This window comes from Coturnix japonica, chromosome 3 (assembly GCF_054131305.1).
Source record: "Coturnix japonica strain WE chromosome 3, WE-NBRP24, whole genome shotgun sequence".
Taxonomy (NCBI): domain Eukaryota; kingdom Metazoa; phylum Chordata; class Aves; order Galliformes; family Phasianidae; genus Coturnix; species Coturnix japonica.
The window spans coordinates 4762867-4874284 of record NC_140665.1 but is presented as its reverse complement, the minus strand read 5'-3'; the positions used below and the strand labels follow the sequence as shown (position 1 = coordinate 4874284).

General features: G+C 41.1%; 7 protein-coding genes and 1 long non-coding RNA gene across 30 annotated transcripts; 5 read left to right on the top strand and 3 right to left on the bottom strand.

The window, feature by feature from the left end:
- Positions 1-350: 350 nt before the first annotated feature.
- Positions 351-50083, bottom strand: PLEK (pleckstrin). Of its 3 annotated transcripts, XM_085540945.1 has the most exons (11): positions 50053-50083; positions 48511-48627; positions 47642-47766; positions 10308-10463; positions 6581-6762; positions 5664-5755; positions 4786-4970; positions 3867-3971; positions 2673-2756; positions 1927-1996; positions 351-1704 (listed from the first exon to the last, which is right to left on the bottom strand). In XM_085540945.1, the coding sequence occupies exons 4-11, from the start codon at positions 10455-10457 to the stop codon at positions 1565-1567; spliced, it is 1008 nt and encodes a 335-aa protein (XP_085397071.1). In that variant the 5' UTR covers positions 10458-10463; positions 47642-47766; positions 48511-48627; positions 50053-50083; the 3' UTR covers positions 351-1564. The 3 variants fall into 3 exon arrangements, with proteins under 3 accessions (XP_085397071.1, XP_085397070.1, XP_032299588.2); XM_085540944.1 differs by lacking the exons at positions 47642-47766; positions 48511-48627; positions 50053-50083 and adding exons at positions 16797-16941; positions 18314-18525; XM_032443697.2 differs by lacking the exons at positions 47642-47766; positions 48511-48627; positions 50053-50083 and adding an exon at positions 12813-12890.
- On the top strand, positions 19353-23694 carry CNRIP1 (cannabinoid receptor interacting protein 1). Its single transcript, XM_015856511.3, has 3 exons — positions 19353-19607; positions 20192-20336; positions 22225-23694. The coding sequence occupies exons 1-3, from the start codon at positions 19429-19431 to the stop codon at positions 22387-22389; spliced, it is 489 nt and encodes a 162-aa protein (XP_015711997.1). The 5' UTR covers positions 19353-19428; the 3' UTR covers positions 22390-23694.
- On the bottom strand, positions 20121-46235 carry LOC146761229 (uncharacterized). 5 transcript variants are annotated; one of them, XM_085540960.1, is made up of 6 exons: positions 45356-46229; positions 33598-33753; positions 33166-33282; positions 31906-32007; positions 31356-31439; positions 31099-31201 (listed from the first exon to the last, which is right to left on the bottom strand). In XM_085540960.1, the coding sequence occupies exons 1-4, from the start codon at positions 45400-45402 to the stop codon at positions 31956-31958; spliced, it is 372 nt and encodes a 123-aa protein (XP_085397086.1). In that variant the 5' UTR covers positions 45403-46229; the 3' UTR covers positions 31099-31201; positions 31356-31439; positions 31906-31955. The 5 variants fall into 5 exon arrangements, with proteins under 5 accessions (XP_085397087.1, XP_085397084.1, XP_085397086.1 ...); XM_085540961.1 differs by lacking the exons at positions 31099-31201; positions 31356-31439 and adding an exon at positions 20121-20592; XM_085540962.1 differs by lacking the exon at positions 31356-31439 and having other exon boundaries at positions 31906-32079; positions 45356-46233.
- A 74-nt stretch (positions 50084-50157) lies between the features above and the next one.
- PPP3R1 (protein phosphatase 3 regulatory subunit B, alpha) lies at positions 50158-78741 on the top strand. Of its 5 annotated transcripts, XM_085540946.1 has the most exons (8): positions 50158-50365; positions 66715-66866; positions 66972-66996; positions 67400-69128; positions 73793-73969; positions 74805-74864; positions 75365-75549; positions 76513-78741. In XM_085540946.1, exons 4-8 carry the CDS (start codon positions 69116-69118, stop codon positions 76558-76560), a joined length of 483 nt encoding a protein of 160 aa, XP_085397072.1. In that variant the 5' UTR covers positions 50158-50365; positions 66715-66866; positions 66972-66996; positions 67400-69115; the 3' UTR covers positions 76561-78741. The 5 variants fall into 5 exon arrangements, with proteins under 5 accessions (XP_085397072.1, XP_085397074.1, XP_085397073.1 ...); XM_085540948.1 differs by lacking the exon at positions 66715-66866 and having other exon boundaries at positions 69089-69128; XM_085540947.1 differs by lacking the exon at positions 66715-66866.
- LOC107310669 (uncharacterized) lies at positions 50372-64790 on the top strand. Its single transcript, XR_001553673.3, has 2 exons — positions 50372-63280; positions 64261-64790. It is a non-coding gene; the product is annotated as an uncharacterized LOC107310669 (long non-coding RNA).
- Positions 78742-79524: 783 nt separating the features above from the next.
- On the bottom strand, positions 79525-81606 carry PNO1 (partner of NOB1 homolog). The gene is made up of 7 exons (XM_015856507.2): positions 81398-81606; positions 81174-81323; positions 80799-80882; positions 80506-80566; positions 80098-80215; positions 79946-80016; positions 79525-79756 (listed from the first exon to the last, which is right to left on the bottom strand). Exons 1-7 carry the CDS (start codon positions 81566-81568, stop codon positions 79689-79691), a joined length of 723 nt encoding a protein of 240 aa, XP_015711993.2. The 5' UTR covers positions 81569-81606; the 3' UTR covers positions 79525-79688.
- Positions 81607-81627: 21 nt separating this feature from the next.
- On the top strand, positions 81628-85020 carry DNAAF10 (dynein axonemal assembly factor 10). Of its 2 annotated transcripts, XM_015856506.3 has the most exons (8): positions 81628-81853; positions 81938-82038; positions 82109-82239; positions 82550-82651; positions 83246-83361; positions 83546-83680; positions 83766-83863; positions 84113-85020. In XM_015856506.3, the coding sequence occupies exons 1-8, from the start codon at positions 81665-81667 to the stop codon at positions 84318-84320; spliced, it is 1080 nt and encodes a 359-aa protein (XP_015711992.1). In that variant the 5' UTR covers positions 81628-81664; the 3' UTR covers positions 84321-85020. The 2 variants fall into 2 exon arrangements, with proteins under 2 accessions (XP_015711992.1, XP_085397069.1); XM_085540943.1 differs by lacking the exons at positions 83546-83680; positions 83766-83863; positions 84113-85020 and having other exon boundaries at positions 82550-82716.
- Positions 85021-86821: 1801 nt separating this feature from the next.
- Positions 86822-96577, top strand: C1D (C1D nuclear receptor corepressor). Of its 12 annotated transcripts, none has more exons than XM_085540953.1 (8): positions 86822-86964; positions 88442-88511; positions 89221-89300; positions 90576-90719; positions 91645-91784; positions 93110-93176; positions 93642-93697; positions 96015-96577. In XM_085540953.1, the coding sequence occupies exons 5-8, from the start codon at positions 91647-91649 to the stop codon at positions 96180-96182; spliced, it is 429 nt and encodes a 142-aa protein (XP_085397079.1). In that variant the 5' UTR covers positions 86822-86964; positions 88442-88511; positions 89221-89300; positions 90576-90719; positions 91645-91646; the 3' UTR covers positions 96183-96577. The 12 variants fall into 12 exon arrangements, 11 of the variants coding, with proteins under 11 accessions (XP_085397079.1, XP_085397078.1, XP_085397082.1 ...); XM_085540952.1 differs by having other exon boundaries at positions 91641-91784; XR_014943777.1 differs by lacking the exon at positions 90576-90719 and having other exon boundaries at positions 93566-93697.
- The last annotated feature ends 14841 nt before the right edge of the window (positions 96578-111418 follow it).

The window sequence follows — 111418 nt, the reverse complement described above, 5'->3', positions numbered from 1 at the left end:
CTGTTACTGTACTTACAGCTTCCCATTTTGCAGGATAACCATATCAACCCAATGCAATGGATCACCAAAGTTTTGTTTTCATGTTACATCGAAGCACCGCATGCTGGGAGATTATCATCACCAAGCTGGTCCAACAGACCAAGGCACAGTCCAGATGCCAAGCTACTTGTACTACTTCTTTACCAATACAGCAGCTTCGTGTGATAATACAGCTTCCATGAACCAGATGAAGTTTCTTCCTGAACATCATTCAGAATACCCTAAGCTGAAGTAGCAGCTTATCCTGGCTCTGTTTTCATAGCATATGTGCAAACAGGGTATATACATGTATAATGACACAGAACTAAAGATAAGCTTTAGAACCATGTTTATTTCTTAGTTTCAAGAAATCTGAATAAGAGTGCTGAAGAAGATTACTTAAGGATAAGGAAGCTAATTTATTTATTTATTTTAAGTTTACTTGCACTCAGACATCTGTATGCAACAGGAACAGGCTATGTGCAGAACCTCACGTGTTTAACTCCAGTTCTTGCTTAATGTTTGAAGACTTGGAAGTTTGAGGCATATAGTACGACAAAAACCAAAGATTGATCAGGTAACCTGACACCATCAAATGACACTTCTCTAATATGACTTAAAGCACAGAGACAAGCATCGCATATATTTCTGTAGGTTAAGAAAGACTCTAATCAACAACTCAGTTGGGAATTCAAGGAATGAATGGATCCTTCTCTCCCTGAAAGATTCTTAATTCTTAATTCAAATACATGACACTTAATTCAAGTACATGACACTCCAGCAGCTGCACTGGAGATCAAAATGAAGTAAAACAACAGTCCTGGAGCAGATTCTTTTGGAGAAATTGAGTGAAGGTTGAAATGAAGCGGGTACAGAAAAACTGAGATTGCTTCATGTTTGCAAAAACACAGGCAAAGATTTTTCCTGCATGGATACTCACTGCTGTCATTGATCTGTACATGCTTTCTGCATAGTGCTACCACAGTTGTCTGATCTCTTCCCTTCCTTAACACTGAAGGATTATAAACGTGTGGGTCACATTTCCAAATAAGGTTTCTTTCCTTAGCTCTACTGCATTACTTGGATAGCTGAACACAGCAGTAGAAAGATGGGCTAGTAAAGAAGAAAGCGTGAAGTTCACCTTGGGAATCCTTTATTAGAAAATACTCAGACACACAGAGACTGACGCATAAGTGGCTATTCCTTATGTACAGACAGCAACATGATCCTGTCCTGTTAATGGTGAAATTCTTGCTATCAGCAGTGGCAGCAGGGAAAGGCATAAGATATAACCTTCCCAACGTATACTGAATGCTACAGGAAGCACACACTAATGTAACATATTCTACGCTATAATTTAGTAAGACACTTTCCACTTCTTTTGTGGTAGTGCCCACTACAGAAGTGAAACTTACTCTACGCCCCCAAACCCACAAGCCTTAGGAGGCTTTTCTGGTTGCCACTACTTTATCTCAGTGAAAAGCTAGAATTCCCATTTTGTTTTGAGCAATCAGTTTCAGTTGTCCTTCTTGCTGGTGGATCATCTTCACTTCCCAGTCCTAGCAACTGCCTGAATTGCTTTGATCCACTCTGTACGCTCTGCAGATGAAGCTGCTTGCAAGTAATAGTGAATTTCACTTGCTGTGATTATCTCAAACAGGTTGTTTTCGACGTCATACTTCTTGGCTACGGGGAAGAAATAAGGAAGTCAGTTACAAATGATCACAGTCTTGCATTTAAAATGTTCCTTTCTCTACAGTCTGTAAAGAAATTTGCTTATCACTTATTATTATAATATATATATTATATTTATATTTGCTTATACTTATTATATCACTTGTGATTTTTGGCAGATGGAAAGAATGCACCAAAACCCTCTAACACAGCTCTTTCACTCCGGTTCCTTACAGTCTGGCATATCTTCCACTGCAGTCACCACGCAGCCCCTCAAGTGGATTGCTCCTAGAGGATCTTCTCCCTGGGAAAGACACAAACTCAATATAACACTCCTGAAACTGTTCACATCTCAGCAACTGACTACAACTCCACAATGGAAACAAAAACATTTGGTGACTCAGCACGTCACCTTAGATAACCAGGGATCCTCAGTCAGTGTGATTTGAAAGCTAGGGGGCATTCACAAACCTGTAAATAAGTAAGAAATCTCCCTTGGAATTTGGAATTTAGGATCCGCAGAGTATTTTGCATGTCCTTAATAATGGTATGGAAAGAATATAAACCTTGTGCCAACGACAAGCTTTACTCTTCATGATGAAAAGGAGGTTAATTAGAAAGTAGATCTTAGAAAGTTTTTATTTGCTTTACTAGAATAAAAAACCAAAGAACAGCCGGCGCTGTTACAACTTTGACTTCTTCCTCCTCTCATGCTACAAGACTGTGACAGCCAAAACCATCGTTCCCTCTTGCTTTCCCAGAGAGTGGCCAGGTAGTGTGAGCACAAATTGTCCCACTGTCCTGCCTGGCTTTTTCTACCACAAACTCCAAAGCAAATGCTTCACTCCTATTTCTAGATGAGGGCAGCCTGAAAAGCAAACAAACTAAAAACTAACCAAGCAACAACAAAAAACACAACCCCAAAGCAAAACTGCCAAACAAACAGAAAAATAATTCAAAGTTGACCAAGTATGTCTTACTCCAGCAGGATCATAGTAGTGAAGATATGCAGGATCCTCTCTTAAAACAAACTTCCTCACTTTCCAGTTTTTCCTCCGATGCCCCTAGAAAAATACAAGAACAAAAAACGGCATGAGCTGCCCTCCCTGCAAATGCTTATGGCCAGCTGTGCTGTGTGATTAAAGGGGGAAAGATGATATGTTTGGACAGGAAATATTCACTGGAGTACAACTTGGGCCTCGGCTTCCTGTATTCCACTACAGTTCATCTGGGCCAGCTGGTCACCTTACAGATTCCTACTAGTCACACAGACCCTAGGTACACATAGACTACATCCAGCTCATCTAGTTCTGCCTTTTGTTCTTCCTGGAAGATAAGAAATTTCCCTTCCAGCACATATAACCAACCTGACATTCCCAGCCTGAACATGATGAGTCACCAGTAAAGCTGCAGGGAAGACAGACTGGGTGACATCCCAGGGAATCAGATCGGGAAGCATTTCAGGAAGCTGAAACACTGACTCATTTTACAGCATTCACAATGTAACTGTAGCAGCATGCAACACCATTACACAGCAGGTCTAGATTTTCCCCATCCATCACTCCAGTCTTGAAAACACACCACCAGCAGAAGTAGTGGCACCTACCGTGAGCCACAGTTCAAGAGGGTGACTAAATAGAAATTAATTAGTGAACATCATGACTCATTTCCTCTTGGCATTTCATAATATTAGTTTCTCAACTAACTATTGCTGTTTGCAATACTAGCCGGGCTGAGGTGAATGTGACAGGGTAAATGTTAGCAGAAAGGCTCAGACCTCATTTCTTCTGCTGCTTTTGAGTAAAATGGTTGAACAAGAGAAATACAAGTGAATACTACCAAATGTTCCCAACTGATACTTTCTGGTTTCCTTCATGGCACCAGACTTCCAGAAGAAGAAGATAGCCTTGCTAAAACACGTACTTCAGCATTCTGTTGTATCTAATTTAAACATTAAGCTATCTTGTTCTCTACTAACAGCAATAAGTCTTGCAACTCTGATCAGAAGTCCTGCTGCTGTGGAAGGGTTCTTTGTGTAAAAAGGGAGACAGAGGTAAAATCTATTGAAGGAAGACATGGCAGAGGCTTATTTTTCTCTTCTTTAAAGCTTTTAAGGGGGAAAGAATAATCCTGTATCTATCCCAATGAGAGGCTAGAAGGCGTGCAGTACCAACCTGTTTTAGTAAACATCCTTGTTTGACTATCACGCCTCTGAATTCTTCTTTCAGGACCACATCATCATCACTAGAATTCCCCTCACAGAAAAATCCGCTGTCAGGCTGCATGATCACAAGAGAACATTAAATAGTTATACAAATGGTACACATTTATACATAATGTATGAGTGTGGCTTCTCTGCCTTCCTTCCACTTGGTTTTTGATGCCTAAAAAAACCCAACTCTTTTACTGAAAAGCATTCCAGTAAAGTTGAGGACCTCTTCATGTCACACTGAAAGCTTTTCAGCTTGAGGACTATGAAAACAGATCTTTGGGCATCTGAAGAGAGCTGGAGCACCTACATGCATCACAGTTCACATGAAGCAAAGCTGACACAGCCAATACACTTCAGGCTGCCCATTCCCCAACTCAATGGACTGATATGAAGAAATAAACTGAAAAGGCTGGGTAAGCTACCCAGGACAGGGGTTATGAAGTAGATATTGAAAACTTTTGGTTCTTTGCAAGCTCTGCATGTGTACTGAGTCACATCTGATGGCCTTGAGCACAGAAATGTGTTTCCAGCTTGAGCTGCTCTGAGAAGCCTCATGATGATGAATTACTCTCTTCCCTTCCACTGAATCATCATCAGGGGAGCTGGTGGCCAAGCCTCGCTTACTGCTGAAATTACTGGGAACAAAGTCCAAGTTAAAAAGAAAGCAGTTTGATCTCTGTACTCAGTTCACGCAGAGCAACAGAAGTGACCTTGCAAACACTGAACTGAGACAGTTTATTCTGAGCATCACACAGAGAAAGATATTTAACATGGAATTCTCAATTTCTGACAACTTTTCCTCCAGGACTTAAGAAATAAGGCTCAAGCCTGAGAAGAGTATCTGCAAACCAGAAACAAAGGTAAATCAGTACAACACTCACAAAGTAGTAATAGGCATCGCTGAGATCCAGGAAAGGGGTATCTGACAGTCCCTCAGCTGCAGCCTTGGATGTATCTCCTGCAGGCTGTAGGTAGCCTTCACTCAAGAGAGAGGAGGCAAGCATGAGGCCTTCTTTGCGATTTCGGATGGAGTTGCTAGACACCAGCCAGTCAATTACAGCAGTGCCTGGTTGTAAAGGAATTAACAAGATGAATATCAGCCGCAAACTAAGACAAACATACAGAAACCTGATATTAAAAAAATAAATAAATAAATAAACACCACCACCACTAGCAACTCCATTCCATCTAAACATAAATTTCCTGAACGATATTCTCAGGAGAAAAGAGCTGGGAAAAAATGTAGGGATGAGCTGGAAAACTTCAGCAGGAGGGACTGGAAAAGCACTAATTATAGCCAAGCCTGGAGAAGACATTCTTTCAAGCTTCAGTGTTACCAATGCAGTGTTGTAGAAAGAGGTTGACATGCAAGCTTAGCATCCACTGATTTGACTTGGAGCAGGAGAGGAATTAAAACATGACATAGGCTTGTTGTAGAAAAAAAATAAATAAATCGGTGAGAAACAGATCTTCTGGTATTGTTTCACACAGCTTTCTAGAAAGATCTATTTCAATCTTACTGGCACTCATTTGATTTTCTCGTCTTCACTGTGACTGCATCTGAACACTCTCAAGCTCCATCCTTTGAGCACATCCCGCAGTGGTCAAGATGACCTCTGCCAGGCTTTCCTCTCAAACTCTCTTCACAGACTGTACTCTGAATAGCTTAGAGCTGTTTTAGTCTATCTTTAGACTCTTAGTCCTGTGCTCTTTTTATTGAATGAAAAAAAAAAACCAACACAGGACAAGAGCTTCTTACCTGTAAAGCAGTGATTGAACACTTTTTTATCTTTTTCCAGCTTCAATTCCTTTATTCCCTTTTCAGGATCTTTCATCGAGAGGTACAAAGCACTGCACATAAAACAAACAAAAACTGTTAGCATATAAAAAGCTATATCCAGCTGTTACCAAAATATTCTTCCATAGGACCTTCATATTTTGCTAGCATAGTGCTCTCTGCAGTACTACAGCATGGCTTAGTACTTTCCTCCTGCAAAGCCTTCTATGCAAAGCATGGAGGTTTCATCATTGCTATCACAAATACAAGAATGGTGCACAAAGGGCTCACCATTAATTGCCTCCATTTTGAGACTGTTCCAGCTTGTGATGACTATAGTTTGAACAAAACCCACTGTGGAGACTCTTTGAACAGAAAGCCTGTGACTGGGACATACCTAAAGCCTATACGCTCTCAGAGGCCCTGAGTAACCTCAGTGACTCCTGATCTAACTTCCTCCTACCATCTGCTTTTCACTTGCTCAAAGCTAATTCCCTGAGGTTCTGAAATGAGAAGGACACACTAAGCGTCCCAGGATAAATTCTTCAGCTTTTTATTCAGTCAAGGCAATCCTCTGATGAATCCGGTGAAGACACTTAGTTGGACCTTTGCCCCATGTTGTTTCACTGTCCTCTAAAAAGGACCACAGGCTCACTTGTATCTTTGTAATTGCTGCCCAGAAACAAATATCACATTGACCCGTACTGACAAACAGACTGCTGCTTGTGTGTGCCCTTTATATCTCCTTCTCCCTTTGCCAGTTCCAAACTCTCTAACAGCACTCTTTTCATCATGCAAAACCCACTGCTAACAGCGTCCCAGAAATCAAATAAATACGAAAACATTTTTTACACTGAATTCTATGCTGTAAACAGAGGAGCAGAGCTACAAGAACATACCTCAAGTTGATTGTTTCAGGCAGTCTGATGGATTTTCTTGTGGATTTCCTGGCAAATCTTTGGCCTCCATCTATGCACTGAATTGCCTTTCTGATATCCCTTACCCAAGCATCTCTTTCTTCCAGGTAAGAGGCTTGAAAAAAGTGGTCCTGTTGCTTGGCCACAGTGAGCTTGAAGACAAACTGGGAGGACAGACAATGATTTTTCAAGTTACTTTAATGTGGCTGGTTGGGTACGATAAATCTGGTGTCACCACAGCATACAGTTTACCTAGGAGGCTTTGGAGAGTGCCTTAGAGCCACAGACAAAATAATTCTGAAGAAAAGCATAGACAGGCAGTACAGACAATGGACTTCTGTTACTTTCCAGCTAGAGCAAACATCAGCACAAGTGAGTGGCACTGATATAGCTGATTTGCTGGGAAGTCCAACATAGCAGCAAAACTGAAGTACCCATCTCCTGCAAACTTACATTGGTGTAAACCTGTCTTACTGTTTAGAGATGTGGTCAGTCTAGAGGACGAAAAAACAAACCACACCATATTGCTCAGTGGGAAGAAAAGAACAGTCCCATCAGGGAGCAGCTGCACATGTTTGCAGTCTAGCACACTTCTAAGAGTTTGGTAGGGAAGTGATAAATCCAGCTCTTAGATACACATCTAAGTGTACACATACCCTCAACACACTGGATGTTGTGTTGAGGGACATGGTTTAGTGGGAGCTATTGGTAATAGGTGAATGGTTGGACTGGATGATCTTTTAGGTCTTTTCCAACCTTGGTGATTCTACGATCATGATCACCGCCTCTCTAAGTACACTGACCCCATTGGAAAGCCTGTATTCCCACAACATGAGAGCAGATCTTTTAAAGGCAGGACTAGGTAGACTAAAAAAATGCAACACCAACTTGGAAAAGAAAAAACCCTCAAAGTTCAGACTGTTTGATCCTGGTTTCATCTTTTGGATGGAAAATCCAGGTCAAATTACTCAGTCAAGAGGGCTTCCATTTCCTCTAAAATACAACTCCCCATAAGAGGAACTGTTATGTTTTCCATATTTGTACAAGAATAAGAAGGCTCAGAAGGCATCCAACTGAAAACATCAAGCTAATAAGGGAGCAAATAGCATGGATCCATAGGGACAAGCATAGACTATCATCAAGGGGCACAGAGTAGTGGATCTACAGCAATGAAATCAAGACTCTGAGTGATTCCATTGAATCATTGGCTGTCTCCAATCCTAGAGGTGAACAAACCCCTTTCTGGAGATGTATATCTATTTGTGCTTTTAAGCAAATTAGAGCATTAGCTTGAACTAAACACCAACACTTTAGATAAATGAATCCCACTATAAGGAACCATATACGATAACACCATCCAAAGGAAAAGAGAGGAAGAAGGAACATAGCAGAATTAACATCACACTGAGCAACAATAAAGATTCAGATCAAGACCAGTAAACACTGATAAGTACATTCAGCCTTTTGGGAACAAGCTTTATCTGTTTAATAAATCCAAGATTACTTCCTTTCCCCTCAACATCTACTTTTTGCAACTGATTTACCAAACTAAGTGTGCTGGTGATATGCACCCTTGAGGTTTCAGACTATGTCACTGTACTGGGGCCTACCTGACTCAAACAGCTAAAATCAGACCAGATGAATATGGAAGTCTGCTCACAGCTCGATATTCCCTGCCCCAATGTGAACTCAAATAAGACTAGACTTAAAATAAAACTAATGAGAATTTTCCAGCTTCTTACCCTACAGAAGTCTTGACCCAAAACTATACTGCCATTTTTAGAGCTATGAATGCACACAGGACACTATGAACCAGAATAATTCCCATAAACAGCACAACTGTACGTTTTAGCATGCGATTAACTAGAATGCACAATTCAATATGGAGGTCTTGAATTCAGCAGCATAATAAAGATGTAAAATATAAAAAAAAGTAGAGTTCCTATGTTTTCAAGGAATATAAGCAGTAATTTAATCATGTTGGGCAGTAACTACTAGTAAGAGCAATCCCAATAACAGCACCACTTGTGTGAATGAGTATGGTGTAGTTTTGAGTGTTTGAGAAGTGCAAATTTGCAGAGAATGTACATCTTCAGCATTGCTGGTCTATGGACTTGCAGAGGGATCTCACTGACCTAACAAAGAGGATCAGCTCCACCAGCTAATGAAGTCACTGGGATCACTTTCACTAACTTCAACAAACTGCATCAAATCTTACCTCTGAGAAAGCACACCCCTTGTCTTTCTGATCTGACACCAAAAACTTCAGAATCCCCTGCCTATTTTAGGAGTGCACGTGCAACCACCACAGAACAACAGTGATTTTATCAGGACTTAAACCACAAAGATAACTGTCCAGAAAAAAAACGCTTAAGGTCTAATATTGTGTTATAGGATCTGATACTCCAGAACATAGTATCCTCTTCCCCACGTATTGAGCAAGGAGAGCTGTACAAAGGGTTATTAATTAGATAATGTAGGGACAGTTTCAAACTGGCAGAATTAGAACCAAATGTGCACAGATATACTGTGTTCCTTCATTTGGTTATTTAATGATCTTGCCCCGTGCTCTTGTCCCTGGATGTAACTATACTTCACCTTTATTGTTCAGGGTTTGCAAAAGGGTTGAGGTCAAGTGCAGTAACACAGAGCTCTGGGCTTGTACATATACTTGCTGAAGCAAAGGCCATATCCAAAGCTGCAGGGGTTAACAGTAAGGCTCGCCCAGCCTTGCCAGAGTGCAGAAGCTGTCAGCAAGAAGGAGCAGATGGTTTTGATCTCAAATGTTTCTGAATCAACAGAATGCTCCCCCTTGCCAGCTCAGCAGTATCTATGATGAGGATGGGATAAGGATGCACTAACATAAAATTCTCCTTCCAGACACAGCAGTATAGTCTCCACCTGGTCTAAATGTATTATTCTTTGATCACAGAAATCCTGTTTTACCAGCACAATTTTTTCAGGAACCCCACGACACAATAAGTATTCTTTTCCTGTCTTATTTTCTCTCAAAGAAGACTTTGAATTTATTAATATCATGATCTGTGCATCTGATTGGAAATCTGGGCCTTACCCATTTGCTTGCTATGCTTGCCCACAGAGTGACCAGATGCATAGCGTCATTTAAAATAACTCCTCCAAATCAGTTTGGGTTTTTCACTGAGTAAACCTGTAGTTCTTAGTCATAGGCAAAAGCTCTACACATAACCACACAACATGCAAATAAAACAGACCATATGAATATGAACTACCTGACCTCATGTACTTACCGAATGGTAATGAAACAGTTTGGAATTGCAGCTTTTTTAAGAGCATTTGTATCACAGCATTTATGTCGCTCCCATCCAAGCAAGCCAGTCAGTGCTCTTTGGCCATAATTAAGCTTTTCCAGAGCTCATGAGACAGCTTACCACAGTTTGATTCTGTGGCTATTAGCACCATGAAAATACAATTTAGATCTACTAGGATAGAGTCAGAAACCCCCCCAAAAATGCTTTCTGAACTGCTCCCCTTGAAATATCCTGAGTTGTTCCTCAAGCGGTCAAACCTTTCAAACACTACAGAAGTCCAAGCCTGCTTGTGACCCCTTCTGAGAGTGATCACCAGGATATGTACATAAGAAATCTGATGACCAGCCTTGTGTCCTTTTAAGGCCTTCAGGAGTTTAAGTACACTGTCAATCATAGTTATTAGAAAAAGAAGTACTCACCATTCTTTTGCCAAAATCTTGGCATGGGCTGTTGATGGTGCTTCCTCTTAGTGGAATCATCCCTTTGGGGCTGCTGTCAGACTTCCTCTTGTAGAATTCAATTCCATCTTCTAAGAGAACAACCCACATCGGCTTCCAAGTATTAAACATGCTACCCTGCATTGAGAAATCACTGTTCACATTATGTCCGTTGAAGACATGATCTCCCACGGAACATCTGACTCTAAATTAACTATCATGTCTCAAGGGGAATGCTAAACCACAACTGCACTCAGGGAGACCTGAGAGCAGCCTCTCAGTATCTGAAGGGAGGCTGTAAGAAGGAAGGGGACAGACCCTATCACTCTGCTGTGATAGGGCAAAGGGCAATGGTTCCAAACTAGAAGAGGGGAGATTTAGATGGGATATAAGGAAGAAGGTTGCTTTAACAATAAAAGCGTCTAGGCAGTGGAAGAGGTTGCCCAGAGATGCAGTAGATGCCCCAACCCTATTGATTTTCAAGGCAAAGCTAGGCCAGGCCCTGGGTAATCTGATCTAGCTGTAGCTGTCTCTGTTAAATGTGGGGGATTTTAACAAGGTGAGCTTTAATGGTCCCTTCCAACTCAAGTGATATGATGATTTTAAGTTTGCAGAGGATTTCTTGACTTAAGCAAATAGTAATAAGTAGTTTAAGGTTCTTAGGGTGCAGATCCCTAACTGCTGTGGTGAGAATTTGAGGTGCTTCAATTCATCTCTTGAAGTTTTTACTTCCTGTTTCTTAATACCAGCTTTTAGACAAGAGAAATATAGAGAAAGACAGGGCTAGAACCTACATATAGTGAAATAAATGGCCAAAGTCTCTGGAATTCAAAGAGGAACAGTCTTTTTCCCTATGCTCAGTTAGCATGATTAAGTGCTAGTATTATTAAGGATGTGGTGCTCCAGCCAGCTCAGCTCCCTGGTCCTGTTTGCAAACTGCTTTAAGAACAATCACAATATCTCAGACACCTAAGTGACTTAACTTCTCAGCCAAATGAACATTTATGTCTGCTGAATATCAACAGCTTCTTTGAAGAGTTACTGAAGAGCATCAGACATACACGGGTCCTGAATTCTTTGAAAACAGTGGTTGTCCTTAGTCTTTCCAGCACAGAAACCCCAGTTTATCCTCCCCTGAAGGAGGTCTGAATCAGATCTTATATTCAACTACACAGTAAAAAGGGAAGGCTGTCAGCAGAGGTGTTACTAAGAATGGGACCTGCTTCCAGCCTCTGCAGCCCTCATTGGAGGCAGAAGGTTCCCAACAAGTGAATGCTACCTTCCAAAGGGAAAAAAAAAATCCCTGTGCTGGGGGCTCTCTAAAAACCCATCTGAACAAGGAGTTACAGAGAAGAGTCTCACTTGGATATGGATTGCACATAGGGATTGAATGCTGTTTCAACACAACATCAAAACAAACTCAGTTCAGCAAGGACAGAATCACCTATGAGCTCATTACAGAAATGGGGCACAATTTCCACTTCTCTGTTGCTACTGAAACAGTGTGTAGCAGCAATTTTCCATTAGCAGTAACCACAGAGAGACTGCTTGGGGACCCAGCACCCCCTGGAATGGTAGGAACTCACACTGGACATCTGCATGCATCTTTTCCCTGGCATGCCCAGACAGACACAGAATCCGGGCCCAAGTTTCCATCCATTCCCTTGCTATGGAAAATGGAGCAAGTGGCTCACAATCTATAAGTACCAGGCCACGAGAACTAGAGAGAACTGCAATCTACCATGAGTGAATTTGGTCATCTCCTTCCTCGTGGCAGCAGCAGTGCAGCTTTGAGATTACCATATGAACTTGCCTCCTTCCAGTGCCAATGGAAATAAGACTGAGGAGTGGCTTCTATGCAAGAGGGGCTGCAGATTAGAGACCTCCCCAGCCAGCAGCTCCAAGGAGTGGAATTCTGGTTTTGATGAACAGAGACCCCACAGCGGAGCTTCTCCTCCAGAACTGACTTGGTTTAAACTGCTGGGCACCAGACTGATCTCACTAAAGGTTTCAATAAAAGTTGTAACCTAATACTTGTGCACAGGACTGCACATGGTCCCACAAGCTCTCCCTGTTTTAGGGATAGCAGTGTGCTTCTCTAATACTTAACTCTCTGATAAAGCACAGCAGAATAGGCTCTGGTCATTTTGATCTGTTACCTATTTTTACCAAGCTTACAATCAAGGCATTTGTGTTTCTTAGTAAAATATATAAATAGATATTTTGACCCAGAAGCAGTGTAGGATAAACACAGAAATTCCTCATCATATAGCACTGTAACAATCAATATATAACTGCTAGCAGTCCTTCTGTAATCACTAGCATTACACTATTTTACTACTCACAGAACTGTTTTCACGTGTCACATTTTTAAGGAATAAAAGCCTTTTTAGTTTTAAATTAACTGAAACCAAAGTGCATTTCCCCACACTTCCCCAGCCTGTTCAGTCAGCTCTCTCTTCCACTCCGCCCAAGGCACCTGCTTACCTTCTTAACCAAGTAGCCCTCCCTTATGCGCATCGGCTCTCGCTCCATGTTGCAGGCAGTCCTGCTCTCAGGTCTATCAGAGCCAGCAGTTAAGCTCCTTTGGTAACAAACTCTGTGGGGTGGGGTTTTCTTTTTACAGTACAGCTGTGTCACTTTCACAAGTTCCTCTGCCTGCTAATCACATGAAAACAAGCCCATTTCCTCTTGCAGAGCGAGAGATAGGGAAACAAAGAAGCTCGAGTGTATTTATAGGTTGCCTCTGATAGAACAGGCAACAGCACAACAAAATGCTCAACTCTATCAAGCACCGCCAGCCTTGATGACAGTGTCCTCGGAAATTAAATGAGCACTTTAAAGCCTAATCCCAATGAAGAAAGACCACTCCAGAAATACATTAACTGTGGCAAAACAGTGGAAGGTCATGTATTGTATGGCTTCATGCTTACCAAAAGGACCTCTATAAGTTTCTAACTTGCTAGCTCTGTTGCTTCATCCCACCTTTGAAGCCTGATTCCTGAGGCACAAGCAGGTAGGGTTTGGCAGTAAGCAGGGAAGCCTTTGCTTGATTAATGATGCTGCGCCCTCTGCTGATATTAAAAAAAAAAGGATTTTAATACTAAGACTTCCCAAACTGGTTAGGTGTCAAAATATCACTTTCTACGAGCATCTTTTACTTGTTACACAGCCCATTTGGTAATGTCTGTTAAATAAGATAAAAACATGGGCTATTATAGCAGACACACTCCCGCTTTCCCATAAAGGAGGAAGGATGGTGTTACACAGAAGGCAATGAAGAAGCTGATGCACTGCCAAGAGCAATTCTGTCATGAACTAGATTCCAAATCACATTCACAGCTAAGCCCACTTAGGCTAGGGCTGACCCCAGGGTTAACTCAACCTCCGTCACTTGCAGAGGTCTTTTGACCTGACAGGGAAAAGGGCTGGAGCTTCCTCCAAATAGCAGTGTCATTATCACAATATAAAGAGGTCTGGGATGCTCCTCTGAGCTCCATAATCAGGTCAGCAATCTGGTTAGCTCTTTAAGAAGCTGCTGCAGTGTTCCTATCACATGAGGTCCACAGCCAAATGACCTGCTCCAAGCTCACTCAAACCATTCTCATCTACCTGCTGCTTATGTGATTGCTCCAGCCCCACTGTGATGTCTGGCATACTTCAGGACTTGTAGATCCTCCTGTGTAGTGTTTCTTCACTAAGTAATTCCTTTTGCTTTAAGAAGGGGAATAATTTCCTTTCATGTTGTTGTTTCCATCTTTTTCAAAGGTACACTTTTTTCCCGTTTGAGTGGATAACCAACAATATAAGTCCCTAACAATGACAACCCAAATATCTTTCACTGAGTTCCTGGAAGCCTATCTTTTTTAATGAAGATTTTAAGGACATAAAATATGTAGCTTGAAGATGAACACAAAAAACCAAGAACCAGCTCACAGTTTCTACTTCTTTCTCTTCCTTGCTGTCCTTTGGGCCTGAGAAAAAGAAAACCCCTTTCCCAGATGGAAGGGCTTATAGTAACAAAGACAGAGGAATCTGTCAGCATCTTTCTCTCTGCACAGATTTTCCCCTTGGCAGCCCTGCTCACCTGCTGCTCCTGCTGGTTCAGTGTTTATGCTGAGTCAGGAACAGTGTCCTCCATGATAAACTATGATAGAAAGTGTCCAGAGACTGTTCTTGGAAAAAGAACTGTCTATATGACCTTACATTAAGAAACAGTAGAAAAAGATGCTGACACCATCATTAACCAAAGGAAGCTCAGTTTCTCATTTACCTGTAAGAAAAGCTCCTAGAAATGTGCAAAATGAAATTATAGACACAGTGGCACCAAGCCAGTTACTCCAGAATTTACCGTTAGCTAACTATGCAATGCACTGTCAAAGCATGGAATTGGCTAGTATTAGCTGGAATCACCTTCTTTTATAACTTTCTATATATATAACAATATAACAATATACATATTTTCTCTCATCTTCAAAGGTCAGCTATTCCTTTTGTCCTTCTGGTTTAATTTATCACCCATTGTCACAGGGGAATCAGCATTTCACCTTGCCCAGATAGAAATGTGCTGATCAGCTAAGACACTCAAGCAAAGCACAAAGATCCTTAACAATGCAGTGGCTTGTATAAGGGACAGGGTGGACTGCCAATAAATTATGAGCTACTCCTAAAAAGCAGCACAAGACATAAGAGAAAGTCTATTTTTCTCGTGTCTCTCCAAAGAAGGGATGATTTCTGACAAGAAGATTGTAACTTGCATTGAATCTGCTGTAAATTACCCTGTTCTCATTTCTGTGCAAAGTAGATAAAGGTATGCAATGCTGGATTACATTTGCCACAATGGCACAGTCTGCAACAAAGCTCCATAGCCTAGCTCAGTTTGTTAGCAAGCTCCCATTCTTGCAAGGGAGATCTTGTGGCTCTAATTCTTTAGAATACCTTTCCTCCTGCCACTTCAGGACTCCCTCCTGCAAGCATTAACAAAAGAAATCATCTGCATTTATGCGAGTGAGGGATCTAGTTGAGAGTGATGTGAGTTTACACCAAGATCGTGGGCCATCTCACTGCAAATAAATGTGTAAGCTGCAAGGAATACTCAGTCTGTTACATCAGCTTTACTGCTCTGTGCCATCCTTGCACAACTTTTTTCCCAGTAAGTGTCATAAGCTCACTTCATCTGTAACAGAGCGGTTGAGTTCTCCAGAAATATGCAGCTCTCTAGCAAATCCAGCCAAATTTCCAGTAGAAATTAAATCAAACGCCACATACTCATGATGAATGTACATGAAAAACAATAGAAGTGGTTTACAAAGGTGATAAAAGTCCAGCCCAGCTGCCAGTAAAAGTAAAATCTTTTCTTGCTTCTACTCAGAAGCAGAGGTTTCAGAAGAATCACAGTACTGATCTGAGATCTGGTGAGTGCAAGTCTCAGCACAATTCACTCCATATGGCTTCACACATATGGCTATTTTAAGCAAATGAGAGATTGTGGCTTTACATCCACTTCTCAAAAAGAAACCCCAAACCAGGGCACTTCCAAATTCAGCATGATATTTAATAAGTAACCAAGGAGAAGAAAGCAGAAGTTTATTACCGGTGCTGTCTGTGTCACCTTGGAATCCAAATACTGCTTGTTCACTGTCATAAACAAGGCATCTTGTGCTGACCTCGAGGCACATTTAACATATTTAATTCTTGCAGAGCTGTGCAGCAGGATTAATGCACTAACAGGAAAATGGGAACTCCTGCATAAATGGTAATACTGAAAAGTTAATGCACTTGGCATGCCCTGCATAGAAAGATTACATAAGGTAGATTGAAAACACCAAATGGACTTCACCAGAATGTTTCCTAGGCAACTTGGACCAGCACGTAACATATACCATGGCTGGCATGCATATAAGCTCTGACTTGGCACAGAATACAGCCAATTTCATCTGCGGCTTAGATCAGTGATACATGTATGTGATGCAGCCAAAACACAAGAGAGAGGCGTAGGAGGGTAAAGCTGCAATGCGAGAAGACCTTTGCACTTCTGAAAAGAGAGATGAGGATGACTGAGCACACTGCCAGCAGATGACTTGAGCAAGCTTACTGCTCTCCTCAAGAGCATTAAAGGGCTCAACAGCACACACAAAAATGGTTCAGTATTCCCATCCCAGGGAAAGGGAATTAGCCTAATGTATATTACTGACCCTGGACAACAGGCTGGGAAGCCTCAGATGAGAGGAAAACAAAAAAGTAGACTTGAAAGACTGAAAAAATAAGTGGAAGGAAGAATAAATAAGTCAGTCCACCTGTACTATTAAGCTACTGCTGTGACTTCAGAGAATTGGATGTTGATTCAAGCCCAATGAAACATCTATTTAGTTTTCAGTCTTGTAAGGATCACCCCATTTGCTCTGTGCATACAGCAAAATCTACATTACCTCCTGGTAGGGGATGGGTTTCTCTAACTAAGACCCATCTTACCTCTCTCAGTGAGGATGATGCATGACACGACCCACAGCACCTCTACAGGAGCAGGCTGAAGTCAAGCCAGGTGGTCAGTCTATAGATCAGGATCGAGGGAGCTCATGGCTAGATAAGTCCATAGCAAAACTGAAGACCAGCACTCCTGCATATAGGGAAGACAGAAACTGAAAGTCCAGAGCTGAGCTGAAGTGGGGCTTGTGCAGAAGCTGGGATTAGAGGCTCCAAGCAACACCTTAACTGAAGCCCATTGAGGCAAGTAAAATGAGTAGCTATGTTTCAGCAAAAAAACTAACCTCCCAGAACAGCTTATGGAAGATAACTCCTCCCTTGTCATCTACATTGATAAAAAACACCTGGTAAGGTGAGATAAGTGAGAACACTAAAAGCAGGTGAAGTTATCAGATCAATAAAGACAGTGCTTATGCTTACAATTGTTTCTTCTTATAAATGCTTAACTTTTATTGTATTTCACTTCCATATGATAAAACAGTTACCTAGTCTGTGCATACATAATCTGTACTATGATGCTTTTAAAATCTTCCTTATCTTTGCAGTTTGTTTTGTTTCATTATAGTGGTCTGGAATAAAATCACAGCCTGAGCTGTGACCAGAGAAAGATGATCATGCAGGCAGAAATAACAAGGTGAAAAAAAACTGATTATAGATCTGACCTCTTGTGTACTTGGAAAACTAATTGCAATCAATGCCTTCAGCTACACACAATTTACTACAACATGATATGTCTGGCTCATGAGAGGAGTAAAACTGATCCCTGGCAATGGCCATTATTCTTCACACTGCTTTAAGTGATGCTATCAGGTTTCCCATGTGTAAGACCTCTGTGGTTTCTTACTGAATTACATTTAAACTCATAGAAGTGGGTATTGCTGCAAGCAAAATTTTCAACAAGCCACAAAGCACAGCAGTTCCCCGCAAAATATAATGGAAAAAGGGAAGTATTTTTCAATGATCAAACAAAACGAGGAAAAATGCACACATGGTCCTTTTTGAGCCATAAGGTTATAAGATATTTGTCTAAATATAGTAACTGCTTCCTTATCTGAACACGTTACTTGATACTTCCAATATATTTTCAAGACTATTCACTATTGCTTTAGACAATGGCTGGAGGGCTTTACCTAACTTTTGGCATCTTCAGGATCTTTGAAGTTAGCAAAGATCCAGGCAACAAATCTGTGGAGTTCAGTGTATGGTTTGTGATCAAATGCTGGCCCTCACTGCAGGAACTTAATACTTGATTAAATGTAACTACTTTTTGAGTAGATATCCTCCAGCAATACAAGGGTTTTAAGTGACTCACCAAATCCTTAACATTATGCTCATAAACTAACATTGATAATGCTGCTACTCATCAAACAAGGGAATTGATTTTGCTTTGGATTGAGTATTTCACTGGTTTCAGTGGGAGGGCCAATGACTGCATCGTTTAACAACTTCCCTCTACAACAGACCCTGCTACCACTAACTGCTATCAAAGATGAGATGTTACTTACAGAGCTTATTACACACAGTTTGAGATGAAGAGATCATGCTCTGCTCTTATTTTTCTTGGCTGCTGGCTGACCAAAATATGAAACCTATTCTTAGCTGGATAAGTAATTAAAGCAAATACAGTAAGATTTACATTGCATAAGTTTTCAGCAATATGTATTCTTTTGCTTACTGTTCAGATTTAAATTAAGAGACTAATAACATGCACACAGAAAGAAAAGCATCTGGGTAATGTCAGATCTTCCATTTGACTTATCAGTATCACATTTTACCACCACACATACCATCTCAGATCTAGAAAAACAAGAGTATTTCAGGCCTAGTGCAGTACGTAGATGAACTGGCTGTGAAATTATCCTAATGAAATCACGAAGAGTCATAAAGTCAAAAAATAGGATACTTTTTTTTGCCCAAATCCTGTGTCAACTGTGAGAACGTTGCAGTTTTATAAGTGTAGATGCAAAAGAGTGGAAAGGGAGCCTAAATCTTCTGCTCCTGGGTGAAAAAGTAATTTTTGCAAACTGGAACGAGATGGGCAGAGAGCAGAGAACTATAAATTACAACTTCCAGTTTCAAAGATCTTTCTCTTTACAGACGTGGTGCATTATGGTCATTTGTTTGTTTGTCTTTTGTTGTTGCCGTTGTCTGGTTCCTGTTTTTTGTTGGTTTTTTTTTCCTGCGAAAATATGAGAGTTGGGATAAGGCGATAACTGAAGATGTCAGCAGAAATCGCGCCCTATTGAGCCGCTGAGCGCCGCGCTGCTGTCCGCGCCCGTGGTGCTGAACCGCCCCGCCCGGGAATGACGGCGGGATTAAGGCTGCCATAACCGAGGTCGGATTAACTCCCTGGAAACCCGCGGTGATTTGAGCAGCTGCAGATGTCCCCCAAACAGGGAGATGGAGGAAAGATCCGCAGCACAGCTGCTGCGCCGTGATTAGCGGGGGAGGGAAGAACAAATATATCATCAGCTGCTTTTGGGAAGGGCAGGGTTGGCTTGGATCCGGCAGCCCCTCCTCTTCCTCCTCCCTCCTCTTCCTCTCCTTCTCCCTCTCGGTCTCCTCTGTTGGCCGCCTTCCGCGGAGGGGGCGGGAAGGGCGCAGACCCTGCGGCCGCGCGATGGTTGACATCCCCAGCCTCGTGAAAATCAGCGTCTCCCTCAAGATCCAGCCCAACGACGGGGCGGTTTACTTCAAGGTGGACGGGCAGCGCTTCGGCCAGAACCGCACCATCAAGCTGCTCACCGGGGCCAAGTACAAGATTGAGGTGGCCCTCCGGCCCGGCACCGTGCAGGCCACGTAAGTGCATCCTCTCCATCGTGGCCCCCGCAGCCCTCCCTTTCTCTCTGCTTTTATTTTTAGAGGTTTAATATTTTTTCCTGGCAGGCTGACAAAGCAAGGTTTCCGTCATTTCTCCCTCCCTGCCCTTTTGCTTTGCTGTTTCCAGGTCCCTGGCCAGCTGTTCCTGCTGCTTTGCCCAGACAGTATGAGAGACTGGCTTGGCAGAGAGGCTGCCTTTATGGGCTGCTTCTCTCTCCATCCCCACCTCCCCTGAGGCTTTTTAAGGTCCAGCTCCTTTTCTCCTTCCATTGTCACAGCAGAAAGATCCCCTCCAGCCCTGCAAGCTGGGGATGCTCTCCAGTCAGGGCATCGCTGCACCATGGCAAAGCAGAGACTGGAAGCAGGGAGGATGCGGATGGGAAAATGATTCTGGGATTCCTGACATTTTTCAAGGAGCCCCAGTGAGTCAGCAGCACCTGGAGGCCTGCTAAAATCCCTGAAGCATCCCCAGGCTGCCAGAATGCAAGCCTACCTGCTGGCTCCAGCCTGCTAGGAAGTGAGCCTGCAGGGCTGCTGAAAAGATGCATCCCATCTCTTTGCAGGACGATGGGCATCGGGGGTGTCAATGTCCCACTGGAGGAGAAATCAAGGGATGCGCAAGTGGTCTCTTATACAGGGATCTACGACACAGAAGGAGTGCCCCACACCAAGAGTGGGGAGAGACAGCCCATCCAGGTCAACATGCAGGTAGGTGGTCCTCTTTGCAGCAGGAGCCCAGCACAGAAAGGCACAGAGGGCAGCAGAGAGTTGACACATATGATGGAAAGCATGGAGGTGAAATGTTCCAGGGCAAAGCCTGCCCACAGCTGCTGCCCTCCTCCTTGTTTTGCATCAGTGAGACTGCTAGGTAGAGCATTGAGGGAAGAACAACATTGTTTCCCGAGGGGAAGCCATGAGGAGGTACTTGAGGGATTTGTAGAGATCTGCATAGCTCTCTGGGGTGCTGCAAGAAAAAGAAATGGGAGCTGAACCTCCTTTTTGTAGATCAGAATGAGCAGCTACAATATTTGTCTAAATGATAGCTTTACAAACCAAATCCTGATGTACCAACCATGAAGTTATCAGGATTTGCAAGCGCTAAGCAAGTTTTCAGTCTCTCTTAGTATTTGATTTTGACAGAATGGTTCTTCAGTTCAGACTTAAGATACCCACAATTGATACTTTTAAGTCTCAAATCCTGGTTGAGTTGCCTGTATTTACATGCTTAACTCATTATTTATTTGCTTAGCTAGGAAGAGCTATGACAGATTTAGGGAACAAGATACAGGCATCCCATTTCAAGAACTGCTAATGCCTACTTCCTGAATCTTTAAAACTATGCTTACTGTGTGCGGCTTTACATTTTCCTATTTCCTTCAACTAGGAGGAACTCCTGCCTCCACTTCCTTTTCTGTAGCAGGCAAGATACTGATGTATCCTAGGCAGAAAAGGAATCTAAGGCGTAAAGCCTGAACTTGAACTCGCACTAGAAATAGACTGAGAGCTCAGTTCTGACATCAAAACCATTTTGATAATGCCTAAAAGACAAAGTATTCATGAAAGTGATGCATTAATTTCTTGTCTGCTCTGAGGTCAGTTTTACCTGACTGCTAAGTTATGCTCATGACCTGGAAAACTCTAAACTGTGCAGCAAATTGTGTAAATTAAGTTAGAACCTTTCTTCAGGTCTAATTTTATTCTTGGTCAGGCCAGGTTAAGATTGAATAGGGAAGCCAGACCTGTATTCTCCTAACACTGCCCTTTCCACAAATAGCATTAGAAATTCCTTTTCTTCTGGACCAATCTTTTTTTCTTTCTCAGTTTCTAGACAGCTGTAGTTGATGCTCTTCTCTACAAATGATTTCTCTATGTAGACTGTGCACAACAATAATCATTGTGCTTAACCTTTACTATCTTGCCTTACAAATGGTATCAGGGTTACCACAAGACGGGTTTAGTGGAGGATCATTAATAAAGGTTTCAAAGGTCATCTTCCAGGCACATGATGTGAATGGAAAAGAGTCAAGTGAAGAAGCCGTCAGAGTGAGTGATGGAAATGCTTACAAGGAAAGAGTGTCTCAATTGTGACACTGCTCTAAAAAAACACAGGGACATTAAATATTTGAGACTGATTAAAGCAAGGTATCTTCCCAAATCATACTGCAGCCTCTAGATATGGTACAGAAGTGGTAGCCTAGATTGCTACAGATATCTGCTACATGATGTGTAGTATCTCTAAGCCAATTTGAGCTCAACAAGCCACCACAGGTCTGTTGTCCTGAGAGGGATTATAGCTTTGATTCTTCACGTTAATCACACCTACCCATACGGGAAGCTGAATATTTTACTCCCTTGCCTTTACCAGATACAAATAAATGCAAGAGGGCAGTAAATGGAGAATCTGATCTTTTATGTACGCCTAAAGTATAGAAGACTTTATGGCTGCTAGAGTAGGTTTTACAGGTCTTTGATTTGTTAACTTGAAGCACAATAACCCATACATTAGCTGTTCTCTGTTCCAATTTTATAACTTGCTCATATGAAGAAGAACAAAAAAAATGAGCCTACTAACGCTGCTATTCCCTTTACCTCACAGTTTAATGACATTGGTGTTTTTGAAACAGTCTGGCAAGTCAAATTCTACAACTACCACAAACGGGATCACTGCCAATGGGGAAATAGCTTTGGCAGTATCGAGTATGAATGCAAACCAAATGAAACACGGAGTCTTATGTGGATCAATAAAGAGACCTTCCACTGAACAGAAGTGAAACCAATACTGCTGGACAATCTCCTTAAAGGAAAATCTACCTTTTTAAACCAGCAAGAAGCCTTACCAAAGGCATACTGCAACGTCGCTTTGTTCCGTAAGGTTCCAGTAACTCAGCTGTATGTACAGGTGGTGCCACTAAAGTCTTTGCCTATTACTGTATTTCAAGTTTACTATGGCATCTGCAAGTCTTTATACCCTGGGAATACTGTAGGCTTTGAGGTGAAGAATATTTGATTCCTGGGTAGAAAGTCATACCATCATAATACTATCATAACTATTTGGATGATACCTACTAAACAGTTCCATTAGACGTAAAAACCTTTGTGAAGTGTTTTGCTTTATTGCTTACAATTTGGATGCAATGTCACATTGGTGATTTCCATATCTGTATTTGTTTGCTCCTTCATCAGTGTGCTCCCTCAATAATTTTGTCTAAACATCATCTCGGTGGACAGAAAAAAAATGTTAATTATGGATGTCTGTAGGTTTAGACAAATGGCAGCTACTGCACTGTTGATATTGTGCTTTCATATCAAGGATTTGGAAATTCACTCTCCTTTCTGTCGAGTGCTGTAAGATACCCTGTGATAAATATCCTACTTTGTGAGATTTGGTAAATTAGCACTCTTTGATGTTAAAGTTTCCCAGTCTCTGAAATAGCCTTAGGAAATGGTATAGAACATGCTAATCTGAATGAAAGAAAAGCAATAAATCAGCTGTGGTGTTAAAGACATCTAACAGCCTGGCTAGCATCCATGTTAAGATCATGTTACTGAAAGATACAGCAGTCATCATCAATTTAGTTCTTAGAATAAGAATTTTGATAATAACCTCCAGTTTTGTTTCAATGAAATCTTGCTCAAAATCAGTGAAATGCCACAAATCAGCTTTGTTAAGCCTGACCACTACATTATACCAAAATCTATAGGATTCCCATCAAACAGAAACTCAGCATTGTGACAAAACTACAGATCTCAGTGCGTGTTTATATGTGCACCGTGCTCTTTCCAATGAAGAAAAGCAGGCCAGTATATGAACAGATACAATTAAAGGTGCTACCTAAACACTAGGCTGGTGTTTAACACATACAGGAAAACAATAATAATTAAAACAAACACAAGAAGACACCTTTTCTTTCAGTAAATAAAGCAGGGAAACAACTCTAGTGTCCCATCTCCTGCTTGGGCTAAAGTATCTTGCATATCTGTTACTTCCTTTGTGAATAATTTGTAAATTGTGTATGTAAATGGTAACCATGACTTTTGATCTTTGTAATAAAGGACTTCAACAGTTTCTGTTGTGTGATCATCTAAATGAATAGAAAATAGAAGCGGTCATATTGAACAGTCAGCAGAGAGAGCATAGCCCGTGCTTTCTGAAAACACAGTCCAAAGCACTTCATGTTCAGATCCCAAAGCTGCTCCTTCTAGGAAATACAGATCTAACATGCTGGTATGCAGGTCAGGAATGAGATAATGCATAGTAGAGATTACTGCAAAAATTCAACAGCATTTTGTTGTATTAACTCTGTGGCAAGCTGAGATTCAGGATAAAAATGAAATACAAATATTTTGTTCCACTGAATTCTTAATCAAATTTCCACAGAGAAAAAAGTCTGGTGGTTGTACTGATGTAAAACAGTACTGAAGCAGCAAGTACTGTTTCCCCAGGTAAATGCTCACGCGTACGTTAACAGTGAACAGAGCAGCTCTTTCCTCATGTCCTAGCAAGACCTGTAGCAAGTCAGCTGAAATTCAGACCAGGAGGTGGTCAAAAGAATGCCTGCAGGGGGAGCTGCTTTTAAATGAGAGAGAGGACGTGCTGACTAACAGTACCTTGCAGACTCCACATCCTGAAGCTAAATTTTGCTGACCAGAGCTGCAGCCTCCTTTTACAGGCAGCAGCAGTGATATGAAGAATAAAAGTTGTTTGCCCATTTATTTTGGGGAAGGTGTAAGTAGTATTTAGCAGCTGTTACTTTCTTTTCCTCTAGATGACATTTAAGTACAGAAAAATACGGCTTTATAGCCTCTCCTTTTTCCTATCTTTAAATATATATACATATTCATACAGAAGTGATTTGAATGTCACTCACGCAGGACAGCTCTGGCAAATATTCACTGAGCTTATGGGGAATCAAATAAAGCAGCTGTTGCTCTGATAGTTTGATGCATTATTCCATCAGCAACATTTAGTCCCCAGACAAGTTTGTTCTTTACACACCTTTTTCTAATTAGTGTTTCCATTCTTTGAGAGAAACTCCAAAACACAGGACACACTACACTAAGCTTAAATATATTTCTCTATTATTCCAACACGTTGTCATGAAGTGCTGATAACGTGCCAATCCAGCTGAAACCACAAAGCACTGCCTGAAGATTTTATGCATTAAAGCCTTAATTTTTTTTTTCTCTTGTCCCTTGTGTTTCCATGAATGTTTCCAGCTTTTATTTTCATAAGGAAGATTGAAATGAATATCTTGAAACTTCAAGAGAGTTGCTTTTTAATCTATATTTAGGTATCAGTTCACACTTTCAGAGTGTTGAGTAAAAAGGATCCAAGAGCAAATGATCAGTCATGTATTAAAATAACAATAGTTGTAATCTGGCATAGAAAATCTGTATAATGTTTTGCATTTAGCACAGTTAATGCGGGCTTTGGATATTTCCTACCATCCTACTGTATCTGAAGAAAACCAATACTGACATACTAACATACACACACTAGTGAGGTTTAACTGGCTTCAGTTTCAGAAAACTCATTTGTCCCATTCTTCCTATAGGAGACGTGTACAATGGGGCTATGAGTTCTGTAGTGCAAGGTGTTTACATGTCAGAGTTTGGTTTCTACTTTAAGAGCACTTGCCTGATGTGCTAAGTGAAGTTCTGAACCATGTGCTAATTTTGAACAGTTCTATTTTCCAGGACCTCTATGTACATCTTTGATTAACTAAGACCATGGCACTGCTTTAAATACTAACCTTTCCCTGAGGTTTGAAACGTGTTCTGTGGCTCTCAAAACTCAAAATATTGCCCTAATAGCTGTGCCAACCCTGAAGCACAACACAGCAGCAAGCACCTCACAGCATTCATATTTTCCCTTACTTCTACAGAGCTCACAAAGGATTACTGGAAAGTCCTCTTGGAGCAGCTAACCCCCAGTCTTTGGCGAGGGAGATGGATACTCCTGCTCACAGGCCTTCCCTGCTGCACGCTTGGCAGATTTTGCCAGCATTCCTTGGACTGTTTCCTTTCCTCTCTCTTCCTGAGGCCAGCATCAAGGCTTCAAACCCCAGTGAGATCTGGCTTTTGGCCTCAGGAAGACAAAGCTGCCTAAACCCAGTGGGAGCCAAGCCAATCCTCTCCGCATTTTTCTGTTTTCTCTGTTTCTATCTCAGATTATTTGTTATTTATCACTTCTCTTATTAACTGACAGATGATTTCTGTACGCTCCAGAAGGATAATCCCATGAGTGACCTTGTACATTACATACAACATTCTCTGCCTCTTCACACAGAAGAAATTCACAGGGACTAATCAGAACGTATTCTAGCTGTAAGAAAACAACCAGCCAGCAGAAAAATAAAGTTAAAATAGACTACAGAGAGCACTGCTGATGTTCAGTGGTTGGAAAGGCAGATGCTGCAGGATTTCTGTGTTGGAGAAAGTGAAGAAGTGTAAATTTTGCAAGTTCTCCTGCTGCAATCATTAGCATTCATCATACTTGAACTGCAATTAGTTGCACCACAAATGTGAGTAAATAGATACAAACAGATCCCCAATCAGTGACGCGGCTTAAAAGTAACGTCTTTTCCATCCATATTGGTGCCAACACATCTTAAATGCTGGATAAACAAACCATAACATTGCGTCTGTATTTTGACAAATAAGCTTCAGTTGACAAAGGCTTCAGATATTATCAGTAAGGACTTAGTTCTCCACTCCACCAGAGAACAGGCATTACTACTGTATCCCAAACTGAAAGGAAGAGCCTCGTGCCCCCATTCAGTAAACTCCACAAGTTTTGAACAATCCTGAGAGAAGTAATAAACTATCAGATGATGATAACAAAGACGACACAAATAAGAATCCTGTGTTAGAGGTAAGATGGACCTTCTGCCATTTCTCAGCATGGTAACTGCAGGGGCAGGTGCTAACCTGCTGGAAATGACTGTGACCATGTCTAGAGCAATATCTATGTTAAGCTGTGACATGTGCTTTAGAGGCCAGATGTTCTCAGTAGCTGGAAATGAATCATTATGAGTTTAATGTGATACCCAGAGAGTTTTTTCTGCTGGAAAAGTGGAAGGAACATGCATTAATCAGAGAATCATAGTACTGTTTGAGGTGGAAGGAACCTTTAAAGGTCATCTGGTCCAACTCCCCAGCAATGGACAGAAACATTTACAGCCAGATCAAGTGCTCAGAGCCTGGTCCAGCCTGATCTTGAACACCTCCAGGGACGGAGCTTCCACCACCTCTCTGGGCAACCTCTTCCACTGCCTAGACACTTTTATTGTAATAAATAAATAAATAAATAAATATTCTTCCTTATATCCCATCTAAATCTCCCCTCTTCTAGTTTGAAACCATTTCCCTTTGCCCTATCACAGCAGACCCCACTAAATAGTCTGTCCCCTTCCTTCTTACAGCCCCCGTTCAGATACAGAAAGCCTGCTCTGGGGTCTCCTCAGAGCCTTCTCTTTTCCAGGCTGCACAGCCTCAGCTCTCAGCCTGTCTGCAAAGGGGCGTGTTCCATCCCTGGGATCATTTCTGTGGCCCTCCTCTGAGACAGGTCCATGTCTCTCCTGTACCAAGCACTCCACATCTGGATGCAGTGCTCCACATGAGGTCTCAGAGTAAATGACAGGATCCCCTCCCTCATCCTGCTGGCTGTGCTCAGGACACAGTTGACTCTCTGGGTTGTGAGGGCACATTGCTGGCTTATTTCCAGCTGTTATCCACAAGTACCATCAAGCCCTTTCTGACAGGACTGTGCTCTATCCTTACATCCCCCAGCTTGCAATGGTAGTGGGGTTTGCTGCAACCCAGGTGCAAGAACTTGCACTTGGCTTTGTTGAATGTCATGAGGTCCCCTCCTGGGCCCGCTGCTCAGCCTGTCTAGGTCTCTCTGTATGGCATCCTGTGTCAGGAGTGTCAACACCACCACACACCTTGGTGTTATCCACAAATTTAGCGAGGGTGCATTTGATCCCACTGTTGATGTCACTGATAAAGACATTAAAGAGCATCAGTCCCAGTACAGAACCCTGAGGCACATCACTCATCACTAATCTCCATTTGGATGTTAATCTACTGATGACAAGTCTCTGTTGTAATAATATCACAATATATACTATTTTGGCTATGATTACAGTCTCCTGCCAACCGGTTAAGCTACATTACTGCCAAATCCCACAGCCTTATTGCAGAGAACAAGCCTTGGCTAATTCTACATCCAGTTAACTGGTTTTCTTTTCCCACCCTACTCTTTCTTATCACCTGTATGATTTTTACTTCTGGTTTCAGAGACATTTATCTGCCTAAATCCTAAATTCTTACCAAATAGTCAAGCTGAGAAAATAAATGCAAAGAGTAACACTGTGAGATAATAAAATTGCAGTCATCCCAGTTCTGCATGGAAACTGTGACTGAGCTGCAAAGATTTAACAGTATTCAAACAAAGACGTGGTCTCAGGAGTCTTTCAGCTCAGTTGCAGATGGAAGCCTGTTGGAGAGGCCTGCACCATTTTGCCAATCAGAACAATGCAGCAATAATGTAAGTATGCAGATCTTATTTTCAAAGGCACGATGCTTATAGTGAACTTCGCTACTCTTGAAACAGAGGTTAAAAAGAGCAAGAAAAGATTCCAAATTCACTTTAGGTACAGAGCTCCACTGTAATAACTGTAGTCAACACAAGGAATAAATTTGCCCAAACAGGCAAAGATGTGGATTAATACTGCTCCAGCTTAAAACAGAACTGTAAAAATTCAGACTTAGCCATCTTAATACAAGTGAAATATAACACACTGAGGAAACCCCTTCCAAGGGGTTTGTTTTAAATACTATGAGAAGACTTCCTCTTCCTTCCACTTGCCCTATTCTTTATTTTTCTCTAGGGGTCCAGAGCTAACATTTTGTGCTTGCTTTTTAGTACAAAATAATTTACCTAATGAACTAGCAGAGCTGAAAAACTTCCTGCAGGTTTGTCTTTATTTTTATTTTATTTTTATTTTTTATTATTATTAAAATAGCTAACAATTCTCATTTGTTTAAAAAATATATTCGTAGAAATTTGGATGGAATCAAGCATCCCTTTCTACAGACTTAACACAGAAATGGAAAGGTATGGAAAAATAACTTCAAGAATTTTCAATTAGCTCTGTACTTCCCCACTACTTCTGACCCTGCAGAGCTGAAAAGGCACTCAGACATAAATAAGCAATCAAAGAAGGAACACAGGAGCATGCTCAAAGATGGAAGTACGATCAGAACAGTACAGCAAAGGGAGATTATTAGCCCCCTCACCAGTCCTCTTGTAGCCCTGTAAGATCACAGCTAAGACAGTAAATACACATTCATTTTATGCACTCCATTCTACAAATCCATGAGTGCCTATACCTTATCTTACGCATCAGCTTCTGTCCAGATGTCCAAAAGGAAAACAGAAGAAGGGCAAAAACTTGGAGAGAATCGCAAGAACATTGAGATGTTGCTTTGAGAAGACCCACAAATAGTGAAAGAAACACTAACTATAAAACTTCATATTAAAATATAACAATATAAGGGAACCAGAAGAAAATTCTTTTGGTGGTCATGTTCTCAGTCACCTCTAATACTCCTTCCAGATTGCTGCTAACATCAGATCTACAGAATTTCCCACATTTTTTATAGGTAAATAAATATAAGCTCCGACTTGTCACTCTCTTACCATCACTTTGATGTCAAACTCCCCACATCTCATCAAAAAACATTTTCTAGGCAGTCAGTAGTTAGTAATAAATAGTCATAGGTTGCTCATCTCTCTCTCTCTCACATCCCCTTTCATCTTTCTCCTGTAATGGTAGAAGAGAAAAAGGGAAGACAGAGAGCAGGCCTCCTATTATCTCACCATTTGCTGTTCTATTACTTCTGTTTACCTTCAATCTCATAAGGTCCCCAATCATTCAATAGTTTTTAATGTATTTATCTGGGGGATGTGGGATAGGCAACAGAACCTGGATACATCCCATGCAATGGGGCACACCAAGAGTGTAACCAACATCCTGTGGAGCAGCACCACTCAGAAGTGCCACGTGAAGGTGGTACAGCTTGCACAGAATGCTGTGCTTTGATATTGTGCTACTTCCAAACAGCACCAGTGAGGTACCCAGGAAGCATTGTTACAGCCAGAAGAACATGGCTAAAGAAGTCAGGGAACACTTTTAGTTCCCAGCTTGTACCTCCGGGACACTTTTTTTTCCGGGATGAAACCAAATGCAACTCCCAGAAAAATCTGATCATGCAGCAGATCCCTTCTCCAACAGCTGCATCCTATTCTTCCCCAAAGAGGAAACTTCAGTGAACAGTACAAGCATGTAAGAAAATTGAGGGACTTCCAATATTCTCACAGAGAAGACTGGGTAGAACACAGTGTTAATTTATATTGCACCACAGTCAGGTTAACCTCTTAGCAAGTCTCACCCACCTTCATTCTAATAGGAAGACCAAAATCTAGACATTAATCAGGCTGCCATCACAGTTTTCTTACCTGCTGTGTCAACACTGAGACTCAGGAACAGACTGTAATGAGAATAACTTCATACTGAAGAAGAACCATGAATTCTCCCTAGTTAGCACTCCTTGCTTTTAAATTTCCCATTCCAAATAGAAGACAAACCTAAACTATTTTGCAATCCACCTTCTGACAAATACTTCATATAACCTATACTTGGCCAGGAAAAAAAAAAAAAAATTATATAAAAATGAAGAAATTGGAGTTCTAAAATCTAAAATGGTTAGCCCTGCAGACAGCATTGCACAGCAGGTAGTGAGTCTCTGAAGTTGCAAATATGAGGAGAATTCTTTCCATCGTTATTAGATTCCTGTACAAGGCTGAGGTTAAAGCTTCTTCTTAATGAAACTGACAGTGAGAACTCCTGTAACCCACCCAGGGCCCTGACCATTTTGTTCTTGTCACAGGAATCATCAATACTGCAGAAGCAGGACTTCTCATGGCGAGTGATGTTAACTAAAGCAAGTCCAAGGATCAAAGAAGCACCTTTTTACACTGCTTTTTCTACAGAAAGTGTTTTCTCTGACAAGACAGCGTGAGGTAGCCCAAGACAATTCAGAGACTAATTTCACCATCACTTCTTTCAGCTGCTTGTTCTAACGATCGTGTTCATTTTGTTTTTCAACTTTTTTCCATATCTGCAAGCTCTAAAACTTGAATGCATGGACAATCAGAGCAAATACTTAAGTAGTCACCTGATTTTCTCTTTTACAGTACATCCAGCAAAAACAGTTCTCACTTGCAGAGAAAAATGACAAGAACTTGCATACTGATATGTAGGTCACACACACAAAAACATGCAAAGAAGTGTTTTAATGTGCTGAACATTAGCCCTGATTTTGCAGACTATTACAAATAAAGGAAGGAAAAAAACTAACACAAACAAGTCAACAATAAGTCAGCCATCAAATCCAGGATACCTTTTCTCCTTCAGGTGCTCTATGAGGTACCACGTCAACACCTCCTGTTTCACAAGATTTAGGTTTGTTTTACTGAATATTTTATTTGACCCTAGAGACCTTGTCTGAGGAGAAAAATGAGAATCAGTTTTAGCCCATCTTCATTTTTACCTGCTAAGCTTTTAAATATAATCCATAGGCATGAAAAATTAAATGAGGTAATGAAAGCTGTGAAAAAATAAGCTGTCTCTGTCATATCTCAGACCAGTTATGCATTACCTGCTGTGTAGCTTCTTTGATGTAGAGCTCCTGGAAGACAGGCACAGCTTTACTACAATCTACATCAAGTAGTCGAAACCAGGGCTTAAATAATTAATATAAAAACATCAGAACATTTATCCATAATATTAATTCATTCACAATCTATACATTTTCAAACAAGAGCTCATTTAATGTAAGTGGTTACAAATTATTAGTCATTACAGCCAAGAATAAACTCCCAGTTCTGGTTAAGTTTTCTTCATTGCATTTTAAAATCATTATTTCAATTCTCACAGGTCCAGTAAAAGAAAATTAACTGCTTAGCATTCAGGGATTTGAAGCAGTGTTCTTCCAGTTCATAGTGGCTTCACAAAAATAAGAGCCATACTTAGAACACACAAAAATCTGAGCTTACTTTTGATCTCAGTAGTATAGCTGAATGAATCACAGCACTTATGGAATCTAATTTCCTGTCCATCACATGTGGATTCTCTGGTGTTTTACTGTTATGGTTCACCTCACATTGCAGCCCTTCTGCCATTATGAGCACTAATTTCAACCACTGTACCTGTTCAGATATGTAGCTTCAATACATTCAAAGCAACTCAGGACAGGACCTCAGGGTCTCCTTCCAACATCATGAAAAACATTTAATGTCGAGAGGTAGAGGCTGCAGACAAGAAGAAAATCAGGACAAAATATGCTCTGACATGTTTCAGTTTCTTAAGAATCCAGACCAGAGCTGCCAAAGAATAAAAGCAACCATCAAAAATACTCCCAGCAATGGTGCTACTGAGAAGAAGCACCAACCACGAAGGAACTTCAAAAATACAGAAGTTATATGTAAAGTGTAAACCACCTTAAAAAGACTCCCCAACCCATTTGTGATGGCATAGGCCACTTCTTCCACATGCACAGCACACCCTGTGACCTTACAGAGTACAGTCCAAGTAATTACAGGCAGAAAGAACATCTTTTCAAGTGCTGCTGAGTTTCTTTTGATTCAAACTGATAGCCGTGCAGATCCAGCAGTAGATCACAGTCAAGAGATCCAGTGAGCTGGCGCAGCTCCAAACCTCACTATCAGGGTGCTTCTCCCAGCAATCCTCATTATCCTGTTCATCAGCCTCCAGTATGTGCAGCCTCCTGAGAAGCTCCTGCTTCCCCACAAGTTCAGGCTCATGCGTTTCTTGACAAGCATAACCATAAGAACCGCCCAACCAACTGCTGTTCACAGCTCTCAAAGGAAAATGCTACTTGCTTTCTAGAGTAACTATCCCTCACTTGAAAGAGAACTCCAAACTATCTCAAAATGAGCAGAATCTACATAGACACAGGTCTCATTTTACCACTGTGTATTGCTAAAACCTCAGATCCTATGCTTCCCTAAGGTCAGCTACATTCACAGAGCTATGTTCCGCAAGCTAGAATCCAGATAGCTCTGAACAAGCTCTTACATTAGCATTTTGCCAGTTAACAGGACCCAACAGCAAATATCAGTGCAGCTTTTTTTGCAGCAGCAGGTCAGTACACTCTCAATATAGTGCTGTCTCAGCCCTATACCTAGCAATGAATCTGAGCTGATAAATGTAAACCTCCACTGTAACTCTAAATTATGCATCTCTCTTCACCCGCATTAAGTACTTCATTCTCAGGGGAACAGTATTAGCATTTATGGAAGTAAATGCCCCCTGGTTTTGCTAATGAGATACAGCCTTCTGCCTTCAGATCACAAGCATGAATCCTACTCAGCCCAGAAGTAAATTTCTAAAAGAAATTTAGTATCAAGATGAATTCTCCTCCATCACAAATCCATCTTTATACTTACTGTGCAGCTGTACTTGATAAATCAGATAGCTTTGAGCCAAGGAATCCAAACCAAAGAAAGATCCCCAAAATCACTTCATATTCTTGAAATACATACATATACTTTGGGATACACACTCTAGAAAGGGAAAAAAAAATAAAAAGAACAGAAAAACCCTGAAGTTTAATACAAGTTTTATGAAGTATAATTTACAGGAATTTCCATAATATTGAGGGATTTGTACATATGTAAAATATTCATTTGTATTCACAATCATTACGTAGAATTTAGTATAATAATCAACCGCTTTAGCTCCCTTCATGGCCACATCATTTAAACTGTTTGGTCTGCCATACATGTAGCAAACAAATAGGTGTTAATACACAGCTTTAGAAAGTAGTGCATACAAAACTTGAATGAGTTGCCTGGGGGGAAAAAAATCCAAGAACTTACAGTGCGAGGCCCCAGCATTGCAGCTCATCACTGCAGCGGTTCTTCTCATCCACACGAGGGAGCTTTCTTTCACAAGGATGACAAGCTCTTTGGCAGTTCTCGTTTTGGAAACGTGTAGGAGCTCCAAACAGTTCTGTAGGGCCCCACGCCTGACAGCTTCCACACAAGATTAGCAAAGCAGATTCAGAAAATGTGGGGAAAAAAAAGAAAAAACAACACGAAAATCAAAGATCATGCATTTATAAGCTCAACCCTTTATCAGCCCCCTGTATTCTGTCACATTTTTACTGCTCCCCATCTTCCTCCTCCACAATACAGAAATTAGAGAGCACACAGAGTAGATAAATCTCAGAATTTCAAGTCCAGCAGCACCATTTATGTCCACACACATCTGACTCACATAAACTTGACTCACACAACTGAAGCGATCAGCTGAACAGACCTTAAGGGGAACAATAAATCACAGCAGTTCAAAGAACAGAACATCTTCAGATTAAATCTGGCCTAACAACTGAAAGAAATAGATGAATTCACACTTGAAAATATAATTCTAAGGAAAGAAACCAACCCAATTTTCTCTCTGATGGCCACTTACTAATTAAGCTACAAACAAAGTTCAGCTTTTACTGGGGTTAACCCAGACGGCACTGCTCAAATCTGTCTCACGCTTGATTTGGAGCTCTGAGCAGCAGTTTCTCTCAAGGTAGCGCTGTGCTATCACCACCTTTCACCGTTGCTGTTTCCACTACTGTTTCCTTAGCAAAAACCACAAAGCTCTCAGGTGATAAGCCAGCAGGGAGCAATGCTGGAGCAGCGCTGCTCACATCACCCAGCAGCCAGGGACTTTCACATTCCCTGCTGTCTAAGTTACAGCACAATATACTGTATCCTCCTCCTCTTGGGTACAGCTTATTGCCATTGTCAATAGTGGCATCTGAATAACACATGCACACAAAGGGGACAATGAGCCCCTGAGGCCTGTTGTGGTAATAATTTCAAAATATCAGAGTAAACATATGAGATCAGTAATAAGCCCGGGCACCAGATTCCATGTTTCAGAATGCACTGCAAGTCTGTGCAATCAAAACACATTATAAACTGGAGACAGCCTAGTTGCTTGGTCCCTGCTTTGGTCCGAGCTGGGAGGAACAGCCCTGATGTGAACACCTAATTGCTATTTATACAGATCTATATATACAAATACATACACACTGATCTAAACACAGATCAAAGCTGCAAAGCCAAATGTGGGGGTAAGGATCAGGTGAAATACACCTCCTGCTCCAAAGGCCTCACTATCTTGATTGATGACTCGGCACATGAAAAACAGCACCTGCTGCTCAGAACTCTCTCCTCCAAACAACTGGAAGTTAATGGCTTAAAAAACACTACAAGTCTTCACTGCCTTCAATACTTGCTATTACTTCAAAGCTTACTGTGCTATAAGGATGTGTGCTGTGCTTTGGCTTATATGAAATTAACACTAGCAAATACAGATTCAGCTGCACAACACAGCCATCTAACCGGAAAGCCAGAAGCGATAGGTCAGAAAGGCCAGTTCTGGTTTGATAACTTACCGCTCAATCTTATTTAATCAAAGCTCTGTCTAACACCTTGGAAAAAAGTCATCCAAACAGTCTGCAGGCCATGTCAGATCACACTCTGTGCTCACAGTTATTTTTCAGAACAAAAAGCTTTTCCTGCTCATAGATGATAAACTTTGCAAAATTACCATGTTGTTCAGCAAATGTAAATAGCTAACAATATTAATAACCAAAACAAGTCAGACAGCACAGTTTGAGAAAAGACTGCAAGTCCCAATATGAGCTAAGGCAACTGAAGGGAGAGAGTTGTTTGTATAACACTTAATAAGTCCCAGAGGGAAAAGAGACAGCTACGTGAAGCTGTCCACATTTTTTCCCCCATCATAATTATGTGTTACTGGTGTTTCCGAAGAGTCCAATGTTCAGAGATCCTCCTGAAGGTTCAGTGCGCAGACCGACAAAGCTTGAACATAAGAAGCAAATTAAAAAAACATTCTTGGTGGTACATTTTGCAGCATAACCAAGATCTTGGAAGGATAATTCTCTTTACATCAACTAAAAATCTTTCCTGAGGAGCAGCATAAATGAGGTCCATTTTATTATAACTTAAAAAGCAAACCTGACATCAAGTATCTCGGCAGGACTTGCAGCTTAGAAAGGCAGCTCCAAAGCTTACACTCATTCCATGATTATTCTTCTAGTTTTCCCCTTCTCCCCTCCAAATTCTAAAGAGAAATGATGGACCTTTTCAAGATATTCCTGAGAAGAACAATCCGTGTTCAACTGGAAACTGCAACTGAGTAACATAAAGCACTGGAGTAGATTTTACTTTAAGACAAAAGGCAAATGACAGAATAAGAAGTGGGTAATTAGAACTCAGGACTGTTAAACACAAATTACTTGGGTTAACTCCAGTTCTAGCAGTCACCTTATAAAGTGACCCAAAATGTTCTGGTCAAAGCTGAAAACTTAAATATATGGCTTGAATTTCAAAGTTGATAAACTTACTTCTGGTTTAGTTGAGTTTAAAGAAAAAGGGACATTAGACAGTTTAAGAAGCAGAAAATTCTCAGGCAAGTCCAGAAAGGGAGCAGTGGTCTCCTGTTACTTAAAGTGTTCCCTAATCATAATGATGTCTGGAAAAATAACCAGTTATTTCTTCACATAAAGCTTAGCAGAACACATGCCAACTCAAGCTTGACCAAAACCTTTCTATTTTCTGAATAAAATAAACTGAATACTAACACACACAAAAAGAATTAACTAAAAGCACTGAACACAACTGGCTTGAATGAGTTACTGGAAAACCTTATAAAACATTTCTCAAACAAACTACATTGGCCAAAAGAGTTATTTCTCTGTAAGAAGTATTACATTATTAAGATTGTACTTGAAGTGATACCGTAGACTATTTATCTCTGTACTGTTCTTGTAAAATGAGTATGCCTCATAGAAGTGTGACTGATAACCATTAAGAATATGCTTTCCCTTACTAAGTATTGCTTTCTAATAAGATGAAGGGTTAAAACAATTGTCTCTCTAATGTTCTCCTAGCCCTCCAAACCTATTATACAGAACTACCACTTATTCCAAATTAACAAAAACAAATGATAGAGTATGATGCTCAGTAAGCGACGTGTCTATTTAACTCTGATCATTAACGAGTACCAGATCTTTTCTCCCAATATGGCTCCTCTCTGCAATACTCTCACATAGGAGGCATACCACAATTTTAATTAAAGAACAAAGATGTGACTGGAGAGCATAACTGCAGTCTGCAGAGGGTAAGACTGAACTCCTGCCTGGCAGTCCAAGTGCAGCATACAAACACAGCAAAATAGAAAACTTACCAGGACTTTTCTGCTTCAGTTTCTACACAAATCACGGCTCACTGGACTTACACTGCTGTTTGAGTATGAAACCTGAACTTGGGCAACTACATTGCTTCCCACCCCAGAGCAGTGAAGTAAATACACGGATTTGGAAGCTTATGTGTAGAACATGAAACACTCACATGGTGCTTGGATATCATTATATCATGAAGCTTTATGGAAGGCTTTCAATCTTTTAAATCTTTTATGATCCAGAACAGCTTTATTTAAGAGGTATTTGTTCCCCTGCTTCAGGAAAGAATGCACAGCACTCTGTACTCATTACCATTTCTAAATAACTTGGAACTGTGAAGAATCAATGGAAACAGAAGTGTTCTTACTTTCCACATTTGGAACAATTAAATGTGAGCAGGACCTTGTAGAAGCACCTGCATTAAAGTAGAACACTCCTCTCCCCCCCCCCAAGATACCTGGTATTTAAGAAGATTTATTTAGACTGCATACAGGAACCTTTACTGAGATTCAAAACATGTCATATCAAAACAGAGGAATCCAAATTTATTCCTGTTTGGTACTTTAGTCCCTCCCTAATGCATGAGGATCAAAATCATTAAAGTGCTTTTAATCATGTCTATACTAGGAAATAACACCTAAATGATGAGCAAAAGTAACCTACAGTGGAAGAAGGAACTCGGCCCAATTGTGAAGAATGGTTTCAGATCTTGTCAGGTTAAGTGAGATATGAAAGCACACAAACCATACCCAGTCAAGACAGAACTTTATCACATGTCCAGCTCTAATACTGTTCTGTGAGCTTTGCAACACATTCAGTAAGTCAGCAAAATCATCTACACCAAATACCAGTTTTTTCAGCCTTTCAGGGACTGAAAATAGGAGAAAAAAACCCTAATATTTTGGAAAATATCTGTTTGTCAAACGCAGCTGAAATTGAATAACAAATCCAAATTTACTACAAGGGCATATACAAGATGACTGCATACACCTTCCTTATTAAAGCTAGCTATAAAATGCTACTCACAGTGGCAGTGGCAGTAATAGTCTTTCTCTGGCTGGGAAGTTTCTTTTGTTCGTTTTAAAATGCAAATAGCTATAGTTAGCGCCATAAGGTAAGCTCTACTTCAGTTCACTGCTACCATACCTTAACCAGCATCTGGGAGGACCACATTCAGCCTTTGTGTCCATTCCCTAGAGAAGTTACAGCGACTCAAGTGTCCCAGTAAAGCATTCTTCTCATCAGCAGTGCCAAAAGCTTAAAATGCAGAGACCTTCTAGGAGGTTACCAGATCACTCAATTCAGCTACAAGATGAAAACCTTGCACAGTTCTAACACCACATATGGAAAGCTGCAGAGTCTCATTTTCTTACATCTATGGTCTTTTTTAAACAGCGCTCTGAACATGCACAAAATGTTTTTATTAGAGCCGCAGTCAAGGACACATCAGCTATAATGAAGCAGTAAAATTTAACTGCTGCCAACAACATTCTGCTTTGGTCTACAGTCAGTTGAGTTTCTGCCCAATATCCACTAGCTATCAGGCTCCCACAGTATGACACTAAGCCGCTTTGTCAAATCTTTAAGTTTATTTTGCTTTTACTGCAATTCTTCACTATGCAGTTGCGCGGTAGTAAACATGACCTTAAGCTAGAGTGGAAGCTTGGCAACAACGCGCTTGCAGATGTAATCTACAACAGCCACAGGAGCTAACCAAGCCAAAAGCAGAGTTACAGCTCTTAAAAACTCAAGACTATAAATGGCTATACAAGACTATATTTCACATTGTGGCTTGCTGGTGTGATTAACAATAGTGCAGTGTTACACCTGCAAATCATTTATCTTTTTGTAGACTGCAGAAGAAACTTAAATGTTCTTATACCAGATTCTTTTCAAATCATCTAACAGTACATGAACAGCAATAAGTGGTACCACTTGCAACAGGCTTTTCTAAGCGCACACGCAGCTCCCTATAGCATCAGTACCTTGGATGGTGAAGTGAGCCAAGTGTGCTGGAAAATAAAATTGCATTGTGATTTCAAAGGCTCAAAATGAAGGACTTGTTAACATAGCAGATAAAAAAAAAATAAAGCCATCATCAAGGCTTTTTAGGATAAATCTGTTCTAAAAAGCTTGGCCTGTAAAGTTTTGTTCAATAAAATGTAATTATAAGACCCATTCAACTGCAGTGTTTCATAAGGCAGAGTGAACAGCCAAGACATGAATACATCTGAGATATATTTACAAATAAGCTACAGAAATAACTAGCCACAAAGTTTGTTCCTGCAGCAAAGAAAGCTACAGTAAAAAGAAAATGCTTCCCTGAAAATGATTGTTTAGATAGAGATAAAAAGAAAATAAAGCTGAAAATCAAGTTGACTGTAACACAGTGAATCCACCTCCTGAAGTGAATGTCCAATTAAAATCCCATAGCTGCTTCTCAGAGACAAACAGAAGACAGGTCTGCAACAGGAAACAGACATTGAACTTCTATCCTTTTAGCATTTTTCTTTCTCAAGGCAACATTTCACTACAGGCAGAATGTATGCTTGGCTTCATTGCTGAAGCCATAAAAACACTTTAAAATGAATATGGATTTGATCACCTCCTCACTCAATGACTGAGCACCCAAGCCAAAACCTGGTTTTCAATTATTCCAGCAACAACATCATCAAGCCCTGAACTCTACCAGCAGCCCTATAATCAGCTTAACTTGTCGCTGTCAGGGAAGGGCACTGTCTCTCCCCACATTTCTCATTCTTGTCCCTTCCCACTAGCACTCAGACCGTCACCAGGTCAGTCACATCAGAAGGCTGATCATCTGGCACACAATGACTTTTGAAGGGTTATTTTTCAGTCGGAGCAGCTCCCCCATCCCATCACACTCACAGCCACAGGAATACAAATACTAGCAGAAGGAAGAGGTCAGGAACACACAGCAAGAATGAGCTGTGCCTCAACCAACTGAGGAACTGCACTTTCATACTGAAGTTCATGCCTTGGCTCACTGCAGCGCTTGCAACCCTGCTAAGCAAAGCACACTGACTTGAGGCCTCAGTTACTATGGTGATGAGCATGGAATAAATGTTTATATATAATTAGGTAAATTCTCCCTTCAAGAAAATAGTCATCCTCACAAGAAGTTATTCCTATTTATTTTTTTTTTAAACTAAGCAGATGTAAAAATAAAATGTATTAATATATTAGAGCTTAATGATCATTATTAGGCATTAGTAAATTAATGATAATTCAAGCCTATGGTAAGAACTAACAAAAAGCACATGGAAAATTAGTCAAAGAGAATCCCAGCTCTTCTGAGAACTAAAGTGCTCAGCTCCCCAGAGATGAAGATAATGCTTGGCTTTATGTGTTTTAAGTTCTTGCTTATGAAAAACTGGGATGATTACAGGAACTGAATTTCATTGTTTAATAAAACTTAAGTGATATCTTGTATTTGAATAAAAAATGAATGAGTTTTTTTCTCCTATGGAACTACTAAATTTAATCACTCCTACTTGCAAAATAGAACCTCTGTTTCCTAAGATTACTGTAAAAGCAGTAAGCTGAAATGAACGAATTGAAATACGCAGTTCCAACACTCAAATAGTTTACTTCCTTTTTCAAAAGCTCATGAATCAGTAATTATAGCAGAACTATTTTCCACAAAGATACTAAATCCTGAGTAGAGAAGATGGTTTCCTAAGATAAGTGACTATAAAAAATGACGACAAAATTTAACCAAACCCTGAATTCCTCCCTGAAGAAAAACAAACGATTGGCAAAACACAGTGGAAGTGTTGCCAGCTGATGAGCTGCCTCATTCTTTCCACTATGATGCCATCTGTTGCCAGCTCTTCCCTGTCTGTGTGCACTGAACTCCCTCTGAATCTCAGCCTGACCCAGATCCAACATGGGTGTCAGAAGTCTGAGAATCAAATCCAGCTTTAACCACTCAATGGATGTTAATAACTACAGCTGTGGTTGGAGGTGGGGCTTTGGTGACAGTAGGCAAAGTAAAGAGGCTTTTGCTCCCAGCCACTTATTATTACCACTCTATCACTCTTTCCCACCCCCATTCTCCCCAGTCCACAGACATGCATCCATTCCCCAATCCAACTGTCAAAGCTCTAGAAAACCTTCAGCTACATAAAGCATTTAAATTAACAGATAATATTTTAAGAACCAAGTTGGTGAGCAGCCACACACCAGCTGATGCAAATACGTCATATGGTGAAAGCTTCGAATAGCAGCAACAACAGTTAGTAGATACTCTTCCTGAAGCACATCATGAGCTGATATACACATCTGCATGTTCAGCACATTTTCTGCATGTTACAACCTAGAAGTAAAGAACAGAGGGATCTTAACCCTAATGAAGGAACTATTCAGCCTCTGCATTTAGGCTGCAAACTGCTCCATGACAAAGACTTCTCTGTCTTGCATACGTTGTTGGTACACAAGAAATAAATGAAGATGTACAGCTGTTCATGAAGAGGCAGAGTATAATCTTGACTTGCTCTAAGAATAGGCCAAACTGCTTCCTCCAGTTTGTATGCAAATTTATTACTGAAGACAATGGATGTATTTGATAGAAGAAATTCAGCTTAGAATCAGAATCTCTCAAGGGACCACTTGAATCAAAAAAGATCTTAAGCAACCATTTTCTGTCCAAAGAGAGAATTTTAAGGGACAAATATTTCCATATTTATCAAAGTGATCCTTGTATCCACTGAGTACTTAGTTACAGATGCTAGGAACAGAACATCACTGCAAAGGGAGACAATAAGGTCAAATAATCTCCATTTACCCTTTAAAACATGACTATCAATGCCCAAAGCACTCATGAAAGTCTGCAAGATAATCCATAAAGAAGTACCAGACATCCCCAAACACTGATACTGGAGCTATCGGTTGTACTGAGAGCCAGCTAAACTGCTTATTGTACTGACCAGCAGTCGCACAGTGCATTTCCTTACTGATGTATTCAAAACTGTGTTGTCTTTAAACTCTTACAGCACACAGTCTTAAAGACCCTATTTTCAGTTAAGCAATGAACAGTAATTGTAAAACCTCAGATCTTTTATTCAAGATTCACCACAGTTGTAGAGTATAGAAGAAAATGGCTACCTGTAATTCCAAGGATTATTTTAACCTCCTGTTGCATACTATAAAATGGGACATACATACATGGTCACATATTCAGAGCAGGATAAATCTACCTGTTCACTGACTAACAAAATTAACCAATTGAACATTAAAAAGCAAACCAAATCTTAGAAAAATATCAGTAAATTTAAGCCTTTACCATCGGAGAGGTGAGCTTTTCCTTATATAGTACGCAAACAAAATACTTAAAAACTATGCGGAAGCGAACCTGTGCATTCCCAAACCTTGCACACTAGGGCAGGTTCTTATTCTTAATTCCTGTTCATATAACACTCCATAATAACATGAATTAAAATACAGTAGAGTGGTTAAGTTGTATTTTAGTTTGGTTAAAGAACCTCTAAGAATCTACTACTTTATCCACTGATGTCAAGCACTATAGAGAGCTCCAGCTCTGACTGCTTTGATGACAAGAGGTTGGTTTTTTTGTTTGTTTGTTTCTACTTTAATGCTAAAAGCTTTACAGGCTTTAGACATTCCCTGCCCTTCTCCAGCACTTTTCGGGACCTTCATCAGCTAGCAGCATTTCCTCTTAAAAGACTGTGCCAATGGTTACTCAGACTTGACAGGAATTGGGAAGCTCTGAAAGCAATAAAACCCAGATTTAGGGAAGTTTTTGACCTTATTCTTAAAAGGCTGCTTACTCCACACGACTAGTTTAAAGGCTCTGACCTGCTGGCGCTTGCAACAAAGAGTTTTAGGCCATGCTCAATGGTTTCTGAGCGCAGACAACCAGTTTATAATGAAAATAGGTTCCCTGAAGAATAAATCTTAAGTATGATCTATTTATTGCACTCAGAACAGCAGCGCTTAAAAAAAAGCTAACAAGCCCACACAAGGGCTGCAGGTCATACAGCATCAAAGGTTCTGCATCATTTATATACCTGAGTGAAAAAAGAAAGAAGATGCCTTCATTCAGGCTGGCCAAATTCTCATGATACCAGATGTAACCACAGCTGGCATGCTATCAATCAAGACTGTCTTTGTCAGCAGAGAGAAAATAGGGTTTACTTCCAAGAGGATTATATATACATACTCCTCCTTCTCCCTTACAACAGTCCTCTTTTCCCCCACATCCCAAGCTAAACCCAATGCAATTCATTTGATCAGACAAGGACTGGACATCTCTGGTACAGAGGCATTAATGAGTCTTTCATTCTAGCATAGGATTACTGTATTCAGGCACAGGGAATGAAAGTTGCTGGATGATTACTACTGAGGTTCTGCTTAAAGTATTGCTAGAGCAACAGACTTGATAGCTAGAAGGGCAAGGTAGTATCTGTGACCTGTATTTTTATTCTTGGCTACATACACCAAAATCACTAAGTGAAGCAGGAAGCATGCAAAGAGGGAGTATTTCTCAGAATTGTTCCTATTCGAAAGAGGGACTAAACATAAACATTTCCCAGACATGGCCCACGCTTTTAGCTCTGGTGGTTAGCAATAGGGAGGTAGCAAAATCATCCCGTGAGCCTAAGTCAGCCAGAAAACAGCAAATTATGATGACAAGGAAGCCACTACAGGGTTGTTTATTCTAGTCCAAACTTAGTGTGAATTGTAAAAGGAAATGAACACTGACTGCACCTTCACCAAGAAGGTGGGCTTCTATCATGTGCAGAACACATGGTCCACCAGAACTGTATCCAGCTGGGATGCACACAGCTGTAGCATAACTCAGAGGTAACATGCTTATAATAGCATTAAACAAGATTAATAAAAAAAAAAAAAAGCAAACAAGATTTACATGCATTGCAGAGCTCTCACAGCGCTGCGAAGTACGGCTGTGAAGTTCACTTGCCTATGCATTAGCAATTTTACCAGTGTGCCTGCAACAAATGTTCACAAATCAGCTTCAGCTGAATAGGAAAAGGCATAACAAACTATAAGTTCTTTAAAAGATAATTGCTTCCCCACCCCGAGCACAACATTAATGAGATGATACTACTTAGTGCTAAAAATGCATTAGAATCACTACTGGTCATTAGAATCACTGGTCATATTTAGCCACAACTAATAAACACTGGAGGTTCTGTTGTTCCTGTTTGTTTTGTTAGTTCTCCTCCCCCCTGGTAGGTCCTTCTGTAAATGAAAAGCCCCCATTCTAGTAAATTCTTGTAGGAGAGCTCAGCAACAGCATAAGTGATCAGAAACTAATTTAAATCCACTGATTTATAAATACATCCTACACCAGAGAGTGGACAGTACCATGCCAAGCAGAAAGGAAGCAGAAGCCTCAGGACTTAATAGTGTACCATGGAAAAAAGCTGCATTTCATCCCTGGCAAATACTCCTCTTAATTAAATATCCATTTACATGAAGGCCCAAAGACTTAGAGCACATAAAATCTTCAGATTAACAGAGTTTAACAATGAGTCCAGCCAACCTACAACTCCCATAAGGGATTCTTTACCTTCTGTGCAGAGCAAGAGCTACCAGCAATTGTAACAACTGTGCACAAAACTGGTGGTGTTTCAGATCTCCTTCAAGGAAAAGGACGATGCAGAGAAGCTAAATATTTTAATGGTTTCTTGAGTGATTGCTCTATTCTAAGCACAAATTAGCAGAATCTAACTCCTCCAGCATCACAGCAAAAGGATAATACCTAGGATGTCCAAACACTTTGGATTGAGAACCTGAATGGGCATTACAGGGGAAAAAAACAAATGCAGACAACCCATGTAGCAGCATGAGAATAACTTCACTCTTCTACCAAAAGCAGCAGGAATGAAATGAGTCATCACCAAGGAGAAACTGAGGCAATTCTCTAGTCCTGAGCTGCAAGCGCAGAATTATCTGAAGACAACTGTAGTGAGTATAGTGTCGTATCCAGCGATGACACAATGATAAATGAGGTGCTCCGGAGTTCAAGAAAAGAGCATCTCCAACACCAGTTTTGCCATGTAACATGCGGAGCAGTAAAACCTCTCATAGCTATAAATATACATGTGGTATTCTGCATTACCACCAAGTTCTTTGAATTCTTAGATGCACTTTGAACTTCCATAGCAAAAAAATCACACCCTGTGCCAATCAGACTCAATTGGTATTTAGGGTTGTTCTGTTGTTCTCCTGTTTCTCAAATTGAAACCACAAACCACAGAACCTTCCAAACAAGCTTCTGAGAAAGTGCCTGCATGGAGCAGAAGTACACAGTGAAAACTCACACAAGCACAGTGCTCAGAAAATGTAAGAATATTACTTACCTCAGTGTAGTCCCATATTCTGAGCTGAGAGGGCCTTGAATGTTCATTTGCGTGGATATACCTGATTGTGCTGCATTACATTTTCCTTGAAAGCTCTAACAACTTATTTCATTTCACACACACGATGGCAATACAAACTAGAAATGATTTTATGAGCACTGAGATCACAGCAACCAAAGCCACATACAGACGCACAGCTAAGATGGACACAGTTTACTATATGATACCACAGAGTTTCTCAATGCCATTATTTTACTCCTCCATGATGAACAGAAAGAGTTAACACACAGAACTCCACACTACTTTACTTAAACTCCCACAACACAGACTGGTCTGCTAAAGGGGGCATTCATTCAACGTGACGGCAACACCTATTTTGGTTAGTTTTGAAAGAGTCAGGTTCCTTACTGGTATTCAAACGTTGTTCCCAACTCAAACTATTAGGGGATCAGCAGCCAAGCAGTTCCCCTGCTTTCTCTCTGCTACAAGAAGTAAAATACTAAGACATTTTGGCATTACTTTGGTTCAGATGCCATGGTTTCGCTATTAAATTATCGGTCTGTTTGCTATTTGAGTCACCACCTTCAGAGTTTGTACTGGCCAGAGCCTGAAACAGTCAGCCAATGATAAAAACGGGTACTGCTTTAAGATAATTCAAGTGATTATCTCCACAAGATTGAAGTTATGCACATTAATAGCTCATTTATATCCCATACAGGGCATTCTCCGTTGTCTAATCAGTTCTTGCAAGAAGATAAAACCATCATATCGTAGACCAATGCCTGGGTAACCCTAGTAGAGTTAAATAAAAGCAATAGCCCTCTACAACTGTGGGAGATGAGTGTATCAGTGAAAAATCAAACACTGTACTCATGTTTGCAGCACTTACCCCCCAGTTATGCAGTCTCTGAGCAGTCAGAACATACTTATCAAAATTCCCCAGAACAAATATTTTCAAAACAAAGAGAAAAGCAATCAATAATACCAAGTCCAGCTACAGTTGAATGCCATTAAATAAGGCAAGTAACAGCATCATATTAAATTATGATGCCAACAGCATAGTCTCAAGAAGAAAACGTAACCCTTCAGTCTCAACCTTCCTAGCAAAATGTTTCCATATATTTGTTCTGCACTGAGCTACCTGATATAGCGATATAATGACAGGCACAGGGTCAAAGACACAGAAAGTGTTTTTATCCTCAGCTTATCCCAGCCAGCACCGACAGTAAGTTCAGGAAATCAGAAGACCACTTGGTAAAACACAGTTAAGCCAAAAAAAGAAATAAGAAAAAAAGAGTGATATTCGCTTTGTGGCTTCAGGTCCTTGGGGGCTCTTAATTACCACTAAGAGCTCAAGAGGAAACCTTTGAAGGAAATAATCCTACTCTCAAGGCATTTAATTCCACAACACTTTGGGCAGCAAGATCTGCAGACATATTTACAACACTTCAGTAAGTGAACACGTGCTCAAGGCAACTTCACACCCAAGCCAGGTCTAGCAGTTTGAAATGTAAAGTTCATTTTGCAGCTCTGAAGAGCAAGGAAATTACCAAAAAGCTCCCTACTAACCTACGACTTCACATGAATTCTGTGGCCCTTCCTTTGCTCCTGACTTTATAGAGTCCCCTTCTCAATCTTCTAGGTAAAGAGAACAGTGTTCCCCTGTGTCCCTAACCCATTTATTTGACCATTTTTCCTTTTGTGCCTTACTGGATCTGAAAAATATTCTCTCTTTCTCTCCTCCCAAGTCGTGGCAATTTATACACGCTCACACAAATAGGCAAGAAAACAAGGGCAGACTCCTCTTGATTTCTTTCAACTGAAAAGACGGATGTAGGTGTAAGAGAAATACAATGAGAGAAGTACTTCATTTCTCCATGCATTTGTCAGTTCTAGTCAGTATTATATCTTTAGATGTGCCTATTATTCTACCAGTTATTACAAATGGCATGAGATACATGAATGTGGTGCATCAGCTTTACATACTAAAGAGTTCAGGATCTGTAGCACCAGTGCAATTCAAACATGCTGAGGAAAGCTATTTAGACAGAAATTATAACCATCTTTTCTCTTCTGCTGATAAGATACAGCCATCCCTTTGTCACTCAACGTACTTCCCCTCAAAGCTAGGTGCTAAAAGGTAACTTCCCTTTTTGCCTTCTAGAGCATTAAAGAAAAACAAGAATGCTTGTCTTAAAAAAGCTACACAATTGAAGCCAATAAGGACACATAAATGCTTAAAAATGGCATATTTTCAAGCTTCACTGCTCTGTCCCAAGAGGTTACCTGCTTTGCTGGGAAAAGCTGCTTATAGCCTTTGAAGGGTCAGGACAGAAGATTATTTAATTAGGTGGCAGCCCTCACCCTGGGTTAGCAGGCAAATGCTCCATGCAAAATACATCCCGCGACATCTGCAAGTAGAGAACGTTTGTATGAAGATCAGCACAAAGGGAGACAAAAATATGCTCAAAGATACATAATATCTACATATGCATTGATATAAGACACGAATTCATGAACAAATAAGAATAAGGTGAAGCCCACAATTAGCACTTTAAAAAGAGCACACTATGAAAGAACTGCAGCAGGAGCCAAGTCACATTAAACAGGAACACGGAGATTGTTTTCCAGGCCAAGCACTATGCAAACCACATCATTCCTGTTTATGACACCGAAGAACATAAACAGGTACATAGTTAACTTACCTGTTCATTTATCTGTAACCATAACAGCCTTCCATTACATTAAAATACACACTTATCCTAGTTTTAATGGTTGTAATTATGCTGCAAAAGGTGCTGTATTAAGGCCTACAAAGTGACAAAATGCAGAACCATCTGAAACTTTAAAAACACATTGGTACTTGCAGGAATACTACTCAGAAATGTGATAATATAATGTAAATTGTTAAATGCAAGTCACGGCTTTCTGCACTTGGTTACACACTAACAAATGCCATTCTGCATTTTTAAACATCTTTTAAAACCTGGATATGAAAGTACCTTTGACATGTTGACACAACAGAAACAAAACAACTAAAACTAATTACTGTGACTTTGTACTGCATCGAGAGGTTCAAGACTGCAAGCAATGACAGAGCTGCCTTATGAGATAAAACAGCATATATTTTCATAAGCTCTTGGCTGTCTTAGTACCTAGCAGAGAGAAGAGGTGGGGTATTCCTGGCCAGGACTGGATCACTTCATGCTGTATCATCTCTCGCTGTGTTAAGGCTCAGATTCCTATCACCAATGCCTTTTTCTCCTATTTCCCTATTAAAGTAAAGCTTATGGTTCTGCATTACTGTTTGTTTTGCTTTCTTCTGGTGCAGTTACTTTCTGTCTGCCATCATTTAGTTTCACTCATTCCCACATTCTTCGTTTCCTCATAACTTAGAGACTTTTTTTCTTTGCAATCTCTGTACCCCACTCTTTATTCCTCCCAGTCAAGTAGATCTGAAGGCAGGCTGAGTACCAGCACCCCAGCAGAACCTGAGGTACATTTTTACAGGTACTTTATTTATAAGTCTCTTCAATGAGAAATTCTAATCTGCCCTAGAACTCCACATTCACACCTTATTTAGCTTCCAGAACACACTTCTGTGCCTAAGATTCCCCGTTCCTCTCATCATTTATATATTGCCAGCTGACGATTCTGTTGTTGTTATTTCTTCCCAGGAACTCTGAAGGTGACCTTTGCTGGCCTCAGACCAGCTCAGACTCCCACACACAACAGTGATGAAGCAGTTCCTTTTCTGAGAAGCTTAAGGAAAACTACTGTTTTAGATTGGGGAGCTTGCACTCAGCTATGCTTCTAAATACATTAATGTGGTTTTAAAGTAATAACCTAGTGTTCCCTTTGCACACAATTAAGGCTGCCATTCCCCTTGAGCATGGCAGGATGAATTTGCCTTCCCCTAGTAAAGTATCTCACTATTGTGAGCCAAATATCAAGCACCTGAAAGAAACATCAATGTGGTACTGAGTCTATTCTTTGGCAGCATTAACGCAGCAATGGTCTGCGTGTAATTATTACTTTCACATCGCCACTTCATTTGTTACCCCATTGCAAGCACCACCTTGTGGTGCTCCAAAATAAACCAAAAACCACACTCAGCAGAGCAAAGAAATGCAAAAGCAGCAAAGAGAACATAAAATTCACGTATTAAGGGTACTTTACCCTTCATTTTTAAAGGTATCACTTGGCCTACTTGAAACTTCACGATATACAGATCACGCCCCAAGGGTCAGCCTTATGCAAGCAGTCACACTGCTCTAAATCTTGCCTCAAAAACATCATAAAGATGGTATCTTTTGGCTTGTACTTATCAGTCCTTTTATTTTGTAGGTTATCCAGGACTCAAAGCCAAACTATAGGCACTGAAACAACAGAAAGAAGCAAGTACACTTTTAATAACCACCTCAGCACAGGTGAGGTGCTTTTAATAACCACCTCAGCACAAGTGAGGCGCCGAGTTAGTCCATTAGTTCTGTATAACCACTCATGAACGCTACAGCTCCCACACAACACTAAGCACCTTCTAACAGGCCCTCTGACTACTTTTATTTCGTAGAAAAGCACTAAAAGAAAGCAAGCAAGAGCTCTGGCAACAAGGCTTACACAGCAGCCTCTACAAGATGGCACAAGGAGAGCCTACAAAAGCCCCAACCAAGGCAGCAGTAACACACTCAACCCACCGCCCCCTTCCTTCAGCCCCTCCGCCATTTTGTCCCGCTCTCCGCCCCCTTCGCGAGGGCGGCGCGGGGCGCGGCGTGTTCCCGGATGTGGGAGGCCCCGCCTCCGCCGCCGAGCGTTAGCGCCGCTCGCTCCCCCGCCCTCGCTCGCTCGCTGCGCGCCGTTGCGGGTCAGCGCCAGCAGCTCCTGCCGCAGTGAGGGAGCGGAGCACAGCGGGCCCGGTGGCGGCGCCCAACGTACGCTTGCAACAGCCAGTGCGGGCGCTCGGCGGATCCAGCTGCAGAGGACGACGCCTGACGCCCACCCGCCACCATGGTGAGGAGCCTCCCCGCTCCCGCCCCGACGAATATTCCAGGCCGGGCCGCGCGGGTGGGCGGCGATGGGGGGAAGCCGGGGTGGGGGCTTTCGGACCCGCCTCCTCCTCCCCCTGAGCCTTCCGCATCCTTCATGGGCCGACGCCGCGCTTCCCTCCCCCCTCTCCTCGTTTTTTCCCCTCTTCTTTTCCCTTCTCCCCGGGGGCGGGCGCGTTCCCCGCTTCCCCTGAGCCGCCCCCGTGCTCCCCGCAGCGCGGCGGGGGTTCGGGCCGCCCCTCGCGGCCCTCAGCGCCGCCTCCCTCCCTCCCCTCCCCTCCGTTCTCTCCCCTCCCCAGGTGCCGCTGGCTGCCCCCCGCCCCACACTTCGCTCTGCCCATCTCCGGAGCTTCCTCTCTCTTCCCCTGCTCGAGGAGCCGTGAGGCACGTAGCCCGTGGCGGCGGACGGGCCAGCCGGGTGCTGGGAGCTCCGTGGCGGAGCCTCTCCGCTCCCTTTAATCATGGCGATTTAAATTTCCCTTTTACTGCCGTAAAATTAACCCGGAGATACGGTGCGGAGCCATGTAGTATTGCGCGTCGACACTAGGGGTGTCTCCTGCCTGCCGCCGCTGCCAAGAAATCAACGCCCTGTTTTAACAAACACGTATTTTAGCCCAAATTCTCCTCTCCCGGGCTGCGGGGAGGCTGTGGCAGCGTTCTGGCGTTGCAGTTGGAGGACTACGGGTGGCTTAAGCTTTTCCATTCTTCCTTCCCTAAGAGCGAGGCCAGCTGTCTGTCACCGCCCGCAGGGCCCGGCGGCTCAGAAGGGGCTCTCTTGTTTTTAAGCCGGGGTTTTGTGGTCACTGGCCTTAAAAACTGAGCTCCGTGCTGAAAGTGACGTGGCACGTTAAATGGGCTTCAGTGGCTGTTAGGTGTGAATCTGAAGAAGCATTCAGAAATGCAGGTTTGTTGTCAGCTGTGGCCTAAAACAATGTGAGTAACGAATAACTGCATGCCCTCCTTGGAAGGCAGAGACAAGCGGGCTTGTATGTTGAGAATGAGGATTAGTGAGATTGGAGGCTTAACAGAACCAGGCAGTTGAAATTAGAAGTGATACCACAGTTGTGGTACTGCTGATGCTGCTGTGAAGATGCAGGTGAACAGTTGCCACCGTCCAGAGGGAAGATTTAGGTTTGATGTTAGGGGGAAGTTCTTCACTAGGAGAGTGGTTAGGCCCTGGAACAGGCTGCCCAGGGAGGTTGTGGATGCCCCGTCCTTGGAGGTGTTCAAGACCAGGTTGGACAGGGCCCTGGGCAACCTGATCTAGTAAAGGTGTATGTTTGGTGGCCCTGCCAGGCAGGGGGGTTGGAACTACATGATCCTTGAGGTCCCTTCCAACCCGGGTCATTCTGTGATTCTGTGAAGGCATTCTACTTAGTATGTGATTTTGTTGTAGAAGTGAATTTTCACATCTAGAGTTTTAAAGCCAGTTGGAATATTGAAGTTTACTTAGGTGTGTGATCTACAGAAGATGGAAACCGTTGATAAATGAGGAAAGAAACTTAAAACCAGTTATAATGTTCTGTTGATGGAGTGAATGTGGAACTTTTTCTTTATACAGTGGAAGATGTGTTTGGGAGGGAGTGAAAACTGAGTCAGTTTAAGGAAAATGATGGGCAAATCGAGTGCCTTGGGATCTTTATTTATCTTGTGAGGTATCTGACATAGTACTAAAAGAGAAGCTTTGAGGGGGTGAGATTAACAACATCTAAATTAGCACTGTTATAGGCATGTTCAAGAAGGTGAACTTCTTCCTGACTTGTTTTTCTCTTCTCCTAAGCAGTTTATTCCTACAGGAAAGCCACAAAAGCAGTTCCCATGCTGCTTATATATTAGTTCTTTCCCAGAATGGCCATCAGGAATAGGGGAGATGCTCACGTGCAATGGCCCTTTCACAGTTAAACTCCTCTGCTTCTGGAGGAGCAAATGGTGAAAGGAAGATTGAAGTGGAGGGGAAGGAATGATGTAAGGCCTTGGTCAACATCGGGACAGAGGAGTGGAAAGTGCTTGTGCTGTGCAGCTGTATATTGCAAGAAAAGAAATGTCCTGTTTTACTTTCATGTTCCTGTTGAAATAAGAAGAAAGTTCTGTCTCCTTACCTCTGGGAATGGTAAAAATCTTATTGGCTGACTTGATTATCTAAATTGCTTATACGTGTTCATTCTTTCTGCAAAATCATGAGCTCTTATCTTGTGCTGTCATGAAGCTGGTAAATGCTGCCCTCGTTCAACAAATGAAAAATACTGAGATTAGGGATAAGAACTTACCCAAGGCTTTTTGCTATGTAGAATTTAACTACGTGTGATCTGAGAAATACACAGTGTGTTTGTAAATCTGAAAATAAATATGAAGTCTCAATCAAATGAACTGCTCACAGAGGTCTTGGGGTTAGTGGTTTAGTTTGCGTGCAGCCACCTGGCACTGTGCTGTCCATTGAAACACTTGATGGCAGCTGTACCTAAAAGCTCAGTCATGTGCACTGCCTTCTTTCAGCATCTTTGTAGCACCGTGTTAACCATTTAGAGAGGCTTCCTTTAGAAATCAGGCCTGGAAACTAGCTGCTATATCCAATGGAACTCTCCGACTTGTCCGTAACTTGGCATTTACAAGCTCTGTTGACACATTGTTCCACAAGTAATGAAGGAACTCTAATGATATAAGTAATACTTAGCTGTGTTGAAGAAGTCTCAGAAGTCATTTAGATGCCTTGGATTAAAGGGCAACATTGCTGCTCTGGAAGTGTTAATAAAAATCTTGTCTTCCAAGCTGTAAACAGGTTATGAGAGCTAATACACTCAGGTGAATGTATGTGGAATCTGTTGATGGACACTTCTAAGCAAGCCCTTAAAGCAAAGAACCGGAAGTCCCCCAGTAAGCTGATACTGTGCCTTTAAAAAGCTTCTGTAGTCAGCCTGAAGATCACAAGCACAATTACATCATTACCTTAGGAAGTTAAAGTTGGAATTAAAAATGTAACCATTCCTGAAATGAACCTCCTCTGGCACATCTTGAGGCCATCACCTCTTGTCCTACCCTCATTGGAAGAAACTTTTTTACTCATATCCAATCTAAATCTCCTCTCTTCTAGTCTGAAGCCATTTCCCTAAATTGAATTTACAACTGAGCCCCAGGCTTGGTGTTTGAGCAGTGTTGTTGATGCTGAGTCAGTGCAGTTAGCACTGAAAGCACTTGACAGCTTTCACAGATCAAAGCTTGATTGCCTGTAGGTCTGCTAACCTGAAAGTAAGGCTGTATGAAATAGACTTGATTTCTGTATTTGATTTCAGTTGATTATCTTAGCACACTGTACTAGATCAGGATGTCTAAATAAGTTCATTACATGTTGTTAAACCATTTTTTTTCAGGAGTTGTAATAGAAGTTCAGGTAGTTTTCGAGGAACTACTGTTGTGATGTCAGACAGCATATTGAAAGATCTCATTAGTGACAAAGCCCATTTATATACTATGAAAAGTTAACAACGTTGAATCTTACGTCGTCTTTAACATTTGAGTGCAATTCTAATGTTGCTGAATCTGAGTTTGTCCAGAATTCAGCTGGGAAACATTCTCCCTTGAGAGGCCTGTGTTAGCTGGGAGGTCACATTGCCTTTGCTGATGAGAAAACAAAGAGTCATGTGAGAGGAAAGACCTAAAATTGACAGGAAGTATAAGATGATGGTTTTTAACACATAGGTGTTGTGTGTTATAACAAAGTGCTGGAACGTTCCATAATAGGATGCGGAGTAGATAAGGATTCCTAAAGAATTGGGAAAAGTTGAATGACAGATGAAGTGATTTTTTAGCAGTAGTTCAATAGTGGGTTATTTCTCAGGGGTGTCATTTAGCATCTGTGCTGTTGTTTTGTCAAGTCAATTAACCTGTGTCTCCCAACATCTCTCAGAACAGCACTAAAAGTATTTCTTAAATTACATTCTTTGATTTACAGACTGATGTATCAATGTATGTGTGTCATATGCCTCCACATTTGCAACCTGTAAGCTTTAGAAGGCCGAGGAGGAGGTGAGGTAGGAAGCTGCAGAAAGGCAGCAGTAGCCTGTGGTCTGTGGGTAGACTGTGTATGCATGCACGGTAGTGTCAAAGCCTTTGGTGGATGGGAGCAGTGATTGGGGCTGTGACAATGGGATGACTGGATTCTGGATTGTGAGTCTCCAGAGCAGCTTGGAAGTCCCTGGGGCTCTGCAGGGCTTAATATGGGAGGCTGTGGATCCTATCAGTAGCAGCAATTCTTTTAATGCGTACTGTCAGCTTGCTTTTATGTTCTTTATAAGGTCAATTTACAGCTCGTCTCAGGACAGCTGATTTCAACCTTGATGCTAATTAGAACAACGAATGAGCTTTGATTTCTGAAAAGATGATGGAATTTTTTCTTTAGCACACGCTGTGAATCTACATAAATGCAAGGCGGTGTAAGTTAGATTTTGGGTAGTCGTTCAAATATTTGATGTATCTGTTATTGTTTATAAACTACCAAGAGTGGGTTTGAATTTTAATTCTGTTTTTGAGTGTCCTCCCTCTATTAGCTTGTAGTAAAAGCGCTACATGTTTGTAGTGGCTGCTGAGTGCTAAATACTTGCACCTAAAATACTGCTTTTAATTGCATTTGAATATGTCACATAGCCAACTACTGGATGGATATCACCTCACCATTGAGATATGGAAGAAGCCAGCATTTCCTTTGTCATACAAGTTGTGTGAAGAAAACTGGTCAAGGCTTTGAAATATTTCTTAGCAAGAAGATGAATTGAAAGCAGTGTGGCATTTTTGTGTTTTACTCCTTGTCTTTTTGCATTCCTCTGATGTGAAAGTCTGTGATGAGCATAACTGGAAGGCTTTGGAAGCTTGCATGGCATCTTTTTCACTAGTAGCAGTGTTAGAAATTCGGACCGTTCCCTTAGAATGCCCCAGATACCTATTTAATGTATTATAAAATTCTTGATGTTTTAATTATAATGGGTTTTGATCCATGTGTTTTGGATTGCTGTGTTGGAAGGGCCTGTTTTCAAACCATGACTCATCTTTCTTCTTGACTGAATTAATTCTTCACGCATCCCTGAGTGTCATAAACCAAACCAGAGCTTGTTAAAATGTCTCAATATCTGTCAGCTGTAAGTTCTGATGTAATTATTTTCTTCTTTGGGGAAAAGAAGAGCTAAGCATTAAGATTAGTATCAACTATTAGGCACAGTTAAGAATACCAGCATACGGTATCTATTTTTCAGATTCTGTATCTATGCAATCACTTCCCTTCAGCACAGCCTGCCCCTTCCTTTGCTTTGCACACCCTCTCCAATTCTGCATCTTTGGCTCCTTGAGTTTCTGTTCTTGTCAGTTCTTGACATCAAGTCTCAGTTTCCAGATGTGTGTCCTTTATACAGTTCTTTGTAACATTTTCCAGCCCTTTTTGTGATAGACCATGAGGGATACTCTATTTGTTATCTACTTTTCTTTACGATCTCTTTCGAGGTGCTGTTTCCATTTTGGCTCTAGTTGCTGGCCGGCCGTAAGACTCTTATCTCCCTTCTCTTAAATTCAGACTTCCCTTTTTTGCACTAAGTGGTATCAAACTCTTTATAAGCTGCTTAAATGAGGAGGAGGGGCTGGTGACAACGTCTATTTATGCGACTTGTTTCAGTGCTCTTACACTGCTCTTTACTTGAGTAAGTACTGTGCATTGACCTGAGTGACTTTCTTGAAACTTAGACTATGTGAATTGATGATACTCTCCAATTGACACTTAAACTTCTTCACTAAAGGACATTTGACTCTTTTAAACTGTCACTGCTGACTGCATCAGCTTTCTTTTTCTCCTAGGCCATCTCAGATCCATTTAAAAATATCCTTGCAACTGTTCCCATAGCCCTAGTCTTTGCAATCAGCACATTGCTGAATAAATCTGTTAAACCTGTTAAAATCTAGGAACTTAGGAGAATCAGTTGTCAGAGGTAGATGCGCTGCTTACACTGCTTTGAGTGTTCCTAACCTATTTGCATGAAAAGGGAATTACAGCCAACTGTAATACATAATAATAATATCTATACCAGATAATTCTGGAACAAATAGCTTAACTTGTATTTTCCTTTGTCAGATGATAACGTGCTCCATTTGATTTCCAGCTAGGTTCTCATCTGGTATATTTGCCTCAGTCTGATACATGCTTCAGGTATATCTGTATATTCTCAAGCAGACCTTGTTGCATTTTCTTGCCAAAGTTAGGAAAAGATTTGTTTTTCCTACTGGGTGTTGCCTGACTGCTGTAGCTCATTTGGTGCTTCTGGAAAACCCTCTGCAAAGAGAAGTAGTATTTCTCTTTTCTAATGCTCGGAGCTTTGGGTATTAGTTGTGTGAAACTGATCTAATGATTATCAGTTTTCTTGCTGCCTGTTCTGTCTTTCAGTGCTATATCTGATCTTGGTGCAAGCAAACTAAGGAAGTTCAGAGGCTTCAGAAGACAGCTGCTGTTAGCTTTGCTTGCTTGCTTTTGCATTGTCACAGCTCATACTTTGAAGAGGCAGGGCTGTTCATCCTACAGGTAATGCAAATGCTTACCTTAAATTTCTTTCAAAAATATTTCAGAAATCAGTGTAAATTTCCAAGCAGAGTAACAAGTAATCATCATTTCCATAGCGCGCTAAAGCACTGTTACATGCATTGCAGAGAGAAGACAGACTATCTTTACACTCCCTTGGGCTCAGGGACGATAGCATTTGGCTGGAAGTACTATAGAGAATATATATACATTATATATTTTATTTTCTCTATTCTCCCTATTCCATATATATATTTATATATATATGTAATATATGAATATGTTTTTTTATCCTATTTCTGTGAACTTTTGGGGGGATGTATTGCAATAAATTGCATTCTTGCTCAGTTGTTCTGAAGAGCTCTTTGCTGAAGCTCCCTGGTTTATCTTTTTATAGACCTGGAAGTGCTGATGATTAAACTGGCATACTTGAAAGCAGCCTTGTGAGAGTATATAGAGCAAATCAGAGTTCAATATGGCCTTAGGTCAAATGAATATCTTTTAATAAAGTAACTCTTCCTGTTTTAATGTAGGTCAGCCAGGGGTTGGCTCTCAGGTTGGTTGGACTGCTGTTCCTTGGCTTTGTGTTGGTGTGGAAGCTTTGAATGCTCCAGACAAAAACTTTTACCTCCAATTTGGTGCAGAGAAAGGGAGATGGTAAGGGAGCCTTAAGAGCCTGCTTGGTGTTTTACTGGTAAAACTGGTGGTTTGACTCACAGTAGTTTTGCGTTTCATCATTTGCAGGCTGTGAGATGTTAGATAGTGGCTTAAGCATGATTTGGTTTTTTATTACTGGTGAAAACTGTCCTAGTCCTAGTTTTTTGGCAATGCTTGGATGTGTTGCCTTAATGCTGAATGAACTTTGGTTTCCTTTGCTCTTCAGATTTGGAAAAATAAAGTAATCTGTAGTTGCTTTTCTTTCACACAGTCACACACTGCTTGCCTGGCTGTCATTTCTTTAACTCTTTAACTCTCATAATCATGTAATATCGTAGTTGTTGGTTAAAATCTTCAGTCATGCTTTTTACTTCTTCTGCATAGGAAAAAGATTATCGACTTCTATAAAACTCTTCAACTCCACTTTTGTTATTTGTAAAGTTCGGTGTCGTTTTTAAGCTTACGTCACCTGTATGTCTTTTAGCTGGTTTGGTACTTGGATTACTGGTCAGGCAGCACGGTCTTGTTCTTGTTGTCACTAACAGGTGGCACAAGGTGTCTTTGTCCTTGATAGGGCAGTGCTTCGGGGTGGCTTGGTTAGGCAGCTTTACTGCATTCATCTCGTGAGTCCCTGAAGAAGTCTGCTGTGGTCTCTTCTCTAACCAGGGGCACTAAAGGAACTTGGCGGAAGAGCTCTGTGTGCTTGTTTCCTCTGCAATAATATTCCTGAACAGGCAGGACTGTTAATGCTGTTCTGTCACTACAGGTTTGCTGATTCTTACCATCTCTCTTAGAGCTACTGCGAATCTCTGAGTAAGGCTTATGCAATTGTAGTGGGGGTTGGGATGCTGTCTTGATGCTGTCTTTTTTTGGTCCCTGTCTTAAGACTTTACATTGAATGCGTCTGAAACAGTGATTAATGCCAGGTTTCTGAATGTGCAGTAACCTAGAACATTGCTTGGGAGTACGGACCCCCAAACAGTTTTTCATATAGTGTAAATTTGATTTATGTGGTTTGAAAACAGAGATTGTGCCCTGTGAAAAATCATTTGACGTGAGACCACATCTTAGTTGTCACTGGGAATTAATTACTCCTGTTTGCCAAGTGTTTCAAGGCCTTCTGGTGGCTTAAATAGTTGCGGAGAACCAGTGCAAACATGGCCTTTACCTGACAAGTTCTTCCATATTCTGGGCTTGAACTTGTGAGCCTGGAAGTTTTCTGCTGTTGCCAGTTACACTAGTAAACCCGGTAAGAGGTTTTATGGGTGAAACCAGTGCGTTAATGTAAATGGAGCAGTTAAGTTACTGCCTTGTTAATTTTTTGTGGCTTATCTTGAAGGTACAGAGAACCATCCAGGCTTCCTAACGCTTGCTCACACGCATGAGAACTTCAGTGCAGTGCTGACAGAACCTTTACCTACAAAAGATTAAGTTACTTCAGCATCTTTCTGAGAAACTGCCCTGTCTGCCCCCTGCCAAGGGGCTTTTGAAGAGTTCATTATTCATTTATGTTTGGCAGATTATAGCGCTTGGGGAATTTTCAATACTCCTGCAAGCTTTAGAAATGCCGGCTCTGCAATGGTTGCGTAAGTAGATGGGGTTGTGTCCTCTTGGCAGCCATAGATGGGAACTGCCAAAAGTGAAGCAGTCCCATAGTTCGTAAGGAATCGTGCTTTAGCTCCTGAAGTTATCACGTCTGTTCCTAACACAGTTGTCTCTAAGTTTTATTCACAGGTTGCAGTTTTTATGCAAGTTTTGGCAGTGACATGTCTTGCCATTTCATATGGAAGTTTGTGGTTTTTCATACATACGAGGTTTTCCTCCTCTCCTTCAGATAACAAGGATTATTTCTTGTTAAACATGGTACAGTCTTCTCTACCTTGTGTTAAAGACTGTGCTACGTTTGTCTCCAGTCCTGCTAAATCTCTACTTGACATCTTTCATATACTGTGAGGGAATTCATCAGATGAAACAATAAATTTTAATATTCAAAGCACATTACAGATACAACAATCAAGTTACAGTAGGTTCAAAGCAACCTAATTATCCTTTCTGGTTTTATATCTCTGTCTGCCAATTGCCATGTGAGGTGGGCACATATCCCAATGCATGGTGCTGGTGATGCTAACTGTACCTTTGGACTTGACGGCTCCATTTCACATACAGACATGGGAAAAGTACTTTGCAGTAAAGCTGTTTTCTCTCTCTATTCTTTCTACTTTGTGAACTGTTCCCTGATGTTCCTCTTGTGGCCTTAGGAATCAGTCTATCTTAGGTGACAACTTTTTCTTGCAGACACCTGTAGTTCATTTGCAGATGAGTGGTGTGCGTATGGTATAGACTTATGATTAAGTCACATACTTCATTTTACCTTCGAGATCATGAAACCTTTTATTTCTTCTGAAAGCTCTGCAGTTGTAACTGATTTCAGGCTCTGGCATCAACGTAGACAAATAGGAATCACAGTTGCTGCCTTAACTGGCCCGATTTTACAACATTGATCTTTGATCCTCAACACTTGGAAACATTAAAATCTAAAACAAGTGCTTTTGTTCTGTTTGAGTACACGTACTTTTATTTCTGCCTTGTCTTTGATAGTAATTATGTGAAAAGGATGAAGAAAACACTGAAGGTACTGAGCTTTTAGAACTGTCTGTGTATCCTTAAGCTTTCTTGTCTGATAGAGATTTTGGCAACAGTAGCTTTCTCTAATTTCACTTCTTGCTTCATTTGGCTTAGGGCTTCCCTGTGATATCCTAGAATAGATATTTGCCTGTGACGGCCTTAAGCCATTAATATCTCATTTTGGAGGGGACCCCTGAACAGCGTAGTGTTTAAATAAAGCATAGCCCAAGTGACTGGCCTGATGCCAGCCAGAGGACAAGTGGCTTCCCTTAAAATGCCTGACAGAGCTTGAGCACAGCCCTGCCTGCATTAGGTGGTGACTAAGGAGGGCTGAGCAGGCTCTGCCACAGACACGTGCAGACGTCCTCACCTACTGCACCTTGGGCTGATGGGCTGTGTGATGGAAGCCCATGTGCTAACCAGGGCAGAATCTTCTCAGGACCCACCTTTTCTGCTACCAATAAACGTATCCAAAATACCGTTCTCATAATATGTCTTTTTAAATGTGTCAAAGTGAACTCAGACATTTTTTCCATACTTGCGAAGAACAACAATACCAGGATACTGTAACTGCTTTAGCCTGACTTGATCCTTACAGTAATCCCCAATCTGGCAATCCCCTTTGCCTTGCTTCATTATCTCTGATGTCTGCAATTTAAACGTCATGCTCAAGAACTAGATTTTTATCCCCTTTTTTTTTGAGTTCCTTCAGTACTGAAGGGCTGAAGGGCACGGAGTGCTTTCTTCAGAGGCGGGATTAATGAATGGAGGCTATTTCATGAATAACAAAGTAAAAAAGCACTTGATTGGTTACTTCTTGTCTGAGCTGTTGAAAACATTGATCAGTGTTTTCCGCAATTGTAGAATCAGCCCCTGGAGAGCATTTGTTAGTTGAAGGAAGAGTGAAGAACGTACTAACTTTACCTTGGCAGACTGAAAGTGGGAACATTGAGCACCTTTTTACATTGAGATGGAGGAATGACGTGATAGCACTTCTTGGTTTCTGTTTTTCTTTCTTGTGGGGATGCATGTGGTTTAATGTCCTCAACATGAGAAGCTTCAGGAACTTGTGCAGGAGCAGAGTCAAAGAAGCTGAAATTGCAAGAGAAATTCCTGAATATCTCTTACAGTAGAATAAATTGCCTTTCTCTAACTTCTTCATGGACTTCTAATGACCCACACTCATAATTTGGAAAACAAATGTATCATAAAAGCAGTAACTTAAAAGCAAGTCACTGTTCAAGTCTAATCTTTGTGTTCTAATGCTTAGCATACATCCTAAAATTAAGTAGGTTTTAATTCCTTGGATACCTTTTGAGAATCTGTTGCTTGTGCTTCCTTGCTGTTCCATTCCTGCTATTGCTTACATGGATAACACTGGAGTGTAATGTGGAGATCAGATTTGACATCCAAATTGCAGAAGATAAATGAGGTGGTTCCCAGATTTCAGATGCTGTAGTGGAGTTTTGGACAAGACAAAGATGATGGTCATGAACATATATATCTATATATGTATGTGTGTATATATTCATATATAAATATACATATATGAGTGGGACACAAGCAGAGCTGAAGCTCTAGAAATACTGATTCATACGATGGCTCAGTAGGCTCAATAATCTTCTGAGCTGGATTCATCTTGGAAATAATGCACCTTAAACTTAGGTTATACCCTCTTAGTTCACTTAGTCTGTTCTGTGGTCGGACTCTTTGAAATGTGGTTGAGAACTGGGGGGTAAACAGCACAGCAGTTGAGTTGCGCCAACTTTTGCATGCTTCGTTAAGCCATCTGAGTTCCTGGCTTCACTTAATTCTTTAGAATCACAACATCTCACTGACATGAGGATGGTTCTGAGGACATCAGGGTGGATTTATTCTTTCACCATTCAAGGAGAAGTTTAGTGCTGGACAGCCTCTAATTCTAAGGAGTGAGTGTTTGGGGAGTTGTTGTGCTCGGTGTTGGGTGTACATCTGTGGGAAGTCCGTAGTAATTACTCAAAGCAAGTACTGTATAGCAGTGCAAGAAGTTACTTCTATATTTTGGCTGTTAGTCTGCCCTATTATCATCTCTTAATTTTAGTTTAGTCATTGTTTGTTTGGTAACTATGCTTCGATATCCTTAAATAGAATTTTTTTACTCTTAGTGTCTACAGTGAAAAGCTTCAAAGCAGCCTGATTGCCCTTTGAGTTAAACACAAAGGCTGCACTGCTAGTGATCTTATCTATAGTGACATCATCACAACTTTGCTTGTGATCATCAGTAAAGTGCTTTGTTTCTCTTCACTGATCTTTCTGGTATTACAGGCTGCTCTCAGGCTATGACTCTACTTCTCTGGATTGAGGGATTTCTTTTAAAACCAACAACAAGGAAACAAACAGAAAAGCAAGCAAAGAAAACAGTCACAAAACCTCTTGAATTTGATTTAACCAAACAGCATGTTCATGCTGTTTCTTGAATAGGATGGCTGAAGATGTTCTCGCTGTGTTTTTCCAGTTGTGTTTTATTCCTGCATGACTTGTTTTAAGCCATATTTGTTGTGGTATCTACAGAAACTTTGGGCAGGTCTTTCATCTGTGCTCTGGCAAACTCCTTGTAGGTTTTAATTGCTCCGGTAAGTGACGTATTAAAAGTACAAATTACAGTTGGTGAGATATTGAATATTTTTCTGACCATGCATTCAGGTAGTTGAGTATTAATGTGGCTCAAAGCCTCCTGGGCTTTGTGTGAAACTCGTCCTAAGAAATGTTTAAGCAACTATGGATATGTCTGTGTGACGTGTTCTGTTTATGCAGAAGTTTTTGTAGCCTTCATAATAAATACTGTCCTTAATTTAGCTTGCCAATTTCCCTATTAATGAAGAATATGGAACGAACCTATGTGACAGCCAAAGCTCTAATAACTCATTTATGGTCACTTACCAAAACAAAAAACAACAACCCAACACCAAAACTCTTCAGCAAGCTGACAGTTCTTCACTGTTAGACCTTTGGAAACAGCAGTACGTGGAAAACAAGGTATGAAGGAGGAGGAAGAAGAATTCTCTGCAACAGGTAATTTTACTAATTGTTAATTTTGGTGGTATGAAGAATGAGATAGAAACATTTTGCATGTTTGTGGAGGCTTTTTGAATCCTCACTGCAAGTCTCCGCTGACTTAACTCGTAACACTGATGTTCTTCTCTAATTTTAGTAATAAATGATAGAAACCAGCTTTCTGTGTAATTTGAGCCTTGCAGTTGATTATCTCCATTAATCTCTAATCCTGACCCCCCAGCTGATGTAGTTTGGTTAACTGTTTCACTTGCACTTGGGTTTGTTCCTGTAGTAACTTCAAGGTGCAGGAGCAAATGCTGTTAGTGCACTGTATGTCACATTGACAGCGCGTCCTGATGTGCCCATGCATTGAACACAAATGCAGAAACACTGGTGAGGTTGCCTTTCTGAGGGAGACTTTGGTACATAGGATTAACAGCCAACTTTAGTATCAAGGCAGCACATACTTCTTAAGGCCATTTACAACAAGGATGAGGGATTTTGTTTGTACTTGCTGCTGAAGTTGAAGCGAATGCCAGACAAATATTCCTGGATGTACTTAACTCATTTTAAGAGCCTGCTCTTGGCACTGAATTAATGCATTGTCTGGACATGGAAATAAATAAAAAGCTTTGAAGCAATCAAACTTTCATCTGCTCTAGGTGTAGTCACTCATGCATAACCTTTTGAGGACTAATTTGTGATGAGGCCTAAGCTGACATTGTGGCTTGCTGGCATTTAAACACATTTAGGTCTGCTTATCTAAGAGCAGAAAACTACCTGAAGGCTGATTATTAGATTTAAGCCTCTAACAACTTACAAAAAGATATGCTGCTGAGTAAAACACATTAGCAAAATAATGTGCAACAGCAAAATGTAGAACAGTTTTGCTGTTGGATGCCTTACTGTATACAAGCTTTTTTGTATAATCAGATGCAGCTGTGAAGTTCAGACTGTTTAATTTATGGGCAATTTTTGTTTTATTTTTTCCTGTCCAGAACTCTCTCAGTAAGAGGATACTTGTCAATATAGTTGTCCTTAGCCAGCCTGCTTTGGATGAGCACGTACAGCACTGATCTCAGGCAGAGAGACTGCAGAGTATTTGAAGTAACTGTTGAAGAAAGAAACCAAAACACACTTTTTTATGGGTAATCTACAGAAGAAAAAAAGACTAAAGGCCATTAATAGGTTATCCATAACCAGTGAAATGGCACAGCTGCTGGAAGGAGGAAGATCAGTGAAGAATATAATTACAAACGTTTGTTAAAGGAGCAAGCTGCTTGACTTGCAAACTTCTGAAATTACTTTTGTGGCATATTTTGATTTATCTCAAGTGAACTGATTTTCCTTCAGCATTCAGAACTTGGTTAGCCCTCTGTTACTAGACTGCACTGTTCTTTGACTGGTAATAATTTCAATCTAGAAGTCATGATCTTACTGCTGAGTAACCAGGAAGTAACTTGTAGGGATCTTAGAGCACTGAAGAAAATCTCAGGACCATTAAAGAAGTATAAGGCTATTCAAAATACCACTCATGTTCCAGCTGCTTGTTTTTAATCATAGAATCATAGAATTACCCAGGTTGGAATAGACCTTGAAGATCATCAAGTCCAACCGCAGCCTAACCATAGTATCCTAACTCTTAACAACCCTCTGCTAAATCATATCCCTGAGTGCCACATCCATACGGCTCTTAAACACATCCAGGGATGGTGGTGACTCAACCACCTCCCTGGGGAGCCTATCCAGTGTATAACAACCCTTTCTGTAAAGAAGTGTTTCCTAACATCCAACCTAAAGTTACCTTGGCACAACTTGAGGCCGTTTCCCCCAGTCCTGTCACCAGTGAGAAGAGACTTGCCCCGCTCTCACTGTAAGCACCCTTCAGATACTGGAAGAGAGCGATAAGGTCTCCCCTCAGCCTCCTTTTCCCCACACTAAACAGCCCCAGCTTCCTCAGCCTTCTCCTCATAGGGTTGATTCTCCAAGCCCTTCACGAGCCTCGTTGCCCTTCTCTGGACCTGCTTCAGTACCTCCATGTCTTTTCTGTGCTGAGGTGCCCCAAACTGAACACAGTACTTGAGGTGAGGCCTCACCAATGCCAAGTACAGGAGCAGGATGACTTCCCTAGTCCTGCTCCCCACACCATTCCTGATACAAGCCAGGATGCCGTTGACCCTCTTGGCCACCTGGGCACACTGCTGGCTCATATTCAGCCAACTGTCCATCAGCACACCAAGGTCCCTTTCTGTCATGCAGCTTTTCAGCCACTCCTCCCCAAGCCTGTAGGGATGCCTGAGGTGGTTGTGACCAAAATGCAGGACTTGACATTTGGCCCTATTGAAACTCATGCCATTAACCTTGGCCCATTGATCCAGTCTATCCAGGTCCCTCCGTAGTGCCCTTCTTCCCTCAGTTACATCAACACTCCCTCCCAACATAGTGTCGTCTGCAAACTTACTGAGGGTGCTTGTAAGTGAAAAGAGTTGAACTCCAGCAGCATGGCAGTAATACCCAGGTGCAGCTGAGGAAAGCATGTTTTATACTAGATATAAGTGCCAAATAAATACATTGCACTCTGATGTTGTCCAAGAAGCTATATGTCACTCATTTCTAAATGTGCTAATATGGTGTATGTGGTAGGCTGCTCACTTGTGTGAGGTATGCTAAATGTGGATCTGGCAGGAAATGCTCATACTATAATGTTTTTTTTAAAGTTGGCAATCGTAAAGTTTTGTCAGAATGTTGTTTCTCTACACATATGTAAGTCACCTCTGCATCAGAGATGAAGTATCATAGAATCACAGAATGGCCTGGGTTGAAAAGGACCACAATGATCATCCAGTTCCAACCCCCTGCTATGTGCAGGGTCGTCAACCACCATCCCAGGCTGCCCAGAGCCACATCCAGCCTGGCCTTGAATGCCTGCAGGGATGGGGCATCCACAGCCTCCTTGGGCAACCTGTTCCAGTGTGTCATCACCCTCTGTGTAAAAAACTTGCTCCTAGAGCTAAACCTCCCCTGTCTCAGTTTAAAATCATTCCCCCTTGTCCTATTGCTGTCTACCCTTGTAAACAACCGTTCCCCCTCCTGTTTATACACTCCCTTCAAATAGCTGCTTTTGGAGATTTTGTAGTAACTTTTCTCTTTATACCTGAGTGCCATTATTTGAGAACTTTATAAAATAAACTCAATATGCTATTCCTTTGAGTGAGGTTTATCGTTAGAATTCTTTGGTGATCACCATCGTGTTAATACATGCAATCAGAGTGATACTTTCCACCATTGTTTCTAGTACTACCTGACATTAAATCTTCTTGCACTAAGACTGTACCAGTGACAGTATGCACCCCTTCTCAAAAAGCCTTATTTGATACTTCCTGAAAAATGCCATATCCCAAGACCAAATCATTAAACTTCCATCTCTGAGGAACACTTCTGTGCTTACCCAGGTCATAGGTGTGCTAGCAGGAATCTAAACCTTGGCATGAGTAGGGCACGAGTAGCTCGCACCTGTCTTCTTGCCAAAAAGAAAAATGAAAGATGAAGAAAATGCTTTAGAAGCTACTCCTGGGGAAATGAACACTCGGCCCATCCAGAACAGGTAACTGCTTGTTTAAATACCTCATTTAAATATAACTTAACAAATACTGAATAGACGGTAACTCTTGCACTGTCACTTAAGAGGTTTTTCTTATTTCTTTTGCAGGGATTGCTGTCCCATTCCTAGATAGGTAAGTATTCTGAGCATTTCTTGTTAGCATTAACATTTTACAGAAAAACTAAGATGAAGTTTACTCTTTCTTTTACTCTCCAAATATTTTTGTGGACAACTTCATGTAGATGACTTGGCCATGGTTTAGTACGTGCATCTAGATGCCTAGTAAGAATATTCATAAACGTTGCGCTTAGTTGATAACTGTAGAAAATTATTCCTGTTTCCTTCTCAATTTTAGAAGCGTTTTACCCTGCTTTAGCTAGTTTGAATTCAGTGGCCTGTGTTAGAAATTGATTTTGTCGCAGCGTCTCACCAAGTATATAAGTGCTGAGAATGGTCTTTTAATACAGTTTTGTTCTATATATTTGTATGTGTATAAGCACACTGGTTTTAATTCAACTTTCTCCTTTAATTTGCAGCTTTCCAGTCTGGTGTTTTTCTTGCCTCTTCATGGCCTCGTGTCTTAAGAGCAGCCTAGCTGGATCCCTGGTTCCTGTTTCCTCCTGTTTCAGAATTCTGCTCTCCCCACGTTTTACATCCCATACCTTATATACCTTATACCATATACACACACTGGGCTTCTGCTGCTTTTTTTTAGTCTTCACTGGTTTTTCTGAGACTTTGGTTGAGTTCCGTCCAAGATTTTCCACTTGACACTGTTCTCCATTCCCAGCTGCAGTGAAGAAGGTTTCTTCTGTTGAACATGTCAGTCACGCTTTTTAGGCTTTGGGGAGATTGTCCCTGTCTGTTTCTTTTCTGCTACTTTGAATCCCTGTAAGAAGAATTTGGGGAAGAAGTTACAGTTATTTTTGTAGCTCTTCTCATAAAGCAAGCGTGGTAACTTCTGTAAAGAGATCTTGTGGATTATTGGGGGAGGGGGGGGGGGATAAGAATAATGAACATATGTATCTTCTGGATGTCAAGAAAAAAAGCAAAGCACACACACACACACCCCAACACTTCTCAGAGCATTTAAATTCATGAGATATTTGTTCTGCCCCTTTCTGTCCTTATTAGGAAATGCAGTCGCATGCTTCCAGTCTAAATGTCCTCCTTTTTTCTTCTGTCAAGTGATCTCTGTCCATGTGCAATTTGCATAATTCTGAGGACTTACTCTGTGCCAGTGCTCAGCTGTGGAATCCCTTATGCTCCACACCGTAAGAGGACCTCTTATGAACAGAATGTGTTGCAGATTCAACTGTGTTTTTTTTTCTTCTATAAAACATTCAGAAATACCTTTTGAGAAGGTTTGGTTGTGAACATCTTCAGTTATCTGGTCACTTCTTTGCTAACTGAATATAAATAAATATGAAGTGTGTGCATATTGCTCTCTGGCTCAAAGCAGGGCATTTGAGGAATGCCTTCGGAGTCCATGTTAAAGCAGTTGCAGATCTCTCTTAAGTTCTGCATGTGTCCATCTGATTTGTGTAAGTTCAAAGAGACCGCACCCCCATAGCTGTCGTTTCCCTTGCTGTGATTACTGTACTGCAACATGGATTTAAAATCTTAGCTTCTCGTTCAGCTACGGTGCAGGAGCATATTAAGGCAACACTTTGAACTGTGGTGCCTGAATTTGTGGACGTGTCAGCCACTCTTTTCCCATCATTCTTCCTGCGTCAAACCTTTGGGGAAGGGGAGAACATGCTGGGATTTTCTTTGCTAGTTAAATAAAGTTTCGTATGGTGAACCTTAAGGATATGTCTGTTCTTTTCAAACAAAATGATAAAGCAGCTTGTGTGCACTTGTGAAGCCTTGAAATTAACTTAAATCCTATCTCATCTTGAAAAGAAGCATCTGTATAATTTATAAATAATCGGTGACTTCTGTTTTTGCAATACTGAATTGACGTTACTAATCCATATCATGTGGCCGCCTGATATTTCCATGGGAATTCTCATCAGAGGAGACCTCTCGGTGGTTTTATATTACTTTGTGTGCTTTGGTAACAGAACTTTCCAAGTAAAATACTGTTGTAGATTGTTTAAAAAAATACTGGATTAAATTAATGGATAAAAGCTATTGTTTGAGATCTTAACAATGCTGGGACTTAAAATAATTGCTCCGAGTTAACCTGGGAATAATTATCTTTGTTCTTCTTTGTGTTACAGGGAAATGAGGCAAGCTACCCTTTGGAAATGTGCTCGCACTGTAAGTTTTTTAATGTCTCTTGTGTTGATAGAGGTTAATCTTATTTGGAGATAGTATACAACTTTCCACGTAGGAATTTACTGAATTTGCTGCTTGAAAAGTTACTCGGTTTATGTAATAACTAAAAAAAACCTGGAAGATTGCCCTTGAAAAACGTAGGCTTTTTTTCTGCTGGACTCATTTTTATTCTTCAGTTTTTCCATTAAAGCTATCAGAAGTCTGCTTCATCTTTCAGTGTCTGTTCAGTTAAGTGTTACAACTTAGTACAAGCAGTCAGGCTTTTCTCGCAGTCCTAATGCCAGTTCCTCAGGGATGTGGAACAGCTTGTGGTGCAGGATGTGCTATCTCAGGAGCTAAGTATATTGCCCAAGCTGTCTTGGCACCCTGGGATTAAAGAGAAGTCGAGGCTGAAAGAGAATTTTTTTCCCCATCTCCTTCCTGTGTATGCTTGCAGCAGGCATAGGTGAGAAGCCACTAAGTTGGTGTTACTTGCTTTTGGGCATGTGAGTTTAAACTTGTTCTGTCTCATGCATTTAGGCTATGCTATGAAAATACTGGCCTATTTCTTGCTTAAAACCAACCCAAGAAAGCATTGTCCTATGAAGTGTCCCTGTGGTATTATGCCGGATGTGCTTCTTTGTAACTACTTTATTTTTTTCCTTGGTCATTTTCTTCAGCACTAAATCATGCAGAGAGCTGTGTGTGTGTGCACAGACTGCTAACTAAAGTTACCATTCTTCAGCTCCTATGTTCTTGCTGTTGAACAGGATAATAAATCCTTCAAAACAAGGGCTGCCTTCTTGACTGCTTTCACAGTGCTGGGCATACCTGATCTGCAGTGCTCATCAACAGTCCAACAGTAACACGGAAGTAAATGAAGAGGGATCTTCATTTCTAAATGTTGTTAAGAGAATTCAGGCTTTTGCTAGTAATTGGCAAGTCCTCTATGCCACATTAAGTAGTCATCAGCTAGCAAAGACCTACGTGTGAGAAGCATCTTACACCCTTCAGTAAAGCATTACATTGCTGCCTTATGCTCTCAATACGTGTTGTTAAATTCAGGTATGTGGGTAGATTTTCACCGTCACTGAAGACATTAGCAGCCTTTTTCTAAATCACACATATGTGTTCTTATGCTACTGCTCCCCTGGTCAGAGTTTCCTTAGGGTTGAGTTGGTTTCTGAAGACTGTTTTATTCACTAGCTGTATCTCTGCCTGTGTTGTAAGCAGCAGGTTGGTATTTTAAACTTCTGATTCTAGGACAAGCTGTTCTTATTTGCAGCAGCTGTGAACCTGAAGGTTCATTATTGAGCTTGTTTGCCCCTTTTTATTGCAGAGAAGAAGAGTTATAGGGAAGATGTAGTTATCATAGATGCCCCTTTTCTTGATTGTAACTGGTCACTGGGATAGTTGCGCTGCATGCCAGAATAACGAGGGGGATGTCAGGGTTTTGGGGTGGCACAGGGATGCTCCTGCAGCACATCTGTGAGCGACTCTGCTAGGAAGGCATTCACCTCATTCTTCAGATGCTGTGTGTATGTGCTGCTTCCAAGCAGCTGTCAGCTGACCAGGTGAAAGCTTTGCAGGGAAGACCAGAAGGTGTTTTTTAGAGATCATTTGATAAGGATTTTGAATGGTTAGACTTGATTGTTAGGCAACTGGTGATTAGTAATAACAAGTCTATGGTGGTGTGTGGTCATAGCCCTCCCCAGCGCTGCACTAACTGCAGTTTTTCTGTTTTGCAATTTGACATTATAGAAAGCAAATTCAGGGTGTTATGTATGGGAAGCACACCATTAACAAGTCAGCAGCATTTCTTTATCTCTGCCTTTCATTTCCAGTGTGTGAATAAGCATTGTCAAATTCCCTCAAATGTATACCATTTTTTCCTCAGAAGAAAAACTAACCATAACAAAAAAGGCTGTAAAGAAGATCATGTTTTATACCTATATCTTGGTTCTAGGTTACGGAGACTCGTATCTTTTCTAAGTTAGGAAATTGTAATTGACATATCTGAAGTCATGAAGAGGATTAGACCAGCTGTGTGTAAGCATATACAAGACAAGTGGCTGAATGTGTCCTCAAGGGCGTCATCTTTTTGAAATGTGATCCCCAAGACTGACATGGCAGTCTTGGGTGCTACTCTGAAACATTATATTCATGCAGCAGAGCAGGCTGCAGAGAGACCTTCAGCTAAAGCTCTCGCCTCTATTTTATTTTGAGACCTCTGCAGGCCATTCTTATGGAAAACGGGTGTTCTGTCTGGAAATGTAACATTTCAGAGCATGTTTTCTTTACCAGAAGTTGCTTTTTTTCTGATGCCTTCATATCCTAGCTTATACAGTTGTTTTTTAAGCATAGGTTAGGCTTGCAGCCACCACATTTACTGATCTGTTTTCGGTTAGCTACAGCTTTGAGCCAGTATTTGAATAAGGTCTGAAAAGCCAGTCTTTGAAATACATCTTAGAACATTTAGATAAACAGACTTCAGAAGTGCTCAGTGCTGGGAAATGCAGTTTCTCTGAGGTCAGTACTCTGTGCAGGTGCCTGTGTAAGTATTGTGTATTCAGCAACAGTGAAGGGATGGCATGACTGAATATGAAAGCAATTAGAGATCTGTATTCCTGAGGTGTTCTTTTACTTGCAGCTTCATCTTGCTAGCAAACGAAGCGTGCGTGTGCACTTCTCACTGTAAAACAACTTTTGTTCTTTAAGCAAGAGTACGTTGCACTTGAGACTTGCTTTTAGTGAAGCTTTAGGAGCTGCCAACTGAGTGCTCTTTATAATACTGCCTCTGAGCATCAGCAATGTGAGTAACAGCTTGAAACAGACTTTGGAAAACAAACACATACGAACACACGTGAATCATCCTTCCCAGTGTTCTGTGTTGGGGAGAAGCATTACATTCAGTGGTATGTATGAAGGTACCAGCACATTTCTGGATTCAGGATAAGAAGCAAGTCTGGTTGGCTCTGGAATCTTAATGCTAAGATATAAGAGTCATTTGAAAATACTGTTATTTAGTTGCAAGGTGAAAGGAATTCGAAGTGGATTACGAGACAGACAAAAGTAATGTTATGCTTTAAAACAGAATGATTTGATGTTCTTAGCAAACTGCCAGCAAAGCCTTCTCAAGAAAATCACTTAGCAGGTATTATTTCTGCCAGTTAGTCCTTCTGTAAGGCGTAAGTGATAAGCTGATGGGATGCTTGGCTGCTTGAAAGTAAACGCAGAGCCTTACATCAGCTGGGGAGCAGGGCACAAAAAAGGCAAACTTGAGCATGAGGTTAGAGGAGCACTGGCTGCAGCCAGAGCTCGAGGGAGCTCAGACCACTGCGATGAGTCACAGGCAAGCTCAGCTTCAAGTGATGTAAACAAAGCTTGATCCTCCTTATTTTGCTCGGTTACAGTATCACCCTGTTTACACTAATGTGGACTTGGACCTCCTTGGATTGCCCAGTGTTTTCTTCTGTATCCTGAGCCTGAGTGCTGTGAAATGCTGCCTACTGCTGCCACCATCAGTCCTTCTGGTTCAAATACCTTTGCTGCACCTGCATTATCCTGAGCCTTTCAGCTGCAGGATGTTTGTGTGTGCATTAGGTTGCCTATAAGGAGATGTTAGAGGAGGAAAGAAATTTTTTGCTTACTTATTGATTTTTCAGCCTCTGATAACTTCTGTCAATCCTTGTTGATGGCTGTGTGAAGTTATAGGAAGTCAGCCTTCTGCTAAATGGTGAAGGAAAAGCAGTCTGGTAAGAAGGAAAACACGTAGGTGGTGATTGTTGTGTGCGTTTATAGAAGGAATCTGAACAAAAAATTAGGGGATAGTATTGGAATTTGCTCTTATGCATAAATGTTGAATTTTCCCTTAAAAGCCAAGGAAACAAAACCCTTAAGTAGCCCAGCAGGAGAAAACTGTCATAACTGATGACTGAACTGAAGGGAGAAAGGATGGACAAAAACTCTTCATGTTGTGAGCTCAACTTAGAGCACACTCAGGACTCATTGCAGGTTTCATTTTCGGTCTTTATGCTTATATACTTGTGAGGACTGTGGGGTGTTTTGATTTTCTGCATTGGGATTTTGTGAAATTACAGGAGTGTAAAGCATTTGAGGTTGCTTAAGAAGCAAGTCTTCCAGTTTTAGTCAGTGCTATCCTTTCCCATCATGATCAGAAGTGAGATTTCACTGGTCTGCTAAGAGAGGGTCGGTGCATTATAAACATCATAGGTAATACCTTCTGTTTGCTCTTTAATATTGACATGTCAGTCCAATGGAAACATAATGCTGGCTCCTAAGAATATTCAGGTTCTTTTTTTTTTTCAGTTTCTAAATACCTGGCACTCATAAGAGCTGCCTGCCTTAGAATGAGCTTAAGTATATTCAATCCTTCAGAATGCTCTGTCAGCACGTGGCATTCAGTGAGTCACAGGGCTGACTGACTGTGCTATGGCTGCGGCAGGGAGGAAAAAAGGTAAGGTTTGATTAAAATGAGAGGCTTGTATTTGTCTTCAGAGATTGACGTTATCTTCATAACCCTCCTCAGAAACATTAAGTAGTTGTAATGCTATAGGAGGGATACTGGTCAGAGAGCAGTTTAACTGCCAGACGGGTTACTTGGAAGCCTTACTGAGAATAGGTGTTTTGTTTTTCTTTCCTTTCAGTTGATGCTGATGAGATTAAACGGCTAGGAAAGAGATTTAAGAAGCTTGATTTGGACAACTCTGGTTCTTTGAGTGTGGAAGAGTTCATGTCTTTACCTGAACTGCAACAGAACCCGTTGGTACAACGAGTAATAGATATATTTGACACAGATGGCAATGGAGAAGTGGACTTCAAAGGTAAGATGCAGTGCGTTATGAAAAGCGGTGGCATTTTATCAGAATTGCTGGAGCCTTAGGAACTAGATGCACATTCAGTTGAAAAAGGGTGGGTGAAAACAACTTGTTAATTAGAATAATAAAATAATTCCACTAGGAATTAATACCTAGGTCCACGTTTTTCTGTTGACATCTCCTTTATGGGAGTTGTCTTTTTAATGGTTTCAGGTGGACGCTGCCTGTGAAAAACAAATGTTTTCACTTTAAGTCAAATAATGTTTCTTAAGTATTTCTTTAAATAGATTAGCAGGTCAGAAGTCTTCATTTCTACTTTGTCAACAGTCTCTGACTCTCAGAAGTGGCAACATCTAACATCTGTTTGAGCTAATACAGATCTCTCTTACAGCTCATCGCTAGAAAAGGTTGTTCATATGTTCTTTTTGCTTTCATTTGGAGAATGTTAATAAGTCTCCCTTCTATTAACAGAGATGACATCTAAAATGTTAATGAACGTGGAAAAAGCTGCTAAAGCCAAAGTGGTGGACTTTACAAACCCACTTCTAAAGGGATAGTTATAGTGTAACTGAAACAATGACTCCTTGTGGCTTTTTCCTTTGTATCCATTCCCAAGTGCTGTGTGTTACTGTCCAAAATCCCCTTGTGAAAGAGAGGCAGTAAGGAAAAATCATGCTTTGCTGTGTGTGATGATGAGCTGTGATTAACAGAACTATCAAGAGCTGCTTCTCTTGGGTGGGAGCAGGAAGTTGTCAATATCAGTTCTGCGTAGTGAAGTTTTCTGTGGTTTATTTAAAAATACACCGCTTTTTAGACATGATTTTTCTGTACTGTATTTTAGAATTCATAGAAGGAGTCTCCCAGTTCAGCGTCAAAGGAGATAAGGAACAGAAGTTGAGGTGTAAGTATTTTGATTTCTTTTTTTCCTAAGCAAAATGTGACTCCTCCCAAAATATCCTCTTGTTTGGTAACACTGAGAAAACAGGAAGGCCGGATCCTTCTTCAAAGTGGTAAACCACTGCGGTGGCTGTGGAGTTCTTGGTCACTTCTTCATTAGCGTGAAGCATTTGGTGGCGCTCTCTTCCGCGAGGAGGGCTCAGGATGTTGAGTTTCCCGTAAAAAAAAAGAAGTCACAAAACCATTTAAGGACTCACAGACCTGTTAGCAGTGTGCTGTATTTCAGGGGAGCTTAAAAGAACAAAGGGTTTCTGGTAGTTTGGTAGAACGGCACTAAGTTCATCTCGTTTGAGAGCTGCATCTCAGGAACTCGTGACCCGACCTTCGGTGTGAGGAGGGGATGGGTTCACTCATGGATGCAGCCTGAATACATGATTCTGTATTGCTCTCCTCCGACCTCATTGGTTGCTGAGAGTTTTTTTCTTGTCTGTTTTATTTCCTCAGTTGCTTTTCGCATCTACGATATGGACAAAGATGGTTATATCTCCAATGGGGAGCTCTTCCAGGTGCTGAAGATGATGGTGGGGAACAATCTCAAAGACACTCAGTTACAGCAAATTGTAGATAAAACCATAATTAATGCAGATAAGGATGGTGATGGAAGAATATCCTTTGAAGAATTCTGTGCTGTAAGTAACCTCTCAGGAAAACTCAGTTCAGTATGATGGACTGAACACAGGACCAGACCTTAATGCTTATGAATATGGAGATAAATGCTAGCTTGGTATGAGGATAAATGTTGGATTCCAGTCTTCATGCTAATGTGTGTTGTTCTCACAGTCTCTAGCTGCTTTACAGAATAGACTGAGTGAAAAATAAGGACAGTGGGCAAGCATACTCAGTCTGCTGAATGAAAAAATGCTTCAGATTACCTGGAAACTGTAAGAACAGTGTTTTATAGCAGGACTCTCTTTCAAACACACCTCTCAGAGGTGGTAGCTGGAGCTTTGTTCCACAGGGGTTAACTTCAGGTTAATCTCCCTGACTCTAAAGTAGGTGTCTGCTCCAAATCACTCCTTAGAAAGGTTTATCTTTCTGCAGGAAGAGAGCCTGGGGAGATTATCACCCTCTGCAGAAGACAGGGATTGTACAAAGGCCAGGATAGTGGGATTTGTGTCACTTATGGGGAGAGAAACCCCAGAGCGCTGCTCTTGAAGGACAAGCAGTTGAAAGGCACATACTGAGATTTGGTGAATGCTGCTTTGCTACGGCTCCTAACTTCCCCTTACAAAGATGCACAGCTTTAAATGGTGTTTTAGAAGACAGCATTTCAGCCAACACGTGGAAACAAAACACTGAGTCAGACCAGAAGATGAGGAGCAGGGAAGCCAAGTGGTGTAACCTACGCTGTTCTGCCGGGCCCCGATGGTGTGATTGGTGCCCTTGTAATTACTTTGGGTAACATCTGATTGATCTGCATAGCTCACTGCACTTGGGGAACGTGAATTAGATTGGAGAGGTTATATAGAAGAGGTTATATAGAAGTATAGCGGCTGTAAGAGGCACAGGTATGTCTTCTGAATGCAGCATGCACTTTCTGTCTCGCTCACTTTTCCTTCTGACTTGCTTACAAGTGCTTGTTTTTCTCCCAGGTTGTAGGAGGCCTAGATATCCACAAAAAGATGGTGGTAGATGTGTGACTCTGTAGGGCACCACCCAACACTTTTGCTTTCTTCTCCATCTCTGAAGATCTGCTCAAGACGTCCAGCAATGCTCTCTGTGTATTTAAATGGAAGTATTTTTCTCTGTGAAGCCACATTTTCCAACATGAGCCTCATGAAGCCAACTAAGTGTTATTGAACTTTGATTCTCTCAATAACTCAGTGTAGCACTTTAAAGTCTGAAGGACAGCAAAGATGGAAAGAGCATATCAGTGTGGTGGAGAAAGGGAAGGGGTTGGCTTTTTAATTTATTTTTCTTCATCTTTTATAACAAGGAAATATCTATCTATATATATATATGTGTGTGTGTATTTATATATAGATATATATGTAGCTTTCTATATGTAGTAGCTAGGTGGGCTTTAATTTAATATACTTGATTCAGAAACGAAAACTAGAGTACAAAGTGCCAAGCAGAATATTAACAGTTCAATATATGGGTATACATCCTTACTTTTATTTCACACAGTTTTATATATATAGTAGAAGAATGTAAAATTGTAACTGGGTGTTAGGTCAACTCTTCTCCTTTTCCTGTGACTGTTCAGATGTTTCTATATATTGACTGGCTGACAAAGCATCGCTTCTTATTAATTTACCTTAATGACATGTTTTGTAACACAGGAGACTAAGTTTATTTATACCTGTTAATATATTACCAGGGACTGTGTCTCTTTGCTAAATAACTTAATACAGTTCTACTTCGTATAGTTTAATGCTACTGCCAAGAACCAGCCCTCGTGTGCACATAGTAACTGCAGAATGCTTCGATGGCCACTAGATTTTGTCACCTACCATATAGGGGTGGTCACAGCTGTCCCAAAGTTAACGCTCATCTGCTGTTTTGGATTCATTTTAGATACGGCTACTCGAGGTGTCAGACACATTCACGACCTTCTCTCGTGCTCACCTTAATGAAATTAGGAGCTGTGTAGCCGCAGGTCCCCATCTACTTATTTTATACAGTAGGTAGATTATAAAGTGTTCTTGCCATTTAAATTCTCTCGTTTCAACTGTGATAGTTTCCCCCTCTGCATTTAAAGAATATTACAGGTAGCATAAATAACTGGTAATATTATATATATATATATTTATATATATGTATATAGGATTCATACGGGGGAAAATCTTGTTAACCTACGCCACAGAGGAGGAAAACTTCACACTCTCTAAATTGATACCTCTTGCAATTCTCCAGTCCTTTGCCTGGAGAACGTTTTCTTTTCTAGATTTGTCCATATCATGATTTGTACCGGATGGGAACTTGATATATTTGTGTGATATAAAAGTAGCGAGCCACGTTTTACAAACTTTCTATCATCCCTTCCCTTTTCTGCAATGGTACTTATTGGCTGGAAGTAAAAAAAAACCCAACCATTTGCTAGATTTTTTAGGACAGCACATCTTTCCTGTATAGTAGTTTTTCTATTGAAAAAAAGAATTGTTTTATAATCAGCATTGGAAAGCGCAGGTTGTCTGAATCTACTTCTATCGAGCACCTGTCTGCCATAGCTGTTCCTTCAACTGAGTGCTGCACATCCATGGGCTCTGTCTGTGAGAGAAATCCAGGTGCTTGGTGTCCTTGCATGACGTGAAGTTTTGCATGTAGATCGATTGGAAACGTTCCTCTTGTTTACATCATTTGCGTAATTTAAACGAATCATGTTGCCAAACTTTGGTAAATGTTAATGTTCAAAACAAAAATCTCCACTACCGTGTAACTTTCTTCCTCTGGATCAGTACGTGGCTTATATAATCCCAGCCAGTGGTTTTATCTGTTCCAGTGTCAACTGCCATGTGCTCTGCTTCGAGGGGGAACTGGTCTTTTGTGAATTATTTTTTTTGTACATAAGTATTTGTTACAGACATTTTAGCAAATGCTTTTCATTTCTCTTACTGGCTTGTGCATATCTTGGCTGTTGTTAGAGAAGTTATTTAGTGCTACCGTTATTTCCTTCGGTGGGTTGGGGGGGTAGGTAATAAAGGGTGGATGGGAAGGGGAGGGATGAGGTTTTTCTTTTGTTTTTTTTTAGTTCGTGTGGGGAAAAAAAAGGATTTCTGTTGAATGTTTAGTTTTTCCTCTGCATGCTCCATCATATGTTGTGGGAACTATAAGAACCTTCATACTCTATGAATACGGAATAAAAGATTTGAACCTTGCTTTGGGTGCTTCACTACTTAGCGGGACGCTCTCAAGGCAAAGCAGAGACCTGTGCTGGTGCAGGAACTCCTTGTTGGTGAATGCCCTTCGCAGAAGCAGCCCAGGAGCTGTTTGCCGTTGCTTTTCACATAGCCTGTTGATTCCTGCACCCTAAAGGCAGCCCATGAAGGTGTGTGGGCCTCTGCAGCCCCGTGCTCAGGTCAGTATCAGCACACACCTGCTTTAGGAGGAAGATTAAATCACTTTCCTACATCCATGCCTCGCTTTCCCCTCTAGAGCTCACTGAGGTAACTGACATACCCAGTAGCACTGTGTAAGTGCACGGCTTTTTGTTGCTCAGTGAGCTCTAGAGGGGAAAGCGAGGCATGGACCAGAGCTGGCACATTCTTACATGGAGGTTCTCAGCATCACTACCAGGCTGCCCTGCAGATCACTCATGAGAACAGGAATCCAGGTAAGCACAGGTTCTAAGGCAAAGTGCAGATACACTGTTTAACTCTTGGCCTTCACACCGTGGTGCACTGCTGCAGTGTCAGACTCTCCCAGCAGCCTGCTCTTATGCTTGGCACTGCAATTGGTGCTTCATTTTTACACCCAGATGCTGACTGCTCTGTGGTAATGAACACATAATGCTGCTGACTGCTTTCAGCTCCAGACTTACAGGCTTTCTCAAGTCCTGTGAATGGTCTTGTATTGGATAATCAGAAAGTCAACTCTCAATCTTGCTTAGGCTCAAGAATAAAGCAAAATCAGGCACCCATATACTTCAGTATACACTTTCATCATTTTTACAATAGCTTTTAATGGCTGTACAGAGGTTGTGTTCAATCAGACAGGATGCCTGCAGGATGCAGACTGCACAAACAGTCCCACTTTTCTTCTGTGCTTCCCATTCCAGCAGAAGGCCGAGTGCTTCCACAGCCGCAGTCCTTGGTAAAGCAGCACCTCAGAATCTTTCAGCTGCTCTGCTGGCCACAGCCCGAATATTGCCATAAACTTTGGATGGTGGACTTCCTGCAAGAGAAAGTTATCTGTTAGTACGTGTGTTACAGACATGCTGTTCTGCTCTCATGTTTAAGTCTGTGTCAGTGTGGGCAATTTGACCCTGGGTGAGACAGATGCTCAAAGCTTCATCTTATTGTGAGCACTGAGTCAGTCCTACTCACGGCACATATAACAGCAACAAGTGGCAACAGGACTCACCTAAAATGAGGTTGCAAATTGCCGTTCGTGCCATTTTAATGTTCTGAAAAGATCCTAAAATATGGATTTTCCTGTAAAAAGGAGTCAAAGCAATAATAGTTAATGTAAGAAATGCAGCGATGATGACAGCTGATAAGGACGTCAGTACTTACGAGTCAGCAAGAACGATCCTCGTTCTCGTTACGTTTTCTATAGTGAATTTGGTTTTTCCACCTTTCCCCGCTATTCTCCCTATTGCTCTGGACAGGTGATCTCCCTTCAAAGGTTTGACTAAAACAAGAACAAAGTACTCAATCAATTACGCTGTGCTGCGTATCCTCCGTGACATTTCCTCTATTCAAACAAAGGGAAAAGCAGCAATTAACACATGTTGAAACACATCAGTTTTAGATGCTGCTCTCCTTGTGTCCAGCTCCAGGTTCTCCCCATAGACAGTTATGCCATGTACTGGCATCGGGGTTTTCCTGATCCCCAAAGTGACACACGTGGAAAAGAAGGAAAGAGCAAAGAAGTGCTCAGAAGTGAATGGCTGCTTGAGTAGCACAGCAGAAACTACTCACCATCTGTAACTTCAAATGATTCCAGGAAGAGATCATCTAATCTGATGAGAGCGAGAGCGTCCTGCAACATTCAGAGTCACCATCAGCCCGAGCACTGCAGCACCGTCACACACAAGTTCTTTACAGGCCCAAACAGATCAAATCAGTCACGTATCTCCATTTGACGCATCAAACATCAGTCTTAACTTCAAACATTAAAGAAAACCACCCTCAAGTTTTCTGTTTCTTAATGTCATGTCCAGAGTGCTTGAAGATATTGAGCAATAGCACAACCCGGCCGCTGGGAGACTCACCTCCACCTGGAAGCCGAGTATGAAGGCTTTGACAAAGTCAGCTGCTTTGGTCAGAGCACTGAGGTCTTTTGTCTCAGCACAGGTCTGCAGAACGAGAAGATACGTTTCTATGTTATCAGGCAAACGGAATCAGGACTTGGAAAGTCAGTGAGATAAAGGCAGGCTGTATAAAAGAAAGCCAAAGCCACGTTCGCGTAATGCCACCTCCGCATTGTGTTCTACTGAAAGCGCAGACCAGTAGTGTATGTTGTGCTTAAGACAACAGGCTGCCCAGAGAGCTGTGGGTGCCTTGGAGGTGCCCAAGGCCCGGTTGGGCGGGCCTCAATGAAACACGAGGATTAAGAGGAACGTGAGGACACACAGCGCAGCGCTCACCTTGATCTCCACGTTCCTGGTCTTTAAGTTAAACCTGATCTGGAGCTGCAGGTGCTCCACGATGGGCGTGAATATCTTCATCCAGTTCTCCTTCAGCGGCGTGTACCTGTTGGCCGGTACCGGCACCTTCCTCACCTCCCCCTTCCCCACCTGCGGACAGATGGGCGCTGAGCGGACACGTGCAGCCCGTCCGCCCCATCCCTCCGCCTCGGCGCCGCGCTCACCCCCATGGCCGCGGCGGGCAGCGGTGGGAAGGCGGGTCTCTTGCTGGGCTGCGGCCCCGCCGCATCCACCGCCTCCATCGGCTCCGCAGCCGCCGCTCTCCGCTTCCTCCTGCCGCGCTTGGAAGCCACGCTGGTGAAGCCGCTCCCGTTCTCATCCGCTTCAGTCTCCATAGCGTGGCCCTCCACCGGAAAAGCCACCGCCACTTCCTGCCCGTCCCGCCGTCCCTTCCGCTTCCTGCGTTATCCGCGTCGCTGCCGTCTCTCGTTATGTCGGCGGCGGGGCTGGATCGGCCGCAGGTTGTGGTTCACGTGCAGCAGCCGCTGACTTACACCGTGTTCGACTGCAAGTGGGTGCCGCGCAGCGCCCGCCTGCTGTGCCTCGGCAGCGCCCCGCGAGGCACCGGCCTCATCCAGCTGTACGAGCTGCGAGCCGGGCGGCTGCTGCTGCTGAGCGAGGTGAGCGGGGCGATGCGGGGCGGCACCTCGTAGGCCGAGGGGTTTAACGCTTCATACGGTGCCGACCGTGTCCTTTATCTGCAGATCGAAAAGGCCAAACCGATAAAATGTGCCACCTTCGGGGCAGCCTCCCTGCAGCAACGGCACCTGGCGACAGGGGACTTCGCGGGATGCCTCAGCATCTGGTGGGTGTGTGATTCCTCACAGCGCTCCTGGCTACTGAAGGCAACGCTGTGTTATCTGTTTCTCACGTAGGAACTTAGAAGCTCCTGAAGTCCCCGTGTACTCCGTGAAAGGTCACAAGGAAATCATTAACTGCATCGATGGGGTCGGAGGCCTCGGAATTGGGGAAGGTGCCCCAGAAATTGTGACAGGCAGCCGAGATGGTGAGTGGGAGAGAGCTGAGCTGCTCAGTGACATCCCTGAACAACAGGCTGTGGGCACCGAAATGGAGGGCGGCCCTTTGGGATGAGCCTCCTCTGCTTCCTTTGGGAGCTGGAGAGGAGGAACATAAAGCAGAACAAATACAAAATAGCAGCCAGACATCTTATTCTTTCCCTGTGCTTTTCTTTTTGTATTATGTTTCATTTCTTCCTATACACTGACATAGTCTGGAGGCGTCAGGCTGCCTTTCCCTGGGAAACCAAGAGTGGTGCATCAGTGCATCTGTAACACTGATGGCTTTGCTCTCTTTAGGAACTGTGAAGGTGTGGGACCCTCGGCAGAAGGAAACTCCTGTTGCCAACATGGAACCTGCGCAGGGAGAGAGCAAGAGGGACTGCTGGACGGTGGCCTTTGGTAACCAGTCAGATAACAGCCCCCTGTAATGTCACTGCGTGTTGACAGTAATCAAACCACTGAAGGCAGGGTTTGTTGTTCGGTGTTATCACATCTGTGTCTTTGCACTGTGTTTTAAAGGCTGTCTTTCCATCACGTTTGGTGGTAGTTGGCTGAGGCATTGTTTTCTTACCATCTCTGCTCAATCACTTCACAGACAAGCTTTATTCTTAGGCATTTTTACAGCCCTAGTGTGGGAATTGAACATTTCTATGTCTAGGAATGTAAAAGCAAAGAAACCACTTTGCCCTGGAGGGGTCTAACTGTGATTGTGCATGGAGAACCAATATCTGCTGATGACATTAAGACATTAATGTAAGAGACAATCCCCAGAGCTAACAAAAGACAGCAGAGATGCTTAACTTGTGCTCTTGAGTTCAGGATGCTTGAGCCCAGGCCATGTCCATCCCAAACTCTGTGCTCTCAATTCATTAAATCCTACTATATGATGCTTTGCTGGCATAAATCTAAGTTGAAATTGCTGACTTAAGAGGTCTCAAATTTACAGCCTAAGAGGGGTTTCTGTGTTGTGATCAATTCTGTCTCTGTGTCCAGGCAATGCTTACAATCAAGAGGAACGTGTAGTATGTGCTGGATACGACAATGGGGACATTAAGTTGTTTGACTTAAAAGCCATGTCACTGCGATGGGAGACCAACATTAAGAACGGGGTAAGGTGCTGTGGAAGCAGGGCTTCATTCCAGCTGTGGTGTGTGTCTGTTTACAGGCAGTCTCGTTATCGCCGAGTTGGTGAAGCTGTTATAAGAATAACCAATGATTAGATACGTGTCTGCAAATCACTCACAAATATATGCTTGTAGCAGTGGCTGAACGTATTGGTTTCTCTCTTTGCAGGTTTGCAGTGTGGAGTTTGACAGGAAAGATGTGAACATGAACAAGCTGGTGGCCACGTCACTGGAGGGAAAATTCCATGTCTTCGATATGAGGACTCAGCACCCAACTAAAGGTTTTGCTTCTGTTTCAGAGAAGGTAATGGGGAGATGGATCGTTCCTTTAGCAACATGTAGTACAGGAGTTTGTACAGAACTTTTGTCCAATGCTGGTTGTTTCCTAGGCACACAAATCCACCATCTGGCAGGTTCGGCACCTCCCGCAGAACAGGGATGTGTTTATGACGAGCGGAGGAGCTGGGAGCCTTCATCTCTGGAAATAGTAAGTGATCACCTTCTGCTCTATAACAGGGGAATAAGGAACCAAAACAACTGTTTATTGTTTAAAGAAAGAATCATTGTAAAGATGGTGCGTGGGGACTCACTTCCAAGCTCAGATATGATGGATATGATGGCTCGCTATTTTGAAGACATTTGTCTTATCTTGAGAACAGAGGAGACCTTTCTGTGCTGTCTTTTGAGAGCAGGATGAGATTCCTGTTTGTCTCAGTTTTCCTTTCCTTTCTGCCAGCGAGTACCCGGCTCAGCGCTCAAAGAAGGACTCGGAAGGAGCTGAGATGGGGGTGGCAGGTTCTGTCAGCCTCTTGCAGAACGTGACTCTGTCAACACAGCCCATTTCCAGCCTGGACTGGAGCCCCGACAAAAAGGGGCTGTGTGTTTGTGGTGCCTTTGACCAAACTGTGAGGGTACTGATAGTTACCAAGCTTAACAAAGTGTGACAGGAAAACTGGGATTGCTGATGAGAAAGCAATACAGTTTGATGTCTGTACATACGGGAGGGAGGGACCTATTGTCTTTAATCTAATTTCTCCCTTTTTAGAACTGGATTAAGGAAATAGAGACCAGATCTTTCTATTGAAAGTTGAGATACATGCACTTAAGAGTTGTTTGATGGTGCTGCAATGACTTGAAAAAGTTTCCAAGGCATAAAAGTTTTACCTTCTGGAAATGGGAATTTACATTAAAGTAAAACGTGCCTTTCCATTAACACAACCCGTAACTTAAATCACAAGACTTGCTTGTGTTCAGTTTAACCACAGTGCAAATCCATTAATGCTTGTGGAATTGTTTGGCTGTTCTATATGTAGTGATGTCCATGTGCATTCATGCAGTGGAAAATACTACACACTCCCCCATATAAACTCTGTACTTACTGGATACGTGAGTTAGAATGTTGGTTAAAGTGACTGAGAGTTCTTTATTACACTATAGAAGCTACAAAGAGTACTAAATATCCAGGTTTAATGGTGTGAAGTTGTTGAAGGTGGAATCCAAATTAAACTCTTGCACAAAATGCACTGTTTTATTCTTTTAGTTTGGTTTTGTAATAAGCTTTTTAAATGTTGTGTTGACTTTTGCATCTGTTTTTAACTTTGTATCCCACAAATAAAATTATTTGGGGCGTTGTTTTGATATGAATGAAGTATCTTATTGGGACACTTTGGCACTTAGAGAAGAAACGCACTCCCAAGAACAGCGTGTAGTCCTTGGAAGGTCATCATCTTGCATCAGAAGCTACTACAGCTAATTCCCCTTTTAAAACGTATTCTGATGCTCTGGCAATCTCATAAGGGTTCAGTATTTTTTCAGAGCCAGCTGTGCCCTGCTTCTCAAGCCCAGTGTTCTGTGGAAGTCTGCTTTTAATAGACTGATGCTCAGCTCTAGGCTGTCTTCAGATTCAGAGCCTCTTGTATCCTGCATTTGCCAAGAGGCAGTGGAGATGAAAGCGCAGTGACTGAGAGTAGCAAACCAGGAGGTATCTGAAATACGTGACAGCTTTTTGTGGTGGAAGTTTGCTTAAAGAAAGCCAAACAACAAACAACTGAGGTTTGTATATTTAAGGTTTAAGCTGTGATTTGGTTTGAATTTTAAGCAGAGCATCACAGGTGTTAACTGTGTATGGGAAGCCACAATACAGTGCCCTGTTGAAGTGGGTGAATTATCACCTGTTGCCTATTTTTTCCAGAGTTCAGCTATGATATGTCCTCTGTTTATTAATAAAGGCTTTTTTCCTCCTCTTCATTTTTTGTTACCTTCTGTGGAAGCTTTCTGAGTGTTTAATGAGTATTTTGAGCCTGCAGTGCCATAAAGCTTCAGGTCTCCAGGCAGCACTGCCACAACAATGAAAAATAACAAATTTATAATTAATTATATAATTTATAATATAATATAATTTATAATTAATCTTATAATTAATAAATTATAAGAACAGTTAATAAAATCAGTTCATTTGCATCTCATGCTAAACCTTTCATCTTCTGAGTCATCAATCTTCCCACAGAGCTGACAGAATTTCTGCTTCATGTTCCTTAGAGCTGTAGCACAAGCAGGCAGGATGGCAGACCCTTTCTGCTGCCTTGCAGACCTGTGGCATCTTCATATCCACCAGTGTTTTCTCTTCCTGACATTCCCATTCTTTTTCTCCCACATCCTGCTGTTGCAGAATGTATAGCAAACCTAAGAGCAGCTGCATGGGATGAGACCCCTTACAGCCCCCTTCCCTGCCTCTTTGGGGGATGTGTGCAGGTAAATAAATCTCTCCTCTAAATTGGATGTATTTGCATCCAGCAAATATAGTTTCATATGTAAAGTAACCAGATACAGCATCCAGCACTTCACCACATCCTGTCATTTAATCTAGCTGGCATGGACACAAGCTCTTTTGATCTTTATTATCTCCCTATCTGTTACGTTAAAAAAGCTTTAATCAAAGAGTTTAAGCTGGTTTTATTGAATTACATTATTTTTCCTCCCCAAAACAGTTACATCAAGCTCTTTCCTTCTTTCCATATACTTTCACATCTGTATTTTGATTAGAAATGTTTCCAAAAGGGAAAAGAGCCTCTGCTCAGTAAGTTTAAAGCCATTCTAATTTAATTTGAATGCAGGAAAAAAAAAAAGGAAAAAAAAAAAAAAAGAAAAACATTTCCAGAGCTTTTTATCTGCAAGGTGCATCTAAGTTCACCTGGGTATAGGGTGCAGTGTAAACCATTGCCAAATCACAACTTAACACTTAATCAAACCCAATCTACGGGCTGACCAGAGGTCCCACAACACTTCTCAGTTTAGCTTCAAAATAGAGTAGCTTTACGCTTACAGAATCCTTCAGTTTTCATGTAAGTATAATGGTTCCACTGTGGTAACATCCCCCTTCCCGCCCTTCCCCCGACGTGACGCCATCACTGCGCGCCTTGGCAGGCCCCGCCTCTCGTCGCTTTTCGTCTCGGTGGTGGTGGGGCTGAGCAGGGAGGAATCGAGGCCTTCTTCCCTTCGATATAAGCGTCGTCACATCGCTCAGTGTGATCTGAGGGCTTTCGGAGCCGCCTGGAGCTGCTGTTTGGGAACGAGGGCCTGTAACGTTTGGTGCGTCCTCCCGGCTTCGTGTGTCTGTGACTGAGGAGATGCGGAGGTGACAGGCTGAGAGCTGGGGCTGTGCAGCCTGGAAAAGAGAAGGCTCTGAGGAGACCCCAGAGCAGGCTTTCGATATCTGAATGGGGGGCTGTAAGAAGGAAGGGGACAGAATTTAGCAGGGTCTGTTCTGACAGGACAAGGAGAAATGGTTTCAAATTAATGAGGGTAGATTTAGATGCATGAGCATGTCGCAATAACAGGTGTTCTGGATGTACACAAAGACAGCTGTTTTTATCATTGTCCTTGCTGATGGGAGTACTGACAGGATTGAGCAGAACAAGAGACACTGTATATTGGATTTGTTCAGCAAAGGAAACGACTTTGTTATCGGCTCTGGAATCTGTCACTGCTGATGATGCTGCACAGAGAATCAAAGTGTTTTGGGAATCATAGGGATCGAGTTGGTTTCTGCCTATGTAGATAGGGTAGAAGTGAATAAGGGCCAGGTTGAGGTACTTGATTCCTCACCATATCCCTGTGGGCTGAAATGTGAGCGAGCCTTAAAAATCTTATTCCCTTCCTTTGAATTTTGATCTTCATTTAAGACAGAGTAAAATAAACTTTGTAGATCCTCTGGGGCTGCTGAGTTTAAATCTCAGTGGCATCAGCAAGAACCTGGTGGCTGCTAACTGTATTGCAGGGCTTTTCTGTGCAGGTTTGAATACTGCCAGGAGCTTAGCTTTGAAGTCAAAGTTAAAAGTGAGTGCTTGGCTGTTACCTATTTATAATACAGTGCAAAGGATAACTACCGTGTCTTGAGTTGGGATGTTTTTAAGGGGATCAAGAGAAGCCTGCTGCTGTGTATTTGGTATTTCATGATAGGCTTAATTGCTTTTGCAAACAAGACCGTGGGTTGGTGTTTGAAGAGCTCTGTAATTGCGCTTAGTAGATGTGCCTTGAAAAACCAGCTCTATGGACACAGTGATAAGTAGCAAGTAACTAATTATTCGTTATGTACTGAGCAGTCTCTGCCATGGATGGGAGCCTTTGGTACTTACAGCTTTGCAAATATGGGATAAAATGGATATCTCTGTCCAAAATAAAGTGGATTTCTTTGCCCAAAAGAGGTGTGTAATTAAAAAGCTTTGTCGTGGTTTTTAGTAGCTTTAAATTTAAGATATTTGTTCCGTGTTGCTCCGTTGCTGTACAGGTACAGCGGTGAATTAATGTTGGAGCAGAACAGACATCTGCCATGCATCACCTACAGTCACTACAGGTTCTGATTCAGCATTGAAATAGGGAGGACAATGCCAAATTTTAGATGCTGGCAGAGATGGTTTCTTGTACCGACATTGTTAATGCATTTGATTGGAATCTGAAAGCAGTTTACACACCCCGACTGACAGTGTTTGCGTTTCTTTTGGTTTTCTATACATAATCTATAGCTTTCAATGAAAAGCAGGAAATCTCATCTGTTTTTTTTTGTTAGGTGAATCATCTGGAAGAAAAAGATCTGAGCTCAGTTGGAAAAAAAAACAACCTTCTAGTGCTTAAAAAAGGTGAGAACTAGCAGGAAGTGCTAAGTGATATGCGATATTAAACACAGCGCTGGATACACTTGTTACAAACTATTTCAAGTAAATACTTTTTAATCCTGAAAGAGCTATTTTAATTCTGGGTGAAGAATCACGTGTGATGCTGATCATACTTTAATTCTATCTTGAAAGGGTTCATGTTGCCGTGTTGATATATACCTGTAGCTTCTGTTACTTTATGCTTCTTAAGCAAAATCATTATGCACCCACAGACTAATTAGAGTTTGTTTTTCAATGTAAGAGGGACAGATTTGATGTCCAGGTTTTGTCCACAGATTGCATGTTCAGCATTGTGTTATTACTTGCTAATGAAGATACGTTCTTATCCTTATTTTCCCCAATGCTCACATTTGATCAGCAAATATGTTCTTATCTTCAAGTATCCTAATATGTGTATTATTCCTATGTTTAAGTTGGATCTCTGTGGCAAATAAAATACAGCAGAAAGTCATCAACTCCAACAAAAGCAATCTGTGTAGTGAACATCCACTCCTGGAACTGAATTTCTGCTCGTTCAAAATACATAGGGAAACACTTGCAGAACTTTGAGGAAATCTTGGTTGTGGTTTAATAAATGAAACGTAACTATTGAGGGCAGTGTAACCTTTAGGCATATTTACAGAGTCACTGATAGCTCTCAGTTCCTCCCATCCTTGCCTTTGTCATTCAGCAGGTGTGACCGTGCGCTGTTTGTGTTGGTTTTGGCAGGAACAGTTCTGTGGAGCTTCCGCTGTACATGTTTTCTAATGCAGCGTAAGTTTGTTCTCGTTGATTTAATACTATTGAAGCTATTGTAGGCTGTTGACTGCTGCCTTCTTGTTGGCATGTGCCAACAGTGTAACATATCCTGCTCGGAGATTAGCAATGCTGAAACAACAGTCTAATGAAAAGAGAGAGGGGCCCTGCACAGCAGGAGGAGGAACTTGCTCTGGTTCCTGCTGAACTGCAAACATGAGTTTGACACATTTCTCCCTCCTTCCTTGGCACAAGGAGCAGACTTAGGCTGAGCGTCCTACCCTTCACTGCTTGTGTACAGCCTTGTTCCAGAGATGGCTGACACATTTTTTGCACGTTCTGGTGACTGCTTGTCCATGCAACTGCAGTGAAATAGCTTGAATTCTTTTTGATTGGTTCTTCTGCTGTAGGAGTTCATTGCTGTTGTTTGGGTTTCTTTTTATTTGTGCCGGTTGCCCTGATAAAGAGAGGGAGAAAAGTTGGGGTTTATCAGTGTGTTCACGCACATCCATAACAATAAGATCATAGTAGATATATTATTGTAGGCAATGGTAAGCCCTGGTTTTGATAGTTGGGTTGGATAACACTTCTCTCCCTGTATAAGTGCAGTAAATGCATGCTGACAGACATTTTCTAACCCAGCTTAACTGTATTAATAGCTGGCAAAATCTAGTTTCTTCTGTAGCTTTAAACGTTTTCTGTGCTGTATTATAAGATTACCACATAGCTGATGGGCTCTCCGTCAGTCTAAGCAGGGTGATTGTAATGCAGGTAGTCAGGACAGAATGAAACGCAAACAGTGCTATCAGAAGGGATAGAAGTAATTATTATATTGCTGTGTGCCTTTCCTCAGGCAGTGTTTTGTAGGTTCAGCTTAGCTTTCTTGCTTAGGTATGTTGCAGCTGACTGCGTTGGTATTTAGATGGTTTGAGTTTCATGCTGGGGTAAGGAGGGGACCCTGAATGTGCAGTACCACATCTCTGACCAAGATGAAAGCTCGTCTGAGTAGGATTATAACTCAACCACATAAATAAAAGCAATGGAAATGGGCTTGTTAACTGGCTTTTTGTGTTTTTGGAATTGCACTGATGTGGCTAAAAACTGGAGTTTCAGGCAGACCTGAGGAAAACAGTGCCACGCTGCTGTCCCTCTCAATCTTCCTCCTGCTTGACCTCCAGGAGACAATGTAAATAAAAAGCTCTCACACAAACCATGCTCTGGAAAAGGGAAAGATCAGATCTTTATCTAAAACAAACAGTGGTGATGTGACAGCTGTTTGCTTTTTCCTTGCAGTTTGTGCTGGCTGCATGGTTTGGTGCTCAGAGATCAAACTTTAGAAGTGCAGTGTCTCCAGATTGTTTTCCCACCTTCTGTACTCAGCAGCTGGGAGGAAGATTCTCACGCTGACCCCAAGCAGAAGGGACTGCACTGATCCAGGTGCTCCCACTTGATGCGGCACTGCAAGTCAGCAGGAAAGCAACGTATTTCTTCTCATAACATTAAAAGAAATAATAAAGGAGTTGCTCAATCAGTAGAAGCTGTAGAAAATGACGCAGCTTTAAGTGACATCAGCTTTCCAAGATAATGTGTTTTATGATAAGAGAGGAATTAAAGATCTTGATTGAAAGCCAGCGGCCAGATGGCTTGGCAGTAGCCGTACCCCATTAATGCAAGTGCTGGGTTCAAAACTGGAGTGCTCTGGGATTGTTCACATCTTTGCTGATCTCACAGTTGCTTCACATGGATGTGTCTGCAAGATCTGCATTCTAAAATCAAAATCAACTTGGCTTCATTACTGGTCAAGTTATATCTCAGGTTAAAGTGGCCCACAGAGAATTAAGGAGAACTGGATGCAGAGTTCACAGGAAGCATTTCTTGGACCAACTCCTAAATGTAACATTGAGAGATGAAACTGACCCTGGAGTAACTGGTGCTTTATAACCTCTCTAAAGCTGAAGTCATGTCTGTTCCTAGGATGGGCTGAAGCTGTATCCCTAATTTTTGTACGTGTGTGCTTGGTATAGCTCTTTATATACTGTGATTTACTAGATGTTTAGAGCACTTTAAAGCAAGCAAATCATTTCCTTCTATCATGGACCATAAAAGTTAAACACTGGTTTGGGACTGGTACAAGAGTAGATGTCACTTGTAATTCTCCTTCATGTTGTTTTGTACAGCAGGTGGGAGTTATCCCTGAAACTACAGAGTCTTTAACTGTGTCACTACTGATGCTGGTTGCTGGAACTCTTTAGAAGGAGACGCTTTGTAACATTTAATGAATAAATGCTAGTGGTTTCTATTTCAAAATAGTCTTTTGAATCTGTAGGGAGCGTTACTGATTTTGTTGCTTCCTTCTAGATAGAAATGGAAGAAGATACTAACTTGGAAGAATATCCCACTGAAATTCACGACTATCTCGCAACATTTGAAAAATCTCTTACTTCGGTAGATGAGATGTTGAAGACAATGATGTCGGTTTCTAGAAGCGAGCTTCTCCAGAAGGTAAATCATCTTCCTCTATATAGCCTTTCTGTTAATGATACAGGGTCTGTTTGGGTAGCCACTGCGCAGAGAAATAACAAATATCACACTTCCTACCACTCACACCTAATATTTGAAACTTCTGCTTTTGTAAGATACCCAGATGATGCTATAAACCAAGTGACGAAATGTATATTCTTCAAAGGTGGAAAGTGGTGATTCTACCAGTGAGTCATTTAGGTAACGGGCATTCTATCCTACACTTGACCTTCCTGAAAGTATGTGCTGAGTGTTCTTCCTGAGCAGAGAGCTCATTCAAAGTTGTCACAAACATCACAGAACCTGGTTAATATAGAAGGATATAAAGATGAAATGACAACATTGAGAATTGATCTCTTGTTGACTTGTGGAATCTGGTCCCTAAAAAACTGAGTTGCCTCTTGTAGCCGTGTTGTAAGCATGAGTCTGCAAAGTCTGCGGGTGTTTTTTTCTTTTTTCTTCTTAGAACGTAAAGAGATCAAAGTACTGCCTGAAGACCTCATACAAGTCTGTCTGTCTTGTAACATTTAAAACCATACATGTGTCTTCTTTCTTTAGGGCAAGGAAAAGCTAACACGGGAACTTTTTTCTTTATCCTCTGAGGGTTTCTAACATAAATGAGTTATGAGGAAAACAGTCTTGACAACGCCAGTCTTTTGACAGTATCCATGTTAGAACTGGCGAGCTATACAATGATCTTATCAGTTTTGAAAATCCTTTAGGACTAAACCAATAAATTGACTTTGACAGTTGAGGGGAAAAAAAAAAACAACGCATAACCTTTTTTTTTCCTCCTTTGCTGGGCAGCTGTCAGTGTTCTCGCATGCATCAGATGCAATCTAATGCTATATGTTACGTCCTCTTTATATTAATGTTCATCACTTGTTTGCAGCATACTCAGAGCTTCAGTAATCATGAGGCATTCTTGGTTCTTCTACTGATAGCAGAAACTATTTTGAAACTATTTTTTGTGCAAAAATAGGGTTTTTTTCCTGACTGTGGGAACAAGAGTCACAGAGCTCCGCGTGAAGAGATTTCTGTTAGTTTGGCCATATGGTACTGTGGCATTTCAGATCTAGCTGGGGAAATGATGTGAATGTTTGGAGAAGAGAGCATGGTCTTGTGGTGGCAGGAAAACATAGGCTTCATCTCAGTGAACCTGTGCTGTAAAAATATACTAATTTTTTTTTAATGATTAATATACGAAAGTATGTATCTATGAGTGCATTAATGCGCAGTTCTAAAATAGACACATTGCTAAAATATGGGCACATCTTGAAAACTTGTAAATAATTTTTCCATTCTAGTTAGAGCCTCTTGAGCAAGCAAAACTGGATTTGGTTTCAGCATACGCATTGAATTCAATGTTCTGGGGTAAGTATGCGATAGGAGGACAAGGTTCAAATCATATATGTTTGAATGTTTCTTAGCTACAAACATCAAATATCTGTATGTCATAGCCAAATAGATAGAAACTGATGATTTAAGACTCAAATTATTGCTATTCTTAAGGTAGACGATGTTGATAATTACAAAAGCTGGCTTTGTACTTGCCTGAGAATCTTTGTTTTTGTGGGCTTTTTTTTCCCACTTTGCAACCTTTTCTGCCCTTAAAAGGGCAAAGTTTAACTGCATTATGTATTTTATATAATTGTTTACTATATGTATGTATTTTTAACAGCAATATTTGATAATGGTATTGCATCAGATACTTAACTGTGAGGTTAAACACAGTGATTAATAGTTTCATATGGCAATTACAGTTTTCCTATATGACTGGTTAATTGGACACTAAGTCATCACAGCCGTCCATATCAAAACCACGTTTTCTTTTTGTAGTATACTTGGCTACACAGGGAATCAATCCGAAGGAACATCCAGTGAAACAGGAACTGGTAAGATTCTTTACATTGCATGCTTTCAATACTTTACTTGCCCAGGACCGTTAACTCATATAGGAGTAGATGTATATTTATATCTGCTTCTAAAATTGGTGTATTGCCATAATAGCACACATACGCTACGCAGCGTTATATAATTGCCTGTTAGTGTGCCCTGCTGGGTTCTCTAAATGAAGGAATTTGTATTTTTAGTTCCAAATAGCACAGTTTAAAGTATCATTTGTAGAGCCTGCTGAAATAAGAAAATAGAACAAGATGACACTATTCATCTCACCTTATCTTTCCCCTTCCCCATTTCTCTTTTTGAGATCTGAACTCTGAACAGGATAGCTTTGCACTTGTATCTGTTAAATGGAAGAATGTTACATGTCTGATAATAATTTATAACTTCCAGTATGGCTTTTTTTTTTCCTTAGGAATACTTGGAATCCTGTTAATCTCTAAGGCTGCCTTTTCTTACTTTTGTATGACTCTGAAAGCGTAGTGTGCTTGATTTACTAGCGCAGACGGGAAAGAGCCCCCCCCTTCCTCCAGGTCCCCCATTAATTCATTCTCTCAGCAGTAAAGAATCCAGTTCAGCAACAAAGCTAAAAGCTTTTTTGGCACCAGTTGTGTGTGTATTGTCCAGTAATTCTGCATTAGTGACATATTTACAGCCTGTAATAAATCTTTTAGGTTTGTCTTTATATTCCATTTAGATGCATGACTACAGTACAGAAGGCATGGTATCTTGAAAATTCTGCTGACTTAAAATATCAAATCATTTAGCTTAAAGAACAAAAAAATAGAGCTCAAAATTTAGAGCTGCCCTTCTTAATTCCGGTATAAATGAAAACATTAAATCTAGGCAATCATAATATACTTAAATGTAATCCTTAGGTAACTGGAGCAATAGAAGATAGGACTGAGAGATGTGGAAAACTAGCTTGAATAATAAGAATCCTTCTATTTTTAATTTTGTGAGGTCTTTAGTAGTCTAGACTGCATCACATTAAAAAATGGATCAGTTAATATTTCATGAGCTTTCAGACAGTTTCTTGTTCCTCCTATACTACATGGCATCTGAATATTGTGTTAATTTAGTTATACAAAAACTAAATGGTATCTCTTCCACTGTGGATATTTTATGCTGGTATTTTTCTTCACAATTGCCAGTCATTTTAAATCTGAAGAATGAGTGACATATCATAGGCTAGGTTCTTAGCAGCTCTCTTTCCAGGTGCCAAGGTGAATGTACGTACTTTCCTTCCTTCCAGGAGCATTGTGATGTTCTTACTCATGTGGAAAGGGAATAAAAAGACTGTTCCATCATGATTGTTTTTAGGGTTGCTCCTTCTTCATATGCAGGGAGTACATTGGGATTCAAATGATATTAATAAAACTCACATTCAAGCTATCAGAATTCATTTCTTGTAGCATTTTGATATTTGTCAACTGCTTCTTCCCCTGTTGATATATGTAGCCTTGCCACTTGTTCTCATTAACCACCTCAGTCACCAAAGAAATATCACAGTCTATCATGATTTCCGACCTTAAAAAGCACACTTGATTAAAGCTGCTTTTTTGATACGGAAAGATTGCCCAATGTTTTTTGACAAAACAGTAGCTTGTAAGGGTCAGTGAAGAACTGAAAATCAGGTCTGTAGCGTAGGTCTTGTAGCTGATGTTTCAGATTGAAAGAGGTGTCAGTTGTTATGTGGGTTAGGTAATACCAGGATGTATCTAGTTATCAATATCCATAAATGTCCTGTTAGTCCACTCTGCATTGGGTAAAGCACTATATATGTGCATCACACATGCATGCATTACTGTTGTTTATTACATGTAGTACAGTAACACCTAAAGACCCTATGGTTCAAAGCCATGTCAGGCTAAATATCTAGATGTGGAATCTGTGAGCCAAACTTTTATGTATTACGCAGAATGATTCCAGGTGTCCTTTCTACTAAGAGAAGAAAAACAGACACTTAACAGAAGGTGATTCCCACCTTAGAGGGTTTACGCTCTCAAAGTGATTTTCTTTATCGATGATAGAACTGGCTGAGGGTGAACATGCACATAAATGAGATGGTTAAACTGGTGGTGAGGCTGAATCAAAGCCTTGCTTTGTTCAACATGACATGAGACGCTCAATGACTGTGGTAGGGAAAGGTGATGGAAGTATTCCCTCTCTTTAGAGAATGGCAGTGGAAACAGGCTTTTTTGATTGTTTATGGTCATAAAAGAAATCTCTAGCACAGCTGAAGTGGGGGGGTGGGGGAGAAAACAATGCAAAAAAAAACAACCTTGTATATGTATTTTTTTTTCCTAGGAGAGAATAAGAACATACATGAACAAGGTCAAAGAAATAGCAGACAAGAAAAAGGCTGCCAAACTTGATAAAGGAGCAGCATCCAGATTCGTAAGGAATGCACTCTGGGAACCAGACCCTGAAAAAGACCAAACTCCTGCTAAAGCAAAGAAGAGAAAGATGAACTAGTTTTGTTTTTTTTACCCCCTTTATATTATGGGAGACACCTAGAGTTATCAAAATGTGTTTTCTGCACCGTATGAGTCTCACATAAGTGCTGAACAGCAATAAGGTTAAGTTATACTTTAAAAATTAAGCAGGGTTGTATTTCATCTTGGATGCTCTGCTCTGAGGTAACTATGCACTGAGGTTAAAAAAGAAAAGCATTGTATGTATATCTGTAATTGCCACGTAATGCTCCAGAAATGTTTCATTATTAAAATGATAATACTTTGCCGTGTGCTTGTTGGTAATAGATACTAGTATTGTTTTAATTATAATGTCTAAGAATTGGAGTGGTTTTTTTACTTCTGAATATTTTTGTATGTTCTTCATATCTTGAATATTAAAACAGTCTCAAACAATGCTGTCCTGTTTGTGGTGTTTATGTAAAAGCTAAGTTTACTTTCTCATTACACCACTGATTGAGTTCTTGTTCATAGAGTATTTTAAGGTTTATTCACTATATTGAGCTGTTTTGTTTTCAGCTTCTGGAATGGAATGTATGCCGTATTCCTTTACTTCTATGGTGTCTGTGTCTAATCTGTGCAGGAAGGGAACCACAACGAAAGCAGCCCAAATAAGTGCTTTGTAGGGCCTGAACAAAGGAGCAGGCAGAGGACAGCAAACAGGAAGCAGCACATGCAGGAACTTGATTGGAATTTTGGCTGTGGTGTGCATCTGTTACTGCTGACTCCGAAATAAACGTGCTGTGAGGTGGTAGGAGTATTGTTGTTAGTTGCTGTTTTTCAGATTGTTCTTGGGTACACCGTGCAAAATAGTCTCCTTCCCTCAAATGTGAAGCTTAGTCATTTAGGGGAGGGAGTACAAGAATTCCTTTAGGAGAATCTAATAGTTTATTTTTAAGTGCACTACAAAGCAAAACTCAATTATTAGCGTGAAAGCTGCCTAAAAAGTAGTGGTAAGCTAATTATGAAAGACAAATACATAATTTAATTCACCAAGATGCCGTCTGAGTAGCAGTCTGCAGTCTTGGGAAATAGTTATTGTAGAGGACTGAATGATTAAAGCAAATAAATCCAGAACCCCTCTTACAAGCTGAGTGATTTACAATGGATGGTGTTGCCTTTAGTGTTGTCCTGCTTCATGCGATGTAGAGCATGGATTAATTTCAGTGAGGTGCTAAAATGAAGATTCTTTTATCACTGACTATCTAAAAGCAAACATTGGCTTGTTAGTCTCAAAACCAATATACTTTAAAGAACAGGTGTCCTATGAACTAGTTAGTAAGACAATAGGATTTAAGTGGTCTGAAGTAGCAGAAGCTTCAAGTGCTTTAATGCAGAGGCATTTGAGGATATAATGTCTTATACTATGTCTGGAGGAAACAGGTAGATCAGCTTCTATTTATGTGCAGTACTGTTAATTAAAAGGGAACTGAAAGACATTTCCATTACATGATTTTCCTCTTAAGCTTTAATTATAGCTTTTGTTTTAAAAGGTTAATTTCTGAAAAGGATCATAATTCAGTGTCCAGTAAAGTACACAGCTTTCACTGGTAAATGTTTAAACAAGCATAATGCAAGGATATTAGCAAAAAGTTATTGAAGTAGAAATCCATCTGGTATAACTAATTATATACACGTAGTTGGCATTTGTGATAGGGAAGTTTATGTACGTGCAGCAAATCCAACTTTGTAAATGCTTAAGGTTTGTGTGGCTGTTCTGATGACAAAGCCTGGGTTTGTAGCTTTTCTAATGCAAAGACAGTAACTCCAATAGATTCCCCAAAAATGGAGGTGCATCACCATGTGCATCTGTTACTGATACTCAGCCCTATTAACAGCTTGACATCACCCTGCATTACTTTGGTTCTGTTCCTAAAAAACACCCCTCTGTCTCTAAGATAGGGTGTAATGTGACTGCAAACAAAGGAGGATGCTTACTGCAACTTGGATTTGCCCTCTTTTAAATGCTAGTTGTGAGTTAGCAAGTCAACATATCACTGATGTTCATTTCTATCCCTTCAGTATTTTTATTATTTGAGAACTGCATCCTCAAGAGTGGATATTTTATTATGTCTTCCTAATTTCTCCTGGCCTTGAAAATCAATACTAGCATAAGGCCTTGTCAGAAAGTATTAATGTTCCTGTTTCACTGGAAATCTCCTCACAACATAGTTATCTGGAATGATAAAAGCTAAAGAAGGATCAAGTTACCTTGGAAATTTAATATATAAAAATATTTACTATAGAATACTATAAAAAGAGAATTGTCTTGGAATTCAGAGGGACACCAGAATGCATTCTTTTAAATCTGTAGGACTGGGACCATTATAAATGTAAAGAAAAAACTAGATTTCCGTATGTAACTAGGAGGCATTACTTTTGGAGTGACCTGTGTAACATGACAGACTTTATCCAGGAGCTGATGAAGATCTGCTTCTGCGATCTCAGGAGAGACCAATGGTCGTCATAAAGGTAATAATGGATGGCAACAGGAAGGCTTCTGGGATTTGAGAACAGCAAACTCCTATCTGTATCTGGAAGCAGAAGTGGAAGTCCACTAGTGTTAGTGATGTTCTATGGCAGAGTTCCCTCTGACAAGATCCCCCTGAACTTTTGACTCAATTTACAGATTTCTACTGAAAGCAGCTTCAAAACTCCCTCGTATGTAGGAGAAGCATCCTCTGATCTTCATCATTACAACCTGATGTGTGCCAAATAGGTTATCAAAACCATTTTTCTTTTATCAGACTTGGCTGGCTAGTAATATATAGCTGCTTTGGACAGTTAAAGTGTAAGGGAACAACAGTATACCCTTGTTTTAGGCAAATTGGCTGTTGAAAAAAAAGTAACACTAGCTAACATCTGAGATGTGCAAAATCACAGAATAATTGGATAAAAACTTAGCAGGGATTAAAAAACAAAGAAACAAACACAAAAACCACATTAGGCTACAGTAATTTAAGAGCAATAATGAGTAATTAAAGCAGTTTATCATTTTAGAATCAACTATAACATGCTAGGAAAAAATGTATTCGTGTTCTGCAGCGTGACACTGTCATTTTTACTTACTTGTGTGATATTCCTTGCATTGAGCTCCAGAGTCCACATGAATGCATTTGTTTTGCAGGTCATCTTATCCTTAGTGTTAACTTTCTATTTATTTCTTTTTTTGATTTAATAGTTCCTGCATTCCAATATGATGCACCTGTAATATCTTACTGATCCTCCTAACAACTTGCCTTTTTGCTGACTTTTATCCTTCCTTGCAGAATCACAGGCCTGTGGAATGTGTAGTGGTGGTGATCTACGAAGCAGACCTTGAACACCTCAGTTTTCATTGGCTGCACCAAAGGGAAAAGAGAGAAAGCTTGTTTTTACTACTAAGCTGAGTGAATATGGTGTGGAAATCTTGTAATGGCAAAGTATCAATTTTGTAAAGTGATATATTTCAGAGGGGATACTAAATTTGACTGAATAAAAAGCTTTATAAATGGAACATTTAAGAGGCTATCTTTTACTTTTCAGTGTAAGGTTGCCTTTGACATGCATCATTTCAATTTGGCAGTCCCAGCAAATGGATGGAAGCAGTTCAATATGATAATTCAGTATTGCCAAGAGGCTTCTTCAGTCTAGTGTGGACACATTCCATGGAGGGATTTAAAGTCTATATTAAGTGGTAGAAAATGGGTCTAATTCTGTTCCACTTTTACACCAGCACAATCTTGATTTCAAAGGTACCTTGACTGGCTATCTTAAGTACATCAACAAAATCACTTCCAAGCTAAGGATCACCTGAAATTCATGGTGATACATCTTGCACAGCAATAATTCAGCACAGGTAGAAAAAGAAATGGAGTCTAACCATGCTTGCAAATGAGCTCTTTTAAAGCAGCAGTTCTAGGGCCAAATTCCTAGCTACGTTTCACCAGGACACTCGGATAAAGTAAATGAGCATTTACTGAATCACACAAGTGAAGTTGTCTGAAAAAGCAATAGTCTTTAACATCCTCTCATTTGATATGACTTTCATGAACGTGTTTCTTGTATTTTCTCCTGTTTTCTAGAACATGTGTCTGTTATTCACCATTTGAGTGGTTTTTGGCCTCGTGGGAACAAATTTGTCATTGCTTAAGTGCACAAAGTTACTGTCGCTGTTATTAAAAGGTGAGAGAGAGAAATGCCTAGTAACGATCATTGTCAAGGTGGACAATATAAACAGTCCTTTTAATTTGTTGCCCTGGGCTAACAAACATACTCCCCAGCTCACACACAAGATAAAACATGTTTTCTTGTGCAATGTTTCCATGGAGAGAGCATTTCCTCAAGGCAGTTAATCTAAGAGATGCCATCTGTGTATGTACACAGTACATATCCACCAGTATGTTACATACCTCCTTGAATGGCAGGCAGTAAGTTTTAAGTTCCTCTCTGAATGTATATCAGAATCAAAAGTGTGTATTCATGAAATGCCACTGTTGGAGACTGAAACATCATAGACTTAGTTCTTTATTCCTTTAAGTCAGCTTAAATCCTGGTTTAGTTAAAGTCACAGTAGCAAGAATCAAGCACAAAGGAATTTGGTTTTATGTAGCTTTGCAAATCTGTATGTATTATGTGACCAAAACAGCACTAAAATTTAGCTGATGTTAAGATTAAGGTAATAGAGAAACTTTGGAAAACACCATAGTAGAAACTGGCTCCTAATTTGCTTATGTTCCAGCTTTCCCATGCATGGTCATCAGCATTACAGAGCCCTCAGCACCATTTCAAAGCAGCAAACCATAGAGGAATACAGGCTGTACAATTGAATTCAGATTTATCTGCATCACTGGCCTCAGGATTCATAGTGGCCACAGCTTGGCAAAGATTAGTAATGATTTATTATATTCAAGAATATAAACTATATAGCAGAACCAACATCAGAGAAAGAAAGCAAGCTGATTCTCTGCTTGTGCTAACTGGAGTGTCTTTGCTGGCACTGTGTTACCACATCTGTGGACACCATGTTCTTAAGCTTTATTTCTGTGCTACATAAGTGAAGAAATCTTATCTTAATAGATTCTGGAAGACATCTGGAAAACGAAACAGGTAACTATAAGTTTGTAAGTTGCCATTTTCTATATTTACCCAAAGACATTTAGGTCTGGTTTATTTGTTGACATTAAAGAAAGGCAGACAATTTTTTTTTTCAGTTTGATTAAAGCACAAGAGAGAAAGTGTGCAAATCATTTTGCTTAGTTACACTCGTGGTTAAAGTCCATTTGTCCATTTCACCTCTTTTGAGTCTTTCATCCGCTTTTCCTATGTTTGCCTTCAACATAACTCAAGTGAGTTGCTTTCCTTCTGCCTCTGAACTTAGATTGAATGAAGAAAACACTGCCAGAAATTCTTCAGGTCATCCCACAGATTTGGGTTCTTTGAGCACATCTGTGTGATATTACCTCCATGACAGTAATTGCAACAAAAACAAGATCTATAGAACTGAGAAAACATAGCAGGTTAAATTAGTTTAAATTGAAAGGCAGGGGTGAATGGTGTGTCTATTCCTCGGAAGGCTGTTTGATTTCTTTCAGCACCTGCACAGAGATGTACCTTAGCCCTGTCCACTGTATCCTATGGGTTTACTCCCTGCCATGTCTTCTGTACCTACAAAATGTTCCTGTTGTCCCCCTGCTGAGAAGCAGTTCCCCAGGGATGCAAAGTGAGGTAATACTGAATGCTTTTCATTGTAACTGCTGTGTGGAGAAGCTGCATGTTAATTATTTCCCTGCTTCTCTTTAATTGTTTCCCCAAAGCTCACTGTATTACCTGCGGCGGGCCAAGATGGCGACGTGTGCCTGTCCTCACAGGCACGCCCAGAGCCTGAGGTGAAGGCCGGGATACCGGGATAGCCAATTTTGACACGCAGCTGTAGGTTCTGCTCCAAAACTGTGGACGTTTTGCTTCTTTACCGCTTGGTGCCAGCAAAGGAGCGTCAAACAATCTGTGGGCAGCGCCGAGAGCGCTTTTTAAAGCCGTAGAAATCCGATCCAGAGATTCACGGGTAAGAAACAAGCGAGCCGAAACTGACCGACCAACCAAACCACACAAGCCTGAAAATCGGAAAAAGAACCTAATCCCTCGACTATTTTATTTGAAAATACAGAAATCTTGCTTGTTTAGGGCAATGCCATCCCACCCTTCAGGTAGCTATAGTTAAAAATGCAGCTTTTCTTGTTTCATTTCTTCCTAATGAGGCTGTATGGTAGGCCCCTCAGCACTCACTAAGAGCAGCTGTATTTCCTAAGCTCTGTTTGTTTTCTCTGATCTCTTGGTGAGGCTTTAAAACAGTGTATGCGTGTTTGTATGTGTATATACCATGTGGTCTAATCTCTGTGCGGTTCAAAAGTAATACATTGGCTTTTTAAATTCAGTTGAGTTTATAGACCTGTTTGTTCTCTCACTTAAACCTGTCTTATACTCATGGAAGGCCATTAACACTCATGGGTTTGTTTCTAATTTACACTGGTGTAAGCAAGAGTCAGGGTACTTCATTCTTCTGCTTAAAATCCTGATAGGTGCAAATAGTGACTGGAAAGGCAGTGTTTCTCAAGAGCAGACTGGAGGACAGGATCCCAGCTGCTGAAACGAGCACTAATGGGCTCCAAAGGGTGATTTTTTTCTTCTTTGAGAATGAAGTGATGCAGATTTACCAGAAGGGCTAAGCAGGTGTTGACTTGTCTTCTCTGCTTAATACCTTTCAGTCCTAGCTGGCATGATGTGTTGTGCCAAGTGTTGTTTGAGGTGAGTGCATCTGTGCAGTGCCACATTAGACTGGAGCTGTGTCCTCCCCAGCGCGAGGGAGAAGATAGTCAAGGGTTATAGCCTTGGCCAAGCAGAATTGGATTGTTTCTCTGTTATTGGAAAGATGCTGGTTTTAATCAACACAGAGCGTTAGTCATAAATACCTGCTTTTCTTAATACATGTGCCTGGGAAGCTTTTTGAGACAAGATCTGATTCTCACACTGTTTATTCTTTTTTTAATGTCTGGTCACTGATGATTTTTATGTCTCTGCATGGACTGGCAAACAAACGCATCATAGGTCCAAGACATTTTAATTTTAAGTGTTGAATCGTGCTTATATTTATACCACTGTATATCTTGAATAGCCCTACTGACCCTTGTGGATTTGCACCGTTGAAATAATATGGCATTAGCAAAGATTTATTTTAAGGGATTCCTTGCACCTGAGGTTTGATTCCCTTTTGGCTCTAATGAAATTGCCAAAATTAAGTAGTTGTGAAATCCCCATGGGAGCAATAGACCCTGTGTTCTGCTTTACATTCCTTGAGCAAAACTTCGGGTGATTCACCCCCTCCGGCTCCAGTTTCCCCACTGAATTTAGGAGGAATGTGAAGTCAAGTCCTTTAGCTTCAGTCACAACCCATTGACACATGTAGTTACTTACACATCGGTCATTGCTTTTTTCCTCTCCAGAATTTCAGCAGCATGAGTCTCTTTGAAGATATTGCTCCTGAATCAGCTCGTTGGTGTAACATTATGCTGGCTGAGTCTCAAAATGAATTCCCTCTTTGCACTTCAGTGTGAATGCAAAATGCTCAGCTCCTAGAAGCCCAGTAGAGAATGGATACTAACTGCAAAGGCCTTTAGCTCTTTTTTTTTCCCATCTCTTTTTCTTCATAAACCACGTGTCTACACCTGTGCTGCCTCCTGGAGCACTTCTGAATAGTGCAAGGACAGCATCACTGTAAAAATAAACATAGAGTTCCCAGTGACTTTGGCATTGGTTTTGCTGCCTCAGCTTTCAAAATCACGCTCCCTTAGATCTGGAGTTGAGCTCCTTCCTTGAATGCGTGAGTTAATTTTCTTCCTGCTTTGTAGTGGGTGCTCTTTTCATCTAGTGGAACAAGTCATTAAGCTTTTCAGGCTCAGCAATGTAGAATTTAGTAAATGCTGGATTAGGCCCCTCATCCTGAGTGATTGGAACAAAGGGGAAGTTAAAGAGCAAAACATGCAATGAGGCAAATAGCCAAAGGGATATATCCATTTGCCATCTCGTGAATGTTAAAGAGTGAGACACTGCAGTGTTATCTACAGGTGCAGGTGCCTAACCCTCCTAACTCTCCACGCAAACCCTCCTGAAACCTCAGCAAACCACCCTCCCGGGCTTGGATTCCAGCCAGGGGCATATGTTGCAGAGAAAATCAAATTGGGAATAGAAAACATTTAACCCTTTTCACTGCATTACCTTGTAAGGGCAGCTTGATTCTGTTATGCCCTGTGAGAATAAGTCCTTCCAACCCTGCAGTGCTCTAGTAAAATCCAGTTGGCAGAGCACTTTGCCACTGTGGAATTGGTTGTTTTGGGTTTCTTTTTCCACCGTCCCCTATGAGACCACTGTTACTATTATTGTCGGTAGTAGACGTTTTATTAATGGTTTTGGTTGTTTTTGGTTTTTTCTTTTACTAAATTAAATCCATTAAGGCAAGATTGGCAGCAACAGTTGAAGTGATATCATTTTGATTACAAGTTTATTATGCCTTGATGATGGATGAGTCAAGGAAACAGACATTTTTCATGACAACGCCAGGTTAACTGGCTGCTTGTAGCTAAATATAATTTTCCAGCTGCCTTCAGCAGTTATGGTGGAAGAGCCTTTTAACTTGGAAGCCGTAAGTTCTGCTCATATCGCTGCCGACTGAAAGAGCATTATGTTGAGTTATGCCATTTGCAGATGTGGACCTTCCTGTGTGAGGCAATGTTGCAGATAAAACCATTTTAAATGGCAGTTGTGTTTTTCTGCAGTATTTTAACACGTTTTAGTTTAAAAGATTTTTGAGCTTTAGCTTTTGCCTTCCGTGTTGCTCTTGGTTTTAAAAATTACAGTAACCCATTTCCTTTTCTGCTGACATTTCAAGTGTGAGCTTTGGAACATACGCCATGAGTGTCACTTTCAGGCTCTCAAGGGATTTTTTTCCCGTGTACTTTTGAGTGTAAAACCTTGTACCCTACTCACAATTACTCATTGTCTAAATAATTACTCCTCTGCATACACTGAGATTTGCTTTCTGCACTGTTGCAGGTGAGGATGAATGGTCATGGGAGCTGTCTTGAAACAGGCTACTGTGTTGCCCTGAACTTGAAGGAAGGTAAAGCATTATTTTCTATGCAAATATCAGAACATTAACAAAGATTTTAATCTAATTAGCTATCAAAAGTGAACCAGACAGCTTCTTATTGTCATTCACAGTAGGAACAGGCTTGCTGGGTCAAGCCATTTCAATCCATGCATCATTTTGTCTGTAATGTCATAAGAGAAAACAGAGCACTTGTGGTAGGACTGAAAGATTTATCTTTTTAAGGGCGGCTGTATTTTCTTCTGTTTCTCTTTACTCCTAACAAAAGCAAGCCCATGATTCTAATGAGAAGAGGTAGGTCTGGGTGAAGTTTTCTGGGGAAGAGGATAACAACAACACTGCTCTTGCCAAATAGTCACTAATGCTAATAAGGGGATTAAAAAGAGGTAAAGAATTAAGCAAGAAATGCAAAGAAATAGAATGCAAAACCACTATTTCTCAGTATTTACCCTGAAGTCTTCCCCTCAGAGATCATCCTATAATGTCAGCTCTGTTTACTCCTTGAGTAAATGTCTGGTGTCACTTTAATAAATCAGATGAACTCTGCTAAGAGAGATGAAGCCTGTCATTTGATCATTAAGATTATTTACTGTAGGGTATGTAGCTGAAATACAATAGTAATATAGACACATACAAACTTAACCTCCTAATCAGGAAAAATAAATGGATCAAACCTGCCATAATCAGTTTCAAGGTAAAAGAATGTTGACATAAATCAGTCAATACCTAGTTTAGATCACTGTGGTGGTGTTTGATTCAGAAGGTTCTGAATCAATCCAAAACAGCATCCCCTATTTTAAGCAGATCGACACAGTAGATAGAGCTAATTATTACAGGTTGGCTGTGCGTGACAGGCTTCTTCCAGATACATCTGCCTGTACTGAAGGTACAAGATGGAACTTGCAGCTTACCGAGCAGCATAGGCAGCATGAGCCTTAAGTGTAGGCATGTTTACAGTAGCAAAACTCTGCTTTTACCCATGGAATTTGCTTCCTTAGGGAACAGCAACATGGAATCACTACCTGATTTTTTATTTTACTCTCTCTTCATGGGTACTTTGCATTTTGTTGAGTTCACTTGCATTTTTCTGATGAAAATGCTCATAACACATACATCCCCAGTTGTCTCCAGAGGTTGTAGTTACGGAACAGAACTGCAGCAACAGGGAGACTGATAGTAACTGTTTGGTGAATTTTGGAATGTGTGCTTTTTGCTTTCTAGCCAGGTGTAGTTTTTTTTCAGTTTACTTACAGATGTTGCCTGTATGATTCCTTGAGAATACAGCAAACACTGGCGGAGATCTGGCAGCTTTAGGTCTTTGCAGTTCTTATTGCTTAATCCTAATAAAATTCTTCCATGGCTAAAGCAAGGCTTAGAGCAAAAGAAAGCCCTGACATCCAGAAACATAACAAGGTGGTGCAGAGGGCTGGCCCTCATTCTGAGGGAGGATATGCAGTGTTTTCTGTCCAGGACAGAAAACTTATTTGGTGTGCACTGTGATGTTGTTTGGAGGTCACAGCTGAATTCTGTTTTGAGGAATCATGATGTTCTGATGGATTCCTTAGGATAAGCTCAGGTGGGGACTGGTGGACCAGCTCATTAAGAGCAAAGCTTTGGGCTCATGCCTTGTGTGCAGCCCTGCTTCTGGCCAGGCAGGAGGGGGACCTGCCTATTAATGGGAAATGTTTCTCTCCCCTCACTGGGAATGGCATCCGACTTTTATCCTGTGATTCTCAGGTCTGCTGAAATAGTCTGGAAGAGGAACCAGAGAGCTGGAGCAAATGCTGTCTTGCTCCCTAGATTTTTGTGAGGCCACTGGCACAAATCTAATGCCTTCAGGGGCTGAATTACACCACAGATCTGTTGCTCAGAACCTTGCACACTTGTGGGATCCAATTGCAGGCCTCAGTCTAAGCTGTATTAAGTTTCACATGGAAGGCTTGTCTAAAGTCTTAAGCCCTGGTGTAGCAAAGCTGTTAAAAATGTGCTTAGCTTTATACATCTGAATTATCCCCATCTCTCCTTCCACAGAGATGTTACTGAGGGGAACAGAAATCACTGAGTGCTGGTGCATGTTGTCCAAAGAGCTGGTTGGTAAGCCCTGCTCTATCCACACAAATTGGTGTCCGAATACATCCATAATGTGTATGGTATAAGTAAGGTTTGGTTGTGGGAACTAAGATAAGGGTGGGTGGGAAAAACGAGTTCTTCTGTTTGGAAAGAAGCAGCTGAAGTGTTATATCCTATGTTCTTCTGCTGACATTTTCATGTCTGTATAATGTCACAGTTATATTTGTCGATCCCATGAAGCCATCTGGGGAATGGAATAAAAATACCTGGAATGACTGTTTGACATGAAGGTTGACTGTGTGAAAAGTACCGGACCGCTCTGCTAGTCGCTGAGCAGTGAAAAATTAAATACATAAGAGAGAGAAAGAGAAAGGGCAGCGGGGAAGTGACGCAGCAAGCACTGGGAAACACCGTTCTAAATTGGTGTGGCCTAGGATGTCTGATGATAGGCTTTTATCCCATTACATCTAATTGACACAGAGCTTTATCATTAACAAATTGAAAAGTATTTACTCCCTGAAATATTTGGGACATTATAGTGACTTTCTTTTCATGATGGGCTGTTGAAAGGACTATAATGGCCCAGCTCGCATGTAGCCTGGGAAAATGATCCAGCAGTCTTCAAAGTTAATGAAATGTCATTTGTCATAGGCTTTGCAGGTGTGACTCTGTTTCTACATTATAATACATGATGGAAGTAAGTGGCTGCATTGCAGGCCTGTTGCCAAGTGTAATGCACATTCTGTGAGTGTCACTGGTGCAGCATTCCATAAATCTTACTAATAGCGAGAAGGTTTGAAATGCATGATCTTTCTCTTCTAAGGTCAAGCAAGACTACTCCACGACTTAATTTTAGCCTTGCTATCTCTATAGTCAAAATGGTAACATTCAAGGAGGCTTTGCTCTTCAGCATCCCCTTCTGAAGTATTAATTTTGAAGAGCTTGATTATTTTAATTCTTTATTGGTTTTCTGATTTTGTTTATTGGTTTTCCAATTAAGATGTGAACTAGCTCTGGAAAAGGGTTTCTTGAATAAGAAGCACCATGCCAGAGTAGAGGAGGTGGCATTTAACCAAGCTGCATGACTGGGGAAGGGAAAAAGCTTAGCCTAGCAGCCACATGGCCAACAGAAGCTGTGCTATGGCTTTTGTTGGGTTATTGCAAGGGTTGGCTGAAATAACTTCCATACAGCAATGTGCTGTTTGTCAGAGCCTAACGTGCAACAAGTAGTGTTGTGTTCCTTTTAGGGACAGGCATTTAGTTGATCTAAATCACTGATTTCAAATGTCAGAGTAACACAAAAGAGGACAAAACCCTGAAGTCTTCGGTTTGCCTGACGTGTGAAAGATTTAGGCTGTTCTTTCTTGAAAACTGTGTTTTCATGCAGTTACTACTTGGGTTTGTTATCTCTAGTTGGTCTCTGATGGAGAAAGGAAGCAAAACAATGGAAAAGAGTGGGTCTGATTCTCTGTTGTTGCTGATATGCAGGATTGACACCCCAGTGTGCCATTTTCTGCAGCTGTTTAGCTGATTATACCCAAGCCTTAATCTTCCAAGCTCGAAGTGCTTAACATGCTTGTTTTAACAGCCAGCCTGATGCACCTGACAAAAGCCAGCTTTTACAGAAACCTGGGAATACTCTCTACTCGTGTTTATTTCTGCTACCACACATTTGTGTCCCTCTCTATGGTGTTAACTCTCACAAAAACAACAGGAACTGTTCACCAATCTTCCTCTTTTCTTTTCTTTTCTTTTCTTTTCTTTTCTTTTCTTTTCTTTTCTTTTCTTTTCTTTTCTTTTCTTTTCTTTTCTTTTCTTTTCTTCCCTTCCCTTCCCTTCCCTTCCCTTCCCTTCCCTTCCCTTCCCTTCCCTTCCCTTCCCTTCCCTTCCCTTCCCTTCCCTTCCCTTCCCTTCCCTTCCCTTCCCTTCCCTTCCCTTCCCTTCCCTTCCCTTCCCTTCCCTTCCCTTCCCTTCCCTTCCCTTTCCTTTCTTTTTTTCCTTTTCTTTTCATTTCTTTTCTTTTTTTTCCTTTCCCCCTACTTGTATTATTTATTGCAGTATTACACATGGGGTGAAGCCAGTCCATGTTTCTGGAGGTGCTCATATGAGTGTCAATGCATGGAAGTTTAGTTCTGCTGAAGGCCAAGCCTCGGCACTTTCTCCCTGAGGGAATATGCATTTCAGTCTAAGTCATCTTTCTAACACAGAACTGCTTCCATATCACCTCTGGTGCTAAGTTTTGAAGGGCAACTATTGATTTTAGAGAGATGCTTAGCAGAGTTAGGTCTTGTTTTGAAATCTGGTTGGGTTACGTGTTGTTTTTTTGGTCACCCTAAAAATAATTTTGTTGTAATATTTCCTCATGTATGTTCACCATAAGTACTCTTAAATGACTCTTTTCAAATACAAGTTAGTCATGGATCCTTATGTCCTGATTTTTATTTTCCCTTAGAGGGTCCAGAAGGATCTTATAAGACTTAGAAGGTGCTTAGGAAGGATCATGATGATGTAACCAGTTTGTGTAGTCTTATTTTGCCTAATTTCATCTTCTGTAAGTCTTATTCATAGTTTTATAGGTTTAATATTGCAGTCAGCTCTTAAGTAAATTCGGTAATTCAATGTGTAGCTTTACAAGGAGATAAGTGAACAATCTTAATTCCTTCTTATTATATATATATATTATATATAATATTATTATTTTATATATATATATATATATATATATAAAATTTGCTTTCCAGTACTGTTTGTCTCATCTTTAAGAATCTTAGGCTGGAAAGAAAATTAAAAGGTTACAAAATATGTCCCCTGTAGCCCCTCACCTTCCTCCCTCATTGGTACTCAGCTCGAATTTCAAAAGAATTCTAGAAGGATATTGAATTTCAGGTTTTGTTTTCCCATAGCAGTGATTCTGGCCAAAAAAACTTTTTAATCAAAAGTACCAACTGTAACCTTGTTAATAACTAAGAAAACAATGGCCAAAGGGAAAAGATCTGCCAAAAGCTACAAGTCATTTCTTTTGGCAGAATAATTGGTAGATCGTTATTTTGGTTGAAAACAATGTGATTTGTATTTCTAATTTTGTAAAATTACTTAATTAATAACACATGGTCAGCAATGTTGATTGCAGAGTGACTCTTGACAGAGGACATTTTTAAAGCAACGTTCCAGGGGCAAAGGTAGGATTATGCAATACTTCAGTAAATAAGGCCACGGCTGCTGCTCAGCAGATGATTCTGCTTGTCTTACAAAGACATAAATCACCGTGGTGTCCATGGCACCAAAACACAAATTGCTGTTAAAAGGACACTGGGGTATGTCCGGGACCGTGGGATCATCAGTGGTGTAAATGGGGTTAGTGCCACTTGCAGTGGTGACTGCGTGGTTGTACATAGGAACATTTGGATATTGAGAGAGTACTTGGAGGGGAACTCTGTACTGAAAAGAAAGCAAGCAAGGAAATTATGTCAGTTCCACACCAGCTTTGTTGTTTGCTTAAATATTTAAGCTGTTTCAAGTTTTACTATTTGCATGTGTACTTATATGTGTACTTATGTTTGTGAGGCAAGACTGTGGGGGAGTTAGAGAAGAAAACAGGAGGTACAGCCCTTGCTTATTAGGAGCACATGATTCAGTAGGCAGAAGTTCTCACGTCCTTTGTAACAGTCCAAAAATGACAGTCTGTACAACGGTACCTCTTGTTTCTGAATGGATACCTATCTTGAATTGTTTGCTGTCAGCCGTGGGCCTCAACTTCCAGCACAACTTTCCTCTGGCTTGTTGTTTCCTTTGTATCATCTGCCTCAGTTCCATTGAACCAGGAAACCAGCCGCATTGAGTATGGGGTGAAGGAGTGGCAGAGAAGGAAGGATGTAGAGCAATGAAGTCTCTCTTCAGTTGAAATTATATGACCACTAGGAAACTTGCTGCTATTATCCAGGGCATCGTGGCTCTTGGGATCCCTATGATTGCTTGTCTGCTGTGTTATACACAGCACTTGATTAACTATTGTTTCACACTAATGAAGG

Excerpts from the sequence above, each read along its gene's own strand:
- LOC146761229 (XM_085540958.1), bottom strand. The coding sequence starts at position 45,402 with ATGAACATTCAAGGCCCTCTCAGCTCAGAATATGGGACTACACTGAG. Across the intron at positions 33,754-45,355 it reads GAATATGGGACTACACTGAG|CTGTCAGGCGTGGGGCCCTA; the intron begins GTAAGTAATATT and ends CTTGTGTGGAAG. Across the intron at positions 20,593-33,165 it reads TTATCAAGTACAGCTGCACA|CACCCCAGAGAGCTATGCAG; the intron begins GTAAGTATAAAG and ends TTTTTCTTGCAG.
- PPP3R1 (XM_015856510.3), top strand. Across the intron at positions 73,970-74,804 it reads TGGAGAAGTGGACTTCAAAG|AATTCATAGAAGGAGTCTCC; the intron begins GTAAGATGCAGT and ends ACTGTATTTTAG. Across the intron at positions 75,550-76,512 it reads CCTTTGAAGAATTCTGTGCT|GTTGTAGGAGGCCTAGATAT; the intron begins GTAAGTAACCTC and ends TTTTTCTCCCAG.
- DNAAF10 (XM_015856506.3), top strand. The coding sequence starts at position 81,665 with ATGTCGGCGGCGGGGCTGGATCGGCCGCAGGTTGTGGTTCACGTGCAG. Across the intron at positions 81,854-81,937 it reads GGCTGCTGCTGCTGAGCGAG|ATCGAAAAGGCCAAACCGAT; the intron begins GTGAGCGGGGCG and ends CTTTATCTGCAG. Across the intron at positions 82,652-83,245 it reads CTGCTGGACGGTGGCCTTTG|GCAATGCTTACAATCAAGAG; the intron begins GTAACCAGTCAG and ends CTCTGTGTCCAG.
- PNO1 (XM_015856507.2), bottom strand. The coding sequence starts at position 81,568 with ATGGAGACTGAAGCGGATGAGAACGGGAGCGGCTTCACCAGCGTGGCT. Across the intron at positions 80,216-80,505 it reads ATCATTTGAAGTTACAGATG|TCAAACCTTTGAAGGGAGAT; the intron begins GTGAGTAGTTTC and ends TTCTTGTTTTAG. Across the intron at positions 80,017-80,097 it reads AGGATCGTTCTTGCTGACTC|GAAAATCCATATTTTAGGAT; the intron begins GTAAGTACTGAC and ends TCCTTTTTACAG.
- PLEK (XM_032443697.2), bottom strand. The coding sequence starts at position 12,860 with ATGGAGCGAGAGCCGATGCGCATAAGGGAGGGCTACTTGGTTAAGAAG. Across the intron at positions 2,757-3,866 it reads AAGGATGTTTACTAAAACAG|GGGCATCGGAGGAAAAACTG; the intron begins GTTGGTACTGCA and ends GTATTTTTCTAG. Across the intron at positions 1,997-2,672 it reads ACTACTATGATCCTGCTGGA|GGAGAAGATCCTCTAGGAGC; the intron begins GTAAGACATACT and ends TGTCTTTCCCAG.
- C1D (XM_085540951.1), top strand. Across the intron at positions 91,785-93,109 it reads GAAGCGAGCTTCTCCAGAAG|TTAGAGCCTCTTGAGCAAGC; the intron begins GTAAATCATCTT and ends TTTCCATTCTAG. Across the intron at positions 93,177-93,641 it reads ATTGAATTCAATGTTCTGGG|TATACTTGGCTACACAGGGA; the intron begins GTAAGTATGCGA and ends TTCTTTTTGTAG.
- CNRIP1 (XM_015856511.3), top strand. The coding sequence starts at position 19,429 with ATGGTTGACATCCCCAGCCTCGTGAAAATCAGCGTCTCCCTCAAGATC. Across the intron at positions 19,608-20,191 it reads CCCGGCACCGTGCAGGCCAC|GACGATGGGCATCGGGGGTG; the intron begins GTAAGTGCATCC and ends ATCTCTTTGCAG. Across the intron at positions 20,337-22,224 it reads CCATCCAGGTCAACATGCAG|TTTAATGACATTGGTGTTTT; the intron begins GTAGGTGGTCCT and ends TTTACCTCACAG.